Source organism: Mustelus asterias, chromosome 5, assembly GCF_964213995.1.
Source record: "Mustelus asterias chromosome 5, sMusAst1.hap1.1, whole genome shotgun sequence".
Taxonomy (NCBI): domain Eukaryota; kingdom Metazoa; phylum Chordata; class Chondrichthyes; order Carcharhiniformes; family Triakidae; genus Mustelus; species Mustelus asterias.
In genome coordinates this window covers 83,546,490-83,668,385 of record NC_135805.1, presented here as the reverse complement: position 1 = coordinate 83,668,385, position 121,896 = coordinate 83,546,490, and the positions used below count along the sequence as shown (strand labels likewise).

The window sequence follows — 121,896 nt, the reverse complement described above, 5'->3', positions numbered from 1 at the left end:
GCTCAGCTGTCACGTCCTTTTTGGGAACAGCACTGATAGAAACCCATTTTATATATGTCTCATTACAATAGTAGAAAATGATTCTCGAAGGACTAAGAAAAATACAGTTAAAACTTTGATTTGAAGTAAGTTAACTGTAAAACCTCACCTTTATAATCACAAAATTAACAGTGTGCATCTTACATCTGGCAATGAATGAGCATGTCAACATGCCACCAGTTACTAAGATAAAAATTTGTCCAGCTGTTGACAGTTGCATGGGAAAATAGGTATTAACGTCAACGATTGATTTGTATTTTTCAGCTGATAGACCACCAGCTCCTGTCAATGTCACTGTCAGTCACCTGAAGGCCAACTCTGCCACTGTATCCTGGGATGTTCCTGAAGGAGATGTTATCATCGGTTATGCCATTTCACAACTGGTAATGCCTCACAATCTCATTTCACTTCTTGGCTGCTGTTTACACAATCTCAGCAGATTCCATTACCTGCAGCTTGATGCGGTTTTGCTCAGCAAGTGCCAGTTTTCATTGCTATCAATGTCAGAGAGCTGAATTCACTCCTGCAACTTAACAATCACAAATGTTACGTTCCGGAAGTTGTGGGTGGTTATCAAATTGTAGGGTCGTTGCTGCTGAATAGCTGAAGATTTGGATTTGTTGTATATGAGGGAATTCCATTTTTCATATCAAAACAATTTATTATGCCTTTCAACTAAAATAGCCCTTATTTTGGACCACCTTTGCTGAGACAAATCGTTTTCTTATATAAGAGAACACTGATGCTCCAATTCTGTTGAACTTAATTGGATATGATCTAAATTCCCATTGGATTCTTCCAACTGCCTACAATAGCATCAATGGGAAATCAGCAGAATCCTGGGAGATGTGGGGTAAACAGCTACGAATGGCTATTTCCCGAGGGGGTTCCTCCAAACTTCCATCTGAGAAGCACCACAGAAACTAATGTACTCCCAACTGTGAGAGGTCTCTACATTTCCCTGGGCACTTGCTAAGCACAGCATCAGCCTTTTGCACACTTGTACTTTGGGATCTTTTCAACATTTTTCTCCACAAAGGAAAGGATTCAAAAAACAATGTTGTTTTAAAGCACTTAGAATTCATGCAAGTTTTTTTTTAAGCAGAGGGTTATGAGGCTATAGCATATCACTGTGTTAATGAATTAGCTTTAATGTTCTTCCCTTACAGTTTGTACAATGCTTTGTACAGGTACAATGATTAGCTTTTCATGGTAACCTATGAATAATTGGCACCCATTGTAATGAGGGTGGGGTGGCGCAGGAGATGGGCCTTCCATCTCCAGCTGTGCCCAACAAGGGATGAAACTCAAAGACAGGTGCACAGAGTCTTCCTGAAGCATGAAGGCAGCCAGGTTTATTGAAGAGAAAGCTGTGAGAACTTCTACTGAAGGGGATCATTTGACTGGAGAATAGGTAGAAGCCAGCTTTTCTGATAACCATTGGCAAATGTGAGTAAGAAAGATGATCCATTAATACAGAATAAAATGGCATGGCCTTCATTTTATATGAGAATAAATTGTTTATTGCTGAAAAAAGAGACATACTGTCAAAGCTTTTCTTCTAGAACTCATCAAGACAGATGCAAGAATGCCAAATTTCAAAAAGAACAGCAATTTATGCAGCATGAGAAAAGGGGCACTGGTTAGCAAGTTGGCTCTGATTAGTCAAGATGTCATGATGTGGAGATGCCGGCGTTGGACTGGGGTAAACACAGTAAGAAGTTTAACAACACCAGGTTAAAGTCCAACAGGTTTATTTGGTAGCAAAAGCCACACAAGCTTTCGGAGCTCTAAGCCCCTTCTTCAGGTGAGTGGGAATTCTGTTCACAAACAGAGCTTATAAAGACACAGACTCAATTTACATGAATAATGGTTGGAATGCGAATACTTACAACGAATCAAGTCTTTAAGAAACAAAACAATGTGAGTGGAAAGAGCATCAAGACAGGCTAAAAAGATGTGTATTGTCTCCAGACAAGACAGCCAGTGAAACTCTGCAGGTCCACGCAACTGTGGGAGTTACAAATAGTGTGACATGAACCCAATATCCCGGTTGAGGCCGTCCTCGTGTGTGCGGAACTTGGCTATCAGTTTCTGCTCAGCGACTCTGCGCTGTCGTGTGTCGCGAAGGCCGCCTTGGAGAACGCTTACCCGAATATCAGAGGCCGAATGCCCGTGACCGCTGAAGTGCTCCCCAACAGGAAGAGAACAGTCTTGCCTGGTGATTGTCGAGCGGTGTTCATTCATCCGTTGTCGCAGCGTCTGCATAGTTTCCCCAATGTACCATGCCTCGGGACATCCTTTCTTGCAGCGTATCAGGTAGACAACGTTGGCCGAATTGCAAGAGTATGTACCGTGTACCTGGTGGATGGTGTTCTCACGTGAGATGATGGCATCTGTGTCGATGATCCGGCACGTCTTGCAGAGGTTGCTGTGGCAGGGTTGTGTGGTGTCATGGTCACTGTTCTCCTGAAGGCTGGGTAGTTTGCTGCGGACAATGGTCTGTTTGAGGTTGTGCGGTTGTTTGAAGGCAAGAAGTGGGGGTGTGGGGATGGCCTTGGCGAGATGTTCGTCTTCATCAATGACATGTTGAAGGCTCCGGAGGAGATGCCGTAGCTTCTCCGCTCCGGGGAAGTACTGGACGACGAAGGGTACTCTGTCCACTGTGTCCCGTGTTTGTCTTCTGAGGAGGTCGGTGCGGTTTGCCAAGCCATCCCCTACAGACAAGCCCTCCGTATACACAGGATCTGCTCGGATGAGGAGGATCGCAACAGACACCTCCAGACGCTGAAAGATGCCCTCATAAGAACAGGATATGGCGCTAGACTCATTGATCAACAGTTCCAACGCGCCACAGCGAAAAACCGCACCGACCTCCTCAGAAGACAAACACGGGACACAGCGGACAGAGTACCCTTCGTTGTCCAGTACTTCCCCGGAGCGGAGAAGCTACGGCATCTCCTCCGGAGCCTTCAACATGTCATTGATGAAAACGAACATCTCGCCAAGGCCATCCCCACACCCCCACTTCTTGCCTTCAAACAACCGCACAACCTCAAACAGACCATTGTCCGCAGCAAACTACCCAGCCTTCAGGAGAACAGTGACCATGACACCACACAACCCTGCCACAGCAACCTCTGCAAGACGTGCCGGATCATCGACACAGATGCCATCATCTCACGTGAGAACACCATCCACCAGGTACACGGTACATACTGTTGCAACTCGGCCAACGTTGTCTACCTGATACGCTGCAAGAAAGGATGTCCCGAGGCATGGTACATTGGGGAAACCATGCAGACGCTGCGACAATGGATGAATGAACACCGCTCGACAATCACCAGGCAAGACTGTTCTCTTCCTGTTGGGGAGCACTTCAGCGGTCACGGGCATTCGGCCTCTGATATTCGGGTAAGCGTTCTCCAAGGCGGCCTTCACGACACACGACAGCGCAGAGTCGCTGAGCAGAAACTGATAGCCAAGTTCCGCACACACGAGGACGGCCTCAACCGGGATATTGGGTTCATGTCACACTATTTGTAACTCCCACAGTTGCATGGACCTGCAGAGTTTCACTGGCTGTCTTGTCTGGAGACAATACACATCTTTTTAGCCTGTCTTGATGCTCTCTCCACTCACATTGTTTTGTTTCTTAAAGACTTGATTCGTTGTAAGTATTCGCATTCCAACCATTATTCATGTAAATTGAGTCTGTGTCTTTATAAGCTCTGTTTGTGAACAGAATTCCCACTCACCTGAAGAAGGGGCTTAGAGCTCCGAAAGCTTGTGTGGCTTTTGCTACCAAATAAACCTGTTGGACTTTTAACCTGGTGTTCTTAAACTTCTTACTGTCAAGATGTTGCCATGACAAAGGCACCGTTGATCTATTCTTCCCAATGCTTTTGTTTATTCAATAAAGCTGCAATGTTTGGACATTCCTTTTGCTTGTAGAGGACTGTTCCCTGCACGAGTACATGTATATCTAGCAAGTGTAAATGAGTCACATTGCAGGCCTAGCAATCTTAAATTGGTTGTTAGTGCAATCCTGGAGTGTGCCAGGAATTATTCAGCAAGTGGTGCCCAATTGCAGAATCACATCTAATGTTAGACATTGGTCTGTAACTTCTGAGCTGCAAGCCCATATATATATCTGGGGGTGTACACCAAAGGTGCGCTGGTGCCACTCACACCAGCTCCTCCTGCTACCCTGCTCCCCACACCCCCCCAACTCCACCCTCCCCCCCCCTCGTTTTGCTCCCCTCACTTCCCTCCACACCTTCCCTGCTACTTACACCAGCATCTCCGCTACCCCGATCCCCGCAGTTCCCCTGCACCACTCACCAGCATCTCTCACAGCAGCAACTCCCCCTGTAAAAATAGTCCCAACAAACTAAGTGCAATTGGGAAAGGATGACAAATTCCAAATCAGGCAAGGAAGGAAGCCAGGGTGAGGCTCACGGTTTCTGGGACAGGGTCTCTTGTTTTTCTTGGCTCACTGAAAACATTATGGCCTCAAATGGACCTGGATCCTTAGCATGACTAGCAAAGATATATCATATAATGATAACCGCACAAAATATTAAGGTGACTGCAATTTAAATTCGATCCCATGCCTCCCTGGAGTGGATGGCCTTCCTATGTATGAGGTCAGATTTGTAACGGTGGTAGGAGGTGTGAATGGTCATAAAAGCAGCACAAACCTCTGTCCCCATAGGGGTTTGAAATTGTTTTCTCAATATCTCTCTATTATCTGACCTCCAGCGAGTAACACTCTACCACACTGCAGCTGATAGCAGCTGGAGTCAGCATCACAGCATAGTATCTTGGTGCTCCAGTGTACTATCACAGCTTGCCACCAACTCTGATTGCAAATTTAACTTCCTGCTACGGCAGGTTTCTAATGAATGCCATGTCTCAGTAGTCATGGTAAATCCTTTCTATTTTGTTTTATTTATACAGATATACATCTATTTATCTTCAAGATAGTGTTATTATTTTAGTATGGATTGTTTAGTATTTCTGACCTTGTGCTTATTCAAAGTCTGGGTACAGATCGCTTCAATAATAGGGGGAGAATTTTATCTGGAAATGGTATTGATATGGCCTGATTTTCTTTTTGTTTTGATAAGATCACCCAGCCTCTGTCCGATGCATCTTTTTCCACTTTGCAACCCATAAATAACTCTGATCGCTGCTGGTATAAGTGCATTGCCTTAATGGGGAGGAAAGGAGGGAGGAAAGGCAGGATAATTTAGCTCTGTGAGAAATGTGTAAAACTGAATTGATCACCAGCAATTTATTATTCAACGTTGTCTCATTTTTAAATGACTGGTGTTTTTGTTATTATCTGCCAACCTTGTGTATTCTCACAATCTAGGGGCCTTTGGATTATTTTATCCATTTACATCTCTTTTACACTCGCATGGTAACCCAGAATCATCATCTTTCCCTGGCTGTTGATGAGAAATTTAAACAGTTTTTTAAAAAATTCCTACGACCTCAGCCAGAAAGTAGACGCAGCAAAGATGATGGCTAATCTCAGCTGGCAGTAACTCCGACAGAGCACTAACTAGAAAATTGCCCCTACATTCTTAATCAGCATCATTAGTAATTCTGCATCAGTCACACAATCCACACAAACAAAGACAATCCGTCCACTGTCACCCCGCCTCCAGAAGGTAGTTTCACATCTGTCAGAAACAATGCCTCTGCATAACATGAGAAACGGATGAAATGATTACAGGCATTTACAGAATATCATTACTGAACGCCAAACAATAGGTTTCTAAAAAATATCAGTGTTAACAGCACAGCAACAGCCCATCCAGCCCACGGGAGCCTCCTCCCACTCTTCTTCATCTAAATCTATTAACATTACCTTCTGTTCTTTACTTCATGTATTTAACTATCTTTCCTCTAAGTACATCTATGCTAATTTCATCAACTATTCTTTGTGGTAGCAAGTTCCAGAAGCTCATTAGCATTTTAGTTCTATTTCCTGACTGACCACTCACCAGATTGACTGCTGGGTACTGCCAGGAGGGAGAGGGTGCAACAGGAGGCCGCAGTGGAGGGCTTTTGGAGAAGAGTCTCAGGAACTGAGAGTTGGGAAGCTGGATGATCAGGGTAGTAGGAGGGAGCGAGGTCTGTGGTAGCGGGCATCAGCTTCCTCGTGAGATCCGGAGAAGCACTTCTGTTCTTCCTGGCCCACTAGGATTATTGGGCCTGGTATTTATCTTATGGTGGTGGCAGCTTACTCCTCCCATTCACCCTGGGAAACCTGCACAACAGCAGTGAATTTTAAGTTCGGCTCCCAATTGCATGGTGGGAGTCTGATTGAAAAACATGGTTACCATTATATATGTTGGGGCATTGCCCCTTTAAGGAAGTGGGTCATGTGATCTCAGGTTAGGGCAAACTATTGGGATCCGCCCAGAGTTGGCAGTCTACGCTTGGAGTGTGGGGCAAATAGACCTGGTAAAGAGCTGTGTTGCCTGACATCTGATTGTGGAGTAGTTATTGAGCTGAAGCCTCAGTACAATAGGATTTAATAGTTATCACTGCTCCATGGTGGAGCGCTAAGAAGCCATAATGTCTAACTTCATCAGAAGGCGATGAGCAGTGTACTGAGAATACATCCCTCTGAGTTGAGTCTTTAGCCCCTGTCCAACCTTCTGTGATGATAGGTACCAGCAACTTCCCCACAACTAATTTTGATTGGTGTGTCCTGGGCCTACAAATTTGGGTGTGTAGCATCTCTTTTGTAGATGTTAAATGACTTCCTAAATGTCCATGCAGGATGTGGGGATCGTATTGTGAAGCAGAGGAGAGTGGTGCTGCATGTTGGTAAATATCGGCATGTATGTTCTTACCTGAAATGGGTGTTCCCTTGTTTGCAAATAATGTGCCTGTTGTCTGTTTGTCCTGAGGCCACAGGTGCCAGGAAAGCCAGGCCACTACCAAACAATGTACATTTCTAAAATGTACTGGTCTGAATGTGGAGCCAGGCAGCAGAAATGTTCTTCGTAATTTCAATTTTTCAGAACATGGAACACCACCATGCCAGCTACCAATTACCTGCAATCACTTCATTCCAACCCACACTGCTACCTGACATGTACCCTCACATCCTCACATGCCTGAGTGCTGCCAATAACATTGCAGCATCTGATCTTCAGACAGGTTGTAGCGGGCAAGCTGCCTCAGACTCTCAACAGCTCCTACGCTTTGTGTAAATGAGGCCTGAGTGTCTCCCAAATATTCCCGCGTCTCGAGCCTTGTCATTCAGGCACAGGGATTTTACCCTGCACCCCTCTCATGCACTGGAAAATGGGCTGAGGGACCTTGCTTTCTTCCTCCCTCCCCTCTTAAATAATGGAGCTTGCATTCAACTGAAAATTAGGTCGATTTTAAATCCATAACTAAACTAAACTCTCATACTTGGGACTTGATCTGAGATTCTAGATTTCAAAGCAACCCTTAAAATAAAACTATTTTCCTTGTCGACTCACTTGATGAAGGAGCAGTGCTCCGAAAGCTCGTGATTCCAAATAAACCTGTTGGACTTTAACCTGGAGTTGTGAGACTTCTTACCTTGTGGAAAAGTAAATGTTAAAAAACAATATTTAGCAAATCGTACTGTGGGACTGCAATAGTTTTAGTTCCAGTAGATTATATACTGATGAGATGACAGCACAAGTTATCTATGAGGTATGGACTGAACTTTAATCAATATCACTTATTTATCATCAGTTAATGTTTCAATGTACTGTTTGATACAGAGGAAAGATGGTCAGATGCAAAGGTCGATCCGTGAAGTGAATACGACAAATCGAGCATGTGTGCTGTGGGATTTGGAGGAAGACACGGAATATGTGATTCAAGTTCAATCCATTGGCCTGCATGGGGAAAGTCGGGCAAGCAAGCGAGTCCAATTCAGAACCCTAAAGGAAACAGACTGGGTGCCTTCAAATAGCTCGAACAAAGGTGAGGTCCATTAACTGATTATTTACTCTGGCTTTGTGCTATGTATTGTGATGGGTCTCGACCGTGATATTAGTTTTGCGTAAGAGACCATCCTCACAGTGCGGTTTCAAAGATTTATGATCATTCGGTTCTTATTCATTCTATCATTACAAATACCTACACACGGAGTTTTGTGGAGATCAGCCAGGATATCTGTTAGTAAAAGGCTTTGGAATGGTTTTCTAGCATGGTTCTTCAAGCCAAGGATTACTTATATCGTTCATCAAGGGTTATATCATTCAATTGGTTCAGCGTTTGCTGATTTGTTCTAAGAAGGCAGTTAAAGATTTTGTTACCATTGTTCTCAATTGGCTAGCTTGAGTTGGCAGAAAGTTATTTTGCAGATTTATGTGAAAACAGCCCGATTTACTTTGCTCGGTTGCAGGATATGTGCAGACACCCAGTGTTGTTCCTAGTTGCCCTTTGATCCAGATGTTGCCATCACACTCAAATACATGAATGATTCAAAAAATCATTTTGGAAAATCATGGTGAAAAATAACCATTCGTTTGTTCAATACACATGAAACATTCGCTTTAATCAAAGTGCAACTTGGGACTGAAGTATCAGTGTTAGAATATAGTTGTGGTTTAATGTGTAGTCGAGGCAAGAGCTGCACACTTGAATCTTCATAATATATAGTTAACGACAGGCCCTTGGGTACAATACTGTACATGTCAAAAATCCCGGGTTTGAATTACAAGGCTGCAGCTGTCAACCTGCTCTGTCATCCTCTGTTATAATCTCAGTTACAGAGCCTTTTGCCTGGGAGATTTAATGTGGTGCTTTGGCTGATTTAATAAAATGCACCAGATTCAATTTCTCCCAATTACTCTGAATACCACCAAATATAACTGAGTTTATCTTTTAAAAATCAAATGGTTTTCTGAAATGATTAGCATGATCCTGGAAATGCCATTGATTCTTTGAGTCTATGTCTTAAGAAAGTGGGCAGGGTTTTGCAGTGCTTATTTTCAAATAGACATTTATTATATGTACTAATGAAATACATTCTCCCTGACTCAGTTAAGAAATATCCATATCTGAGTTTGCTACTTGGTGTAGTTTTTGTACGAATTTACCCAGAATGGCAGCGATGCCTTGGAATGACTTAGCTGACTTGTTGGATTATATTGGTCATCTGCACCACCTTCAGGATGGGATGGAATTGAGACCTGCAACTGGCACGTAGGCTGGCGATTTTAATGTCCACTTTACCTCCAAAACCCTCATTCCGTTTTGAAACTCTAAGAGGGCAGGTTGGCAAACTTTGACCTTCAGTATTTCAGTCCCACCCCTTCTTCAGGCAGAGTGCTCATCTAGTTTTTCCGCTGTGGCAAGGTCTTTCATTATCACAAGATGCTGAATGTTGCAGTAATGAAACTCAATCTAACTGTGACCGGAGCAAGGGCATTCATAAATTCCAGAGAAGCTACAGGGACTAATGAAAAATATCACTGCTCTGTGCATAGCAGTTTCATTTGGATTTAGTGTCCAATTGGGTTCACAGCATCGATCATTGAGTAAAGAAAATCTTTCAGAAAATGCCATTTTTTTAAAAAGTGTGAACAAATAACAATAGAAATTTTCCACAGGGAAGAGCCATTGAACTCAATGGCCTGTATTTCTGAACAAACACAACAGAAAATCTTGGGCTTGATCCTTATCTGTGCTTTGTTACTTTGATGTGGAGAAGCCAGCGTTGGACTGGGGTAAACACAGTAAGAAGTTTAACAACACCAGGTTAAAGTCCAACAGGTTTATTTGGTAGCAAAAGCCACAAGCTTTCGCAGCCTTAAGCTCCTTCTTCAGGTGAGTGGGAATTCTGTTCACAAACAGGGCATATAAAGACACAAACTCAATTTACAGAATAATGGTTGGAATGCGAATACTTACAGCTAATCAAGTCTTAAAGGTACAAACAATGTGAGTGGAGAGAGCATTAAGACAGGTTAAAGAGATGTGTATTGTCTCCAGACAGGACAGCCAGTGAGATTCTGCAAGTCCAGGCAAGCTGTGGGGGTTACAGATAGTGTGACATGAACCCAATATCCCGGTTGAGGCCGTCCTCATGTGTGTGGAACTTGGCTATCAGTTTCTGCTCAGTGACTCTGCGCCATTGTGTGTCGTGAAGGCCGCCTTGGAGAACGCTTACCCGAATATCAGAGGCCGAATTCCCGTGACTGCTGAAGAGCTCCCCAACAGGAAGAGAACAGTCTTGCCTGATGATTGTCGAGCGGTGTTCATTCATCCGTTGTCGCAGCGTCTGCATGGTTTCCCAAATGTACTATGCCTCAGGACATCCTTTCCTGCAGCGTATCAGGTAGACAACGTTGGCCGAGTTGCAACAGTATGTACCGTGTACCTGGTGGATGGTGTTCTCACGTGAGATGATGGCATCTGTGTCGATGATCCGGCACGTCTTGCAGAGGTTGCTGTGGCATGGTTGTGTGGTGTCGTGGTCACTGTTCTCCTGAAGGCTGGGTAGTTTTGATGCGCGACAATCAAGCACGAGGTACAAGGCTTCAGTGATTGAAGGCTTTTATTGACAAACAATGGAACTATCTAAACACGAGTACACCATTCCAGACTGGAGGGGTCCCGCCTGAGCAGAGGGTCTTATACCTCTCCCAGGAGGCGGGGCCCGACCGGGATGTGCCATAACAGCATCCACCACAGGTATATTAATCCCACAGTGTAAACACCCTAGCCCAACAACAACATTATAACAACCCCACAGTGTCAACACCCTAACCCAACAGCAACATTGGAATAATCCCACAGTGGTAACCAACGATGGTTCACCACATTCACCCCTCCTTTGAAAACAAAGGCTGGCGGGGTGCGAAAACAGATTACATATATACAAAAAAAAATCTACAAGTCCAGATGGTCTGGAGGACCGCACCGTCGCTGTGATCTCCTCAACACCGGTTGTGACACCGGAGCAGGTGCTTGCGGTGGCGTTCTCTCCAAAACAGCATCCGGCTGTCCCCTCGAGGACTCACGGGCCGGTTGACCCTGGTGAAGCGGTGGTGCAGGGGATCCCGGTACCTTCTGTGGTGGCGCCGATCTCCGAGTCTCAGGCAAGCTGTACATGGGAGTATAACTGTTATGCACTGGTCCCGGTGCTGACCGCGCCACGTCCGGGGAAGAAATAAGTGATAGGGGATTCGTGACAGGGGGTATGGGAGCGACAGGAGTTGCTACGTCCCCTGCGGGCGCCAGGTCTCGAATCGAGACTGTGTCCTCTCGCCCGTCAGGATATGCCACATAGGCATACTGAGGGTTGGCGTGGAGGAGTTGGACCGGTTCGACCAAGGGGTCGGACTTGCGGGCCCTTACATGTCGCCGCAGAAGAACGGGTCCTGGGTACGTCAACCAGGCTGGTAAAGATTGTGCTCGGTCAGGTCGGTAAAAGTGCGGTTTGCATTCCGCGCAAATCCGACAGCTTCTCGTTACTGACCTGACATCCTCCACCGAGTAGGGCAGGTTGCGGGCTTTTATGAAGTGGTAGAGCCGAGTGACCCCAGGATGGCACAGGTCATTATGGAGGGCGTTCAAGCGGTCCTCCTGCATGGTAGCGCATGTTCCGCGCGAGAGGGCATCCGAGGGCTCATTGAGTTTCCCTGGACGATACATAATATCGTAATTATAGGTGGAGAGCTCAATTCTCCACCGCAAGATCTTGTCATTCTTGATCTTGCCCCTCTGCGTATTACTGAACATAAACGCCACGGATCGCTGATCCGTGATCAGGGTGAACCGCTTCCCCGCCAGGTAATGGCGCCAGTGTCTGATGGCCTCCACAATAGCCTGGACCTCCTTCTCCACCGCTGAATGCCGAATTTCAGGACCTTGAAGGGTGCGGGAAAAAAACGCGATGGGCCTGCCTGCCTGGTTTAGTGTGGCGGCCAGGGCGAAATCCGATGCATCACTTTCCACCTGAAAAGGGATGGATTCATCCACCGCGTGCATCGTGGCTTTCGCAATGTCGCTTTTCAAAGCCTTGAAGGCCAATTGGGCCTCCGGCGTGAGTGGGAAAGCCGTGGACTTGATGAGCGGACGGGCTTTGTCCGCGTAGTTGGGGACCCACTGCGCATAATAAGAGAAGAAGCCGAGGCATCTCCTCAGTGCTTTTGCGCTAGCGGGCAAGGGAAGTTCAGTAAGGGGGCGCATACGGTCTGGATCAGGGCCGATGACCCCGTTTTCCACCACGTATCCCAGGATAGCTAACCTGCGCGTACGGAATACACACTTCTCCCTGTTATAGGTCAGATTCAGGCGAGACGCAGTGCGCAAAATGTTCTGGAGGTTTGTGTCATGGTCCTGCTGGTCATGGCCGCAGATGGTGACATTATCCAGGTACGGGAAGGTAGCCCGCAACCCGTTCTGGTCCACCATTCAGTCCATAGCACGCTGGAAGACCGAGACCCCATTGGTGACACCAAATGGAACCCTAAGAAACTGATACAGACGACCATCCGCCTCAAAAGCCGTGTATTGTCGGTCCTCTGGGCGGATGGGGAGTTGGTGGTAGGCGGACTTAAGGTCTATGGTGGAGAACACCCGGTACTGCGCAATCTGATTGACCATATCAGATATGCACGGGAGAGGATACGCATCCAGCTGCGTATAACGATTAATGGTCTGACTGTAGTCGATGACCATCCGGGGTTTGTTCCCGCTTTTAACCACCACGACCTGTGCTCTCCACGGACTAGCGCTGGGCTGTATGATCCCTTCTTTGAGGAGCCGCTGAACCTCAGATCTGATGAAGATCCGGTCTTCAGCGCTGTAACGCCTACTTTTAGTAGCGATGGGCTTGCAGCCTGGTACCAGATTCTTAAATAAAGAGGGTGTGGTGATCTTTAGTGTGGAAAGATTGCATGCGGGGCGCTTTGGACGATTTGGAGGCTGCGGCTGATTCCCTACTGCCAGCGAAGGGAGTGGCCCACCGTACTGTAGGATCATACTCTTCATGTGGACCATAAAGTTTAGTCCGAGGAGAATTGGCGTGCAAAGATGCGGCAACACAAGGAGCCTGTATCGCTCGTAAATTGTGCCCTGCACCTCCAGAGTTACCACACAACGTCCTTGGATCGGTACAGACCGGGACCGTGATGCCATAGAAATTGTCTGTTTGGCAGGTAGAACCCGGAGTCCACACCTCTTTGCAGTGTCAGGGTGAATAAAACTCTCGGTGCTCCCACTGTCAAACAGACAATACACAGTACGACCATTTACCTTGATGTTCATCATTGAACAGTCAAGCCTGTGATGCTTTGCCTGGTCCAGGGTGATCGCGCCACCGTTGGCCCTTGGACGTCACTGCAGGCAGCCGAGGTTGATGCTGAGGACCCCTGCTGGTCGCTCCTGGTCGTCGTCGACCAAGATGGCCGCCCCCATGAATCGCACGTGGGTGAGGGCGCCAAGCGTAGCGACTCCTGGTGGTCATCCTCCTCCTCCGCCAGCCACAATGGCGTTGTCCTGGGTTCGCACGTGGTCGGACCTCGTGGGTACTGCGACGCCGATGGAGATTGTCTCCGTTCTGGAGGGTCACAGGCTGCACTGCCGTTCTTGGGCTTCGATCTGCAGACTTTCGCGTAGTGCCCCTTTTTACCGCACTGACTGCAGATCACCGTTTTAGCTGGACACTGTTGCCGTGGATGCTTGGCTCCTCCGCAAAAATAGCACCGCGGGCCGCCTGGGGCTGCCGCCGTCGTCGGGTCGATATGGGAGCGCGAGCCCGTGGGGCGAGGAGGGATTTGTGCCTGCTCCTGCCACGTTGTCTCCACGTGGTCTTCTGGATACAGAGCCAAGCTTTTCGACGCCGCCTCCAGCATCTCAGCCATCTCCATCGCTTGTGTCAGGTTGAGATTCCCTTTCTCCAACAGCTTGAGCCAGATGTACGAAGACCCTACCCCTGCCACAAACGCATCTCGGGCGAGGTCGTACATGTACTGCTCAGCCGACACAGCTTTGCAGTCGCAGCCCCTGGCAAGCTGCAAGAGCTCATTGGCGTAGTCCTCCATGGTTTCGCCCGACTGCCGACGTCGTGTAGCGAGGAGGTAACGAGCGTGGATCTCGTTGGGTGGTCTCGTGTATCGCTTTTTCAAGAGCTCGATGGCCCTCGGGTAAGTGGTGGCCGCACGAATCGCGAGGTAGACCGTGTCGCTTACCCTCGCATGGAGGACCTGGAGTCTGTCGTTGTCCGTAGTAACTGCTGCAGAGGCTGCCAGGTAGTCCTCGAAACACTTCAGCCAGTGGTCGAAGGTGTTAGAGGCGCCGACCGCACGTGGGTCCAGCGTCAGACGCTCTGGTTTCAGCATTTGCTCCATACTCTCTTTACTGTCGAGAGTTTCGTGTTTGTCAATAAAATTGATGCGCGACAATCAAGCACGAGGTACAAGGCTTCAGCGATTGAAGGCTTTTATTGACAAACAATGGAACTATCTAAACACGAGTACACCATTCCAGACTGGAGGGGTCCCGCCTGAGCAGAGGGTCTTATACCTCTCCCAGGAGGCGGGGCCCGACCGGGATGTGCCATAACAGCATCCACCACAGGTATATTAATCCCACAGTGTAAACACCCTAGCCCAACAACAACATTATAACAACCCCACAGTGTCAACACCCTAACCCAACAGCAACATTGGAATAACCCCACAGTGGTAACCAACGATGGTTCACCACAAGTTTGCTGCAGACAATGGTCTGTTTGAGGTTGTGCAGTTGTTTGAAGGCAAGAAGTGGGGGTGTGGGGATGGCCTTGGCGAGATGTTCATCTTCACCAATGACATGTTGAAGGCTCCGGAGGAGATGCCGTAGCTTCTCCGCTCCGGGGAAGTACTGGACAACGAAGGGTACTCTGTCCACCGTGTGCCATGTTTGTCTTCTGAGGAGGTCAGTGCGGTTTTTCGCTGTGACACGTCGGAACTGTCGATCGATGAATCGAGCGCCATATCCTGTTCTTATGAGGGCATCTTTCAGCGTCTGGAGGTGTCTGTTGCGATCCTGTCTGGAGACAATACATATCTCTTTAACCTGTCTTAATGCTGTCTCCACTCACATTGTTTGTGCCTTTAAGACTTGATCAGCTGTAAGGATTCGCATTCCAACCATTATTCTGTAAATTGAGTTTGTGTCTTTATATGCCCTGTTTGTGAACAGAATTCCCACTCACCTGAAGAAGGAGCTTAAGGCTGCGAAAGCTTGTGGCTTTTGCTACCAAATAAACCTGTTGGACGTTAACCTGGTGTTGTTAAACTTCTTACTTTGTTACCTTAACAAGGCTGAGACAGCAGCATGGTTAAATAAGCCAGCCTGAACAACCCCAGACTAGTCAGGGGAAAATTCAGGTGAGGTCTCTCTGATCATGTGCTCTGCACAAAAGTGAGTGCTGAGTTAGAGGAGGTTTGACTTTGATATCTCTGCAGCTGAACAGCTTGTCAACCCTCACTGTTTTACTTCGCCCGTGATAATTGCCCATTTTGTTCAGAAGCCATGAACCCACATTCCCACAAAAATGAGGACCTTCGTGGAGGAGGGAAATTGAATATATGGTAATAGAGGCGAATGAAATGACTTTCATGTATGATCAATCAGTCACTTGCCTGGATGGGTGCAGCTCCATCAACACTCAAGAAGCTTGACAACATCCAGGACAAAGCAGCCCACTTAACTGGCAGCCGATTCATCACCTCCAACATCCACTCTCTTCACCACTGATGCACGGTGGCAGCAATGCATATCATCTACAAGATGCACAGTAGCAACTCACCAAGGCTCCTTAGACAGCACCTTCGAAACCCACAACCTGTACTACCAAAAGGACAAGGGCAGCAGATACATGGGAATGTCACCAACTGTAAGTTCCCCTCCAAGCCCCACATCACCCTGACTAAGAAATACAGTGCTGTTCCTTCACTGTGACTGGAATCCCATTCCTATACCAGACACTGCAGCAGTCAAAGAAGACAGCTCACCACCATCTCCTCGAGGGCAATTAGGAATAGGCACTAAATGCTAGCCTAGCCAGTGATGTCAACATCCCGTGAATTAATTTTTTAAAAACATGACTTCTGTCCCTTCTGGATCATTACTTCTGATGTGCATGGCCCTAATTCTTACTTACAGACCGTCCCTTGGCAATGTCCTCTGAAAGGGCAGCATTAATTTTCATGTCTTACCTGATGTAGCTGAGGACACTCTGCTCTACCTCACCGCACTCTTGACTTATTCACTGTTGCTATGTTATCAGACGGCTACCCAACATACAGCATTGGATAGGCAGAAATTCCCTCCAGTTAAATATTGGGAAGACCAAAGTCATTTTTGGTCTCCATTCCAAATTCCGTTCCCTCGTTACTGACTCCATCCATCTCCCAGGTAACCTTTAAGACAAAACCAATCTGCTCCCATTATTCAAAAAATAAGGCAGAGATAAAACAGGGAACTATAGGCCAGTGAGCCTACCTTTGGTACTAGGGAAATTGCTGGAGTCTATCATCAAGGATTTCATAACTCGGCATTTGGAAGGCAGCGGTATAATCAGACAAAGTCAGGATGGATTTACAAAAGGGAAATCATGCTTGATGAATGTATTGGAATTTTTTGAGGATGTAACTAGTAGAGTTGACCGAGGAGAACCAGTAGATGTGGTTTATTTAGACTTTCAGAAGGCTTTCGACAAGGTCTCACATAACAGACTACCATGTAAAGTTAAAGCTCATGAGCTTGCAGGTAATGTCTTGAGATGGATAGAAAGCTGGTTAGCAGATAGGAAGCAAAGAGTTGGCACAAATGGATTTTTTTCTGATTGGCAGTCAGTAACTAGTGGGGTTTCACAGGGATCTGTGCTAGGACCCCAACTGTTCACATTATATATTAATCATTTGGAAGAGGGAACTGAATGTATTATTTCCACATTTTCAGATGATACAAAGTTAGGTGGGAGGGTGAACTGTGAGGAGGATGCAGAGATGCTTCAGCGTGATTTGGATAGGCTCAGTGTGTGGGCATGTGCAAAGCAGATGCAGTATAATGTGGATAAATGTGAGGTTATCCACTTAGGTAGCATTAATAGAAAAATTATTACTTGAATGGGTGTAAATTGAGAGAGATGGATTCTCAACAAGACCTTGGAGTCCTTGTGCATCAACTGCTGAAAGTAAGCGCACAGGTAAAGCAGGCAGTAAAGAAGGCAAACAGTATGTTGGCCTTGATAGCGAGAGGATTTGAGTAAAGGATGTTTTGCTCCAAATGTATAGGGCATTGTTGAGGCAATGCCTGGAGTATTGTGTACAGTTTTGGTGTCCTTGTCACCAAAGGGGATTCCTCTAATTCTGTGCAATGTTCAGATGAAAACAAGATGACAAAGGATCCAAGGCTGCTCCAGAGGCAGAGTAGCTGCACCCAACGTTGTCCATGCAAGTCACATTCATAAGTAGGGGCACATCTGCCATGGCATGTGAGAGAAGAGTTGCCAATACAAGCTTCTTTTCACTATGGTTGGTTTCCCAGACGTAGTAATCTCCTTGAATCTTATTTCAACCCAAGTTTCACCACGGGAACAATTCTGCCAAGTTCACCACAGGCCTCTGAACATTTGAGCATCAACAATCCAGTTACAGATCACAAATGTATTATACAGGTCACTACTTGCTCACCAGGACACTGTAGTCTAATTACCTTTCCCATAGATAATTAGGCAGCACAAAGAGGATGCTACATTATTTGCAGTTTGCAAGATTCTCCCAAGTCCATCCGTCCCCCATCCCCTCCTCTCTGCTCTCTCTGCTGTTTTGTATTTCGTGCCCGGGCGCGCTGCTTTGGATTTTTTTCGAACTGCACATGCGCAGTTCACAACTCAGATCGGTCTGCCAGCGCTAAGCACCGCCGACAGCGTGCATCGGGCCGGAGCCGGCAAAACGCGTATGGGCACGCTGCAAAGAGGATTCCGGGCTCGGATCTGTATTACTCCCGGATCCCGCCCTTAGGCTCTGATTGGTAAAATCGGGCCCATTGGCCATGCTAAATTCTCCTTCAGTACCCGAACAGGCACCAGAGTGTGGCGACTAGGGGATTTCACAGTAGCTTCATTGCAGTGTTAATGTAAGCCTACTTGTGACACTAATAAATAAACTTTAAAACATTAAATTTCCTGACCCCTTTGCAAAGAACCTATAATGGTGAATAGTTAACTCCCATTCAAACCAAGCTTGTAGTTAGGTTTCTCTATCCAGTTGCCTTTTTGATTTTTGCTGCATTTTTCTTATTATGTGTAATCTATGGTTGATTGATACATGGGTTGAATGTAGGTTGGTTTTCGAGTTTAAAGCAAATGGATCAATCTTATTTGTCAAGCCAGTTACTGTTATTTGCAAAACAAACCATGACTAAGGAATTCATCTACAATTATTTATTTTCCAGTTGTTGAAAAAGACATTTTCTTTCCCCTATAACCTTATTCTGACAAATTGAATGGTTCTTTAGATACAAATTCAACAGTTCTGGTATCCAGATGATGTGTTCACAAACAATGAATAACAATTAGGCTCTCTGAAATAACTTTCACCTTTATCTGAAGAACAATTGATGAACAGCAACGGAAATGTTTAGTAACTAGCTCTGGGAAGTATTTTATGATGCTATCTGCCTCGGAAGCTGCAGCAGGGACTGATAATTAAACCTCATTTGATGCTACAGTGAATTGTTGTGACAGAGAATGGAATATTTTTATCAGTTCAATAATCTGCTCAATCGTATTAGGTTGATTTTGCAAAATGTTAAAAAGGCCATTGAGTAAAATGTACAAACATGTTCTAAATTAATATATGTTGTACCAATGATATAACTAAAAGATGCAAGAACACTAGAAGCTGGCTTATCACAACGCTACGAAATGCCAAGAAATGCATAATTGGAAATCCAGTTTGCCTCTCACTTCTGATTTTATTTGATCATTGGGAAACATATTGAAGGCTCTAACCATTTTCTGTATAACCGGTCAAACAGGCATGGAGCTTCACATGAGGAGCCCAGCCCAATTGTAGTTCTTGGCTGATGTGAGATGAATGTGGAGGTCCTTGGATCTCCATGTACAGAAGTAATTGAGTCACCATTTTAAAGTCATACATTCTTATCTTGATTGGGGAGCGGTGGGCAGGTGGGGGGTGGTGGGAGATCATAGTTGGTTGTTGGTTTCTGGCAGAGAAGAGGGAAGGTGTAGTGGGAAGGAAGGGGAATAAGTCTGATAGTTACAACAGGAAAAATATGTATAGAGGACTTCTCTGTGACAGTCCATCTTCAATAATCAGAATATGAAAACATCAATTTGGTGGGAATGTGAGTGATGAGGAGGATGTTAAGAGGCTTCAAGTTGAGTGAGTGGGCAAATACATGACGGATGCAGTTTGATAAGGATAAATGTGGAGTTATCCATGTTGGACGGAGAAACAGAAAGGCAGAATATTATTGAAATGATTTGATTTATTATTGTCACATGTACTGGTATACAGTGAAAAGTATTGTTTCCTGTGTGCTATACAGATAAAGCATACTGTACATAAAGAAGGAAAGGAGAAAGTGCAGAATGTAGTGTTACAGTCATAGCTAGGGTGTAGAGAAAAGTCAACTTGATATGAGGTAGATCCATTCAAAGGTTTGATGGCAGCAGGGAAAGAAGCTGTTCTTGAGTCGATTAGTACGTGATCTCAGACTTTTGTATCTTTTTCCCATCGGAAAAAGGTGGAAGAGAATATGTCCATAGTGTGTGGGGTCCTTGATTATACTGGATGCTTTTCCGAGGATTCTCTCTTTCCTGTACTCCGTCTCATCATTATTTGAGATCTGACCCATTACGAAATAAATGATAGATTGGGAAATGTTGGCATAGAAACACCTGGGTGTTGTAGCACACTAGTCACTGAAACCAACATGCAGGTACAGCAAGCCATTAGGATGGCAAAAATGGTATGTTGACCTTCATTGCAAGAGGATTGAGTACAGGAGCAAGGATTTCCTACCGCAGCTGTACAGGGCATTGGAGAGACCACAGCCGAAGTATTCTGTGTTTTGGTCTCCTTATTTAAGAAAGGATAAACTTGCCATAGAGGGAGTGCAGTGAAGGTGCACCTACTGATTTTTATAAATCTTCTATAATGAGCCAGATTTTGACTACTGAGGCAGGAAATTTTCCGATTTTGCCTAACCAGCCTCTATTTAAAAAGTATCCTGAATCATATGATTTTCACTCTGGACAATGGGTGCAGGATGGAGTCTGAGCTGCCAGCCCTGGCAGCAGAGCATACGCAGCCACAGAGCGGGTAAGTGCTGAGGCAGGTTGATTTAGAAGGCACAGCACAGTTCTCTGGGATTTCATCCTTGTTATTTCAGAAGCTGTTAGGCTCTCAAAGTTTCACCCTTCACAGTCACCCACACTCCCACTCATCCCCCCCATGACTACTTGATGTCAACACAATGCAAACTCATGACACCCACCCACCACGCCTCATACTCCCCAAGCAACTTAATGCCAACTCATACCCCATCCAACCCATCCCAGATAGTTATATTCCTTGTCCCCTGATACTCACCATGCCACCTCTGTCCTGCTCACCCAGTATCCACCAGGGGCAGACCCCAGGAGCCATGGTGGGATGAAAAAAACTTTCTAACAATCTAATACACCTCTTACTCCTACACACTTGGCAATGAAAAAGCTCCCATTCATGGAGAAATATTTAATGGAGGTGATGGGGTTCTTGGCTGCCAACTGAAGAGCTGTTTTGAGCCCTGCATCACCTCTATGTGCCATTCAAGCATTTATCAAGATTGTGGCAGGCCTGCTCTGGGATCAAGGACCCTGGGAGCACAAGTCCCATCTACCTAGAGTGACTGGTCAGTCAGAGGTTGCAGCTTTGTTGAATGATAGCACCACCACTGAAGACCAGAATCATTGCTGGACCCCAAGCCACAGAGGAGTGATGGCAAGAGGGATTTGTGGGGGTGGGGCTCATGAAGAATTGCAGGGAGGCGTGATGCATGGATATGTTCTTTCTGTTTACAAAGGACAAGGTCCTGTATGTGAATATATTTAGCTTCTAGCACATGAAAGCCATACTTAACCTGTCTGATAATCGTAAACTGGTTGTTTGTGGGATATTTAGTAAAATCAGGATTGTTTAGCAATTATTGTCTAACCATGGAATCAAATCTAATATTGAGTTTAGTGGACTGGTTGAGTATGGTTAGTCCTTTGCCTTTTGCAAACAACTGAAGGGATGTGCTGTTTGATCCAGTCTTTGGGATGTATGCCTTACTTACCTGGCATCACACCATCACCGAGATTCAAATACCTGAACTTTCCTAGTAAGTGCAAGATGAAAAGCTTCAACAGCACGTATTTTTTCAGGAATAAACTTCTGTTTGGATCAAACATCAATGATAGCTAAACCTTTTAAAGCTCTTCAAACTGTCAAACAAATTATGGATCCGGAATCCCCTACTGAGAAAAATGTAGATTTTAAAATTCAGCCAAGCATTAATCATGACACAATAATATTGAGGAGATGTAAACAAAGACTTCTAGTACGACTGTATGACCAGATGTTGACAGGAATTCTCCAATTATCATACGCCCTACAACCACTGACAGCGAGAACAGAGAATTTGGCACTCAGCCAAATCTCCATGCACTGCAGCAGGACTGGAGAATCCCAGCCACGGGCAAGGTTGGAGAATTCCAGCTGTTATTTTTTTTCTAATCTTCAGCAGATGGCCTGTCAGTCAAAGCAGTCCAGCTGACAGTGTTTTTTTTCTAAATTAAACTCTCACTGCAGCCTATTTTTTTATAATGAGTGGGGATTTAAAAAATTTAGACCATGACTGGTATACGTTCAATTCAAGAATGTTTTCATCTCCTTCCATCAAGTTGTGACTTCCACACTGTGGATTAAGACCCTTGCAACTGCCAAAAAGTTCAAATGGCCCTGTCGAGTTCAGATTTCCCCTCGTGTGATTCACATTCCCCCACCGGCAAAAATTGGTCAGGCCCACCATTTTTAAAGTATTTGCGATTCCTCAAAAACTAGAGCAATAATAATAAGACTCTCCCTGTCTGCACTTTACCCGCATCTCTAATTCAAACAGTTGAGCTACAACTGAGGCCACTGCGCAGGACAGATGCTGATGATTGTGTATGGAACAGGGCATGGAGCTGAGTGACCAATAGGGTTATGTGCATAGCTCTCAGTGCAAGGTGGCGGGATGTGGAGTGAGGGCTGGTAGATATTGTCTAGCTGATTACAATGGGATAAGCTGAGGAAGATAGAGCCTTGTTTCAGACCTCAAATGTGAAGTACTAAAAATTAGATTAAATTAAACTTTTATTTTACCTTTATCTCTCAATTTGATTCTGGCAAAAAAAGTTAATTTAAATTCTAAACACAAAGTTTGAAAACCTGCATGCAGAGTGAAAGACTTCATGAAATGAAAATCAAAAGAATTTGATTGGAGTGTTGGAAATAAACCTCGAATTGAAACCAAAACTTATTTGGAAAAAATGATGCCTCTGGTCGTGCCTTATAAATTTGGTGGAGTTTTTTGAGGAAGTGACAAAAATGGTTGACGAAGGAAGGGCCGTGGATGTCGTCTATATGGATTTCAGTAAGGCATTTGACAAAGTCCCTCATGGCAGATTGGTTAAGAAGGTTAAGGCTCATGGGATACAAGGAGAGGTGGCTAGATGGGTAGAAAACTGGCTTGGCCACAGGAGACAGAGGGTAGCAGTTGAAGGGTCTTTTTCCGGCTGGAGGTCTGTGACCAGTAGTGTTCCGCAGGGCTCTGTGCTGGGACCTCTGCTATTTGTGATATATATAAATGATTTGGAAGAAGTTGTAACTGGTGTTATCAGCAAGTTTGCGGATGACACAAAGATGGCTGGACTTGCGGATAGCGATGAACATTGTCGGACAATACAGCAGGATATAGATAGGCTGGAAAATTGGGCGGAGAAATGGCAGATGGAATTTAATCCAGATAAATGCGAAGTGATGCATTTTGGAAGAACTAATGTAGGGGGGAGTTATACAATAAATGGCAGAGCCATCAAGAGTATAGAAACACAGAGGGACCTAGGTGTGCAAGTCCACAAATCCTTGAAGGTGGCAGCACAGGTGGAGAAGGTGGTGAAGAAGGCATATGGTATGCTTGCCTTTATAGGACGGGGTATAGAGTATAAAAGCTGGAGTCTGATGTTGCAGCTGTATAGAATGCTGGTTAGGCCACATTTGGAGTACTGCGTCCAGTTCTGGTCGCCGCACTACCAGAAGGACGTGGAGGCTTTAGAGAGAGTGCAGAGAAGGTTTACCAGGATGTTGCCTGGTATGGAGGGTCTTAGCTATGAGGAGAGATTGGGTAAACTGGGCTTGTTCTCCCTGGAAAGACGGAGAATGAGGGGAGACCTAATAGAGGTGTACAAAATTATGAAGGGTATAGATAGGGTGAACAATGGGAAGCTTTTTCCCAGGTCGGAGGTGACGATCACGAGGGGTCACGGGCTCAAGGTGAGAGGGGCGAGGTATAACTCAGATATCCAAGGGACATTTTTTACACAGAGAGTGGTGGGGGCCTGGAATGTGCTGCCAAGTAGAGTGGTGGAGGCAGGCACGCTGAAATCGTTTAAGACTTACCTGGATAGTCACATGAGCAGTCTGGAAATGGAGGGATACAAACGAATGGTCTAGTTGGACCAATGAGCGGCACAGGCTTGGAGGGCCGAAGGGCCTGTTTCCTGTGCTGTACTGTTCTTTGTTCTTTGGAAGATATGGGACAGAGTTTTAAGATGCTCCACAGAGCCTGCCCTTAACCCAAATGCATGTAAAATTGCGCAAGATGACCTATTGCATGTATCCCGACATCGCGCACACGTGCAACATTGAGGTCAGCGGAGCACTTGGGAGTCTGAGTCATGTCCACTGACAATTAAAGGGCCAATTAAGGCCATTAAAAAGCCTATTGACCAAAATTTGACAGGAGATTTTGCCCTCATCGCACTGGCAAAAAGGGCAGGAGGGCATTACGTTATTATCAGTTTATCTTCCAAGGTAGGATAGAATGCATCCAGAGCACAAGCACAGTTAGTTTATTTGTGATTTTACTGCTGTCATATTTCTGAGTTTTGGCAGATTTCCTTTTGATTGCATTAGCTTTGTAATCTGGTTCACCTCCAAAGTTCTAACAAAATTGATTAGTCACAAACTGTGGAGAACATTAATGTTTACAAAAAGATATAGGCCTTGAAAATCCATGGCCATTTGGCATGCTGCCATCGTAACTATAAGCTGGTTGAGGGGGAGGTGTTGAGCTGAGAGTAGAAGCTATCTGAACATCACACTCCCCATGATGCAGGCCTTCATTAAGACCCAGCATACAGATACAGCAGATTTGTCATTGGCTGTGTCTCAGTTCTGACCCAGCAGTGGATGTAAAATGTGACCAGATCTCTGCATCACTAAAAACATTTATTTAAAAGAGATTCCCCAACAAATGGGAGAAACCATGCTTTGTTTGCAGCCCTTCCCTCACCCCTTCCCTCATTTCGACCCCATAATAGCTACTCGCCCTATCTGCGCAACCACAACCAGCCAGTCCAGAGTTGCTGCAATAGTAGGTCGACTAGATGCACCCTTGGTGGCATTGATGTCTATCACATTGGAGCATTCACTCTTTTGGAGTTCAGTCAGTTATGGGTTCAAGTCCCATTTTAGAGAGTTGAGCACTTGCGTTTACAGTCCCAGTGTAATCCTGCAAGAGTGCTGCACTGTCTGTGGTGCCAGTGTTCAGGTGAGATGTTAACCTGAGACTATGTCTATCCTCTCAGGTGGATGTAAAATATCTGATATTGCTGTCTATGGAGCTTGCTGTGCACTAAGTGGCTGACCAGCACATTTTCCACTTTATAGCAGTGACCACACTTCAAAAAGTGATGCGACACTCTGGGATATCCAGAAGTGATTAAAGCTGCTGGAGAAATGCTTCTTTGTTATTTTCTTTTTCTTCACTAATGTAAATAGATGAAGGGAACCCACTGCGCAACTCTTCTTTCCATCTCCACGCCCCCCCCCCCCCCCCCCCCCCCCCCAACCACCCCGCGATACCACACAACCCTGCCACAGCAATCTCTGCAAGACGTGCTGGATCATCGACACGGATGCCATCATCTCACGCGAGATCACCATCTACCAGGTACACGGTACATATTCTTGCAACTCAGCCAACGTTGTCTACCTGTTACGCTGCAGGAAAGGATGTCCCGAGGCATGGTACATTGGGGATACCATGCAGACGCTACGACAATGGATGAATGAACACCGCTCGACAATCACCCGGCAACACTGTTCTCTTCCTGTTGGGGAGCACTTCAGCGGTCACGGGCCTCTGATCTCCGGGTAAGCGTTCTCCAAGGCGGCCTTCATGGCACACGACAGCGCAGAGTCGCTGAGCAGGGACTGATAGCCAGGTTCCGCACACATGAGGACAGCCTCAACCGGGATATTGGGTTCATGTCACACTATCTGTAACCCCCACAACCTGCCTCGATGTGCAAAATCTCACTTGCTGTCCTGTCTGGAGACAATATACATCTCTTTAACCTGTGCTTAATGCTCCCTCCCACTCACATTGTCTGTACCTTTAAGACTCGATTAGCTGTAAAAACTCACATTCCAATCATTATTCATGTAAATTGAGTTTGTGTCTTTGTGCTCTGTTTGTGATCAGAACTCCCACCCACCTGATGAAGGGACAGCCTGTTCTGAAAGCTCGTGGCTTTTGCTACCAAATAAACCTGTTGAACTTTAACCTGGTGTTGTTAGACTTCTTACGAGCGAACGCACCCAGCACCCATGAAATTCAGTCTATTTTTCTAAAGGCAATGTGAAGATATTCACAACGTGGGTATAAAGCCACCAAGTTGTCAGTTTGTGTAATTGCGGCATGCAAGTTTAAATCGATAAAACCTCAATGCAAATGTGTACACAAGAAATTATCTAGTAAAACACTCAGGGCAATTTTGACTTTAGATAAAAATGGCAACATCATGTCAGGCAGTTTATACCTCTCTACTCATTTTCTAATACATTATCACTACTGAAGTCAAAAATCCCGCCCAGTGAGTGATCACAGCCTCATAAACCAGCATCTTGATCCCAAGAGTTAGCTTGATGTAAAGTAAAGTAACTCTAACACGACTTTAATAATAGCTGCCAAGCATGTACACAAGGAACAATGTCCAAATGACATCACTCAGAGAGATGGGTGAGGAGAACCCAAGAGAGGAACAGTGGCTTTGTCCTGAATTTCTGTCATCTAGTATATAGTTAGTTATGTAAATAAAGTACTTTTAAGGAAAGATCTTTGCCTCCAGAGTTAGACATCCATTGTTTCCAAGACAACCCAACATTAACAGAATTCCGTGCATGTTTCACTAAAAGCTGTAGCTGCTTTCCCTATGCGTGTGTTTTTTCAAATGTATTTGGTTACAGGATGTGGGTGTCGCTAGTTAGGCAGCATTTATCCCAAATTGCAGTTGGAAGGGGGGAGGTGGTGATGGACTGCTTTCTTGAACCACTGTAGTCCATGTGATATATGTACACCCAAAGTGCTGTTAGGAAGAGAATTCCAAGATTTTGACCAGTCAACAATAAGAAATGGCAATATTGTTCCAAGTCAGGATGGTGTGTGGCATGTTTCCATACATCAGATGCCCTCGTCCTTCGAGGTGGTACAGGTCGCCGGTTTGGAAGGTGCTGGCGAAAACACCTTAGTGACTGCAGTACATCTTGTAGATGGTACATCTTGCTGCCACTGTGCATTGTTGGTGAAAGGAGTGAATGCTGAAGGTAGTAGATGGGGCACCAATCAAATGGACTGCTTTATCCTGGATGGTCTCCAGCTTCTTGAGTGTTGTTAGAGCTGCACTCATCCAGGCAAGTGAAGAGTATTCCATCAAACTCCTGACTTGTGCCATGTAGATGGGAGACAGGTTTTGGGGAGTCAGAAGGTGACATTCTCACCACAGAATTCCCAGCCTCTGACCCACTCTTGTAACCATAGTATTTATAGGCTGGTTAGATTCAGGCTCTGGTCAGTGCTAACTCTCAGGATTCAGCGATGGTAAGGATGTTGATTGTCAAGGGGAGATGGTTAGATTGGATTTGGCTATCGCCTGGCACTCTTTTGAACTAAGGCTACAATGAGATCAGGAGCTGAATAACCCTGGTGCAACTCAAACTGAGTGTCAGTGAGCAGGTTATTGCTGATTAAGTGCCGCTTCATAGCACATGGGGTGAATCGAATTGGCTGAAGGCATCTGATGCTGGGGACCTCCAGAGGAGACCGAGATAGGTTGTCTACTCGGTACTTCTGTATGGATGGTTGCAAATGCTTCAGCCTCGTCTTTTACGTTGATGTGCTGGGCTTCCTCATCACGGGAGGGTGAACTGTGACGAGGATGCAGAGATCCTTCAGCATGGTCTCGATAGGTTGGATGAGTGGGCAAATCAATGGTAGATGTAATATAATTTGGATAAATGTGAGTTTATTCACTTTGGAAGCAAAAACAAGAAGGCAGATTACTACCTGAATGGCTGTAAATTGGGAGAGGGGAGTGTGCAGCGGGACCTGGGTGTCCTTGTGCACTGGCCACTGAAGGTAAGCATGCAGGTGCAGCAGGTAGTAAAGAAGGCAAATGGTATGTTGGCCTTCATTGCGAGAGGTTTCAAGTACATGGTTATGAGGAGAGATTGGGGAAACTGGGGTTGTTCTCCTTGGAAAGACGGAGGATGAGGGGAGACTTAATAGAGGTGTATAAAATTATGAAAGGCATAGATAGGGTGAACGGTGGGAAGCTTTTCCCCGGGTCAGTGGTGACGTTCACGAGGGGTCATAGGTTCAAGGTGAAGGGGGGGAGGTTTAACACAGATATCAGAAGGACATATTTCACACAGAGGGTTGTGGGGGCCTGGAATGTGTTGCCGGGCAAGGTGGTGGAGGCGGACACACTGGGAACGTTTAAGACTTATCTAGACAGCTATATGAACGGAGTGGGAATGGAGGGATACAAAAGAGTGGTCTAGTTTGGACCAGGGAGCGCCGCGGGCTAATTGTTCCTTGTTTCTCGTTTCAAGGCTTCATTCTATGATCATCTTGCTGGTGCCAGTACAGAGCGAGACTGCGGATAGTTGGGAACCTGTCTCGGGGGCAGGGAATTCATATGGTGTTCGTGGAAGTGGAAATGACTAGGGTTGGGAAGCATTTTCCGATCAGGGCCATTGTGATCTCCTGGACTCGTTTCGATCGCCTCAGGGGGTCGGAGAGGAATTTCCCAGATTTTTTTTCCCCATATTGGCCCTGGGGTTTTTCACTCTGGGTTTTCGCCTCTCCCTGGAGATCACATGGTCTGGAATGGGGGGGTGGGGGTGAGTTAATAGGTTGTAATGAACAAAGCATTGTAGCTGTGAGGGACAGCTCGGTGGATAGGATATTGGTATGTAGATAGGCTGGAAAATTGGGCGGGGATCCTGGATTCAGGATTCAATCCTGGACCGGGGAGCGGCGCGGGCTTGGAGGGCCGAAGGGCCTGTTCCTGTGCTGTATTGTTCTTTGTTCTTTGTTGTTGTTCTTTGTACAGGAGCAGGGATGTGTTGTTGCAATTATACAGGGCCTTGTTGAGGCCACACCTAGTATATTGCATATAGTTTTGGTCTCCTTTTCCGAGGAAGGATGTTCTTGCTTTCGAGGGAGTGCAGCGAAGGTTTACCAGGCTGATTCCGGGAATGGCGGGACTGATATATGAGGAGAGAAGAAGAATGAGGGGGGATCTCATAGAGACTTATAAAATTCTAACAGAACTGGACAGGGTAGTTGCAGGGAGGATATTCCCAGTGGTGGGGGGAGTCCAGAATCAGGGGTCACAGTCTGAGAATTCAGGGCAGACCATTTAGGACGGAGGTGAGGAGACATTTCTCCACTCAAAGAGTGGTGAGCCTGTGAAATGCATTACCACAGGAAGTAGTTGATGCCAAAACATTGAATATATTCAAGAGGCGGCTAGATATAGCACTTGGGGCGAATGGGATCAAAGGTTATGGGGAGAAGGCAGAATTAGGCCATTGAGTTGGATGATCAGCCATGATCATAATGAATGGCGGAGTAGGCTCGAAGGACCAGATTACCATCTCCTGCTCCTATCTTCTATGTTTCGATGGCAAAATGTATGGAGCCTCCTTATCCTCCACACCCAGTTAGTTGTTTAATTACTCACCACCACTCACGACAAGATTGGGCAGGACTGCAGAACTTGAATCTGATCCATTGGTTGTGAGATCTCTTAGCTCTGTCTATCATTTGCTGCTGCTCTTTGACATGCAAGTAATCTAGTGTTGTGCTGCTTCTGGCGTGCCCTCCTGCACTCTTCATTAACCAGGGTATCAAGTTTTTCATCAAGGGACAGATTGTCTGTCAACCCCGAAGGTAACATAATTTGCTAACTGCTTCCAACACAGTATTATTTAGTGTAATCTGTGGTGGAGATGTGACACTCTATCCAACAACCACAACTTTCTTGTCACTTATAGTCAGGGAGAACAAGTTACAGGCGGGGGTGTGGTGAACCATCGTTGGTTCCCACTGTGGGATTGTTCTAATGTTGTTGTTGGGTTGTTCTAATGTTGTTGTTGGGCTAGGGTGGGATTGATACACCTGTGGTTGTAACTGGTGTGGCACATCCCAGTCGGGCTCCGCCTCCTGGGAGAGGTATAAGACCCCCTGCTCGGGCGGGACCTCTTCAGTCTGGGATAGTGTATTAAAGTTCTGATAGTTCCATTAGTTAATAAAAGCCTTCTTTTACCGAAGCTTTGTGCCTCGTGTCCAATTGATACGCATCAATTTTATTAACTAACATTAAACTCTCGACGGAAGAAAAAAAAGAAAGGAGAGTATGGAGCAAATCATAAAGCCAGAACGTCTGACGCTAGATCCACGTGCGGTGGGCGCTTCTAACACCTTCGACCACTGGCTGAAGTGTTTTGAAGATTACCTAGCAGCCTCCGCAGCGGTCACCACAGATGATGACAGACTCCGGGTCCTCCATGCGAGGGTAAGCGACACAGTCTACCTCGCGATCCGTGCGGCCACCACTTACCCGAGGGCCCTCGAGCTTTTAAAAAAGCGCTATACGAAACCTCCTAACGAGATCCACGCTCGTTACCTCCTCGCTACACGACGTCGGCAGTCGGGCGAAACCATGGAGGACTACGCCAATGAGCTCTTGCAGCTAGCCAGAGGCTGTGACTGCAAAGCTGTGTCGGCTGAGCAGTACATGTACGACCTCGCCCGAGATGCGTTTGTGGCCGGGGTCGGGTCTTCATACATCCATCTCAAGCTGCTAGAAAAGGGAAATCTCAACCTGACCCAAGCTATGGAATTAGCTGAAATGCTTGAGGCGGCTTCGAAGAGCTTGGTCCTGTATCCGGAGGACCACGTGGAGACAACGTGGCAGGAGCAGTCGCAAATCCCTCCTCGCCCCACGGGCTTGAAGTACAGTGTTATGGCGTGCTCCCATGTGGACCAGACGACGGCTGCAGCCCCATGCGGCCCGCGGTGCTACTTCTGCGGAGGAGCCAAACATCCACGACAAAAGTGTCCTGCTAAAGCGGTAGTCTGTACCTCATGCGGTAAAAAGGGGCATTATGCGAAGGTGTGCAGATCGAAGCCCAAGAACGGCAGTGCGGCCTGTGACCCTTCAGAACGGGGATCATTACCATCGTCGTCGAAGTACTCACGGGGTTCGTCCACGTGCGAGTCCAGGACGACGCCATTGCGGTCGACGGAGTCGGAGGAGGATGACCACCAGGAGTCGCTACGTTTGGCGCCCTCACCCATGTGCGATTCATGGGGGCGGCCATTTTGGTCGACGATGACCATGAGCGACCAGCAGGGGTCCTCAGCATCGACCTCAGCTACCTGCAGTGACGTTCACGGACCAACGGTGGCGTCGATCACCCTGGACCAGGCTAAGCATCACAGGCTTGATTGTTCAATGATGGATATACAGGTAAATGGTCGTGCAATTTATTGTCTGTTTGCCAGCGGGAGCACTGAGAGCTTTATTCACCCTGACACTGTGAAGAGGTGTGGACTCCAGATTCAACCTGCCAAACAGACAATCTCTATGGCATCAAGGTCCCGGTCTGTCGCTGTGCTAGGACGTTGTGTGGTAACTTTGAAAGTGCAAGGCACAATTTACGAGCGATTCAGGCTCCTTGTGTTGCCGCATCTTTGCGCACCAATTCTCCTCGGTCTAAACTTTATGGTCCACATGAAGAGTGTGATCCTACAGTACGGTGGGCCACTCCCTTCGCTGACAGTGGTGGAACAGCTGCAGTCTCCAAATTGTACTTTCTGAACATAATAGATGAGTACTCCCGGTTCCCGTTTGTTGTCCCCTGCGCGGACACGTCGGCTGCCACGGTGATCAAGGCATTCCGTGATCTTTTTACCCTGTTCGGGTACCCCAGCTATATCCATAGCGACAGGGGCTCGTCGTTCATGAGTAATGACTTGAGGCAATTCCTGCTCTCATACGGGATTGCCTCTAGTAGGACCACGAGTTACAACCCATGGGGTAATGGACAGGTGGAACGAGAGAATGCTACAGTCTGGAAGGCTGTCCTATTGGCGCTGAAGTCCAAAGGCCTTCCAGTCTCCCGTTGGCAGGAGGTCCTCCCTGATGCGCTTCACTCCATTCGCTCCCTCCTGTGTACGGCAACCAATGCTACTCCCCACGAGAGGATGTTCTCATTCCCTCAGAAGTCGTCCTCGGGGATATCTTTACCAGCCTGGTTGACGTACCCAGGACCCGTCCTCCTGCGGCGACATATAAGGGCCCTCAAGTCCGACCCCTTGGTCGAACAGGTCCACCTCCTCCACGCCAACCCTCAGTATGCCTATGTGGCATATCCTGACGGGCGAGAGGACACAGTCTCGATCTGAGACCTGGCGCCCGCAGGGGACGTAGCAACTCCTGTCGCTCCCATACCCCCAGTGACGAATCCCTTATCCCTTATTTCTCCCCCGGACGTGGCGCGGACAGCATCGGGACCAATGCTTAACAGTTTTACTCCAATGCACAGCTTGCCTGAGTCCCGAAGATCGTCGCCATCGCAGAATGTATCAGGATCCCCTGCACTACCGCTTCATCAGGGTCAACCAGCCTGTGAGTCCGTGGGAGAACAGCTGGACGCTGTTTTGGGGAGAACGCCACCGCAAGCACCTGCTCCGGTGTCACCGCCGGTATTGAGGAGGTCACAACGACGGTGCGGTCCTCCAGACCGTCTGAACTTATAATCTGTTGACATTTTAGTCTGTTTTCGTACCCCGCCGGCCTTTGTTCTCAAAGGAGGGGTGAATGTGGTGAACCATCGTTGGTTCCCACTGTGGGATTGTTCTAATGTTGTTGTTGGGTTGTTCTAATGTTGTTGTTGGGCTAGGGTGGGATTGATACACCTGTGGTTGTAACTGTTGTGGCACATCCCAGTCGGGCTCCGCCTCCTGGGAGAGGTATAAGACCCCCTGCTCGGGCGGGACCTCTTCAGTCTGGGATAGTGTGTTAAAGTTCTGATAGTTCCATTGTTAGTTAATAAAAGCCTTCTTTTACCGAAGCTTTGTGCCTCGTGTCCAATTGATGCGCATCAGGGGGAGAGACAATCCATGAGTTTTTGAAACTCGTGCTGTGTGAATAACTGGCGTGGCGTCATCAGCAAAGAGAGGCTCTCTGATCAAGATGTGCTGTATTTTGTCTTTTTCAATGTGGATCAATTCTACAGCTTGCTGTCTGATCTAGTATGCAAGTAAATATCTTCTATATCTGCAGGGTAGGGAAATTTAGGAGCATGGAGAAGATAATACCAAAAAAAGTGGGGACTAGGCCACAGCCTTGTCGCACTGAGAGTGGTGTCGTCAAACTACAGTGCAGTGCGTTTTGTTATGCAAGGAGTGGATGAGACTGAGGGAGTTTTTTTGGATAGCCAGTTTTCTCCAACTTCTTGTAGATATATCCCAGTCTGCATTTGACACTTTCCCACAGCTTCCTGTCACGGTTGAATTAGAGAAATAACATGCATCACTTGAACTTGAAAAGGCCAGTGATTGCTTTGCAAGCGGAAAGGCACCCAGCAAGGATGGAATTCCAGCCAAACTGATTCATAACGGAAAGTCCCATCTATTGCCAGACCTTCATGACTTTCTCCTTCTCTGTTAGAAGGAAAGATGCACTCCACAGGACATGCAGGTCGCAAAAATCCTCACATTATACAAAAGCAAAGGCCAAGGAGTCTTTGCAACAACAAGAGGGGCATCTTATATATTAGTGTCACTGGAAATACCATTGCTAGGGTTTTGTTTAAAGGATTCCATCTACTTGCAGACCGAGTATATACAGAAGCACGCTACAGTTTCTGTGCTGGCCCATTGACAATGGACATGATTTTCTCCATACACCAGCTACAAGAGGAGTATGAAATAGGATATGGGTCTTTAACTTGCTTTTGTAAGTCTCACTAATACTGTCAACAGGACAACTTACAAGATTTTAGAGAAAACCAGCTGTTCACTAAAGCTCCTCCATCTCATCCATTCCAGTTATGATAACCTGCACTGTTGTTCAGTTTGCAATTACAAAAACATCAGTGTGATCCTGAGACCAAAAGTGCAATTTAAGAAAATTATTGGTAGGTGAAAAGTTGAAATCGGGACCATCCATTCTCCCACCCTTACACTGCCATTTTCCTACAGGGAAACTGTCTGAAGTTGTATTCCCTCCTCTTCACCCTCAGACTGGAAATGTGGACTGTTATGAGCCAAAAGTTGTTGATCCAAGCGAGACCCCTCGATTTGTCAGTGTCGGGCTGGGAAACCCCTCAATTGTAACAAACCCGGCGAGCATGGATGAACTGGCTCTGTCTTTATTCAATCCCCTGTGCCAGAAGCAACAAAATTTAATCTAACAAGGTTCCCTTTTCTGCAGATAACTTTTCTGGACCCAATAGTTATGTTTGAAAAAAGCATTAAAGATAGAATGAGTTTATTAATTAGGTAAGGAGAAAAAAATGGAAAAATGCGTACATATACATTCATACAGATTGGAAGTGAGAAACCAATAGTAAATATAATAAAAAGCTAAACGGAACAACCCTTAACTTTCCAGGAGTAGGTGATGAAGCCTTTACAATTTGATTCCAGTAGAGTTGACTTTGGTCAACAGATAGTCAGGGTCGAGGTTCCAGTAGAGTTGGTTTCTGCAGGTGGATAGTTGATTCTTCGATTCCACTGTTCTGTGGTTTGGTAGAGAAATTCCCAATTTTTTCCAGCTGTGATCCTTTTGCTGCTTGGGACTGACTTCTAAAGTAAAAAAAAAGTTAAAGTTTATTTATTAGTCACAAGTAAGGCTTACATTAACACTGCAATGAAGTTATGAAATTCCCCTAGTTGCCACACTCTGGTGCCTGTTCAGATCAATGCGCTTAACCAGCAGGTCTTTCAGACTGTGGGAGGAAACCGGAGCACCTGGAGGAAATCCACGCAGACACGAGGAGAATGTGCAGATTCCACACAGACAGTGACCCAAGCCGGGAATCGAACCCAGGTCCCTGGTGCTGTGAGGCAGCAATGCTAACCAGTGTGCTACCGTGCCACCCCATTCTATAATCAAAGAGAGAGAGATCTGAGATATATCTGAAAAAAAATGGCTATATTTGGAGGGACACTGCTTCTGTTACTGTATTATAATGTAGAAAATCTACTAGATGTTTACCCTCACTCTTGGGTGGCTCTTTCAGATAGTGTTTAACCCCTTCTTTGTATATTCTAAGTGAAAACCAACTTCCACTAGTCCATCTAGGCCTTACACACAGGATCGTTTGAGATAAGATGGCCACTGTGATTCTTTATCTTTGCCAGAGCTGGTAATCAAGTACAGGATCTCTTGAAATGGGATGGCCATTATGTCCCTTTATCTTTACTGGAGATGGTGATCAGTCTCTGGATGCTTTCAGAAGTACTTAGTCTAGAAACACGGAGGGGGTTCCTTTGTCTCTTAGGGAATCATCCTGCAGCCTTTCTTGTCAGTGGCTGACTCTACATTATGTGGAGATGCCGGCGTTGGACTGGGGTAAACACAGTAAGAAGTCTCACAACACCAGGTTAAAGTCCAACAGGTTTATTTGGTAGCACAAGCCACTAGCTTTCGGAGCGCTGCTCCTTCATCAGGTGACCTGGTGTTGTGAGACTTCTTACTGACTGTACATTGTCAGCCATCTTTGGGGTTTGGGTCCATTTAAATAAAACATAAACTCGGGTCTTTTTAAAGTCCAATGTTTGCATGCGCAATTCCATGGTTTTTTTTCTCCATCATCATGGCAACTGTTTGGAATTTGACGTAAAGTCTGCTGTATTTGTTGTTATGGGGCACAGGTTAGGCCTTTTGAAGTCCAGTGAAAAAAATCCAATAAGCTGTTTCTTCCTTCAGTTATATAGAAATAAATGTCAACACCTAGGAAAGGAAGAGGGAAGCAAGCAAGACTTGCATCAGGACAAAGTCGATTTTCTTAGCGTGGTTATTATACATCCCTGTCCTTTCTGAATGTCATTTGATAATGTCTTCTGCCCATCATATTATTTCTCGGAAGCAGCAAATGTCCCGATGGTTAACTTACAGCTCAGTGATGAGTGCGAGTAACAGATGATACATCTAGCGACCAGTAGGCCAGTCTGTTCCATGAAGAGAGATTGGCAATTAACCCTAGGATTGAAAGAGCACATTCTGAGCAAGCCTGATAACAGATGTTGGCAATGGGTTTTACAGCTGTGTTTCATGCTTTCATAAATTATTTCATTTTCATTCCTCACTTTACATAGAAGGCCATCTGATCAATGATTTTGACAAATGGGGCATGCCATTTCAATGATTTTACTTTATATTGGAACATGTAGTTACAATTGTTTTAGTGGTTTTGTTCCAGGACTATGTATCCTGGGTATAGATATGGATCACAATGCTATTTTGTTCCTTAGAAGGCATAAGAAATGTTGTGTCACATTCACCACCTGATACCAAAGGATCACGGATATGAGTAATAAACTTAAGATGTAATTTTCAGCTACATATTTCTTTTTACCATTTTCAACAGGGTATACGATAGCAGGGTGATCTTTTCACTTGTGTAGTAATCCAAAGCAGCTAGGGGAATTTGAATTCAATGAGTTAAATAGAATAAAAATATGGAATAAAAAGCTAGTCTCAGTAACTGTGACAATTAAAATCACATCTGATTGACTAATGCCCTTTAGGGCAAGAAATCTGCTGCCCTTATCAAGTCTGCCTTATAGATGACACTTGACACACAGTAATGCTCTTCACTGGCTTCTGAAACTGCCCAGTAAGCCAATCAGTTTTTAGGCATGGCTAATAAAATGCTGACCCTGCCGATGATGTGCACACACCTTGTGAATGAGTTAAAAAAATTGCAGGGTTCTTTCCTGGGGCGATATCCTGTCAAGGGAATATTTTTTTTTTAAATTAAGCTGATATCGGTCCTCCTTGTTCTTTTCTGGTGAGTTGTTTAAAAGCTGCATTCCCTGACAGTCTAGGTTGGGGGAGTGGAGAAGTGTTGAGATGAATTCAAGGTCGATCTTACTGGCATTAGTGATAACAGTGCAAAAAACTGGAATAAGTGAAAAAATGTAGGTAGGTTCATCGATAAAGACTTGGCATTTCCAGCACTGAAGAATATTTATTAATTTATTCAATGTTTGATCGTAGTAATTTCAAAAATCTATTTTCTTTTTCATATTTTCATTATATGTGAGCATTAAATAATGTTTGCTGTGGCATTACATGTTGCCCAACAAAACTATCCATCCACATTGGGGACCACAACTGATGCCTACTGCTCGGAGACCAATTTTCTGTGGCCCTATTATGTCCCTCATTGGGCATCTCCAGCCTGTGCTGCACGAGACGTTTGGAACAATCCGATTTTTAGGCCTTTGAGCGAGAACAAAAAGCAAGCTCTGCTAAGGTGGTGTCCATGACTAAATAACTGAAAGATAGGGAGCGGTTGAATTTCAGTGATCTACCATATATTTTCATGAAAGAGCCACAGAAACCTTGAAAAAGCAGTGTTAAGAGTGTACATTTTGTATTTCCATTGTCTCTGCAAAATGGAACATTGCACAGGCAGGAGGACCTCTGTGGAAATTCAGCCCAAAACTGTCCACATGGGCAATGTTAGAAAGGCCCTTTGAAATGTATTCCTGTCGGCATGTCTAGATATGACTAGAAAATTAGGATGCAAAATCCCCCAAAATTTACCTTGTATCTATCCTCTAAATACATGGCTCAAGGTGTTTTATTATACTCACTGATATTTACCCCGTTTACTTGACCTGTTTTTTGGTACTGTGATTTCTTCTTGTAACGGATTTCTCCAGTTGCTACTCTGCATAATTCATTTGCTCTACAGAGCCAGCTGAGGAGTGTCAGGGATGTTAGGGATCATGACAAAGTATCTGTGTTTCTGACATAAATATGCATATATAACAGATAAATCACAGCTTCTGAACTCAAATTGGATAGTGATCGTAAAAGTCTGGAGAGTAGCATAAATAAATCTGAATTGAATAACAAAGTAACTTCATGCAATAAAAAGCCAGTAATATGTACCCATTTTAACTGAGAGGTCACTGGTCCTGAAAGATGAGATACTGACATTCTATTAGAATGCAGTTGAGGCGACTAGCATAGATGCATTTAAGGAAAGCTAAGTATACACATGAGTGACAGTGGTATAAACGGTTGTGCTTGATTGGATTCAATAAAGAGGGGTAAGTGGAGGCTCATTTGGACCATAAACACCAGAATAGACCTGTTGGGGTGAATGGCTTGTTCAGTGTTATAAATACTACATAATTCAATACAAAAAATATGTATTGGATGGAGCTTTTGTTCTAGTTTGGTATATATTAATTCACTGAATCTTAGAATGAAACAGTATAGGTTGGCTCCTGTGGTTACCCGCTTAACAAGAGTGCAGACTGTGAGGCAGAGTTAAATTGAACCACGAACAATGAGGTATATTGCTTCCACAGTATTGTGGTTTTGCATTTACATTTCACCAACTTTTTCATCATTTATTTTCAAATAAATAAAAACTTACACATTCCTGCTCTCAAATCAAGCAATTTTCTGTTTTAAAAAAACCTTCAGTGATGGATGATGTATTAACTGGGGGTATTCTTGATGGCACAGGGCTAGAGGGCTTTAGATAGACTGCTTGGCTATGTCTTCTCGAATAGTAATGCAATGATTTATAAGGAGGAATATATAAATACACAAAAAACACGATTTATCTGATCATGATTATTATCGTCACAATATACACTCACATTCTGGATAATAATGCAGCAGGCTTTCTGCTATTTGCTTAATCTGGAAATAGTGGGTGGAATGTTCATCTTCAATGTGGACACAATGAGGTCTGTATGTGTGTGGCTAATTTAATTTCAGTAATTATGCATCATGGGGTTATGTTAATTTGCCATTCAGTGGCAGTGGGTGTCAGCTTTTTGGATCTAGCAAGGCACTAGTCAACAACGAGAATACAAATATGCACTATTGATGTTATTTACACAAATTTTGACATATGGTTAGCCCTTTAAATAGGCTGCATAGGTCATAGAATCACTACAATACAGAATAAGGCCATTCGACCCATCGAGTCTGTACCGACCACAATCCCACCCAGGCCCTATTCCCGTAACCCCACACATGTACCCTGCTAATCTCCCTGACACCTGAGTCAACTTAGCATGGCCAATCTATCTAACCAGCACATCTTTGGACTGAGGTCCAGAGGAATACATCCACAGTGACTGTTCACCTCCCTTTGTGGTTTTTTTGTGTAATGGGACTCCATATGCATTACACTTTGCTGGATTAGATTTTTGCTTTCATTAAAATGAGTCAGATGCAGAGTCAGGATGTAGGTAAGGGGTGGTGTGGGAAGTCGTTGTGATTGGGATGGGAGGAGAGGTCCTGAGAAGTAAGGGAGATGTGGTACAGGGGCACTGGGGGAGGGGAGGGGGCAGAATTTCTGGTTCCAATCTGGAAAGGGGACCAGTGATGGTTCATGGGGCTCTCCTGTTTGAAGCCCAAGCAGGCTGCCCTGACCTGCTGGCCTCAAAATTGAGGCTGAGTAGGAAGCAGCCCTTAAGTGGCCATTAATTAATCAATACCAAATAAAGGCTACAATTCTAAATAGGCTGCAAGAGCAGCAGAACCTGGGTGTATATATGCTTACATCATTGAAGATAAGGCAGGTTGATAGAGTAGGTTAATAAAGTCTACAGAATCCTAGGTTTTATTCAATGGGAGCGTAGAGTACAAGAGCAAGAATGTTATGTTAGACACGTACAAAACACTGGGTTGCCAACAACTTGAGTATTGTGTCCAGTTCTGGGCACCACACTTTAGGAAAGGTGTGAATGCATTAGAGAGAATGCAGAAAATATGCACAAGAATGGTTCCACTGATGGGAAACTTCAGTTATGGAGATAGATTGGAGAAGTTGGGACTGTTTTCCTTGGAGAAGAGAAAGTTGAGAGAGAGATTTGATCGAGGTATTCAAAATCATGAAGTGTCTTATCAGAGCTGATAGCTGATTGGTGGAAAGATTGAGAACCAGAAGACACCGATTTAAGGTGATTGGCAAAAGAAGCAATGGTGAAATGAAGAAAATCTTTTTCACGCAGCGAGTGTTTTGGAATGGGATTGCACTGCCTAAGAGTGTGTTGGAGGCAAGTTTAATCGAGGCATTCAAAAGAAAATTCAATTATAATCTGAAAAATTAGAATGTGCAGGGCTATGGGGAGAATGCAGGGGATTGGCACTAGGCAAATTGCTCCATCAGAGAGCCAATGCAGACACAGTGTTGAAGGGCCTTTTTCTAGGCTGTAACCATTCTGAGATTCTGGCATTCCCTGGTTACTCTGTGGCCCACTTGTGCACTTTAGGAGGAAAATGCATCTTGCCTGATTGTGTATTCTCTCTTCCGACTATCCCACTGGGGCTGAAGGAGCAAGAAGTCTAACGTAGGAAATTCCCGCCTTTAGACTTAACCCCATATTTGGACCAGGAATTGGCTTTATTCTGTAAGAAGACCATTGAAAATATCCACAAAGTCAGTGGTATAGCAAGGGTCCACCTGAATGGCCAAGCAGATTCAACCCTTTGTCCATTTGCCTCTCTGCAGAAGCTAATGGGTGAGATGTGTGTTTTAAATTAAGTGAATGACGAGAGAATGTGTTTCTAGTGGAATTGGTTGCATGAAGAATATTGGCCAGGATACTCGCTACTCTTCTCTAAATAGTTCTGTGAGATCTTTTTCTTCCACCTAAACTTGGTTTGGTATCTCTCATGAAAGACAAAAATCTTTAACAATATATCCCCTCCTCAGTAGTGCATGGTTATGTCAGTCCAGACAACAAATGGCTATAAAATGCTCCCACCCTGCGATGATCCTGTAGCGATAAGTCATCTGGTGCTCCTTGCTTGATGGAAATGTGCTAGAGAGAATCAATTCAGCAATGTCGTAAATCAACAGTGACCGAAATTGCTGTCTAATGAGGCCTATCAGCAATCTGCAATCCCAGCACTATGTTACCACTGGAATTCAATAGCTAGCCATCTTATTCCTGGGTCAGGATCCAGAGTGACAAGAAAAGGAACGTATAAAGCAAATACCACCACAAAGGAAACACTGGCATGAAATACACACGGACAAGAATATTGAACACTTGCAGAATGAACTTTGGCTCTTTGCCGAGTATGATATAATTTTTTATATGATAAAGATAATAAGGGAAAGCTAAGTTCTACTTCCCACAAATTTTTCAGAATCATCTTGCGTGTACCAAAACACGCTCTTTAGGTGGTCACTTGTCCTGGTACTCAGATTAGTGATTGGTTCATGTCACGTTAATTAACTTAAAAATCTCCCATCAAATTTTTAAAAAATGAAATATGTCTCAGTCCAGGGCAGTGAGCTAACATACTCATGGTTAACAGGCCAAATGGTTCCTTAAATCTTTTTGTAATTGAGGCCAATGATTAATGCAAAAAAAAAGGCATGTTTACGTTGGACTACAGGATTTGTTTGAAAGCAATTTTAAGCTACTGAGGGACCTCGGTCATTCTGCCATAATTCTGGAAGTTTCCTGTTTGCCTTGTGAAACTCAATCCATTCGTCTCGAGGCAAATGACAATGAGAGGGCAAAGTCCCAAATGAGGATTCTCTATGTGGACAGTTCCCACTTACTTGGTTCGTTTGTGACATCATATTCTTGGAAGTTGCAATAATAAGTATGCTGTGGCATTCTATAGCTTCTAGAAAGTTAAACTTAGGCTTCACTGTTAAAGTCTAGGCCAGTAAACGTAGCCTGGATTACTGCAGAAAGGGACAGTTGTTCATTTTCTTGGAATTGGTCCTCTTGCACAGCTGCAGCGGCCTGGGAGGGATATGGCTGGTTTCGGGGGAAGGATATGGCTGGTGTCGGGGGAAGGATATGGCTGGTGTCGGGGGAAGGATGTGGCTGGTGTCGGGGGAGGGATATGGCTGGTGTCGGGGGAAGGATATGGCTGGTGTCGGGGGAAGGATGTGGCTGGTGTCGGGGGAAGGATATGGCTGGTGTCGGGGGAAGGATGTGGCTGGTGTCGGGGGAAGGATATGGCTGGTGTCGGGGGAGGGATATGGCTGGTGTCGGGGGAAGGATATGGCTGATGTCGGGGGAGGGATATGGCTGGTGTCGGGGGAGGGATATGGCTGATGTCGGGGAAAGGATATGGCTGGTGTCGGGGGAGGGAGCTGACCTGGTCAAGTGAAGGTAGCCAGAATTTTCCAGCTGCCAAAATGCCACCTGTGCCTGCCTCTTTGATGCTACTGAGGTGCCCTCCTACCAACCTGGCAAACTCAATCAGGCTTTGATTCCTGCATAATCACCAGAGATTTTCACCCTTACCCTGTTAATACATCCACCTTGTGCAGTACTCCAGATCCAATTTTCTCAGGATGGATTGCTACACACGGTAACAGCAACACCATAAATGTATTTATGACGATTTCCTGTTTTGGTAGAACTGTTGTGAACACATTAAAAATGAATTCACTGAATTCTGTGAAATTTCAGAACTGGACAATATATTAATGTTAGGGAACATTTTGCAATAAATCAAATGGTGCAATGTTAATTGTTGAGCAGCCTGCCTTCATCCTCTTACAGTAGTACATGTGCTATCCATTTGATCCTCTGCAGCCTCGTCGGGGTCCAACTTTCCTCTTTTTGGTTTTCCCTCATTCTCAGTAAGAAGTCTAACAACACCAGTTGAAGTCCAACAGGTTTATTTGGTAGCAAAAGCCACCCCAATGCCAGCATCTCCACATCATGATTTCCCTCATTCTGCCATTATTCGACCTCTTCATCCACCTCTTTGCCCTCCGTCTGCCATCATAAGTCCTTGCCCTTCCTCCACATCCACTCTTTGCACAACTCTCCTTCCACATTGCTCCTCTAGGGTTTGCCCTTGCCCTACCTTGCACAGCCCACTTTCCACATTGTCCTTCTGGTCTTCACTTGTCTTGTCCCTCTCGTCTTCATCATGTCACCCAGGCGCACCTCCACCGGCATCACCTCGCATTCCAGCGCCGGATGAACTTCGAATTGTTGTTGCAGTGGCTTGGCTGCATGGGTGCTGGAGAACAGTGCTGTCCAGATAGACAGTGTGTGGCACCAGGAGGAAGGAGAATCTTGTATTCCCCAACCCAGGAGGATCCATGGGTCCAGAAGCACGGTGCTGTTCATGAAGACCAGATCAGAGTAGGAACTTGTCTACCCCGGTAGAGTGGTGCATGGTGTATCGGGGCAGCACAGCACTACGGCAGGTAGCCTTTGTTGCACTCACCTGGAAGTCTTTGCTGATGAGAATCACTTTGGGCATGCCACTCTTTATCAATCTGGTTTTACGCCAATGTAAATTCCCACTGGCATGATGCAGGATAGGAAAGCCTGATGGGATGCCAGCAGGTAGGTGTTTTAATGAGCATTCATGAGATGCAAATGGCATTCACACCACCAGACAGCAGAAAGACTGACCCACCACCAACCTGCCAGTGGAAGAATTGCAACATAATATTACACTGGTGGGTTTTAGACTTTTTAACTCCCACCAGGTTCTCCACACCTGTCTGCCACCAAACCCATCGCAGCTTGTTGGGCAAATTCTGCCTGTTAGCTACATTCAGAGATTAAGTACATTCATAAGTACATATCATAGATTGAATTCAGATGACAGGAGACGCATGGATAGAGTCTCAGTGACATGTGGCAGGTTGAGCCACCATTTATATCTGTTTTTAGTTTTTACTGGCAATTTTAATTAAACAGTTATGACAACATTATCAGCTGGATACAGCTTTTACTTATAACAAAGTTGTCAGTTACAGTGCCACGGGCTGTGTCTCTGATAAGACACTGAATTTTGATCCTAATTTGCTCATGTTACTCCATGTGATGTGTCATTAGATTTTCATGATCCCATGCACTCATTATTAGAATAAAATTATGTGGATAGAATAATAACTGTGATCTGCTGAGTTCTGCTTCCCAGGTTTGTCCAATTTTGACAGTCATCGGCCATATGCAGTCACGGGCACCTAAATTGATCCCTATATTTAAAAAATGTTGCCTTGCTGATGATGATGCTTTTTGGTTGTGAATATCCAGTGTTTATGCTGTGTACATTCATAGTGTTAATCTGAATTATCAACTGCACTGTTTGATTTGCACAAGAGTTTGATGAACTACAGTGAGTGGGCAATATATGAAAAGAAATGTAATCAATAAATTTTCGTAACAAAAGGTGTAAACAGTGGCTGGATAACATCTACTTCACCTCTTCTAATCCATACATTATTTGCAATATTAACAGACTACTGTGAATCTAATGGGAGACGTATAACCTTCTATTCAGCTTCAAGTTACTGTGATGAAATGAAACACTCGACATAGCAGCAGCTTCCGCTCAGGCATCCAATGTGAAGTGAATGCACTAATGTGACAACAGTTCCTGGTCTACATACTCACTCCATAGAATGTGATTTCTTGGCTTCTTGAGACCAACTGGGAATGTTTTGGCTAATTTTCTCATGAGGTATACAAGGAAAAACATACATAAAACCATAATCATAGAAATCCTACAGTACAGAAAGAGGCCCTTCGGCCCATCGAGTCTGCACCGACCCCAATCCCACCCAGGCCCTACCCCCATATCCCTACATATTTACCCACTAATCCCTCTAACCTACACATCTCAAGACACTAAGGGCAATTTTAGCATAGCCAATCAATTTAACCCGTACATCCTTGGACTGTGGGAGGAAACCGGAGCACCCGGAGGAAACCCACGCAGACACGAGGAGAATGTGCAAACTCCACACAGACAGTGACCCAAGCCGGGAATCGAACCCAGGTCCCTGGCGCTGTGAAGCAGCAGTGCTAACCACGCCACATCTTCATTAGATGTGCTGAAACTTGGATAACATCATGGAATTTAAACCAGATATAATAGCCCTAATTCCTGTTGATTTTCCAGCACACTTTTGCTTCCACCTGCCCAAATAGAGTCACCCACAGCAGAAAGGCATGACCACTTGGTGGGGGAAAGCCACTCCCAGGCCAGCAGTTTCCTCATCCCCAGCCTGGCTGCTGAAACAGCCAGACACTGGGTGAAAGGTTTCCAGGCTGTAGAGAGGCTCAACCGGGGCCCAACCAAGGGTCTTGGAATGGAAGTAAGGAAGAGGGTCATGAGGGCAACACAGAACACATTTTGTGCAGGGGCCCCATCCCACAGAACACATTTTGTATGGGGCCCCATTCCACAGAATACATTTTGCCGCCTCCCTGGATGTCTGAGTGAGGAGAAGTAACTCTATTAATGTAGCTATCTGACAGGCTATTGAAAAGCTGGGGATGTGCCCTGTGAGTAGAAAATCCAGCAAGATGAATAATCAGCAGGCTGATCTTTGCACTTGCAGTGGAATCTAAGGCCTGTGGATTTTTGCATCCTCTGAAAAATAATTTCATTCTGTAATTAAAGTCAGCAAATAGAGTTGAGGTGACAAATTTTCTTTTCTTGCAGAAAAAAATTCTAATTGGACGCTCAGTGGAATTAAATTCAAACAGCATACCTTAACCTGCATGACCGAACTGCCCAGGAGTAATGGAGATGAATGTTAGATAAGTTGCATTTATCATATTCAAATGGAACAGACACTATAGGCTTCATGATAATCCTGATGCCAGTCAAGAATGGGGTGAGTTACAATCAGAGCAACAAGTCACTCACCTTGTTCGTGCCACACATGCACTTCATATCAACTCAACAGTTGAATTTTGCACATGGTGGGTCACCCATAATCACTAAAGGTAAGGGCCTTGTTAACTACAGGACCCCAACACAATTCAGGCTAGCGATGTCAGGCAACCACTACCCAGAAAGGGGCTGCTAAAATGTTTAATATTGTATTATTTCTGGGAGAGCTAGGAGAATATGAAGAGCTCCCCTGCGACCCATAAGGAAAACTTGGATCTCCCCTGCACCAGGCAACCCTTTGCCCCAATCGCATTCACTATTGCAATTAGTATCCTCAAGAGGACTTACCTGCCATTATTTTACTAGTAAGTTCCAGACCATTATGTCTCATTTCTGCACTTTGTGACATTATAACCACAATGGATCAATAATCCTTGATATCATAGAAATCATAGAATCCCTATAGTGCAGAAGGAGGCCATTCGGCTCATTGAGTCTACACCGACCACAAACCCACCCAGGCCCTACCCCATCACCCCACATATTTACCCCCGCTAATCCCTCTAACCTATGCATCCCGGGACACTAGGGTCAATTTAGCTTGGCCAATCAACCTGAACTGCACATCTTTGGACTGTGGGAGGAAACTGGAGCACCCAGAGGAAACCCATGCAAACATGCGCTGCCAAGTAGGGTGGTGGAGGCAGGCACGCTGACATCGTTTAAGACTTACCTGGATAGTCACATGAGCAGCCTGGGAATGGAGGGATACAAACGATTGGTCTAGTTGGACCAAGGAGCGGCACAGGCTTGGAGGGCCGAAGGGCCTGTTTCCTGTGCTGTACTGTTCTTTGTTCTTTGTTCTAACACTGGGAGAATGTGCAAACTCCACACAGACAGTGACCCAAGCCGGGAATCGAACCTGGGTCCCTGGAGCTGTGAGGCAGCAGTGCTAACTGCTGTACCACCATGCCACCCATATATATGAGATAACCTTTCATATTTTGGTTAAGCAGTGTTGACAACAGACAGCCTTATGTGACTGTCAAATTGCAATGTGTCAGAATTTCGAAACAGAGCATGTTTCCACTATTTATATTTGGTATAAGTGTTGAAAATTTAAGAGGTTACACAATAGTACTCATTAAGTTCTAACATTGGACAGGAACTTTAACAGGTGCCAGTGGTGAACTGTGATTCGAGTTAGTTTTTCACCCACTGCAGCAGTTTGAAGACATGATGATTTTAAGCACTGAGCCTCATTAACATGTTGCTAATCTACCTCCCATCCAGAAGGGATGGGAAACAGGAGCTGCTACTGGGCTCTGGGAAAAACAGGATGTGCCTTGGCCACGCACTGGCACTTGGGTGAATGTGGGATTCTGAGGGTGTTGCAGCAGGAAGCTGAGGGGCAGTGTGGAGGAATCCAGGGCAGCACCAGCCCAGACCTTCCTTGTGAGATCTGGTAGAGCACTCCTGTTTCTCCTGACCTCTCAGAGCAATGTGACAAATATCTCTGGAGGCTTTGTTCAGCTTCCCAATCACCCTCACGTTTATTTTCACTGTCAGGAACATTGCAGCTGCTTTCCTGCTCAATTCAAGGTTAAGATTGCTGCCGATGACATTGTTAGACGCCGATTTTCATACTTTAATTAGGGCCTGGGCAGGTGACTGAACCACTTATCCTAATGCCTCTGGTCAAATCAGAAAATGCAGGATCTGGCAGCTCCTCAGTTGTTGTTACTCAGGGCATCTTAGCTGCCCTTCTGACGGGGGGGGGGGGGGGGGGGGGTAGGGGGGGTAGGGTTAAATTCGTCCCACTCATATGGCTACAACCTTGGACGAGCATTTCCCTGCCCACAGAGGTAAATCTTTACATTTTATTCAATGACGTTTTTATAGATTGTCTAATAAAGATTGCCAGTTTTCCTATTTTGTCGTAAATGCTAGTTAGATTTGTGGTGGGCACACGTGCCACTGCAAATTTCACTGACCCGACTGAAACTCATTTCACAAGGGATGCTTACAATTGGCAGAGAAAGGGATTTCCATCTTAGATGGATTGGCCATGTTAAATTGCCCCTTAGTGTCAGGGGGACTAGCTAGGGTAAATGCATGGGGTTATGGGGATGGGGCCTGGGTGGGATTGTGGTCAGTGCAGACTCAATGGGCCAAATGGCCCCCTCCATTGCTGTAGGATTCTATGATTCTATGACTCATCTCCTCAGTTTGGACTGATTTGAACCCAGTTACAAGGAATGTACTAGCTGAGTGAAGCTTCAGCTATTAGGATACATTGTTCATAACATGAGAAATAGAAATGGTCATTGGAATGTACAATTTTGTTTATTTTCTGTTTTCTTGGTTTACTACGTACCCACAAAGAAAAAAGTACTTTTGAATTGCTTGCTACATCCTGAAGAAGTCCTAAATGCTTCGCAAAGAATGAATTCATTTGAAGTGGAGTTGGAGGCTGTTAGTCAGAATGAAAACTGGAAATGCTCAGCAGGCCTGGCAGCATCTATGGAGAGAGACTCAGAGTTAATGTTTTAAGGTCTGTGAGCTTTCGTTGACCTGAAATGTTGGCCTGCATTTTCATCCTCCAACTATTGAGCAGACTATCAGACCTCTGAAGAAAAATGTTTATTACCTGGACCTGCCATATAGGCCCCACCATTACCCTCCTGCAAGGGTCTTGGCCATTATGATGGTCTACTGCATTGTCCATAATATAGCCCTCCAGCGAGTTGTTAAACTCACGGACTACAAAGCCCTAGAAGAAGACTACACATCAGAGAGTTTACACCCCTCCTGATTCCCACTGACTTCAATTTTATTCGAGCTGCTTGATACCATGTTCAGTTAAATGCTACCTTGATGTCAAAGGCAGTTACTCTAATTTCATCTCTGGAGTTCAGCTCATTTGCTCATGTTTAGACCAAGGCTATAATCAGGTCTTGAGCCTGTTTCTGGTGGAACATAAAGTGAGCAGTTATGGGACCTGAATTTTCGCATGGATTTTGAACCTTATCTCCACTAAAGGGTACCTGATCTCTCTCAAAGGTGTGCCGGAACCATATCCAAAGCAATACCTTATCTCTCCAAAAGGGTACCCTGGCTATTCAAGCAAATTCACAAAGTTCAGTCACGCTCCTACCCAGGTCTAATCTGCACATTTCAGGTTTCAGACACCTACCACAATAAAATCACACTTGAGTGTAGGCAGCAACTGATGTGAATGAGCAGATGCCTCCAGGAACTAGCAATGGGCAATTTAGAAGATGTCCCCATTGCTCCTACAGCAAAACTGGCAGAGGCCAGGGGCAGGACTTCCCGATTTGAGCCTTTGCCATGGAGAGCATCTGTGAGAAAATTCAAGCCCACGTTTTGTTGATTGTTTTTATTGAATGCACTGGGTGATGCTTTTTATTTCCTGGGCAAAAGAATAAAGCTTTTAGACAGTCAAAAGAGCACCACTGGTGTTCGTGATAATTGCAGACAAAAGTGTAATGTGTTGGAATGACTTTTCTCTGGCTGGTGTTTTAATGAGAGTATTAACCTATTTATTTTAAACAGCTTAGCTCCTCTGTTAAAACAGAAATGTCATTCGCTGCATTAAGCATCTGTCCACAATTATCACCAACAGTAATTCCAGCCTCATGCATTACAAAATGTTTGACATGGACAACAAATTAATCAGCATCTAAATGAGGAAGGGTCAGTTACAATTTGATGTTTGACCTTCCAGAGATCAAGTCGGTTGCTCTGTTGCAGTAATATTAAGCAACCCTAGGATGGGATTTTCCAGCCCTTCCATTATAAGTTCCCACACGGCAGACGCGCGAGTCAATCAAAAGTCCACACACATCAGCGGAACTGGAAGACCCCGCCAGTAGGTGGGAAAATTCCAGCCCAACTAGTCTTTACTGGAGATATTTTAAAATATTCTTTATAGTCATTCACATAATTCCACACCTGCCATTAGGCTGATGTGAGGTCAGAGATGGGGACCGGTGCAATTATGAGTTAATTTTGTTTAGTGTATGTAGAATACAGTACAGTTTACAATGATTGTATGTGTGTGTGGTAAAGATTTCAGTTCCCTGATATTTAGGGGGAGTTTTGTATCATTAGCACACTTCAGACGTCACACGCTGGCTACATGGCTCATTCCAAAGTGTCAAACTTTGGGAACAATGAGAAGTGATTAAAGAAAGAGAACAAATGATAATCTTTGACCTGGAAGAAATTCTAATTGCCCTGTAAATTGTTTAAGCTGTTTAACATGAGCAACATTTACCTAGTTAGTCACCCCTCTTTATCTGGGCAACCTCCTCCAGCCCTGCACTCCTCCAATTTTAATTGCTCCACCATCGATAGCCCTGCCTTCAGCTGCCTGGGTGTTGGAAGTTCCTCCCTAACCCAACTACCTCTCAACCACTCTGCCCTCCATAAAACCTATCTTTTTGGTCAAGTTGTTCATCACCTACTTTCTCTTTCTGTGAGTCAGTTTTTTGGTAACACTCCTGTGAAGCACCTTCTGTTGTTTTACAATGTTGAAGGTGCATTAATATATACAAGTTGCTTGTGTTTTGCCTGTTTAGAACTCTGGTTTTAAAGGGAGAAGCCAAATTGGCAGCTAAATCACAGTGATGCTTAGATCCAGACTACCCCTGAGCAAGGCCTTGGAAAATCTCCAAGTGGACATCATTCATGCTATATAAGTGACTGGTGAATTCCCCATGCCCTTGATCTGTGCTTTTTGCAACCTTTGTAAGCAATCCAGACAAACTATTAAAGGAGGGTTTCTACATTTACCAGCAGCTTAACATGTTAACAGTGTACATAAAATATTCAAAGGGTCAGTGAAAGGCTCGGCAGCTAGGCATGTCATTGGCAATGAAGAATAATATGAACAAATACAAAGTAATAATCAGTTAGAAATGAATATCATTATCTTTAAGTACAAGTGAATTCTCATACCTTGAAGAAATAGAGCAAGAGACGGATGACAATTAAATGAGAATTTTCTTCTGGTATTTTGTCTTGCCAGAGAAATGATAAGATTATTTGACCATAACAATGCTTCATATCTGCTGCCACTAAATTTTATTTTTAATTAAACTATGACAGACAAAAATGTGAAACTAGGTGTTGAGTACTACAGGAGTGTCACTAGTATGCAGCAGTGGAGCTTTCCAAGAATGCTTATTCTTTAACTCCCTAGTGAATTGAAAATACCTTTCAATAAATCAAATTCCTGACACACAATATAGTTCAAAGGTGATGATTGTGACTCTGCTTCAATTACTGGGACCAAAGTTTGAGTATTACATACCTTGGTGGTGGACATGACCTCATTCAAGTAGACAGTATAGAATGACTTTCTCTATTGGCATTGGACAATTGGCAAACCTGGTGACAAAATTGGACAACACGTCTACCTGCTGCATTTTAACAGTTCAGCTTCTCTTGCTCCATCACTACCAAGACTGCCTCAGGTTGCTATTTCATCACTTGCAAAATGACAGCAGGGAGCTAGGTTCAGCTATCAGAGATTGCTCAGTTGATTGCTCGTCACTTAGGCTGGCCTCTTCATTCCCTTCTTCCTCTGAGTTAACCATCTTTGTTACTTCCTTCACCAATCCCTGAACCCTGCACTGAAGAACATTTAAAACATTGAGTCAACAGTCATATGTATAACATCTTGACAGAGCAAAATTAGAAGGGAAGGGGCAGGATGGTGGAGGTGGAGATTTTAACTGGGAGCTATTTTTGGACTTGTTGTGATTAAGGAAGCAACTCCTGCTTGAGTCTGTGAGCTTTGAAAAAGCAAGGGCTTTATTTACATGAATAAGCTGGAAGAAACACAGCATGGTTCTCCCAGGGTGTTTCCCCAATACACAGGCTGCGTAATATATTTATAACTTTTAGCTATCACATTTCACTATACTGCCTAGTACAACCTCCAGTTACATTTATTCAGACTGCAGATGTTCTCGGTTATCTCACTGGAAGGCTGTGAATGTTCCAGATTAAACACTTCCCAGTCTGTGCTCTTATCACCCCAGCATTTGTTTACCCATCCTGTAATGGTCATTAAGTTTTATGACTTGTGATTGCTCGCTGGGTTCCTGCAATACTGGCTACATACCTGTCATGCCTACCGTGTTGGCTATATTTCCTTCATGCAGAGAAAGAGCTCTCATAACTACCTTTTCCCAATCTAAGGCCATTAATACAAGTCTTACTTTCAATCTGAATGCAAAATAATTTCAGTTACCCCATTTCTAACGACTGTAGGGTGGAATGAGCACCAAAACTAGCCTTGCCCATGCCATCAATTGCATCCCAGTAATTAGCTTTTTAACTCAAGTAAGTGTAGGAAAGATAGTTGCCACATGCCAGCAGGTGAAGAACTACCCATCAGCAGTCAACCCATGGACAGCATTAGTAGGGTCTCACAAGTTGGAATGTGGGTTAGAGGAAGATCAGGCAAAGAAGGTTTGGATATGGGAGATGGACTTTGCTAAAATTTCTGAGTCCAAATAACACCCTTGGAGCACAGTTTGCATGTGTTAGTGAGGATCCTGTTTGAGTCAGGTGAATGGTTTGGCTATCTGGGAAGAGAGGTGGCAGCAGACAGAAATGGGGCAGGAAAGGCACAGTAAGTTTTCAGAGGTAATTTTAATTGTGCAGCCACATTTTTGTTTGTTCCCTGAAGTAGTCTTATTTATTTGAAATATTTCACAGTTGTTGGCTCCGTACAGTTGTGCCGCTGATTAGTGAATCCATTCCTAGTGCCATTGAGTAGTCAAACACAGGCAGGTTCATTGCATGACAGTTGCAGAGAATGACTTACTGCTTGGCTGAAACATCAGAAAGGTCCTGATTGCCAGTGAGACATTCTCACTATGGAGGAAGTTGGATTGACCTCCTTTCCAGGCAAACTCCAAAGAGCAGAAAAATGCAGAAGGCAGAGACTTCCTGAGATCAGTGCATGGCTTCCAGATCCTAAATTGGAGAATAGCTTGAGGAAAGGATGCTAATGTCATTTTTTTTAAAAAACCGTTAAGCACATTGGTACTTGATTTGTCTTAAAACAAATATTATTTTTAGCGTCAGGCTTCATTTGACTAGACACAGTGAGCTGCAGGCATTAAATGTGATTCTTGATGCAGCTCACTGGCTGCCGCCTGAGAACTCCTGCCGGACTTCGATGTCAAGTGAGTTCACAAGAAGACACAGTGCGGGGGTGAAGATGATGTGTTCTAACCTACACCAGCAGCAGCTTGCAGTATTTCTGTGAGGATGGGAACCAACATCCCCGCTCCCCCCCGCCACCCCACTCCCTGCCGCCGTCCTTCCCTTATTGTGTTAAATGGCACAAGTGCATTGGTTCTAAATTAGCATAAAAGTAAATATTTATTGGGAAAACAAAAAATAAAATTGATTTGGTGCTGGAGAGTGTGGTTCCTAAACTGCAACCACATGGGCTTTCAGACTATATTTCGATGGACGCTTTAGAATAGAAGGTGGATATAATGGAAGTGGAAGGGATCTTTTGTAGCTATGAGCGTGTTGTAAAATTGTTCCTTGATATAAACTTGGCAATATAGTAGCAATATTTTTGTGTAACAATCAATGATGCTTTAACCATGGGAAATATACTTTTAATTTCTCCACTGATATCTGCTGTGATATTGCAGAGTATTATTGGATGTAAAGGAAGAACATCAAGAAGGCATCGCTGAGCTACTGTTAACACTCTTGGTAGCGGCCAACAGAAAACAACAATGACTGGGTTTGAAAGTTGCTCACTCATCCATGATGTTGTTTGCAGGGTGTGAATAGGAAATCATGCATTTTATAGGTGTCAGGTGGAGTAGTGAGTTAACAAACTGGCCCTTCATCTCCAAAACCTAAGTTTTAATTTGGGCCCAGAATGGCCTAGTGAAAGATTTTTTTGTTGTTCTATGTGGATAATCGTGACCTATTTCTCAGTATACAAAGGGCCACTGAAAAAAAAGGTTCAAATTCAGAGTGAGAGTCTGAGTTAGCATAACGTGTTGTTCTAAGATTATAGTTAAAAGGGGACCTACACACTCCTGACTGACACTCTGTATTTGATAGTGGCTGTTCCCTGACCCAGGATTGTTTGATGTTGACACTAGGTTCCCAAAATCACACGCAGTCCCAGCACTTAAGATATACTTTAATAAAAACAACTAAATAGATAGCTTAGTACAACATCTAAATGATACCAATATAAATATTTTTCTGCTTTTGTAAAGCGTTTGACAAAGTCCCTCATGGTAGGCTAGTGAAAAAGGTTGGATCCAATGGGATAAAGGGGGAGGTGGCTAGATGGGTGGAGAACTGGCTTGGTCACAGAAGACAGAGGGTGGTAGTGGAAGGGTCTTTTTCCGGCTGGAGGCCTGTGACTAGTGGTGTACCGCAGGGCTCTGTATTGGGACCTCTGCTGTTTGTGATTTATATAAATGATCTGGAAGAAGGAGTAACTGGGGTGATCAGTAAGTTTGCGGACGACACAAAACTGGCAGGACTTGCAGATAGTGAGGAACATTGTCAGAGGCTACAGAAGGATATAGATAGGCTGGAAATTTGGGCAAGGAAATGGCAGATGGAGTTCAATCCTGATAAATGCGAAGTGATGCATTTTGGTGGGAATAATGTAAGGAGGAGCTACACGATAAATGGAAGAACCATAAAGGGTGTAGAGACGCAGAGGGACCTGGGTGTGCAAGTCCACAGATCTTTGAAGGTGACGTCACAGGTGGAGAAGGTGGTGAAGAAGGCATATGGCATGCTTGCCTTTATAGGACGGGGCATAGAGTATAAAAGTTGGGGTCTGATGTTGCAGATGTATAGAACGTTGGTTCGGCCGCATTTGGAGTACTGCGTCCAGTTCTGGTCGCCACACTACCAGAAGGACGTGGAGGCTTTGGAGAGAGTACAGAGGAGGTTTACCAGGATGTTGCCTGGTATGGAGTGGCTTGGTTATGAGGAGAGATTGGGGAAACTGGGGTTGTTCTCCTTGGAAAGACGGAGGATGAGGGGAGACTTAATAGAGGTGTATAAAATTATGAAAGGCATAGATAGGGTGAACGGTGGGAAGCTTTTCCCCGGGTCGGTGGTGACGTTCACGAGGGGTCATAGGTTCAAGGTGAAGGGGGGGAGGTTTAACACAGATATCAGAAGGACATATTTCACACAGAGGGTCGTGGGGGCCTGGAATGTGTTGCCGGGCAAGGTGGTGGAGGCGGACACACTGGGAACGTTTAAGACTTATCTAGACAGCTATATGAACGGAGTGGGAATGGAGGGATACAAAAGAGTGGTCTAGTCTGGACCAGGGAGCGGCGCGGGCTAATTGTTCCTTGTTTCTCGTGGAAGTGGAAATGACTAGGGTTGGGAAGCATTTTCCGATCAGGGCCATTGTGATCTCCTGGACTCGTTTCGATCGCCTCAGGGGGTCGGAGAGGAATTTCCCAGATTTCTTTTTCCCCATATTGGCCCTGGGGTTTTTCACTCTGGGTTTTCGCCTCTCCCTGGAGATCACATGGTCTGGAATGGGGGGGTGGGGGTGAGTTAATAGGTTGTAATGAACAAAGCATCGTAGCTGTGGGGGACAGCTCGGTGGATAGGATATTGGTATGTAGATAGGCTGGAAAATTGGGCGGGGATCCTGGATTCAGGATTCAATCCTGGACCGGGGAGCGGCGCGGGCTTGGAGGGCCGAAGGGCCTGTTCCTGTGCTGTATTGTTCTTTGTTCTTTGTTCTTTGTTTGTAAAGTGATTCTTTGCTGTTCTAGGTAAGTCTGCTGCATTCCTAAAAATACAGTAAAATCTGCTCATATGTAAGCTTTAGAATAAAATATACAATCGTTAGCTGCCAATGGCTTTCATACTGCAAAAACATGGTCATTAATGAGGAGATTGTCTGGATCTGTAGATGAAATAGGTCACATCTGAAGGCTTGATACCTTGGGCTGAATCATTTCCATTAGTATGTAACACTAGATTTGAAATGGCTGAGTAACCCATTTCTGTCAAAAAGTCTACATTATGAATTCCACAGCCACCAACATGCTTGTCTGTTGATAGCTGCAAAGGAATATTTTTATTGAATTATGCATACTATATGTCTCAGTTCTAGAACTGAAAAGGAGTTTATTTATCCAATGTGTTGTTCAATAACACTGGCTTCAATCACAACCCTAGCCCCAGTCTTTGTCAGATGTACCACAGGAAGGAAAATCTTTCCCTCCTGCACTTAGACAATTTGCTTTTACAAACGGCCACCAGCAACACCAGGAAAGCAATGGGCATGCCTCCCTCACCATCCCACCCAATTTTTTGTCTTGCCCCACCTCCCAAGTGAAGACCATAAGACCATAAGACATAGGAGCGGAAGGAAGGCCATTCGGCCCATCGAGTCCACTCCACCATTCAATCATGGTTGATTTCAACTCCATTTACCCGCTCTCTCCCCATAGCCCTTAATTCCTCGAGAAATCAAGAATTTATCAATTTCTGTCTTGAAGACGCTCAACGTCTCGGCCTCCACAGCCCTCTGTGGCAATGAATTCCACAGACCTACCACTCTCTGGCTGAAGAAATTTCTCCTCATCTCTGTTCTAAAGTGACTCCCTTTTATTCTAAGGCTGTGCCCCCGCGTCCTAGTCTCCCCTGCTAATGGAAACAACTTCCCTACGTCCATCCTATCTAAGCCGTTCATTATCTTGTAAGTTTCTATTAGATCTCCCCTCAACCTCCTAAACTCCAATGAATATAATCCCACGATCCTCAGACGTTCATCGTATGTGAGGCCTACCATTCCTGGGATCATCCATGTGAATCTCCGCTGGACCCGCTCCAGTGCCAGTATGTCCTTCCTGAGGTGTGGGGCCCAAAATTGCTCACAGTACTCCAAATGGGGCCTAACCAGTGCTTTATAAAGCCTCAGAAGTACATCCCTGCTTTTGTATTCCAAGCCCGTAAGGTCCCGTAAAATCCCAGTCTATTAATTGGAGTGAACTTCCACTGTAACGCTGAAAGTCCTCACTGTAAAAACTTGCAACGGGTAACATTTTGTTGACTGAGATATAACTGGGTTTTTAATGGTAGTAATTTTATAAATACTGCTAACCATTACTGGCCTCTGACTGTATGATGTGTGACTTGGAGAGATAATTGAAGGTAGCGGTTTTTCCATGCGTCTGCTGCCTTTGTCCTTCGAGATGGCAGAGGTCGGGGTCTGGAAGATGTTGTCAAAGAACCTTTGACAAGTTGCTACTGTTCATCTTGGTGATGGTGCACTCTGCCACCAGCTGTGGGGGGAGTGAAGGTTTGGGGTCATGGGTGGATTGCCAATTAAGTGGGCTACTATATCCTAGATGGAGTTGAGTGTCTTGAGTATTGTTGGAGCTGCACTCATCCAGGCAAGCGGAGAGTATTGCAATGCACTCCTGACTTGTGCCCGGCTTTGGAGAGTCAGGCGATGAGTTACTTGCTATAGAATTCCCAGCCCCGAGCTCCTCTTGTAGCTATATGTGTGGCTGGTCTGGTGAGATTTCTGGTCAATGGTAACGGGAGATTTGAGAACGTTAATGCCATTGAATATAAAAGGGAAGTGGTTAGGCTTTTTCTTGTGAGGTAATCATTGCCTGTCATTTGTGTGGCACAAAGGATACTTGTTGCTTATTAGCCCAAATCTAAATGTTGTCCAGACCTAAGTTTTGAATGGAACTGTACGTTGTGTGATCATCAGCAAACATCTCCACTTCCAACCTTATCGTGGAGGAAAGGTCATTATTGAAGCAACTGAAAATGGCTTAGGACACTGACCTGAGGAATCCTTGTACCAATGTCCTAATGCTAACCTGGGTGGCCTCCAACAATGAGCTTTCTTTCTGTTAGGCATACTTCCAGTTAGTGTGGCATTCTCCCCACCCCCAAATTCCCATTTACATTTTTGGTAAATGCCTTTGCTTGTGCTTTTCCTTCTGCTTTAGTTGTGTCAGCATCAAAACTAATATCCATATTCCGCCAACATTTATAAGGATAATGCTGGCTAAATCAGACATGTGGCAGCCATTCCCCCTCACCACCTGAGTACTAGGGAGAAAGAGGTGCTTGATAACAATGTGAATGACTCCTTCCATCACTTCGCTGATGCTTGAGATTACTAATTGGCTGGATTGGATTTTTCCTGCTTTTTGTGGACAGGACATACCTGAATAATTTTCCACATTGTCGGGTAGATGACAGTGTTGTAGCTGTAATGGAGCTGCTTGGCTGGGGGCATGGCCTGTTCTGGAACACAAGTCTTCAGTTCTATTGCCAGGATATTGTCAGGTCACTTAGCATTTGCATTATCTCGGGTCTTGAGCCATTTTTGATACCATGTGGAGTGAATCGAATTGGCTGAAGACTGGCATCTGCAATGCTGGGGAGCTCAGGAGGAGGCCGAGATGGATCATCCAGTCAGCACTTTTGACTGAAGGTGGCTGCTAATGGTTTGTCCTTGTATTGAATCAGTTTGGCTAAAGGTGTGGCTAGTTCTGGAGCATAATCCTTTAGAACTACAACTGGGATGTTAGCAGAGCTCATATTCTTAGCTATGCTCAGTGTAGGAGGCTGAGATGGATCATCAACTGGCATTTCTGGACGATAGTTGCAAAGCTATTGTACGGCATGGTAGTACAGTGGGTAGCACTGCTGCCTCTCAGCTCCAGGGACCCTTGAACTTCTGGAATGCTCTCCTACATTTGATGGTAATGCTATTATTCCAAATAAGAACATGAGTATTTATCTGCAATTGCACCAGTAACAGGTCCAAAATATAGGGCGGAATTTTATGAGAAAAATTCTAAATGTTCAGCTAGCGTGAAAAGGGGAGAGTTGAAGATCTGTTTTTTGGGTGTGTTTTTGCGCCCAATCCCGTGCACATAGTGCATGAAAAAATGGGCTAGACTGTTTCTAACTACTACAGGCAGTGGGCGGGGCTTGATTCACCAGCCAGCAGCAGAGGGAGTTATTGTGCGTGTCTGCACATGCGCAATTCCAACACCAGAGGCCTGACAGAGAGAGAGAGAGAGCTGTCAGGCCTCTGCTGTTGCAGCCAGCCTGAGCAAACCTCCCCCCCACCCCCACCACCACCCCCACATCGCGGGGGCCCATGGCTGATCGCGAACCCCACACCACCCGAAAATGTAGTCCCATCCGACCAGACTGATCGTGCCCTCTCCTCCCTCCCTCCCCCCCCCCCCCCCCCCACCATCGATCAATCACCTGCAGAGCAGCAGCGGGAACCCCCACCCTCCCCCATACCGAAGGCAACTGCAGCGTGTACAGCGGCGCCCCGCCCCCACATATCCCCCCCACAGACAGAGGCAATGGTCTAGTGGTATTATCATTAGACTATTAATCCTGAAACTCAGCTAATGCTCTGGGGGCCTGGGTTCAAATCCCACCACGGCAGATGGTGGAATTTGAATTCAATGAAAAGAAATCTGGAATTAAGAATCTACTGGTGAAACCATGAAACCATTGTCGATTGTTGGAAAAACCCATCTGGTTCACTCATGTCCTTTAGGCAAAGAAATCTACCGTCCTTACCTGGTCTGGCCTACTTGTGACTCTAGAGCCACAGCAATGTGGTTGACTCTCAACTGCCCTCTGAAATGGCCTAGCGAGCCACTCAGTTCAAGGGCAACTAGGGATGGGCAATAAATGCTGGCCAGCCAGTGACACCCATGTCCCACAAATAAATAAAAAAAAGACCCTGGGTGGGCAGTGCTAAAGTGCGTGGTGGGCACTTTGAAGGTGCCAGGCTGGCAGTGCCCAAGGGGCACCTTCCCAGAGGGACTCAATGGTCTCCAACAAACACATTGGGTAAAGCACAAATATATTTGAAATGGTCCACTTTTTCAGGTTAATAGAAAACACAATCATGATTTTCCTGTAGAGATGGACTGGGAGGCAGGAGGGCTGGTAAAATAACATCAGAAGAGAAGCCTGATGTCTTCCCAGAGGCCACCAGAGGTTTGGGCCTTGAAGCGTACCTGGCAGCAACCACCACTCCTGATGGCGCTGCTGGCAATGGAGCACTGCTTGCCTCTGACTGGCAGCACTCGGGTGAGTTTTGTACCCCACTGGGGGCTTGATGTGTGGAAGGCCTGATGTTGGCCAGTTCATGTCAAGTCTCTTCCACAGAGTGATGCAAGGCTCCCATCGATTGGGGAACCAGGCGGAGGAACCCTGTCATTGGCACAAAATCCCAGCCTATATGTGATACCAAGTTTAAAATGCTTTGTTGGAAAATGCAACGAGTGTGGTAGATAATAACAAGGCTGGCTTTATGAAGCAGAGTTTCTGTGGTGTACAACATCACACGGACTATAAATGTTAAAATCCCACTTATAATTAATGAGACAAAAAGAAACAATCTTTTCTGAAATGGCTATTGTAGAAGGAACTATTAACTACTCAATTCTGTCTGTATTAGATAAGTTTTTATTTGATGGAGACTCTGAATTATAGGCTGCTTGATTTGCAGAACATTATCCTGTGAGTCCGTAAGCAGCGAATTGGTAGAAGAGTTAAGTGGAAGGTTTTTCCTTGATGTAGTTCATAGTCATAAATACAAATAGTATTTTCCTTCATAATTCATTGTGCTATTGTTGACAAGAGTGTGTAGAATGTTAATGTAAGCTTCTGTATTATTTAATCCAGTGGCAGCTATGGAGAAAGCATATGAGCGTCAAGGGCAAAATCACATGTCTACAAAGTCAGAGCAGCACAAACTTCAACACTGCTTCTCCTCTGCTTAACAAAATTGATTTTCCTCCTTGTGAACCTCTTTGCCAAACAGTTGAATTGAACCCACCCCCAAGTATATTGCCATTTAATTAAGATGTCAGAAACAATAACACATTTATCCTCGCAGTAACTGGACTTGTGTAAAATTCAAACAAAATGTTCACATAATGCTACTTTCTAGGAGGCTGCAATTGTTGGAGTCTCAAGAGTAAAAAAAAATAAAGTGACAAGAAAGAGTTCAAATTGATCCTTTTCCGAAATCATTTCTGAATATGCGCCTAATAAAAAAGGATTCTTTGATATTTTGGCTCCGATAATTATGGGGAACCGGCCCCGGCACTGAAAGGAGATGTAAGCTCTGGACTAAAATCAGGAAGCCTGAGGGAAGGTTTGAGATCAGGCTGGCTAATGAGGTCATCATCATTAGCATTAAGGCATTGAGTACAAGAGTTGGGAAATAATGTTGCAGATATATAAAACCTCGGTTAGGCTGCTTGTGGAGTATTGCGTGCAGTTCTGGTCACTGCATTATCAGAAGGACGTGGAAGCTTTGGAGAGAGTGCAAAGAAGGTTCACCAGGATGTTGCCTGGTCTCGAGGGTGTTAGCTATGAGGAAAGGTTAAAAAAACTAGGATTGTTTTCACTGGAAAGATGGAGACTGAGGGGAGACCTGATAGAGGTCTACAAAATTATGAGAGGCATAGACAGGGTGGATAAATAGTCAGAGGCTTTTTCCTAGGGTGGAAGTGTCAATTATAGTGGGGCACAGGTTCAAAGTGAGAGGGAGAAAGTTTAAGGGAGATGTGTGGGGGAGGTTTTTCATGCAGAGAGTGGTGGGTGCCTGGAACACGCTGCCAGAGGAGGCGATGGAAGCAGGCGCATAAGCAACATTTAAGAGGTATCTGGATGGGTACATGAATAGGGAGAAAATAGAGGTATACGGACCAAGTAAGGGCAAAAGGTTTTTAGTTTAGTTAGGGCATCATGATAAGCACAGGCTTGGAGGGCTGAAGGGTGTGTTCCTGTGCTGTACTTTTAGTTTGCTCTTTGAGAGGCTAGAGATAGGGAAGGTTGATCAGAAGCTGCAGATCAGTAGAGCTGGGGAGTATTTCAGTTCCTCCTGGCTTGCAATGAGTGCAAACTGCCACACAGCTTGAGGTCAGCATCCACTGCCTCTGATCAGCTTTTGGCTTTCCCTCACTGACTGTTAAATCTATGCTACAGTGCTGATGATGTCCGCAGATTGTGAGTTTGGTATGTTAATTAGGTCCTTACCTGCCTATTCTGGGAGTTTCATCCATGGCCTGGTTCAGTCTTTTGACTAAGGTCATGCGTCAGATCAAGCCCAAGATCTGGTGCAATGCCTTTTCTTGTCAACTTGGATCTTGTCTCTTTTGTGGGGACCATCAATTTGAATTTGAATTGGTTTTTGGAGCAGGCAAGGAGATGGATTATGAATTTGCCCGGTCCGCTCTGTGCATTGGCTTTGTAACTTTAAAAAAGGAATAAAATTTCAAAGGATCGGTGTGCATGAACCTGACATTTAAACTCCTTGCCCCCAGCCAAGTCTCTCCCAGCTGTCCGGGTTTTAAAATAGCTGCCTCCTGGTCAGAATCGGGTTTTGATAATTACACATTGCTATAGATTGTCCTATTAATGTTGTGCTTGTAATTGAACTAATATTTGACAATCTAGTCTTCATAGAATCCTACAGTGCGGAAGGAGGCCATTCGGCCCATCGAGTCTGCACCGACTGCAATCCCACCCAGGCCCTATCCCCATAACTCCATGCATTTACCCGAGCTGGTCCCCCTGACAAAAGGAAGCAATTTAGCATGGCCAATTCACCTAACCCTGCTGGAACAAATACTGAACTATGAAAACTTGCAACTTCCTTATTGTACCCGAATGAAATCTCTTTCCCAGCAATTGCCAGCAGCAAGTTCATGAGATAACTACCTACCTGTGAAAAGCTTTCTCCTTGTTCTGATGTCTAAAATCCTGCCAAGGTGGGGGTTGGGGCAGGGAGTTGCAGTTTGGCAATCCTAGAGAGATTTATGTCTATCACTGCATTGGGGAAAAAAAGTGTGAAAGCAGAAATTCAATTTCCTGCAGCCTCTTCGCTGCTACAGTTGTAGGTCAAAGCAAATAAGTTGTTGAGCTGAATTTTCCACCAGGTCAATGTTGAGGATTTACAGTTGATGACAAATCTGTCCTTCACTACTGAGTGCTGGCCAGAAAAGAGATTTATTTTTATTTTTTTCTTGCCAGTGTTCAATACCAATTGTTCCCCATTCCCTTCCATCTCTCCTGAGTTAATTGACTCCTTCCCTGCGGGGCGATTGATGCATCAATCTCCACCACCTGCAGTACATTGTTCAAGTTGCCATTACAAAGTCTGAACAATGAGGGTGAGCAGGATATTCACATTCAGAGGGCATCAGAACCAGATCCAATCTTGAGCTGACCCAATGGTCACGCACACACGTCTAGTGGGTCCACTGGAAACCACTCAGGAATAAAAACCCCATCTAATCCAAAAAGAGTGAGGTCAGTTGCTACATGCTCACTACTACTATATCTGAAATCAGTTACTTGGTACCAACCAGATAGCAAATCTTTGACCCTTCTGATCCATATGACTCATGCAACAAGATCTGGACAATATCCAGGCTTGGGCTGACAAGTGGCAAGTAACATTCACGCCACACAAATGCCAAGCAATGACCATCACCAATACGAGACAATCTAACCACCGCCCCTTGACATTCAATGGTGTAACCGTCACTGAATCCCACACTGTCAACATCCTTGGGGTTACCATTGACCAGAAACTCCACTGGACTCGCCACATAAACACTGGGTGGGATTTTATGGCCTCGTTCGTCTTGAAACTGTAAAATCCCGCCCAAGGTCAATGGGCCTTTCCATGGTGCGCCTCTCGCCCGCTCTGATTCCTATGACAGGCGGGACATTAAAATTCCAGCCAGTGGCTACAAGAGCAGGTCAGAGGCTAGGAATACTGCTGCAACTAACTCACCTGATTCCCCAAAGCCTATCCATCATCTACAAGGCACAAGTCAGGAGTATGATGGAAAACTCCCCACTTTCCTGTTCCATTCCCTCCACCATTGATGCTCAGTAGCAGCAGTGTGTACTATCTACAAGATACACTGCAGTAATTCACCAAAGATCCTTAGGCAGCACTTTCCAAACCCATGACCACTTCCATCTACAACGACAAGAGCAGCAGATACATGGGAACACCACCAAGTTCCTCTCCAAGCGACCCACCGTCCTGACTTGGAAAGATGTCACCATTCCTTTGCAATCGTTGAGTCAAAATCCTGGAATTCCCTCACTAACAGCACTGAAGATCTACCTACACCACATGGACTGCGGTGTTTCAGAAGGTAGTTCACCACCACCTTTTCAAGGGCGAATAGGGATAGGTAATAAATGCTGGCCAGCCAGGGATGCCAATGTCCCATGATTGAATAAAAAAGCTACCTAAAATCATTGAAGAAACAGAAATGTTTGTTATATGACCATTCCCTATCATGTTCTAAATGCCATATCAACAGCCATCCAGAGCTCAGGCATATCGAGACCCAACCTGGCACTGTGTATAAAGAGAGACAGATGGATATTTAAAAATATCTCAGCAACTTGTTGTTGAGGACAACTTTCCTTTAAGTAGATAAATTAGCTTTTTAAAGTTAACTTGTTCAGTTGTTGCTCTATCAACGCACAACCGAGAACGCACTCGTCTGATGTAATTTTGACACAAGAGCAGCCCAAGCCTCAGGAAAACCTGTAAGCATTGTTTATAACATCTTCCAAGGTTGCTGCTATTCTGTTTCCACTGGCATTCTGGTGGACCAGTGAACAACTTGAATATAATATCAGAATTTTACTGATAACTGCACAAGAAATTTACTCCAAACACAATGAGAACCAATTGCGGTTAGGGTGAAAGGGCAGGAGAATCTCTGGAAATTCATCCCCATTGATTATTGAAGTAACATGAAGGGGGAATTGCCATGGAGGTTCTCCCGCTCATTCGGAGTTGGGCTTTTTTTTGTTGCAGTAATTGCCAATACAAATTCTGGCAGCATATTCCAAACTGTTGTGATAATTTAGCATATCTTCAAAGGAATTAATGGTTAGATATGCTGACCTGTAACTTCAGAGCAGTTGTATCTCAGGCTCTTGTGTTATGGCAGGTGTAAATTGCTGGGCTGACCGATTTCCAAAGGGAAACTTGCTCAAGCTATCGCTACTGTTTGCAATTTATATTTTTATTACAAAAAGATATGCGTGCTGCCAACGCTTGTAGAGTTGGATCGTGTTGGGTAGTTTGCTTGATTTGAGCAAGGCATTTGTCTGTCAGATTCATTGGCTGAAGTTTTCCGGCCATTTCCTGGTGGCAGAGGGTGCGAACAATAGGAAAACAGTGGCAAGACTGAAAAACTCCATCACCAGCCAATGGCAGGCCACCTTTGCCACCACAAAACATGCTGCGTGGGGCGCAAAACATTCCGCCCAATGTCTCAGCTGGGCTGATGACTGCTGCATCATGTCTCGCTGCTGCTTCATGTTGAATCTGGAAGATTTGACATTCTGTTGTAGCATCCTCAATTTTCTTCATGGGAGCGCTACTCCTGTAAGCATGTCTGTGATGTACATCTGTTTTCCTTGCTTTGATGTCAAATCTATATTTTAAAAGTTTCATTTAATATGGGTATGGTGGTTATGCCAGCGTTTATTGTCCATTCCTCGTTGCCATTCAGAAGGTGGTGGTGAGCTGCCTTCTTGAATTGCTGCAGTCCAGGTGGTGTAGGTACACACAGAGTGCTGTTAGGGAAGGAATTCGGGGGGCAATGAAGGAACAATGATATATTTCCAAGTCAGGATAGTGAATGACTTTGAGGGGAACCTCCAGATAGTGGTGTTCCCAGGTACATGCTGCTCTTGTGCTTCTAGATGGTAGTGGTCATGGGTTTGGAAGGTGCTGCCGAAGGAATCTTGGTGAGTTCCTGCAGTGCATCCTGTAGATGGTACGTGCACTGCCACTGTTTGTCAGTGTTGGAGGGAGTGAATGTTTGTGGAAGGGTGCCAATCAAGTGGGCTGATTTGTTGGATGGTACAAGCTTCTTGAGTGTTGTTGGAGCTGCGTGCATCCAGACAAGTGGAGTATATTCCATTACACTCCTGATTTATGCTTTGTAGATGGTGCATAGGCTTTGGGGAGTCTAGAGGTGAGTTACTCACCGTAGGATTCCTAGCCTTTGCCCTGCTCTAATAGCCACAGTATTTATAGGACTAGTCCAGTTCAGTTACTGCTCAATGGTAATACCCAGAATGTTAATATTGGGCATTCAGCGATGGTAGTGCCATTGAATGTCAAGGGTCAATGGCTAGATTCTCTCTTGTTGGAGATCCAGTTGATATCTTTGTAAATAAAGTAACATTCTTTGCAGACACTTTGGAACAGGTAATAGCAGTTTGAGAATGATCCTCGAAGTGGCTTGTGGTCGGACTCCACTGTTATTTTGTCTCTCCCATGCAGATACTGATGAAAATTTGCTCAAAAACAATAGCCAGACACACACACTCAAACTGTGTGTCACGTTGTTCTGTTTACAATAATGCCCTGGATGCAAATATGACCAGTTGTCCTTGTTGCATTAGGATTGCTGCCAGGCCTATCTCACTGACGTCACACTGCAAGGTGACTTCTTCATTGGCATCATAGCACTTCTGCAATGGCATTGTTATCACGAGATGCTTGACTTTAACGAACACTGTTTCTTGTTCCATTCCCCAATTCCACAGCATATCCTCGGTAGTGAGTTTGCGAAATGATTCACACTCGAATGACAAATTTTGCAATTTGAATAGCTCATGAATCCAACAAATAGCTGCACTGCTTTCACATCTGTTGGTCGCTGCATCACTACTGCAGCTCTCACCTTGTCAGGATCTGGACAATACTTTTTGCTTCAAAGCATGACCAATGTACTTGACTGGAGGCATCTTCAGTTGCAACTTTTTCTTGTTCACCTTCACATTCATCTGGCGAGTTTCTCCAGCAGTCCATCCTGATCATAGTCAGCTGTGTCTTCTTCCATTGTGTCTCCATGTCCATAGACTAGTGGATCATCCACTATGGCTTCAACTCCAGGTAGGTCACTGACTATCTCATGCTGTCTGCATTGATACTCTCCTGGAGCCATGGAAATGTCAAATGACACGAGCAACCATCTGTATCTCCTGAACAGAATCCAGAATGTAGTTTCAAAGCTGCTGTTTTCATCCAACTTTACTTGCCAATTACCATCTGTTAGTGGGGTTCAGAAAACCCTGGGATTTTATAAACTAATAAGATTACTAAACAGGGGAAATTAACTTAGAATAGGGAACCATAATGTGCCTTATGCTTATTTTAAACAAATGTACTACTTGCATAGACTCTTTCAAAACTACTGCTATCTAAACATTTACTTTAGATTTAAACAAGTATTATTGAATGTATTGTAAACCTTGGGCAAAATGCAAACTGCCCTGTGGCATAATGGGAAAAGTAAACCAGACAGGCCACATTCTTTGGAAACAATAAGCCACAGAATACAGTTATGTTATCAGAAAAGTCATAGAGAGTTCAAATTCTTAGGTGGAGGACAGAGCAGCAGCACTGAGTATAAATCTAACTTCCGGGAAAAAACCCTGAATTGGCTGGTAGAAAATCTGTACTAAATTTGAAAAAGATAACTGGAAAACTAGAAGGTAGGATGCAATTGGCCAAGGTAAATAATGTGTACTGATGTGATTGGAGTATCCAGTTAGAATGGCAAGAGAGGCGAGAGAAACAAATTCTCGAAAATGTATAACCGTTTTGCCATTCCATTGTAAACTTCAGAAAGGAGTTGGTGTGTCCGGCTGCCTTTCTCCCAGCACGGGTTGGTCAATAAAAATGTCTTTAACCAGCCTACTGTCTTTCACAACTCTGTGTTTAGTTGGGTTCGGCGCAATACTTAGCACTTGAGAGAAAACCCCTGCTTCACCATTCTTCTCATCTGGGGGAGTGAATATCTTTGCCTTGGCAAGTTGTGGCAAAATTCCTTCAATGGTTGGCAAGGGGTAATGCGATCTCGTCAACGCTTTATTTAGATTGTTTGGATCTAAGCATATGTTCAGCTTTCCAGGTTATTTCACTGCTATTATGCTGCTAATCCAGTCTGGAGGAGTTGTCACTTTTTTGATTACTCCCCTCTTTTCCAGTTCTTCTGTCTTGTCTTTTAGGCTTTACTTGAGAGCAACTGGAACCCTTCTTTAAATTGGTCTTAGACCCTCATCTGCTTCTAGATAATATTCTCCTGTTAGACGTCCCAACCCTGTAAACACTTCCTTGTACTCCTCTAGGATCTTTACACCCATCATTGGTTTAGTGTGTTATAACAAGTAAATCTCTGTTGGCATGTATAGGGTTACCAGTCCAAGCTTCATATTTGCTTCAGCTGAAATGAGTGGCCATTATATCCCATCAATGATCTGGAACTCTAGATCTTCCTTCTTGCCATTGCACTGGACTCACAGACTAATTTGTCCTCTCAATATGAGTATCGTGCCATCATATAACTTCAATCTTACTTTCAAACACTTCATTTTTGGATGATGAGCTACTTTGCACAGGCCTGTGAATGTGTTTATGCTGCAACACCCATCTCTGTTTATCTGACACCTCTTGTTCACTTGATACCTTCGTTCTACAGTCACAAAGGTAATAGTCATAAAACATTTGTCACCTTTGGACGATGGAACCAACAACCACTTGTGTGCAAAATGATTCTGCTTCTTGCAGTTCAAACACAATTTTCCCCATGCTGGGTAATCCTTCTTTTCCTTAATATAATATTGTCTATAGTATTCACATCCTGCCTTTTGTCTGCAACTGCTCTGCTCTTATGGTGTGGACTATTGGGCGGCACGGTGTCACAGTGGTTAGCACTGCTGCCTCACAGCGGCAGGGACCTGGGTTCAATTACCAGCTTGGGTCACTGTCTATGTGGAGTCTTCACTTTCTCCCCGTGTCTGCGTGGGTTTCTTCTGGGTGCTCTGGTTTCCTCCCACAGTCCGAAAAACATGCTGGTTAAGTGCATTGGTCATGCTAAACTCTTCCTCAGCATACCTGAACAAGCGCCAGAGTGTGGTGACTAGGGGATTTTCACAGTAACATTGCAGTGTTAATGTAAGCCTGCTTGTGACTAATAAATATACTTTATCTCTCAGCACAATGTATCTCCTCTGCTCTACCATGCGAGTGCTCTCACGGATTTTTGGGCTGCCTGCACCTACCATGCTTGCATTTCTATACACATCCATCACTTTCTTGAGCATCAGTTTCTCGTCTTTAAATAGACAGCTCTCGCTGAGGGGTCTCGGCTACTCAAGACTGATCTATGTTAATCAATCATCTTTTAACTGTCCAAATTTGCATGGTCCTGCAAGCAGCATTACTTGTGTTCAATGTTTTCCTTTTTCACCTTGAGCTCTAGTGTTGCATACATAGCATTCATCTGTAATGTTCACTTGAAGTTGAAATTGTTCGTTCAACGTTTTCAAAATATATGCCACCTGTGTTCTTTGTTCTTCAGTTAAATTTAGAGTTGTATACACTGTGTAGTAACCCTTCCCGAGAATTATAAGATGTGTAGCTACTCTTCTTGGTTTTAGCTTGTTAATTAGCTTTGTTTTGATTAGCTAATCAACTTGTTAATTTGTTAACTTGTTATTCAGCTGAGTTTTGCCATTGCAAGTGAAGTAACTGGCCATTCTGCCACTTATTGCCTTTCATCTCAACAGGAGCTGGGAGGGGAAATATGCAGCAGCCATATTTAACTTTGATTTAATTGCTTTTTCCTGGGGGATTTTCATAGTAACTTCATTGCAGTGTTAATGCAAGTCTAGTTGTGACATTAACAAATAAACTTTAAACTTTAGTCCTTTGTTTTCAACAATTTCCAGCAGATTTGAACACTTCTGTGTTCTCAGTGTTTTCTTTGCAGCATTTGCAGGATTTTAAATCTCTGTTTTAGTTTCAGTTGCTGACGCCATATTTTGTGTTTAAGGACGGCTGTGTTTCCTCATAGTCAGCCTTTACTGAACCAGTCTCAAGATGGCAGCCTCCAGAGAGACTGGCTCTTGGCATCATCACATGGCAAAGGCAATCCAGGTATGCCAAGTACAACTGATTGCATTTCAAACCAAACATTGACCACCCCCTACTGACTACCCCTGCACTAACTACAACCCCATTGAACAACTCTCTCTGACCACATCCCCCCACTAACCACCACTTGATCCTCCCAGTGACCCCACCCCACCAAGGGCGGCACGGTGGCACAGTGGTTTGCACTGCTGTCTCACAGCGCCAGGGACCCGTGTTCGATTCCCAGCTTGGGGCACTGTCTGTGTAGTTTGCACATTCTCCCCGTGTCTGTGTGTGTTTCCTCCGGGTGCTCCAGTTTCCTCCCACAGCCCAAAGATGTGTGTGTTAGGTGGATTGGCCATGCTAAATTGCCCCTTAGTGTCAGGGGGACTAGGGCCTGGGTGGGATTGTAGTTGGTGCAGACTTGATGGGCTGAATGGCCTTCTTCTGCACTGCAGGATTCTATGATTCTAACTACCCACACCAGTTAGCCCCATAAAAAAGGGGCATGTCTCCATAAAAAAGGGGCATGTCTTCCTTACCTCCAAGGCAGCTGCCCTTAACAGGACTTCAGGGACACAACCTAATTTTATTCCTAAGGAAGCCGGTGTATTCAATCTAAAAGCCTAAGAAATAAATGTATTGAATTTACGCAGAAAAAAAATATGATATCGGTCTAGTATATCTAGAGTTGAAATTTGATTTCACTATGTACTTTTGTGAATTGGGGAAAGCTGGCATCTGTTTTCATCCTGTCTTGTTCTCTGACCTAGATCCAAACTCATGCACTACTTCTCATTATATTTAGTTCAAGGTCACATGACTGTAAGTGAAGTTGTTATGACAACACAAATTGTTCCTGTGTGATATTGAAGCTTGTAAACCTAAAGTAAATGCAAATGCCTTGCACTTTTATATGAATGCACTAAAACCAGCTCAGTATGAACCATTTGTTTCTTTGGAACAGCTCCCAGGGATTAGAAACAAGGCTGTTATTTACAATATAGTGATAGAAAGTTAATAGTAATTAAATACGGATTGCCTGAACGAATCTACAAAGATAACAGGCTATATCTTTGGTGGATTGGTAATCAGAGTTAGATTGCCAAACCGCCCTTATGGCAGAATTCTGTCATGCCCCCACTGATGGATTCAATGCTGGTGATGAAGAATTTGGCCAGGAGGCCCAAACATCGGTCAATATGGGATCAGCAACAAAGGGAAGAGTAAGGAAGATGTTCTGCTTGGAGTATATCAGGAACCAGGAACTAAATTGAAGAACTGTATCTCTGGGATTATAATCTCTATCTTCTTACCTAAACCACATATGAATTGGTGTGAGGATAAACAGTTTTTGGAGGTGAATAAGTGGCTAAGGAGTGATAGTAACTCCATTTCATGGGACACAGGCACCATTGCTAGGACAGGAAGGAATAGGGTGGTCACAAGTGGGAGAGAGCGCTCAGGTGAAAAAAACTGGTATAAACATTAGTCCCAAAACAAACAAGAGGGAAAACGCCATAATAAATGTCAAAAATAGTGCTTTAGCACTCCAGGTCAAAGGAAATCTAGCAAATGCAGAAGGGTTTAGTGGCTCACTAAGAAATGAGTGAATAAATCATCTGAGCAGAAGCACAGGTTAGGATGTGCGGACCAAATATGTATCTTTTAAGCATGTAGTATAAGGAATTAATTGATTGAATTGCAAACGCATATTCAACTTAGAACATAGAACATAGAACATTACAGCGCAGAACAGGCCCTTCGGCCCACGATGTTGCACCGACCAGTTAAAAAAAAAACTGTGACCCTCCAACCTAAACCAATTTCTTTTCGTCCATGAACCTATCTACGGATCTCTTAAACGCCCCCAAACTAGGCGCATTTACAACTGATGCTGGCAGGGCATTCCAATCCCTCACCACCCTCTGGGTAAAGAACCTACCCCTGACATCGGTTCTATAACTACCCCCCCTCAATTTAAAGCCATGCCCCCTCGTGCTGGATTTCTCCATCAGAGGAAAAAGGCTATCACTATCCACCCTATCTAAACCTCTAATCATCTTATATGTTTCAATAAGATCCCCTCTTAGCCGCCGCCTTTCCAGCGAAAACAATCCCAAATCCCTCAGCCTCTCCTCATAGGATCTCCCCTCCATACCAGGCAACATCCTGGTAAACCTCCTCTGCACCCTCTCCAAAGCCTCCACATCCTTCCTGTAATGTGGGGACCAGAACTGCACACAGTACTCCAAGTGCGGCCGCACCAGAGTTGTGTACAGTTGCAACATAACGCTACGACTCCTAAATTCAATCCCCCTACCAATAAACGCCAAGACACCATATGCCTTCTTAACAACCTTATCTACTTGATTCCCAACTTTCAGGGATCTATGCACACATACACCTAGATCCCTCTGCTCCTCCACACTATTCAAAGTCCTCCCGTTAGCCCTATACTCAACACATCTGTTATTCCTACCAAAGTGAATTACCTCACACTTCTCCGCATTAAACTCCATCCGCCACCTCTCGGCCCAACTTTGCAACCTGTCTAAGTCTTCCTGCAAACTACGACACCCTTCCTCACTGTCTACCACTCCACCAACTTTGGTGTCATCAGCAAATTTGCTAATCCACCCAACTATACCCTCATCCAGATCATTAATAAATATTACAAACAGCAGTGGCCCCAAAACAGATCCCTGAGGTACACCACTTGTAACCGCACTCCATGATGAATATTTACTATCAACCACCACCCTCTGTTTCCTATCCGCTAGCCAATTCCTGATCCAATTTCCTAGATCACCCCCAATCCCATACATCTGCATTTTCTGCAGAAGCCTACCATGGTGAACCTTATCAAACGCCTTACTAAAATCCATATATACCACGTCCACTGCCTTGCCCCCATCCACCTCCTTGGTCACTTTCTCAAAAAACTCAATAAGGTTAGTAAGGCACGACCTACCTGCCACAAAACCATGCTGATTATCACCTATCAATTCATTACTCTCCAAATAACTATAAATCCTATCCCTTATAATTTTTTCCAACATCTTGCCGACAACAGAAGTGAGACTCACCGGTCTATAATTCCCGGGGAAGTCTCTGTTCCCCTTCTTAAACAATGGGACAACATTCGCTAACCTCCAATCTTCTGGTACTATACCAGAGGCCAACGACGACCTGAAGATCAGAGCCAGAGGCTCTGCAATCACTTCTCTTGCCTCCCAGAGAATCCTTGGATAAATCCCATCCGGACCAGGGGATTTATCTATTTTCAGACCCTCCAGAATATCCTGCACATCCTCCTTATCAACTGTAATACTGTCTATTCTACTCCCCTGCAACCCAGTGTCCTCCTCAGCTATATTCATGTCCCCTTGCGTGAACACCGAAGAGAAATATTGGTTCAATGCTTCACCAATCTCCTCCGGTTCCACACATAACTTCCCTCTGCCATCTATAACTGGCCCTAAACTTGCCCTAACCAACCTTCTGTTCTTGACATACCTATAGAACGCCTTAGGATTCTCTTTAACCCTATCCGCCAAAGTCTTCTCATGTCCCCTTTTAGCCCTTCTAAGCTCGCTCTTCAACTCCCTCTTAGCCAATCTAAAGCTTTCTAGTGCACTACCCGAGTGCTCACGTCTCATCCGAACATAAGCCTCCTTTTTCTTTTTAACCAACAAAGAAACTTTTTTGGTACACCACGGTTCCCTAGCCCTACCAATTCCTCCTTGCCTGACAGGGACATACCTATCACAGACTCGCAGTAGCTGCTCCTTGAAAAAACTCCACATGTCGGACGTTCCCAGTCCCTGTAATCTCCTAGTCCAACCTATGTTTCCTAATTCTCTCCTAATAGCCTCATAATTACCCTTCCCCCAGCTAAAACCACTGGCCCGAGGTTCATGCCTATCCCTTTCCATCACTAAGGTGAACGTAACCGAATTGTGGTCACTATCACCAAAATGCACACCAACTTCCAAGTCTAGCACCTGGTCTGGCTCATTTCCCAGCACCAGATCCAATATAGCCTCACCTCTAGTTGGCCTGTCTACATACTGAGTCAAAAAACCTTCCTGCACGCTTTGAACAAAAACTGACCCCTCTAACGAGCTAGAGCTATAACAATTCCAGTCAATATTAGTCAAGTTAAAATCCCCCATAACAATTGCCCTATTACTTTCACTCCTAAGCAGGATTGACTCCGCAATCCTTTCCTCAACCTCTCTAGAACTTTTAGGAGGTCTATAAAAGACTCCCAACAGGGTGACCTCTCCTCTCCTATTTCTAATCTCCGCCCATACTACCTCAACAGATAAGTCCTCATCAAACCTCCTCTCTGACACTGTGATACAATCTCTGACCAATAATGCTACCCCTCCCCCTCTTCTACCTCCTTCCCTACTTCGACTAAAACATTTGAACCCCGGGACCTGCAGCATCCATTCCTGCCCCTGCTCTATCCATGTCTCTGAAATAGCCACAACATCGAAGTCCCAGGTACTGATCCACGCTGCAAGTTCACCCACTTTATTGCGAATACTCCTGGCATTGAAGTATACACATTTCAAACCCTGCTCCACCCCACCTCTGCAATGCCGTGCATTGCAGTCCCCATCCATGCATCCCTCACTTTCAGCCCCACTACTCAGGATCCCTCCCCCCCCCCGAATCAGTTTAAACCTCCCTGCATGGCCTTAGCAAATTTACCCCCCAGGATATTGGTCCCCTTCTGATTAAGGTGTAGACCATCCTTCTCATAGAGGTCACACCTTCCCCAGTACGAGCCCCAATTGCTTAAGTACCTGAACCCCTCCCTCCTGCACCATCCCCTCAGCCATGAATTCAAACCTTCCCTCTCCCTATTCCTCTCTAAACTATCCCGTGGTACAGGCAAGAGTCCAGAGATAACCACTCTGTCAGTCTTGGCCTTTAGTTTCCACCCCAACTCCATAAATCCCTGCCTAATATCCCCTTTCCCTATCCTCCCTATGTCGTGTGTCCCCACATGTACAATAACTTGTGGTTTATCTCCCTCCCCCCTAAGAGTCCTGAATACCCTGTCAGACACATCCCGGACCCCAGCCCCTGGTAGGCAACACACCAACCCTGAGTCCCTACCTTTAGTTCCGACCCTCCTATCTGTCCCCTTAATTGTGGAGTCCCCAATCACCAGGCCCAGTCTTTTACAGCCCCTAACCACCTGAGCTTTCTCACTCGGCTCACCCCCAGAGATCTGCTCTCTATGCTCAGTTGATTCCTCCTCAACTGTAGCCTCCAGCACCGAAAACCTATTATGGAGGGGAACCGCCCCAGGGGATTGTCTTCCCGATTGCTTCTTACCCCTCCTCCTGGCATTGACCCAAGCCTCATTTCTAGGAGTTACTATTTCTCTATAACTCCTATCAACTTCCACCTCCGCCTCCCGAATTATGCGGAGTTCCACTAACTCCCCCTCCAGCTCCTTTACACGCTCCTCCAGAAGCTGCAATCTAATGCACTTCTTACAACTAAAATCTCCTGAAACACTACTGGATTTCCTCACCACATACATCCCACAGGAGATGCAGCATACTGCCTGAACTGCCATCCCTGAAGCCATTACCAGCAAGAATAAAAGAAAACAAAAAACTTCCCCACACTTATAATTAGGTTAGAGGAGGATGGAAGGGTGGGATCCTCTACCAGTGTAGAGGATCGGGTATCTCCTCTGCACCAATTTATAGGGCTAGGGGCCCGAGAGAAAAAAAAACTACAGCTACCGGCAGGCTTCGCGATGCGGCCTTCCGGTTTCCGTTAATTACAAAAAACCTCCCGAAAATTAGACAAAAAAACCCCAGAATTTACTCACAGTCCGCGCTCTCTCTCTCGCCGCTCACAGTCTCCACCCCGCAGGTCCGCTCCCAGAGGAACACTGAGGCCGATACCCCGAGGCGAGTACTTATAAGGTAAGTGAGAGAGAAAAAAAAAAACTACAGCTACCGGCAGGCTTCGCGATGCGGCCTTCCGGTTTCCGTTAATTACAAAAAACCTCCCGAAAATTAGACAAAAAAAAAACCCAGAATTTACTCACAGTCCGCGCTCTCTCTCTCACCGCTCACAGTCTCCACCCCGCAGGTCCGCTCCCAGAGGAACTTGGAGGATATGAAATGACGGCTATTACTGAGATATGGCTGCAAGCCAATCAGGGGTGGGAGCTAAATATACCAGTTCTAAATTCAACAGAAAAGATAGGAAAAATGGTAAAGGGGATTAAGAATGAAATCATAGAAACCCTACAGTGCAGGAAGAGGCCATTTGGCCCATTGAGTCTGCACCGACCACAATCCCACCCAGGCCCTACCCCCATATCCCTACATATTTTACCCGCTAATCTACACATCTCAGGACACTAAGGGGCAATTTTAGCATGGCCAATCAACCTAACCCACACATCTTTGGACTGTGGGAGGAAACCGGAGCAAACCCATGCAGACACGAGGAGAATGTGCAAACTCCACACAGACAGTGATCCAAGCCGGGAATCGAACCCAGGTCCCTGGAGCTGTGAAGCAGCAGTGCTAACCACTGTGCTACCGTGCCGCCCTTCACTTCAATGGTAAGATGATAAAACAAGAGGTAAGCAGGCAGTGGAATCTTTAGGGAAAGAATTAAAAAGTAGAAAATAATTTAAGATTGTAGTGGTAGTTATGCATAGGCAGGCCCAGTAGCAGTTTTGAAATGGTAGATTGTATAAATGCACAGACTAAAATGGCACATAATAAAGGCAAAGTGGCTTTAATGGGGTCTTTTAACTTCCATATAGATTTTGATGAGTAGACTAATGCAAATCAGAAAGGTCGTGAAATCTTAAGTGATTCCAGGATAGCTTCAGGCAGCAATATGTACTAGAACCAACAAGGGGACATGCCATTTTAAATTTAGTAATGAGTCAAAGTTACTTAGCTGTCTAATGACATACAAATATTTATTGAATAACAATCATAACATGATAATTCAAAGGGAGAAATTCAAAAGAGCTACTAAGATACTAAAACTGGGTAAGCTGATTTCAGCGCAATGAAACAAAGACTTTCCACAGTTAAGTGGGCAAATCTATTAAAGGGTTAAATGACAGAAGATCGGAGGAAGGTGCTCAAAAATGAAGGCAATAGAGAATCTATTTATACTCCAAAGAGGCAAGAATGTAACATTCTAAAATAGACAGATATGGACAGTCAGAGATAAAGGAGCACAATCACAGTACAGAACTGACATGATGGCCCAAATAGCCTCCTTCTGTACCGTAACCATTAATTCTATGAACATAAACCAAAAGGAAAAAAAACCTCACATAAATGTGCAGATAAAACACAAATCCTGGTGAATGGAAAAGGTACAAAGAACAGAAAGGGCATAAAACAGATAGCAGGAGCTACAAATGGAAGTATGAAAGGAAAGTTGCAAGGGATATCAAAATCAACACAAACTTTTTTACCATTAAATTAGGAAAAAGGTGCTCAGAGCAATGTCGGGGCCACTTGAAAAACTGATCATGGTGATATTGTAGTGATATTAGAGTGTAATAGTGGCACAGTGATTAGCACTGCTGCCTCACAGCGCCAGGGACTTGGATTCGATTCCTGGCTTGGGTCACTGTTTGTGTGGAGTTTGCACATTCTTCCCGTGTCTGCGTGGGTTTCCTCGGGTGCTCCGGTTTCCTCCCACAGTCCAAAGATGTGTGGGTTAGGTTGATTGGCCATGGTAAATTGACCCTAGTGTCAGGGGGATTAGCAGGGTAAATATGTGACGTTATGGGAATAGGGCCTGGGTGGGATTGTTCTCGGTGCAGACTCGATGGGCCAAATAGCCTCCTTCTGCACTGTAGGAATTCTATGATTGTCAATGAAAGTAAACCAATGGAGGAATGTGCTGAATAAATGGTAAGCATTTACTTTGGAGGAGAGATCAGCATGCCGGACATCTCAAACAAGCTATTATTGAATCAGGGGTAAAATTAATACAAGTAAAATAACGTAATGGAAAGAAATAATGGTGTTAAGGAGTAACAGATTCCAGGGCAAGATGGCTTCCAACCCAGCATTTTGAAGGAAATAGATAGGAACGTCACAGATGCTCTAACTTTAATCTTCCAAAGTTCACTCAATTCAGAAACTGTTCCTTTTAGATTGGAAGGTCATGCATGTCACACTGCTGTCTAAGAAAGATGACAGAAGGAAACCAAGAAATTATAGACTATTTGGCCCAACATCTGTGGCCCGAGTCTATAATTAGAGATGGGGTGATTGAACACTTAGAAAATTTTCAAGCTGATCAGACAGAGCCATATTTATAAAGGTCATGCATGATGAATCCGATTGAATACTTTGAGGAAGCGACTAAAGAGAACATAAGGCCAGAGGAAATAGGAGCAGGAGTAGAACCTGCTTCCCTTGGCCTGCTCTGCAATTCAGTACGATCAGTGCTGATCTGCTGCCCCAACTCCACATTTCTGCCTGCTTCTCATTTCCCTTGATTCCCCGAGAGACCAAAAATCAAACTCTCTTTAGCCTTAAATATACCCAACAGTGGAGCATCCACGATAATTGGGGTAGAGATTCTCAAAGATTCACAAACTTATGAGCAAAGAAATTTCTCGTTATCTGACCTAAGTGATTGACCCACCATCCTGAGACTGTCCCCGTGTTCTAGATTCTTCCAACAGGGGAAACAACCTCTCTGTTTTTACACTGTCAGGCCCCCAAAAAATCTTGTATGTTTCAATTGAGATCACCTCTCATTCTTCTGCACTCCCAATTTACTCAGCTCTTTAGTTTTTAGGACAACCCTGTCATTGAAAAAGCCAACCTTGGCTAGTGCTTCCTCCATTACATATATAATATTCCAATATACAAATATAATCTACTAATACAAGTATATAATTCTCTAAAAGTGTGGGGTTACAGGGATAGGGTGGGGGAGAGGGCCTGGGTGAAATACTCTGTCAGAGAGTTGGTACCTACTCAATGGGCTGAATGGCCTCCTCCTGCACTGTAGGGATTCTATGATTTAAATATGGAGACCAAAACCAGGCATAGTACTCTAGGTGTGGTTGTAACAAAACCTTGTACAATGTCGCAATTCTCGTACCATAATCTCATTGAAATAAAGCTGGGAGGGCTAATGATCCAACACAGGGTGTGATTGCAATTTGTGAGGAGAACACAACTTGTCCCTTTGCAGCCACTTTAAGTGAATGGGCAACAAAATAGCAGATGGTGTATCAGGCCATTTTCTTCCAAAGTGCTTCCTGTACCTGCATGCTAATTTTCTGTGTTGTTATGATCCCTGCAAAGACCAAAAGCTTTTAAAAAGAGATATGAGTTTCTTAGTGACCAACAGAAAGATGTCACAATTTAAGACTTTTACTGTAACATAGAAACTAAAATCAACGTTACTTAGCCAACTAATGCAACAAGCTAAAGAAAAGCTACTTCCCTATTAACTCACTAACATAACCTAAATATGTTATGACATTATGCTACACTCCCAGGAGATATGTAGCCTTGAACACCTACATTCCTCCCAGTTTTTCAGCAGACTCCCTGCCATGTGAAAGTAAGTCTTCCACTGTCCCTTTGAAAGTCATTTCACTCAGCCTTCTGAGTATCCCTGAACAAACTATTAGCAGTAAGGCACCCTCCAATGACCCATTAGAATCGTAGAATCTTAGAATCCCTACAGTGCAGATGAGGCCTTTTGGCCCATCGAATATGCACCGACCCTCTGACCCTGTATCCTGCCCAGTCCCTCTCCCCTGCCCTATCCCTGTAACCCCACACATTTATCATGGCTAATCCATCCATCCAACACATCTTTAGACTTGGTTCTTAAATCTCCACAAGGCCAGTCTCTTCAAACAGAGAATCAGTATTTCCCAGCATCTTGCTTCACGACTGACACAAAATGTTTTTGTTCTGCTGGAACAAAACAGCAGAAGCTGTTTCCATGTACCTCTCTGGGATTCTGAGCTTGAGTGTCACTGTTTCCAGAAAACTAGCTACCCCTCTTGTGTTAGCTTGTGAAAATCAGCACCTGATTTTCTTTTGGTGTCAGTTTGAAAAAAACATGGACCTTTATCTGGGCAGAGTTAGTATGATCACATCATCCCTCTACTCAGGTCATTTTATTACACCTTAAATTAGGAAACACTTTAAACCATAACTTGCCTTGTTAAGCTTTACATTCTTAATGGTGTTTTTTTAGTAATGCACACATGAACAATTACAATTAAAAGTTTCATGCCTTTTAAAAGATATTTTGCTTTTCTATTCTTGGTATTAAACCTCACCACCACATTATGCATCATCTGGTACTTCTGTTGCCCATTCACTTAATGTATCTCTTTGCTGCCACTTTGTATCCTCCTCACAGCTCATACTCCCACTTAGCTTCATATTATTACCAAATCTGGACGCATTACTCTCGATCTCTTTGTTATCATTATTGTAGACTGTAAATAGCTGAGGTCTCAGCACAAATCCTTGTAGCACCTCGCTAGTTACAGCCTGCCAACTTCAAAATACCCTATATAACCTTATTGTTTATTTCCTAACCAGTAACCAATACTCTGTCCAGGCTCCCAACTCCAAGAGCTTTTATCTTGTGTATTAACTTTATCAACTGCCTTTTGAAAATCCTAATAAATTATGTCTACAGTCTCCCCTTTAAAACTCTAATAAGTTTACCAAACACAATTTCCCTTTTGTAAAACCACTTTAACTTTGTCTGATCAAACTATGATTTTCTAACTGCATTGTAGAAACTTCCTTAATCCCAACAATGGATATCAGGCTAACTGACCAGTGGTCCATTGCTCTTTCTCTCCCTCTCTGGAATAGCAGTATTACATTTGCTAACTTTCAATCCATTGGGATTCAAAATCTATGGGAATTTGGAAAATCATAACCAGTGTGTCCATTATATACTGTAGCTACCTCTTTTGGAACCTTAGTATGCAGACCGTCAAGATTTGTCACCTTTTGGTATTTTAAGTTTCCCAATATTGATATTAATTTCCTCAGTTTTTTCCTAGTCCTTTCATACCTCTTTCTGGTGTGCAACTTGCATCTTCTGCTGTGAAGACAGACATAAAATATTTGTTAAACACTTCTGCCATTTCCTTCCCTATATTAATTTCTCCTATTTCTAGCTCTTAAGGGTGATTGATTTAAATTGCTTTCTTTTATGCAACTTGTAACAACTCTTGCAATCAATTTGTATATTCCTGGCTAGTTTACGCTCAATTTATTTTTCACTTTTTATCAACTTTTTGGTTGCCCTTTGCTGGTTTCTACCAGCTGCCCAATCATCATCAGGTTTATTACTATTCTTTGCAACATTATAGCTTCTTCTGTTAATCTAATACTGTCCTTAACTTCCCTAGAAAGCACTGGTAGACATTTCTCACCAAGTCTTTTTTTGTTGAACATTTGAATATTTGCTTAAATGGTTCCCTCTGTTTATTTACCAGCATTCGCCAGCTCTCCCCTTATACTTGTATAATTCATTTATTTAAAATTAAGAGTCTTGTTTAGGCTGGAATATGCTGCTTTATATGGAATTGTTTCGTATTATGATCACTATTTCCAAATAGTTCTTTTGCTAAGACATTGCTAATTAAAGCTGCCTCTGCATAACAGTAGATCCAAAATAGCTTTATCCGTAGTTGCTTCCGCAATGTATTGTCCCAGAGAAATGTCATGAATGCATTCTACCAGCTCATCTTCTAGACTACCTTTCCTAATTTGATTTATCCAGATTATATTAAAGCCTTACGTGATTATCTGTGTTACAAACTCCAATTATTTCTTGCTTAGTGCCCTGTCGGTTCTATAATGTACTCCCACCAGCTTTTTCTGACTCTTATTATTGCTCATCTTCACCCATTTGTGGTGGGATGTTAATTTGGCTCATTACAGAGCGATTTCACACCAATTATCCGAGTCCACCAGAATTTAATTGTGGTTCAGGGATTAAACATGGCTCCCCCATGCCTCTTGATAGCACTGTATATTGCTTTCTATAGCACTTGGGGTGAATGGGATCAAAGATTATGGGGAGAAAGCAGGATTAGGCTATTGAGTTGGATGATCAGCCATGATCGTAATAAATGGCGGAGCAGGCTCGAAGGGCCAAATGGCCTCCTCCCGCTCCTATCTTCTATGTTTCTATGAAAGCTGACTGAAAATTTAAGAGTGGGCACTTTTTTAAAGGAGACGGGTCTGCCAGATTGGAGAGTTTTCCGACTCGACCTTCCCACCTCCTCCAGGAATACTGAACCCGGAGTGTCAATGTTTAGAAGGGAGGACCTGTTATTACTGTAGCCCATGATGCAGGATAGCTGACTTTTCAAAGGGTGTGGAATGAGAGAGTACATGTATTTACTTTTGGCCATTGATAGCTGATGCTATACAGTATTAAGCTGTAGATGTGTCAACTGATTTCTAGAGGATTTGGAATGCGCCTCACTGCTCTGAGTCATTATGAAATAAAATACTGTTCTTGTTATTGAATCTCTTGACAACTGATTGTAAAATAAGCGGCAATTTTCAGGTTATGTGTATGCTGAGTTGGGTCAAGCCTCTTTTTAATATTCATTGTGAGCAGCCAATGTTTTATGCTTCCAGTAGCTAGCTCACCCACAGAGGGGCTGGAAGGGTTTATTGCTGGCTGTTGCTTTTGAAAGATAGGCAGCAAATCTTAAAAGAGAAGTGTATTTTTTGTATGCAGAGCTTTGCAGATAGTTTTTCAAACAGGAGAGAAGATGACTTCAGCTAGAGCCCCAAGTGTACTTACTTGATGAGCAGCAGAAAGACAGTCCATTTCCCCAGTATAGGGCACCAGTGCCCTAGCAGATGCTGCAGCAGCAATGCAGAAACATTGGCAGCTAATGATGATGCAAATGAGCAGTGTTGGAAAAAACTGTGATCTTAACAGAGCCGCTACTCCCCTTCACCGATGAAGAAGTCCATATTGGATACATTGTTAGCAGATGGAGGGCATAAAGCATGGCAGGGCTGGAAATTATGTTCAGCACTTCCCCTCTGTCTGTCCTTATATTAAACTCTCTCCACCTTGCACTCTGCATGACAATGCTAGTACTGCCTCTCATCTGTCACTTTCCACTTCTCACTAACTCTTATTCCTCTATCAGAAATTTCAGACCAAACTGCACTGAAGTTAAGGAATAGAACATTTCAAAGTTCACCTTTGCTTGGTCTGATTTTCACAAATACCAGCTCAGAAATGTGCATCCTTTGTACTGTAGACAGTGGGTTAGAGGGGTCAACACAGTGAATCACTCAACACAAGTCGGAGAAAATGCATGTGGAAAGGACAACGTTGTTTCAAAGGGCACAGATAAACAACAGACGAGGGTCTAGTCTGTAAATGAAGACTTAAAGTCATACATCAGCAACGACTTGATGCACTGAACAGTCCACACAGTGTGGAGTTGCACCTCATATACAGTCATCATACATGGCTTTGAATCATTGTAGTCAACTATGAACCACTCAAGCTGTGGGTTCTGTCAGCTTGCTAAGCATGAAGGAAGGCATTGATAAGGACTTATGAACTCTCATATCATGTCTGGAATTCTCCGGCCATTCACCCCCTTCTGCTGCTACCAGTGAGAACAGAGAATTTGGAGCCCTGCCAAATCTTTGTTCACTGCAGCGGGACCGGAGACTACCAGCGACGGTCAAGGTCGGAGAATCCGGCCCCCACATTTCTACTCTGCTCTCGAGCAGAGCAATGGGGGTGTAGCAGCCGGTGCCACGCAAAGATGCATTGTCACTTATGACTTCATAGTCTTGCCCACTCACTTAACCTGTTTCTTTCCAACTTCCTGCTGCTTTGTACACTAATTAGTCTTCTACTAACTTGGATCTACAATTCTCTACTCCTTCATGCAAGTTATCAGTAACTATAGTAAAAAGTTCAGGCCCAGAACCGATCTTGTCACATCCTGCAACATACTCTTTATCCCCACCTGCTGTTCCCTACCTCTCACTCAATTTCTAATCCAGATCAAAATGATACTTCCAATTCCAAGTATTGCCTGCAGCATTACTATAATATTCCTGTTTGTCAACTTGGTTTGTCAATGTTTATGTATAGAGGGCAAAGCTTCACTGGACAAAATTGCTTGGGAAAGAGTTTTAGAAGCAGGAGAAGTTATGTAGGATGCTTCACTACCCTCATTCCATTATGTGCCTTTTAAAAGTCCAACAGGGTGTTACGGTGCAGATATTTAAGTTCTCATATCCCTACCCAAGCAAGATTTAGATATATCTGAGGTGTTGTTCGTGTCAGGGTTTTGTGAAGGTCTGACAGCTTGACTGTATTTTGTGACCTACATGTATTTATGGATTGCTTTTATGTTCAATATACATTTGCACCTTATTAGCTACCTATTTTTTTTAAGGATCTCACATTCAGATTTTCAGGTCTGTTAACCCCCAGGCAATGCATTAATGCAAGTTTGTGACTGTTTCAAGTCTTATTCAATGCAACCTTAGCCACACACTAGTGAGCACGGGCAAAGAGAAGGGCCTTAAAATCACTTTCCTGTGGCTGTTCCCTGAGTCACCAGAACAGCAGTTTCCTCCACAGCACAGCTCTCATAAGAAATAGTGGTTGGGCCAAATCTGTGCTGCTTCATTTCACAATATTACACCTTGGTATTCCAATACATAATACTAGCCTGCCACCAACATTTCTCACATGCTGCATAATGACAGTGCCAAGACAGTTTACACATTGACTTCACAGACAACGTAAAGAATGACACAATTCAGTAGCAATATAAATATTGACAATACAAGCACAGACTCAAAGCAGCGCCATGCTAGAAAAGCCTTGAATTGATTACAGACTATTTCCAGATTTGACGGCTGCAGTGAATAATTTTCCAAGAAGCCTGTAACACAGTACAGACGGCAGTTCACATTTTCTTCTTATGTCTGCACTCCATGTCACTGCTAAATTGCCTTGAAATGTGATGAGCAAAGGCCTGATAGCTTGGACCATGCACTTTTCAATAATGTCACTAAGTACTGTCGCAAGTTCCATATGTGACAGGAAAATAAATTATAGTAAGTGTACGTGAGAGAGGGAGATTGTGCGCGCGAGAGGGAAAGGTTGGCCAGGATTCTCCCAAAAGAATTCTAAGTGCCGAATTCGCGTAAAATGGGAGTAACTCCCACTGGTTTTTTTTTTAGTGGGATTTTCAAAATGAATCTCCCACACTCTGTGCATCACAGAATGCCTCAGGGAGATTCATGCTGAAAATCGAGGAATGGGGCCTATTCCCACTGGAGAGGCAGGCAGCAGAGCACTGAGCGGGCCATTGCGCATGCGCCAACCTGTCAGAGTAGAGATCAGCGCATGCGCAGAAACCCCGCACTGCCAGTCTCCCGATAGCTGGCCAGCCTGACAGTAACCCCACATTGCTGGCTTACTGACCACCCCCCGCCCCTCCCGGCAGTCCTGACTCCCCAAAGCCCCAATCTCCCCCTTCCCTTCCTCGGCCTGCAATCCTTGTGCAGAGTGGAAGTGGGACCCCCCACCAACTCCCACTAATCTCTGCCCCCAATAGGCCCAGCCCCCACCCACCGGTCATTGGGCAGTGCCAGGTGCCCTTGGGCATTGCCACTTTGCCCATTAGGCGGGGCCAGGCAGGGACTGCCAGGCTGTTAATGCTCAGGGGGCACCTCCCCTGACCCCCAACCTCCTGGGGGGAGCCTCCATGGCCTCCCTTCACTCCAGCGGGTTCAAGCCACCTGTTCACTGTCAATGAAGAGCTGTTGTAAACCTCGCTGGAGGGGGAAGAGGCTGGCAGGCCCGGAGACTTCAGTCCTGGGCCGCAAATGGGATTCAAATACTGATTAAAATATAGAGATTAGCTCCGTGCCGGAAATTGGCAGAGAGCAGATGACACCAGAAATCCTGGCCCTGGAGATGCACAGAGGCTGAGAGGCCCAACAGGGAGCCCACCAGAGCAGCGCAGTGGGCTGAGAGAATCGCCCCCATTGTGTGTGAGAGGGTAAGATTGTGTGTGTGTGAGAGAGAGAGAGAGAGGGTTTGTGTGTGTGGGTGTGGTGCAGTTTGTTTTCTCTATGAAAGTGTAATGTTTTCATGTACATTGCTGGCATCAGCCTTGGCTCAGTTTATGGCACTCATCCCTCTGAGTCAGAAGGTTGGGTGTTCAATTTCTAATCGAAGACTTATCAGAATAATTTAGACTGACACCCCAATGCAATACTGACAGTTCTATCTTGTAGATAAGATATTTAAGCCAAGGCCATTTGTCTCTCAGGTAGGTGTAAAAAATTCCATAGCTGAGATATTCCACTCCCGTTGTATTTAGGCGGATTTGGTGACATGAGCAGAAAGTCTCGCGAGAGGCCTAACTTTGGTTTTAAATCAGTGAAAAGTCTTACCGCGATAGTCCCTGCCCTCCCAGCAGTGAGATAACAGGAATCCCCACGTTCAACGTAGGTAACACTATTATAAGAAATCTGAACCTCATTATCTGGCCTCTGCACCCGATCATTCCCTTTCCCCATTAGCGAATCCATTCACGCCGGCGTAAAGGCAAACTGGCATGAATTACACCTGGTCTCCCATCGCGTACACCTGGTGAGCAGACTTCCCAGAGGAGCTCAAGTGAGTGCACCACTCAGAGGGGAGTGGGTCAAGCCTGGGCAGTTCCTGATACTGACCCCAACAGTGCTGGGGTCAGTGCCAGAGCGCAGTGCTGGGGGAGCTGCGTGTGAGGGAGGGGGGTGCATTTAAACTTTTGTGCTACAGGGCAGCCTTTAAAAATGGAACCTCACCAGCGTGATTTTGTGGGATCCACCGCTTAAAGTTTTTTGCACCATGTTCCTGACAACATTGTGGAGAAAGCTAACATTCTTATTTGTGAATAAAAGATCAAATTCCACTCCATGGCACTATTTTAACGAGAACAGGAGAGTCATCCCTGGTGTCCTGTCCAATATTTATCCTTTAATCAATATCTCTGTAAACAAAAACAGGTTATATTGCTGTAAGTGGGAACTTGCTATGAGCAAATTGACAACCTACTTTCTTATACCACAAAAGTGAAGTTATCTTGTTGTCGGTGAAACACTTCGAGGTGTTATGTGATCACAAAAATCACAATATAAATGCAAATCTTTCTTTCAGTGCTTTATGTTCAGTCCAAACCCCATTTTAAAACTTCTTAAATTGCATTACACTCAATGGTTTGATATGTTGTGGCTTTAATTATATTGTGGGCTCAGATACTATAATCAAGCATGCATTTTTCAATCGAATGCTGTGCAAAATTTGTATTGATCTGCTTTTCTCAAAGTTTGCCTCATAAAGAAAGCACGATTTGTTATATTGGAAGAAGTCATCAAAATAACCTTCCTACAACGTCTGCAGCCCTATTAAGCTCAGGGTCAGCTCATTTATTTTTTTTTACACCATTCTGATAGCACAGTTCACCTCTCGAAAAATTGTCAATCTTACATAGAAATTTGGAACGATTAATCAAAGTCAGGGACCACTGAGCCTAATTTTATACCGTCGTTAATATATCAGTGGAGAAGAAAATGGAACTGCGTATTCCTGGGGAATGAAATTGAAGGCACTAATTTGTCATGACTGAATGTCAGGAAATAGATCTCCTCAATTCTTCACCAGAAACAGCCTACGTCCGCAGAATTAGGACTTTCTATGTTGATATGGTTAATTAGAAATGTCTGCTGGTGCTAAGTGTTATTCCATGTTTAAAAATCGACCAGCTAAATGTTTTCACAACAGATATTGGGGTAGCACAAAATCAGCTCAACTGCAGAACATTAGAATCATAGAATCCCTACTGTACAGAAGGAGGCCATTCGGCCCACCAACCACAATCCCACCCAGGCCCTATCCCCATAACCCCATGTATTTACCCAGGCTAATCCCCTGACACTAAGGGGCAATTTAGGATGGCCAGTTCACCTAACCCGCACATCTTTGGAGTGTGGGAGGAAACCGGAGCACCCGGAGGAAACCCACGCAGACACAGGGAAAACGTGCAAACGCCACACAGACAGTCACCCAAGCCGGGAATCAAACCCGGATCCTTGGCGCTGTGAGGCAGCAGTGCTAACCACTGTGCCACTGTGTCGCCCATTCTCTGGTTGTTTAAAGTTTATTTTTTGTTAGACACTGTATGAAAAATGTAACTTCCTGAGGAATCCAGCTGCTGACACCAGCATTATCTGATTTACAAAGTTCAGTAAATTTCAGGGTCAATTCTCAGTCCGTGTCAAGCGAGCTGACTCCAGCCAGTGTAGCCACATGAATGCTACAATTGCATCAATGCCCCTTGATTGGGAAAGGGAAACTCTGGTATCATTTCAGCTCCTGATTAATATCAAGGACAATTCTGCTAGCAAGGGGTTTTTGTTGATATTAAATAAAGGCTGGGTTTATGATAGTTCTCGGTGGTCAGATGCAATAATAACTCTGGGGTTACGAATAAAAATTGTCCATTAGAACTGAAAGGTTGTGTCCGGATCCACACTCCATATGAAACATGAATGTAGGAGGAGGATTAGGCCATTTAGCCCCCCAAACCTGTTCTGCAATTAATTAAGTCATGGTTGATCTGCAGCATAAATTCGCCATTGTCCATATCCCTTTTAGTTATCCAGCTCAGTTTTAATTAACAGTCAATCAAGCGTCAGGTGCCATTTGTGGAAAAGAGGTTCAAATTCCTACCATCCTTTGCAAGAATAAATATTTCCCATTGATTCTGGAACTGTGCACTCACCTGAATCTGGAACTGTACACACATGAATCTTTAGGTATACACTAACATGAATCTGGAACTGTACATTCATATGAATATAGAACTGTACAATTACATGAATCTGAAACTGTATGCTTACATGAATCTGGAACCGTATATCCATTTGATTTTGGAACTGTACATTCATGAGTCTGGAACTGCACCACACTCACATGAATCCGGAACTGTACACACACATGAATCTTGTGTGCACATTCGGACTACTTTGTAGATAATTGTTCTGTGTTGACTTCAAAATTCATTTTGAAGTCACTAAGAACAAAGAAAATTACAGCACAGGAACAGGCCCTTCGGCCCTCCAAGCCTGTACTGACCATGCTGTTGAATTGAACTAAAACCCCAAAGAACAAAGAAAATTATAGCACAGGAACAGTTCAAGCAGTAAATTTATCCATCAATTACTTGGCCATGTAGACAAAGATTTCAAGTTTGATTAGCTGATCTCAGCGATCTGGTGGCCTTGCTGGCTATAAATCCTGTCAATGTTCCTGGGTTAGGGAATGGAAAATCAGCGAGAGTCCAACTTTCAATCACGATCCAACAACCTCAAGTAGATGTAGGTTGAGGGCAGTGTTATAGGTAAAGCTGGTCTGTTCCCATGTCAAATAATATACTGACACTCACTGTCTAGGATTACATGTGAATACCCATTTCTTCAATGTATGGTACTGTGGCCAAGACGTCTGGAAAATTGCCCCAGCATAGGAGAAAAATGCCCCAAAAAACGTAAGAGCTCTAGAATGACTTTCTCCCCATTTCCATGCATGGATTCATCACCAAAACTACCAAGTGAAAGCTTATTACCACTAATTAATAGCATATTAATTAGCCTGAAATTAAATTCTTGTTCCTATGTCTCTGTAGTAATAGCAACAATTTAACAACATAAAACCCTTAGCTAAGATCCAGAAGGTTTAACTTTCTAGAGCAGGAAGTTGTTAATAATTTGAGTATGAATTAATTTGGTATAAAAGGAAGCCAGCCCATTGAGAAGCTGATATGCTAAAGAATAAGATCCTGTCAATCCATTATTTCTGGAGACAAATGGAGACTTAGAGAATTCAACAGAGAAAAAATGCAAATAAAGATGCTATTAAATGAAAAGCACTATATTTGGACTGTATAAGATTTTGGTATTTTCACATTTGTGAAGTTTTGATTCCCCCCCCACATGATGAAACAGAGGAGGTGGGGGGACACAATGCTATCTATTCTAAGAACTCTTAGTTATAAGAATAGCTACACAAATTAAGGACTGTATATGAGCATGGTTTATAAATGGTGAAGAGGTTGAACCTAATCTAGTTAAATATGTTTTTTATGATAAATAGGGTTGGTAACACTAGAGTACATGCATTGCATACTGAGTGGGTTTCCAGACTTCTGCCATAGTTATAGGGGAAATGTGGGAGAAGATCAATGGAAATTTAGCCCCATGAAAAGTAGAGTTATTAATAAAAAGAGTCAACCTGGACAGGGCACTTTTGAGTGAATCTCATTTGCAGCTGAATAATAATAATGGATTTGTGAGTAAGCAATAATCTAACATGGTTTGTGTCCTGTTGTGTTTTAGATTTCCTTCTGAATAGTGTTTATACTAACAGCTTAGCAGCAACAGCAGAATTACTGTATGGCTTGGCTTAAGTATAACTAGAAAAGATTGATGTGAAGTTAACATCAACGTTGCCTCTGTAAGACAATTCCAACTATGAATATAAAAGAAGGCCTAAACCAAAGGGGCACATTATGAATAAGTACATATTGATAATGAAAGTAACAATTAGCACCTTCCACCTTTAATGAGTCCACTGTTAGTCATGCATTTATCAGCAGAGCCCTGTAGAAATGTAATAAGAGTAAAATACCGCGGATGCTGGAATCTAAAACAAAAACAGAAAATGTAGAAATTAAATTTCTACATAGTAAATGCTGGAAAATCTCAGTAGGTCTGAGTGACAAAGGGTCATCCAGACTCAAAATGTTGGTTCTATTCTCTCTCCACAGATGCTGTCAGACCTGCTGAGATTTTCCAGCATTTACTATGTAGAAATGTAATAATGCTCTTTTAATATAAAAATATAATACCCAGATATCCTAAGACAAAAACAGATATGGTGGAATATTGTTTTAATAAAGTAAAGATTTCATAATGAAGCCATGTTGGATATAATTCCTTTGGATAAGTTATTCAATATAAACAGGATTTACAGTGAATCATTGTCATTATGGGAGAAACTGAAAATTTTATTGATAAGGTATAAGTGAGTGAACAAGATTCTCAGCCACAAGGTTTATAGAATAAAAGGTATGTTTATAAACAAAAGCAGAAAATATTGGAAAATCTCAGCAGGTCTGACAGCATCTATGGAGAGAGAACAGAGCTAACATTTTGGGTCTGGATGACTCTTCATCAGAGCTGAAAACAATAGAGTATAGGATTAGATGTGGGCAAAATATCTGAGGTATAAACCTGCAAGTGCGCCACTAATGGAGCATCTCAATAGTTCATTCTGTAGCATAGATATCATCATATAAAAGTAGGATCATTTCCAACCATCTTTGGCTTCATAAGCTAGTTTCCTAAAGGGACATAATTGTAAACAGAAGCTTTCCAGATGAAGTCATGGAGTTCAGAGGGAAGACCTCATCTAGTGCTATCAACTGCAAGTTATTCTTTCTGTTCTAAGTTACAGTTGCAATTTTAGAAATGTTTACCTGGCCATAAAATACAGGGATATATTATTTTCAGGTCAAAGTATCAAATCTAATGATGACTTTTACATTTGGATTACCTGTGTATTGATGGATCTGAATGAAAAACTCCAGGTAATGCCTATCATTGCCCAGTGGATTTAATCGTGCCTTTTGGGGCCCCATGTATTCTGGGAGCGGTGTTGATTTTTCCAAGAATGTTAATATTTGATAATGTGTGCACTGTGCTGAAATCCATTAGACATTCTCCTTCAGGTACCCCAAGACAACATTGTCATGGACTTACGCATGATATTTGGCAAAGAATAGCAGTGGTTTACTAATGTCTTCTACAATATGGGGGAACCAGGAAATTCTCCTGTTCTTTACTGCCTACCACATTAGAAGGATTAGAAGGATACTCAACCTGCTTGACCATATTTGGTTTCTGATTTGATTTGATTTATTATTGTCACATGTATTAGTATACAGTGAAAAGTATTGTTTCTTGCGCGTTGTACAGACAAAGCATACCATACGTAGAGAAGGAAAGAAGAGAGTGCAGAATGTTACAGTCATAGCTAGAGTGTAGAGGAAAATCAACTTAATACGAGATACCTCCATTCTAAAGTCTGATGGCAGCAGGGAAGAAGCTGCTTTTGAGTCAGTTGGTGAGTGACCTCAGATTTTTGTGTCTTTTTCTCGACGGATGTTCACCGTACTTGGGATCCTTGATTTTGCCAGCTGTTTTGCCAAGGCAGCGGGAAGTGTATACAGAGTCAATGGCTGGGAGGTTGGTTTGTGTGAATGGCCTGGGCTTCGTTCACGACCCTTTGTAGTTCTTTGCGGTCTTGGTCAGAGCAGGAGCCATACCAAGCTGTGATACATCCAGAAAGGATGCTTTCTATGGTAGATTTGTAAAAGTTGGTGAGAGATAATATGAATATAGCTTCATTGGTCATTAAGTCCTGAAGTTGGACTTCATAGAAATAGAACCCAGAGCTTCCGGTCCAGTGGTAGGAACACTACCATTGTGCCACAGGACCTCTCATTAATGATCAGCCTTGATTATTGGAATCATCACTGCATTTTGTGACCTAAGCACTTTGCTTTTCTTTGTTTGCAGATGATCCGACAGTGCAGGAAATGAACAGAAACTTGCCATTGCAGACAGGAGAGATGATCATTATTGTGACAGTTCTGATTATGTGGGCAGGTAAGTAGCTTCCATGTCTCAGTTACACTTCTGCTAACTAAGTTATTTATTCATATTCAGTATGTATTTGTTGGAATTATTTAAACCAAAATTGACGACTTCTGACTATAGTTGGCAAATAGCCTTTGGGTCTGAGTGATCCTGTTTCTGCTTCTCTCTCTGCCTGTGGGGAAACTCTATAAATTTTAAAAGCATCTCCCAGCAATACCGAAGATCGGGTATTCACCAGGTAGTTCCTAATTCCACATCCATTGGCTCTTTGATGAAATGATCTGTTCTTTTACAGTTGCGAACATGAGTAAAACTCATCAGTACAATTCAAACTGGGAAAATACTTAAATACTGTGGAAATATACTTAACAACTGGAGGAATATACACCCAATAATGTATTAAATCAATACTGTACTATCTCACTATATCATCTGGTGTGCACAGACTGTACATAGTATTTCAGTGGTGAACCCAATAACATTATTTTTCACAAAATAAGTTATTTTCACAATGCTCTACAGTGGCCAAACCATGAAACTATTTTGTAATTCTGTTTGAATATATGATAACTACTTGTTGTCAATGATGAGGTTATATAATGAGGTTATATAATGGTCACAATCACAGGTGAACATAGGGACCAGTTACTGTTACTGACCACAATGATAAATAAGAAAAAATGTTAACTGATGCTTTTCAGCCCCTTGAGAGAAGGGGCGGATTTTGATAGAGGTGATGGATGTCTTCCTCATTGGTTGAAAACCAATGTGTGATGACATTGTGCCTTTTAGAAATGAATTTGGGCCATGTTTCTTGTGCAGGATCTGTTTTAGCAGTTTGTTTTATTATCGGTGCCGTTTTGTCTGCATCCGGCAGCCCTGTTGTTACTGCAGCAACATAATTGCTAGAATGTTTGTTTTTATCTGGGCTAATGCTGTTCTGTCATTTTAATGCTTTTCCCCCTGGGGTTTTGCAGAGCAGGGTGTCAGATAATCCCAGATGACATGTGAAAATCTCAGAAGTGTCCTCACTGCATCTCGCCATCATCTTCCTAGAATCCTATGGCTATGAAGGCCTCACAACGCATGCCTGCATTGTCTGGCCATTGCATGGGCTGATCATCTGCACAATCAACTTCTAGGACCTCATCACTCTCATCCCCTTTGTCTCTTCCTCATCCGAGGGGACATGCTGCTCTTCCATCTCCTCATTCAGCTTCTACCCCCCCCCCCCCTTTGCATTGCCAGGTCCTGTAACATGCAGCAAATGATGATGATGCAAGCTGCCCTCTGGAAAATGCACCGCGTGCTCCACCAGATCTGTCCAGGCAGTGGAATCTCATTTTCAGAATGTCAGTGGTATGCTCAACCAAACCTCAGCTTGTAGCATGAGCCTCGTTGTAACTTCTCTCACCAGGAGTCTGAGGCCACCAGACGTGTGTTTTCTGCCACTTCCTCTGTGGGTAGCCCTTGTCACTGAGGAGCCAACCCTGCATCCTATGTGGTTCCCAGAAGATAGTCAGAAAGATCCAATCGTAAAGCGGTAATGGCTAAGGAGCAGAATGCTTCAAAGATTCCTACACATTGCAGCTGAGATGTTTAAGCTTTACACACCTCTGACAGAGGCACATGAGGCAGTTTGTTATATCCGGTCATTATTCACATTGCTCTAGTTAGCCACTGGCATGGCCATTAGATTTGGAGTGGGGGTGCAATTCTGGCTTGATGGGTTTTTAAAGAGCACTCATGAAGTGCAAAGAAATGCAAATATAGTTCTCTACATGGCCTGGTGGGCAATACACCCTGCCAGAAAAGTCGGGGGTGGAAAATTTCAATCCATTTCTTCCACCAGTGGGAAGCTGATGTTTGGCCGCACTCTGAATTTTCCCACATCGCCCACCATGTTGTCCACCGTTGGTGAAAATCTCTTCCTGAAGTCTGAATCACATGATACATTGCATCATTTCCCCTCTGGTGATGTATACAGGAAACATAACCATATCCACTTTCAGGTGTAGCACAGGTTTACTCCTATCGCTTCCACATATACACAAGGACAAAAGCTTAGAATTCAGAAAAAATGAAATGATCACGTCAAGCAGTTATTCCTGAGATGTTGTCAAAAATTAGCAGCCACTCAAAGGAATAATTTATTTTTTTCAATTATATTGCCTTTACGTAGAAAGAGCAGAATGACTGGGAAATAAAACAATAATAAAAGGAGATGGCTTGATTTGAGATGAGCTGTCATATCAGAGGAAAGCACCAGAAGACGCACCGCACATCAATAATAAATAAACCCTTGAGTGGATAAAGAGGAATATGGCAGTCAGGTCGAAAGCCAACTACTGAACAAACCAAGACTTGTTTAACACATTAGAGAATGGTGCAAAATTACACTGTGCATTATATCTCCATGTGCAATTCCTCTATTTGTTAGTCTCATAGAATTGGGAGTCTAGTGCAAATAAAAGCTTCACTGTTTCTTTTAGAATAGTAGGTAAAGGAATTTTATTCACTGTTATCACACAATGTTATCTCCAACCCTTAGTTTAAAAAACATGAAACTATAAAAATCCCCATCTAATGGTGGCGAGGATTGTGCACTGGACCCTATAAGCAACACTTCATTTCACTGAACAATTCTTCATTATTTTATAATGCAGCACACTATTTCCTCAGTTTCATAACAACTGTGGATATAATTGTACATACACAAATTTCAATTTTCATGCCAGTAATGACTTTATGTTAATGCTATTATAAATCAGTGAAGAAAGAATGATGGAGTTGTTTCTTTTGAGGGGTATGATTTGCTTCTGGCTGCGCTAATTTGAATGGAAGCCGGGGGAGTGAACATGTTCAGGTTATTCTATTCATATTTAATAATATGATGCTGTGCAGTGCAATAAAGGGAAATGTGGGTATGTTTAGCTAATGACTTTGGGGGTCATTACTGCAAATTTGCACTAAAAGATATGAAGAGCTTCCCTGCGTCTTCTCAGAGGACCACGTTATAAAATTGTGGCTCACCAATGTAAAGAACTGAATTTAAATATGTTCCAATAAGAATGTGTTTAAACTGCATGATATAAAAGAATTTCAAAGCAGGGGTCAATGGCATACAAGGATGGGGATGCTCAAAAGGGGATGGTGCTGTAAGTACCTTGTTCCTCAAGAGTCAGACTTCATTATTTATGAGGAAGTTATGGCTTTACTCATAAAGAATTCTCTTTATAAAATATATCAGAAGCACATTTTATTGGTCAAATTTTAGCGGCATGATTTTTAGGAAAAACAGTTTAATATTCTTTATGTTACATCATGCCTATATTTCTGTAGTTGAATGATCATGGTTGCAAAAATACTCTAGCAAAGGATTAATTTTAAATTAGGGCTGTCACTTCTTGTTGGTCAATGCATCATGAATCAGAATGATTTAACTTGCTCAATATAAATGTATCCAAATGTAAATATCATTCATAAATTCCCGTACGATCTGCTGATATCTGGATAAACAAAGTTGCTTTTACAGCTTTGATCTGTATAGCTCAGCCATAGTTTAACTGAAGTACAGAATAGGCTTGAGGGGATGAATGGCCTTCACCCATTCTTAAGTTCCTAACAGCTTTTTTCGCATTGTGTCTCACCTCCCATGTTTTCTATTTTAGGTCTCCTGAAAGACTTCTGAACTTAATTCTCAAATTAGTCTCTGTTCTATTCATATTCTTCATAGATACCCAAGAAAAAAGATTGCATGTGGGAATCGAGCAAGGGTGGGATGATATGAAAAATTGCATACAAGATAAGTGGACTCAGCACAGATAACTGGAAGTGGTCTAAGGCAAATTCCGAGAGGCAGCAATTATCAATCAGTTAGGTTTGGTTCTCCCCTATATACACAGGCGCAAGAACTATGAATGAGAGTTTACTTGCATTTTTGTCCCAAGTAGTCATTACCATCATGCTAACCTTTCAAATGTTCTTTAGTCTCATCGGTTTTACTGTAATCCATTTCCTTTCAAAGTGTGATATTCGAATTTCTGGATGACAGCACACTTTGTTCCAGGTGACAAACTGCAGGCCTCCAATGGCAGAGCACAATTGAACATAACTTGTTCCAGCTTGTCTTTGAATCATCTCTCATAGTTATCTCTTATAAATTTTCATTCTTAGCACTCACCGCAGAAGATCTTATTTCAGAGACAGCTTTTATCTGTTCTCACTATATGGCTGATCCAGCACATCTGGGACAGCAACCTGAACTTCAAATAGTGGGGCGAAATGTTCACCACTGGAGCCGAGACAGAATCTGAAAGCCCCAAAATTGAAATGATGCCAATGTGGGGATGTAAAGGCACCACGCGTGTAACCTGCCAACTTCCTACATAATATTTTCTGGAGCAAGTCCAACACTCACTGCTCCACAATTTATTGATAGTGTAGCTATCAAGCTTGGTCTGCATCTTTAGACAATGCTGATCAAACAATTGCTTCTGGCACTATTAGCCAGGGTACTGTCCCAGTAGCTAAACTGCTTACCCACATTCAATTGTGTTTTGTTAATGCTGGATATACAACTTGGACATGATTGATTGATTGCACAAACTTGATTTTCTTGAAACTGGTTGTTTCAAGTGGCTATGGCATCATAAAAGTGATAAGTTGCTGCTCTTTTGTTCTGTGTACAGTGAGAATGCAGTTGTTGACAAATAGCAGGTCATGCATTTGTGCCTCTTTCTCTTTCACACGCACACAAAGTAGGGGATAGAAGTCAACACCTCCAATTTTTGGCAATATTGCTAATGGCCAATCAACAGTTAATGCAAAAAACAATTTTAGTAAATAATTTGTCCTACATTAAAAGAACAATCCATACACACCATTATTGAGCAGATTATTATGCATACTTGAAAGTGAATTGTCTACTAAGGCAGCAATAATTCAGATTTCTAAAAGTATGGAGAGGGATTTTTTTTAATGGTAGGAATGAAAGAGTGATCAACTGTTTCAGGAGCACGATCTGTCATCTGTACTGACTTCACTGCATTTCATCCATTACTGCATTTCAGAGGGAGCGCATTGATCAGGTTTTCTGTTGCGGGTTGTTATATTTGTCTCCTTTGCTGAGAGTTTCTATACATATTTGTTTAAAACTCGGAGCCACAAATGTGGAATGTACAGGCTGCAATCAGAGAGGCTTTGTGGCTGAGCTCAGCACAAGCCTTTTAAAACAAGCTGTCAGGTTGATAAAACATGACTCCCCCTCTGCTTCAAGTGTATTTTGGATTTTTGTTTTGCTTTCTACCCGGCATGTAGATGTTGTTACTCAGAATGAGGATCACGCAATGTAATTAGAACATAGTCAACTCGTCCAAGATACTACAAATTGGTAAACATGTCTATTTAGTGCATTTAATAGGATTGTCTGGACACAATTTGCCAGAAGGTTCTCTTGGCTTCATTAGAGGCTGTCCCTGCACACTGTGGTAAAGAACAAAGAGCTTCTTCCTTTTTCTTGTCAAATAGGTGACATAGCTGTTGCTCTGGAAATGCATAATTTATTCTGTCAATGTCTATAAGATGAAGCATTGTTGAGGACCAGCTGTCTGACAGGTCACGTGCTAGTACATAAATACCCAACTGCTATTACTAACTGTCACCAAGTCTCATGCCTTTTCTAAATTATTTTCACTGTGAATCATCAACTGCAAGCTGTGATTTTCATTTTTTTATTAATCGTCCTCAATTAAGTGCAAGAGACACTTCTTTTCCCCATGGTGCAGCCTCACTCATTACCACTTATTGCACAAAGATTCGCTGTGCTTTGAAGCAACCATTCTGCAATTTTAAAATCAAATGTGGAATATTACCATGAATGGAAATTTCCACAAATTTGTAATGGAAATCTGGGCCAGATCTTTGCAGAGTCAGGCCAACTTTTAAAAACTGCAGGTGGGACCCCCAATGCAGAAGTTTCGCCCCTTTTTTCTGACAGGGGAATATGGGTTGGATGTGATTCAGACAGGTGGGAAGCGCAAACTCTACCGGTCATTTGAAGTTAGTGCTGAATTCCAATAGATTCCAGTGTGGTAGCACGAAGTGCCTTAACCCACAGTGTGAGAGTTGCAGATTTATGGAGTAGACATAAATACTCTTGAAGGGTAGATAAGATCTGTTTAAGTTCCATGATCTGAAGTTATTTAAATCACCGTACTCTTTAAATATGAAACCTGAAACCAAAAACAAGTTGACACTATCAGTTAGAGTTTTAAAAATATTGTCTGCTAGATTGCTTTGTTTGACATGTAAAATAGAAAAAACATTATCAGCTGCTCCTGCTGTTTCAATAGAGTTCTTTGTTGATGTTTTTCAGGGGCTGTTACTATATGTCATTATGAATGTTTGTCTGAGTTTCAAAAGCTCAAAAGGCACTTATTTCAGCAGGAAGTGGGCTAAGGTCACACTTTGATTGACAGTTTAAATTGGCTATTAAAGGATTGGCTTGCTTTGCTATGAAGTTACAGAAGTTTGTATTTGTAACAGATTGTACACATGAGCAGATTTAAAATCTTTGAATGGGTTTCACGAATGGAAGTTTTTTTTTCTGTATCAAGTATGTGTAAGTGAAAGCTCTATCAGGCCAATGTTTAAAAAGTGAGAGGTGGGACCCCAATGCAGAGGTCCCACCCCTTTTTCTGACAGATCACATTTTTACTGGCAGCGGAGCGTGGCTAGAATGTGATTCAGAGAGGTGGGAAACCCAAACTCAGCAGGGTCATTTGTTTTTTTCAGCTGCACGTGGCTCCCGAGATATGCCCATATTGGACGAGTGGCTATGGAGGTGGCATGAGGGGTATGAGTTGGCATGGGATGGGTGGTAGGCATGAGTTAGCATGGAAAGAACAGGGAGAGCATAGAGTGGTACTATGGGTATGAGTTAATGGCATGGACGGAGTGGGTGGAGGTGTGAAGGGTGAGTTGCAGAGAGCCTAATAGCTTCTAAAACAACTGAGACAAAGTCCCAGAGAACCAAGGCTCCCTGGTCACCTATGTTATCAAAGAATCCTACAGTGCAGAAGGAGGCCATTCAGCCCATCGAGTCTGCACCGACCACAGTCTCACTCCGGCCCTATCCCCGTAATTCTATGCATTTACCCTAGCTAGTTCCCCTGATATTAAGGGTCAATTGATCTTGGCCAATCCAGCTAACGCACACATGTTTGGACTGTGGGAGGAAACCAGAGCACCCGGAGGAAACCCCCACGCAGACATAGAGAGAATGTGGGAACTATGAGCTCCAAACCCCCATCTCCAAACCCTGATTCTTCTGAGCTCCTTGGGCTAAATCCAAGGCGGCTAAATTTGTTCTCTCTCACTGCCCATAACTCTCTAGCATTATCCTAATGAGGAGGATAATCAATTGGCCATGGTTTTGCTAATAGTCTTATTAGGTGCATACACTGCACTGGAATCACTTTGGATTTAGGTGCAATCCAGTTTGTAGAGCTTTTTAATAAAAATGAGCCCATCGACACAAAACCCACAGGTTCTGTCACACAGCATTAATGTAAAAACTTACCATTCTTCACCCAAAAGAGTCCAGATAAAAATCCTGCCAATCTTCCTGCAAAATATAAATTCTTTCTGGCATTCCCAGGGAGATTTTACTATTTCCCACTTAAGGTTGCTGCTTTCCTTTTAGGCTCAAATTATTTGTGATCTTTCTATTCTCACTGGGCATGTGCCTCCCAATGTGTCCAGTGTCCAGCCTATTTGTTTATTCCAGTGAGTAGATGGTCTGCTTTCCCTGGACACCTGATTACATTCACTTCTGGTGAACTCTGCTGTCCAACTTTTCCCAGTAAGAAATCTCACAACACCAGTTAAAGTCCAACAGGTTTATGTGGCAGCACAAGCTTTCGGAGTGTCACTCCTTCTCCAGGTGAGTCACCTGAAGAAGGAGCGACACTCCGAAAGCTTGTGCTGCCAAATAAACCTGTTGGACTTTAACCTGGTGTTGTGAGACTTCTTACTGTGCTTACCCCAGTCTAACGCCGGCATCTCCCAACTTTTCCCAGTCAGCATCCCACCCAAGAAATTCAATTCAGTGCAAACTAATCTGCAGATAATGTCACTGAGGGATTCATGTCAATGGAATTCGGGTAGAATAGGTGGGTCAAAGATAGATCCCTTGGAGACTCTGAAGGTGCAGGATGGGGATAGAAATGCTCTGGCTATCTTTTGATAAATAAGCGTGGATCAAACGTGACATGCTGGAAAATGAAGGGCAGGCTATAGAGAAGGTTGTGGTCGAGCAGCTGGAGACTGGTTACAGTGAGGGGTCGGTGCTAGGTTTAATACAGCTACAGAACAGTGCAAATTAAAATTTCAAAAATGCCTAAGATCATACATTGTGATTTAGCTCAGTGTAAGATGCTGATAGCTATATAACTTTGCTCAATCAGTAGCGAATGATATACAACATATGCCCGTTTGGGACTGGCAGCTGCAAGATAAGTGCACCCTTGGATAATAGCAGCCAGAGGCATGCAAACAAAACAGAAAAGAAAACAAATATATTAGAGGGAAAACTGCCATCTCATCAACAGTCATAATGTGAAGCTATCTAGTCCTTTGGGAAGTAAACCAGCCATACTAGGAGCAATTTTGTGACTTTGCATTTCCAGCTGGGATCCTCATTAGCACATATCAGAAATTCAGGCACACTTTGAGTTAATAGTCAGAATATTGTATGCAGTGCAGACCAGGAGCCAGCTTTCAAATGATTAAGCCTGCAGCTCAAGCTTTATAATACAAGTATATGAACTGACACCATGAGTGTCATATGGATTTATTGTCTCCATAGCAACAAGTCATTTTTAAGTTCTTAATTCTGATTCAATTGTGAAAGGTAGTAGAAGTAATAGAATGCACCTAATAAACCCAGAAATTCCTCAATCCCTCCGACCTCACAAGTCTAACTATATATTTACCATAGATTTTTGAAAAGCATTGCTGGGCACTTATCTCTGTATCGAAAGCTTCCACTCTGCTTTTCCGTCGATGCTGCATGCTACAGAGCTAATGTCAAAAATGTACCCTTTAAATGTTGCCGCACGCACCAGCCACAGTGCGTTAAAATCAACAACATATGCACTTGTCTAGCACCTTTAATAATGTAATAAAATATCCCAAGCTGCTTCACATAGAAAAATAAGCAAATAAAACAAGTAATTTAGGAAAATTGACCAAGTACACTAACAGGAATATAGCCTTTGAGGAGACTTTTTAGACAAGGGGAGGAAGTAATCAGGTAAAAAGCTTTTAAAGGGCCAATCCAGAAGTTGGGGCAAAGACGTTGAAAGCTTTGGCACTAGCTGGTGACTGTTGTTTTGTGGGTAATTGCCACAGCCATTTTACACATGGCAAGATATCACAATCAGCATTAAAATGGTTGATGGTATGGCCATCATAACATTGGGCACAGTTGATGGGTGAACTGGTCTTTACTTTCCGTCAATCTCCTATATTCATATTTCAAATTCCTCTTTTTTTTGCTTTTAAGAGAACCTTTTGCTCTTCTTCAGAAGGTATCATGGGTATCTTAGCATGTACCTAAACCACCTAACAGGCACACATGACCTCAGTATTCCCTCAATATTGCACTGGATTGCCAACCCAAATTAATTGGTGGGTTTGATGAACCAGCACTCACAGCTCTGAGCATAGGGCTGAAGCAGCACATGTCCAGAACACAGGAAAGGAGGTTGGTATGCATTGCATCAGTGGATGGAACATGCCAGAGCGCACACCAATCTCTGCACTTAGCCTCCTGACACACACTCCTGAAGTGGCAGGATTGCTAATTCACTAAATCTTGTCTTGTCTACTCAAGTAGCCAATGAACATTTTTAAAATTTGTTTACTGAATGTGGACATCGCTGGTTGGGCCAACATTTATTGCCCATCCCTAATTATCCTTCTACTGAGTGGCTTGCTAGACCATTAACAAGGGCATTTATGAGTCATCCACATTGCTGTGGATCTGGCGTCACAAGTAGGCCAGACCAGGTAAGGACGGCAGAGTTCCTTCCCTAAAGGATAAAAGTGAACCTTTGGTTTTTTATGACAATCGACAATGCTTTCATGGTCATCATATGATCTTATTCAGAGGCACGGGCACTAGCAACTTAGTCAAGCTGAAAGTTTGAACATAAATTATGATATTTTACAATAAATTAAACCCAGGATTCCCCACCTTTGCTCCACTGATGTTTTGGTGGAACTGGGGTAGACCAGGTTAGAAATCTGATCCAGACACACTCCACCATTTACCCAGCTAGATTTATTCCTCCTGTAAAGAGGGACCAACACCCATCTCTAAAGTGTGTAGTCAAACTCCACTCCCACTCCAGGAAGATACCCTGGTAGAGCCTGGAGGGTCGGTGAGCATTAAGTTCATGGGACTTGGGCAAGGAGATGGGTCAGAGACAGAGGTGCATTTTTATGGTGGTGGAAGTCCGACCATGTGGAGATGAATCTCGGGTCCACAATGATGGGAAATGTAAGCGGACTACACAGTCAAGACTGTTCACTGATGGATGTAACGGGTTTAATGCCCAAGATTCTAATGTGACAGGCTGTTAGCCAATTCCCTCTGTCTGAACTATGGCCTGGTTAATTAGTCTTTATAGCCAGCTCCATAAGAATTGTCATTGATTGGGTCTGATTTGATTCCACTTAGAGGAAGCCTCATATTACTGCTAGTGACAGAAACCTCTATGATTTATTGGAGAGCACAGTGGTTAGCACTGCTGCTTCACAGCTCCAGGGTCCCGGGTTCGATTCCCAGCTCGGGTCACTGTCTGTGTGGAGTTTGCACATTCTCCCCGTGTCTGCGTGGGTTTCCTCCGGGTGCTCCGGTTTCCTCCCACAGTCCAAAGATGTGCGGGTTAGGTTGATTGGCCAGGTTAGAAATTGCCCCTTAGAGTCCTGAGATGCGTAGGTTAGTGGGATTTAGCAGGTAAATATGTGAGGGTAGGGCCTGGGTGGGATTGTGGTCGGTGCAGACTTGATGGGCCGAATGGCCTCCTTCTGCACTGTAGGGTTTCTATGATTTCTATGAGGCACAAAGACACAAACTCAAACTCAATTTACAGGTACTGTGCCTGAAGTACTGTTAAAATGTGACAGAGGATGCTTTCCTCCTTAAAGTCCTCTTCTAGACAGTTAAGTATTTTATTTTAAGATGAAGAGTGAAACAAGTTGAATTCACCAAGGCTGGATTTGTCTAGTGGTGATGTGGAGATGCCGGCGTTGGACTGGGTGAACACAGTAAGAGTTTTAACAACACCAGGTTAAAGTCCAACAGGTTTATTTGGTAGCAAAAGCCACTAGCTTTCGGAGCGCTGCTCCTTCGTCAGATGGAGTGGAAATATGCTCTCAAACAGGGCACAGAGACACAAAATCAAGTTACAGAATACTGATTAGAATGCAAATCTCTACAGCCAACCAGATCTTAAAGATACAGACAATGTGAGTGGAGGGAGCATTAAGCACAGGTTAAAGAGATGTGTATTGTCTCCAGACAGGACAACCTGCAAGTCCAGGAGGCAAGCTGTGGGGGTTACTGATAATGTGACATAAATCCAACATCCCGGTTTAGGCCGTCCTCATGTGTGCCTCAAACAGACCATTGTCCGCAGCAAACTACCTAGCCTTCAGGAGAACAGTGACCACAACACCACACAACCCTGCCACAGCAACCTCTGCAAGACGTGCCGGATCATCGACACGGATGCCATCATCTCACGTGAGAACACCATCTACCAGGTACACGGTACCTACTCTTGCAACTCGGCCAACGTTGTCTCTCTGATACGCTGCAGGAAAGGATGTCCCGAGGCATGGTACATTGGGGAAACCATGCAGACGCTACAACAACGGATGAATGAACACCGCTCGACAATCACCAGGCAAGACTGTTCTCTTCCTGTCGGGGAGCACTTCAGCAGTCACGGGCATTCAGCCTCTGATCTTCAGGTAAGCATTCTCCAAGGCGGCCTTCACTGAGCAGAAACTGATAGCCAAGTTCCGCACACATGAGGACGCAACCGGGATGTTGGATTTATGTCACATTATCAGTAACCCCCACAGCTTGCCTCCTGGACTTGCTGGCTGTCCTGTCTGGAGACAATACACATCTTTTTAACCTGTGCTTAATGCTCCCTCCGCCCACATTGTCTGTATCTTTAAGATCTGGTTGGTTGTAGGGATTCGCATTCTAATCAGTATTCTGTAACTTGATTTTGTGTCTCTGTGCCCTGTTTGAGAGCACATTTCCACTCCATCTGACGAAGGAGCAGCGTTCCGAAAGCTAATGGTATTTGCTACCAAATAAACCTGTTGGACTTTAACCTGGTGTTGTTAAAACTCTTACTTTGTCTAGTGGATCCAAGATGAGGAAGATCATGATCGAACTAATCAGCAAAATTACAAGAGAGCCTGTATGGTGAAATGAAGAAGTGCTGTTGCTACTTGTACAAAGATAACCAGAAAGTAAATATTACTCAGCAAGTTCAGTGGGAGAAAGCGCAATTAAACTATGGAGCAGAATATTTGTTTATATGAGAATTTGGTAGTTCCAGAAAAAAATTGTGCTCCACACCTCTAAGTCCCATTCTGTTATGTTCACAGCTGGCTTTGGTGTCATCAGGTTTATGGAATGGGGAGAATGTTCCTGGCTTACTGTTCACCTCACCCTGATGGAAGCTGACACAAGTCATCGGCCCAAGGCCAACAGAATAGAAAATAGAAGGGGGAGTAGGCCATTCAGCCCTTCAAGCAAAAGAGAGAAGGGTCTTGATCCCAAAGCCCTGTGATTTTATGAAGTGTTGCCAAACATTGGAACCCCAACCCAGTTTTGTCCGAACTCAGGAACCTCTCTCAGTGCTACCAAGATGCATTGGTTGTAAACTTCACTTCCCAGAGTGAACAATTGAACGGATACTTTTAAACATAAAGAAAAGCCCCTCTGGCAGCAGTGTATGGAGCACGAAGGGTAACGTGAGTAACAGCAGAGCAAGGGAGGGGATGAATGGGTAATTGAAAGGAGAAGAGGTAGAGGTACAAATGGAGCTGAAATGATGGTAGGAAGAGGAGGGCTTAATGGGAAGATGATGAGAGACGCCAAGCAAAAGAAGCGAGAGGCAGCAGAATGCAGATGTAATGGGAAACAGTCATCAAGGGCCACATTCTTTTCCTATAGCATGTATTTGAAAAGGCAGCCTGTAGCTGTTGGTGGCTCTTCTCACCAGCACTCCGCTCTACTCATGTTGTCCACCATCTCATACCAAAAAGGGAAGAGAAAATGAGTGAGAAGTGGAAGATAGACAGAGAAGAGAGAAGGAAATATACAAGGCCAGATTTTCCAAGCTGTCCCATGGCTGGGATTCTCCAGTCCTGCTGCTGAGCGGCAAATTCTCCATTCTCACTGGCAGTGGTAGTGGGGCGTGTGCGACTGGATAATTCTGGCCACAGAGAGAAGCGAATGATAAAATGAGAGACACAAAATAGCTGACTAGCTATTTAACACATTTTTGTTTTTGCTACTGTCTGCTTTCTGCACCTTCAGCCATACCCTACAATTTTATCTTTAACTGTTACCATGAATAGAGGAACTAAAGTGAGTTACTAAACATCGTCAATGTTAAATGCCATTTTTAAAAATTGGTGTGGGAGCCAAGATATGAGGTTGCGAAGCATTGGTTACATTCCTACAGAATGCACATGTATTTGCTGGACACAAGTCTACAGGCACAAGGCAGAAAGCTGTTAATTCCACCCAGGAGGGCAATTTCCAAAATGGACACAGCTGGTGATTGTTGGCAGAGTTTGTGCAATTTGTCCACTCTTGTATGGTGTATTTTTTGCCAGAGCCAAAGAGCAGAATCTTCCAGTCCTGCCGGCAGCAGGCAGCTTGGTGGGCGAGGGACTTAATTCAATGTGAGGACAAAATTCAGCATCAACTTTAGCAAATATGTTCTAGGATTTTAGAGGAGGATTAAAAGTGGATCAAGCTTCCTGACGAACAATGTTGGGAAGCCCTTTTGCACTATTAATGAGTCACGTATGCTCATTAAAAGGCCACGTCACCAAAATTAGAACATTCACTATAGCGATTGCACAAAAATGCATCTAGTGAAGCAGACTTCTTCCATGATTAACAGTGAGTCGCTGCTGCATTGTCCTCTGCAGAGATCGTCCGTAAATGTCAGCCTAAGCATGACACCGGGTGGTGGCAGTGCCAGTTATGTGGAAGATGACCAGGGAAGGGAGGAAAGATTAGTGGGGAAGTGTGGAGCAAGGGCCAGGCAAAGGTGGAAGAGATAATGCAGGTTGTCCGGATGCCCTTTAAGTATTTCCCCCTCCCCCAGACCATCAACCTCAGAGTGTGTTGGATGCTGGGACATTGAGTAAATTTAAGGAGGAGGTAGACAGATTTTTAATTAGTAATGGGTTGAAGGGTTATGGAGAATGGGCAGGAAAGTGGAGTTGAGGCCATGATAAGATCAGCCATGATCATATTGAATGGTGGGGCAGGCTTGAGGGGCTGAATTGCCTACTACTGCTCCTGGTTCTTCTGAGCTAATGGCAGGGATGGTGACTTGCTGCATGCCTCTACCCTGAAAATTGGCAAGCTTCTCACGGGTGCATAGATAATGAGCAAAGTAGTGCAAGACCGTGTAGGGCCAGCTGTACCACCCCACAGCAGAAATCACTCCCACTTCTGCACACACCACTGAACTTTGACCCGAGTGGAAGATGCTGGACAACCTTTGGGCTCTGGCCATGCACATTTCGAAATGTGTTTTTAGCATATCACTGAAATATTTTCTTTTGGTGTATTTCAGCTGTTATAGCTCTCTTCTGCAGACAGTACGACATCATTAAAGACAACGACTCTAATAATAACAAGGAAAAAGCCAAGCCTTCGTCGGAGCACAGCACACCAGAGCATCCGACTGGTGGATTATTGCGTAGTAAGGTGAGTAGTACTACAGGTTCCATGAGATACCATACATTTTCACTGATGTATTTGATTCTTTCTTAAATAGCAAAATTTGGAGTCATTAGTAATTAGCTTTAATATTTTCATTTTGCTTTGCTGGATTTTTAAATTTGAAGTATTAATTATATCACCAAAGGAGCTGCACACAACAATACCAGGAAGACATCTCCTGATTGAATCATAGATCATAGAATTCTGACAGTGCAGAAAGAGGCCTTCAGCCCATCGAGTCTGCACTGACCACAATCCTATCCACACCCTATTCCTGTAACCCCACATATTTACCCTGCTAATCCCCCAGACACTAAGGTCAATTTAGCATGGCCAATCAACCTAACCCGCACATCTTTGGACTGTGGGAGGAAACTGGAGCATCCGGATGAAACCCACACAGACACAGGGAGAACGTGCAAATTTCACACCGACAGTTACCCGAGCCCGGAATTGAACCTGGGTCCCTGGCGCTGTGAGGCAACAGTGCTAACCATGATGCCACCGTGCCGCCCCAAGATTCCAGACAACATTGAAACCTGGTGTTAAACAGATTGGAAAGCAGTATAAGAATGGGTCAAGTTTTCAACTTATTTTCCAGATGTAAAAACAGCCTTGTGGATCAGTGCCTCTGAAAAAAAGTGTCTGGTTTTCATTTCCATGGACCTGGAGATTGAAAAGATTCTATAATGGGAATGAAAATAATCAAATAAAAGGCATCAACACATTTATTGCATTATTGTCCAGAGAATTAACACTGAAACAGGCCACCAAACTTGTCATGGAAGATGGCACAGGATTCCACTCAAGCTTTATTCCATTCTATTTAAGTCATTGAACCTTATCTTCTATTCCTTTCTTCCTCTTGCACTTATTTAGTTTCCTCTTAAATACATCTAGCTATAATGCAACTGTTCCATTTGGTAACTAGTTCCCCATTCTCACCACTCTCTGAATAAAGGCATTTCTCCTGAATTCCTGATTGGATTTATTAGTGACTATCTTGTTGCTAAGGCCTCATCTGCAAGTAGAAACATCGACCGGAAAATTGGATGTGGCCCGGAAACAGGCGCGGGGATCAGATGCATGATTAACCCACGCTTGTTGTTTCTGGTGCAGTCAACAAACAAGTTTCAGGCTGCTGTGAAGCCAGTATTCAGCACACAGTTGAGTGGCTGTATACCTGAGCATAGGTGTAAAATCAAGAGAGGCTGGCACAAGCTCAAACACTGCATAAACCACCCGGCACCTTTTAAATGGGAGGTATATTGTGATTGGAGCAGATGTTGGAAGTCATGCTAACTGTGCGTATGACCTGGGAAAGAAACAAGAATGCACAAAATAGGAGTGGGTTCTAAGGAGACCTCACTACAGGAAGGTGAAGAGGAGGTGAACATCCTCTATCTACAGGTGACTAGGAGACCCTCCAGACAGACATTGCAATGGTAATGGGAGACGATAGCTGCCACATTCAATGCCAGAACCATACCTTCAAGGACCTGGATACAGTGCTGCAAGATGTTCAGTTGCCTTACACATGCTCAAGGTCAGTGAATGCATGTTCAAATGCAATATCAAATGCATGCTCACATGAGGGCTCCTCATTCCTTTAAGACAGAGATCAAGAGACATTTTTTCTTTGTGTGTCATAAATCTTGGAACTCTTCCGCAAAAGGCAGTGGAAGCTGAGTTTTTGAATGTTTTTAAGGCAGAGCTAGATAGATTCTTGATTAACAAGGGGTGAAAGGTTATCAGGGGTAGGCAGGAATGTGGGGTTGAGGTTACAATTAGATCAGCCATGATCTTATTGAATGGTGGAGCAGGCTCAAAGGGCCCAGTGGCTTACTCCTGCTCTGAGATTGTATGTTCGTATCCTTACAATTGAACAAGTAACCCCGTATACTGCTCAATTTACCACCTCCTTCACTCATCTACCAACAGTCTCTGTAAAGAGTATACAGTCCCAAACACCATCACCAGCCTCAGACTCTACATTCATAGCATCATTCCCCCCCCCCCCCCCACCCCCCTTACATACTTCACTATGTTGTAAGCCTCACATTTACATCTCCCAGCTTACATATATAGCCAATTATTCAACCATGGCAGGCACTTCACTGAAACAGATTGTACAACAATCACTGATGCACTTCTTGCAGGACAAGGTGGCATTCATCCATGTTAGCAGCACATAACAGGCGGGAACAGGCATGGCTGCATGTTCTCACCCCCATGGAAGTGGTGTTTGCCATCTTTCCACTGGACAAGACTAAGCCTGTAGCCAGCTGATGAGTTGAAAACATCAAAGATGATGGTATGTTCCTACCTGACTTTCCTTCCCATATCCCACTATAGTTTCATCCCACAACCTCAACTAATGTTCAAGCTGTAGATAGTCTAAGCATGCACCCCTTTCCTCACTACAACCCTAATCTTGTGCCATAATCTTTCAGATACCCAAAAGCTGCAACTTGGCCAGGCGGTGGTACAGGAGAAAAGTGAGGAAGAAGCAACAGATAATGAAGAATCACCATCACTCGCTCTCATACTCTCACTACCAGCTCACATATTGTCCCAGAACACTTACTAGCGGGTAACTCGAGGCAGTATCTGTATGTGCTGAGGCACTACTCACAAGTGGGTTGCAGCTAGGGCAGGGGGAATCGATAGAACAGGTAACAGCTTGCAGAGGACAAGGTTACACAGGAGTTCTGCTGCAGAGGATTAGACAAGAACCTCAATGGGGAAATGTACAGAAAAAGGCTGATGTATGCACACACAAATATTTTCTGTATTGACAGATACAGCCCGGAGCTAGGAGCCCATCATTTGCAGTGTGAAAGTGGTGGCCAACTCTGTTATCACATTTGTGGATTCAACCACGATGTAGCATCTGGTGTCTGATAACTCTGCTTCCATTGTAGCATATACAGAATCCAAGCAGCATCTGGGTGCTGCAGTGGAAGCTCAGGGTGTAGATTGCTGATACAAATCGTCAGACTGTTGCCATTATGCCAACAGATACCACTGTTGAAAGAGGCTTTGCAGACTGCAGCAGGCCAGCAATCTGTCCTTTAACAGGTTCCGAGGACTGTTGAACTGTTGAGATGCTTCCCTTAGGGAGTGGCTGTGGTTCTGTGGAGCAAATATTTGCTGTCAGCCAGCCAGCCCAGATACCTTTGCCAGTCCTTGCCTAAAGATAAGCCTTCTGGGGATCATCCTTAAAAGTTATCCACAGTCTCCCCACAGCAGCCTTCCTCCAACCATGCTGCAGCTCCTGGGCGAGCATTATGTAGGAGCACTCAGACCAGCAAAGGAACACAGACAAAACATACTACAGAAATGTATAAGGCTGATTAGTTGACTTTTGTATAGAATATGGTTGGCAGGTTTGATTGAGAAGCAGGCTTGCAATGGATGTTTTGCAGTGACATTTATTTTTACTGTGGTAAAGCAGAGGCAACGATAGAGAGTAACACGGGGAAGTTAAGTTGTGGAACTGTTGGTGAATGAGGATTTGGGGTTCCATTCATTGGTGCTGATAGCCTGATGAGCCAGACATGGACAGCCACGCCAGAAAGGGGTTGTGTTGGCTGCTTCCTAGCTTCTTCATCTTTCTCCTCCCACTTTCTGGTGTCATGTGCAGGATGCAGCAGAGCATGATGGATCATGGCACATGCTTTGAAAAGTATGGCAGGCATCCTCCAGAGTGTCCCAGGCAGTGGGAGCACTGCTGAAGAACTCCAGTGGTCTGCTGGATGACATTCCATGTGGCAACATGGCTCCTGTTATATGAAAGCTGCCCATGTATGTGTGGTTTCAATACTGGAGCAGATAGCAAATAGCCCTTGCTGCCCAGTAGTCAACCTTTGGGTTCATGTAAAGGTTATAATGGTGCTAGCACAGTGAGAATATGGGCATCATGACAGCTGCCAGGACATCAGGCATTGACAAGCATGATGTGCTGTGCGTGCTCACACACCAGTTGGACATTGCGGGAGTTTCTGGATGGGGTACATTTCTGAATTGATATGCAGTGCCACAAAGTGGCATGTGTGCAGTCAATGACCCATGGGGAAGCCTGCTAACCTGCCAAAGCTGTGAGCTTGCTCCATCTGCTTCTCTTTGGAAAGAGAAAATGCAATGTATACTCGTCACATACAGAGCATCACCTCCCTCATACAACAGTCATCAACAAGCTATTGCCTGCTCTAATCTGGAAGAAGCCACACGCATAATGTCCATGGTCACTTTTACAGCCATTGGCAATGTTATCCTCAATCTCCACTAAGACTGCAAAAGGCGGCAAAATTTACTGAGCACATCACAAGTGAAATGGAGGACGAGTACACATTATTCTTTGCCGAGGTTGAGATAGGAGGAATGCTCCCTGAAGATCCTGGCTGGATCAAGTCTCCTGCCAAGAGCCCTAGTAATACTGCAGGCCAAGGGGGATAATGTACCTTGATTTCCAAAGGTCTTCAATAAAGCACTATGAGAGACACCTTATAAAATAACAACATGGGTATCAAGGAATATCTAAGGGAAGAAAGCATAGGGTATTTTTAAGAACAATTGAATTATGAAGGGTGGAGGTAGAAAGAGGATTGCTCTGGGGCAATGCTGGAATCTTTTCCATTGCTGGTTTGCCAAAGTAAAATGGGGTTGAAGTCTTTAATTCTAAACTTGCAAATGAAACCATATCACTGATTGTGTTTCTTTCTAATGAGTTTTATTCCAACATTTTCTTCTCTAAATGTCTAAAAATGGTATAGAAGACCTAAAAACTTATATGAATTGTATGAAACATTTCAATCAAAGGGGATAATGTGCTGGCTATAAGAACTGTAAACATCCTATTATGTTTTAATTTTATTTTTTTCTTGTTTCTAGTTCCAAAATAACACACCAGCAATTAACATCATTGAAGTTTGACTGCTGCAGTGCAGCACTGCAGATGGAGCAAGAATTCAGCAGACTGAAGGAATGTTGTCTAAATCTGAAGAATCCATATTTTGCATTACTAACGCCAGTTCTTTATGCCTGAAAGCATGTCATAGCCGAGGCTTTCTTCCCTCAGAGACACCTGCATGGAGACTGAAGCCATGCATGCAGGATTCCTCCTTCAGCACAAAGGGCCACCAAAGGTGTCCAGTGTGGATGTTGTCCAGGATCCAGGGACATGCAGCAATAGCTAAGATCTACATGTAGCTCTGCAAACTTCAGAGCACCCTACTCCATAAAAATCCAGTTCTCGTTTGCTGGTCTACCAATACTCAGATTCTTTGCAGTAGACCAACTTAGGGACTCAACGCCCAGGAAGAGGTCAGTTGTGAAATAGTACGGTTCCAGATTCGCGGCCAGGGAATTTCTCTGCGGCCAATGAATTGAACAGGTGAGGAAACACCTGGTTGCTGACCAAGAGGGTATTTTGTAAATGTGTCAGTGATATCCTAATGAATGTGCTGCATCTGTTCAATCTGAAACAAACTCTTTAGCTGAGATTCTAAAAGTCAAACCACAAAGAAGATGCCATTTTTGCTGACATGGCATAACATGGCTAATTTATTTTTCCATTGCTTAGGAATCAAAACAAGCACACACACATGCACACTAAGGAGTTTCAGTTTTACTATGATTAATTCCATTGAAGTAAAATAACATTTTTAATTACATTAATGTTCAAACCATTATATTGATTCATAATATTCCTGACAGGGAGATTACTTCTAATAGAGAAAGAGACCTCTCTTCGTTAATAGAGTTAGTGCTCCCATTTATAGCTAGCAATTGAGGTTAAAGTATCCACTATAAAATAACACCGTGTGTAATAATGCAACTGTAATTAGAAATAGCAGAGTTGAATGAGAAAAACATCACTACCCTCTGAATTTTTGGGGAGCTTGATGCTTTGCAATTAAAGAAGGAAGCCATTGAACTGTTTAACTGTTGCTCTGCAGAAACAGAAATATTTTCATTTTAAAGGCAGAATCAAAAACAGCAACATCCTCTGCAAAAGATGAAATGCCTGAAATTGAGTGTCATGGCATTGCTTGTGGCAATTCAACGTGGTGTGACAGGAATAGCATTTCAAACTGGCACTACATTTTGAAATAGTAACTATTATAATAAGTTAATACTATAAATTTAATTAGACAACTTTGTCTTTTTTTCCATTTTCTCTATAAATGTGCTATTCTATGACAAAGAGGGATCTCAGGACTCTGTTGCATGTTGTTTTGTAACAATGAGGTGAGTTGTTCCCTGAGGAACTTGTTCTCTGCTGGTTCTTTCCCCTTACCCACTGATGTGAAAGTGACTACATGCAGGTTGCATTTATACCTGACAGTATCGTTTAAATCAGAATGACATGTACATACCAAGTTCCTATGACACCACAGTGCCATGCATTGAGTCATCTGTGAAATGTGCCGACACTGTCATCACTAATTGCAGAAGTAGAAAATAGCATCATGTTGCCAGTCTGCCCCATGGGAAATTTAGTAACCCCTGGCTGTGCCAGAAGATGTTCCACAAATACAATCTTTGGGGTTTTTTTATCTTCAGCACTCCCCACAGTAAATCATTGGTGGGGTTAATTACTTAAATGCAGGAGATGTGCTCTTGGCATGTGAAGGTCTCAGCTGAGTGCACTGCATACACACAATTAGTTTTTCAAATGTACTTTTATGAAGGTAATGTTTTCATTCTTTATTAATTAATTGAGGCATGGCCTTTGAAGTAATACTATGAGGATAATAATGTCTAAAGATATTTTTACATCAATTCTTTTTGTGCTGTTTTCAACTGAGGTGTTAAGCCATTTAAGATGGATGGTTTAACACAGAGAAAGGAATTTAGTACGCTAATAGTTTGTCCAGCATAAGTTCAGACTACTGGTTCTCACTGAAAGCAGCACTACACTGATGCAACTACATAAGAACCATAGCTGGACCAATTTCTCAGCAGAAATTGCTCTCTGTGGCAATTCTTCATTTTAAATTTGAAAACTTCTCCAAAGGTGGCATTTAAGGCAAAAGATTCCAAACCCTACACCACTGGTGATCAAGATATTGCCAGTGCGCTGTCACCCATTAAATGAATGGACAGCAAAATTGAATGCCATTCCTTTAAAATGCCATATTATTAAGTGGGGTGTAGAAAATATTTCTTCAGGTATGGCATGGATTCACTCCAAACTTTATTGTTGCACACCTCAAAATATTATTTCAAATCTAACTCTTAAACATGTACCGTAACACTAAAAATTGCAGAGCTCTGCACTGAACCTTGGGAACACCAAAATCAGGTGGACTGATTTCTCTCTACCTAATTCTCCAGTGTGCATTCCCATTGAGCAAGATTATAACTCAGAGCAAGTAGAGCCTCACATTTTCCGATAGTAACTTCAGTCCTATTCGTTAGCCACCTCACTTCTATGTGATCACAACAAGCATGATTTCTAAATGTTTGCTTTAATTGATGGTTGTTAATGTTGAATGCTATTATTGAAGAATCTGGGTAGTGCCTATCCAAGATTTCCAGTCTTCCATACTTTAAAAGATAAGGGCCCTGAACTTCCAGAGAGATTTGTTTTCAGCCATTTATGGCACTTCGAGAGGGAGTTCTACCAGAAATATGATGAGCAACCAATGGGTAGCCACTTGGAATATCCAGACTAGGTTATTTAGAAATCAGAATGGTAAATGTATTGTGCCTTTTGAAATGTATCAAGGTCTCGCAAAAAGAATTAGACAGTACTGTGCTCAGAAATGGGAGGTCCTCAAAGGGCTAAATAGACATCTTGATACACACATTATCCACAAAGCTGGATTAAAATATAGTTTATTTCTTGTGCCTGTTAGATATCACATGTATTGAAAATGTCGTCAATTTGAATTTCCTTTTGTTTGTAGCCACAGATTAAAATCTACATTTCTTTCTGGATTTGAAAGTTAGAGTACATCTCACGTAATAGTTACAAGTGCATTACTTCAAGGGTTGTATATAGACATATCAGGTGGAGCTGCTTGTCTGTGGAGTTTGCATTAATGATTTGGATCAAACTCTGACCAGGTCAAAGAGGTTTACCCTTATTTCAGCCTCAAGAAGGATTTCCAGCAATCAGCCTCCATATATGGGGAAAGAGAAGTTCCCAATATACTTGTTCTTAGTATACCTGAATGTGATCAAAGTAATGGTATTTAAGGCATTATAGAAGCCTTTGTAAATTCAGAGTCAAACCACAAAGAGAACCGTCATCCACATTTTCTAAACTTGGATTGTTAGTGCTCACTTCAGCTTATCTATCCTCACTGCGATTTTCCCAGCCATGCGAGTAGCATAGTGGATTGGAAAATATCAGTGGGTGGCCAATAATGGGAATTGCGATCAGCGCCAGGCTGGTTATGATTTTATGGGTAGTTTTTTTTCCATGTAATCAGCCTCGCATTGGGGAACATCGTGTGACTGCTATTTAGTGAGCCCCGGACGCAATCGTCTGGGAGCTCACTAATGTTTCTGACCCTGCCAGTGGAGGTCCACACGTAGGTGCCCCAGCAATGGGGACCAGGCGTGATGGTCACCCTGGTGGGACCAGAGGCCATTGAGGCCCTCCGGGAAGTCAGGGGCGGGGGAGTATCCCTTGGGCAGTGCCAGCCTGGCACCTTGGCACTGCCCATTGGGCAATTAGGTTTTTTTTACGAAAATCGTGCCCTGTATTTTTAGAATGAAAACCAGGGCCCAACCAATGAAGATGGCAGGACCATGCATATCTTGGCAGACTGAGGTTGGGAGGTGGTTTTGTCTTTGGCACTGTGACGCCAGGTGCTTGTGTCACGAGTGGAGCATCTGATTGTCCATCTGTCCCTGTTGTAGTGATTGGAATGATATTAAATCCTCTCCTCAGCCAAGTAACAATATAGTGCACACCGGTTGCTCTTTTTCTAAAAGGGCTCTATGGAAACAACAAAAAACCCACACTTAATTTCTATTCTTCTCGGGTTGCGGCTGTGATTCTGACTTGGAGTTCTCGTCTTTTTGTTGGTGCTTCTTCCCAGTCAGCTCACCAGCTGTTGGTCACGAGGGAGCAGGAAGAAGTGAACTCTTATTGTTAGTTAGAATAGAATAGAATCCCTACAGTGCAGAAGGAGGCCACTCGGTCCATCGAGCCTGCACCGACAACAATCCTTTCCCAGGCCCTATCCCCATAATCCCATGTATTTACCCTGCTAATCCCCCTGACACCAAAGGGCAATTTAGCATGGCCAATCCACTGCACATCTTTGGAGTGTGGGAGGAAACTGGAGCACCCAGAGGAAACCTGCACAGACCCAGGGAGAACATGCAAACTCCACATAGGCAGTCACCCAAGGCCAGAATTGAACCCAGGTTCCTGGCGCTGTGAGGCAGCAGTGCTAACCACGGTGGTCCAACACAATCTCCAAAATGCAAAGAGGATATAGGGTGGTCCAACCTATTTTACATCTTTTCTGTCACACAGCTGCTAAAATTATGATGGATGTGTAAACTGAAAGGACTGAGGATATTTAGCTCTCATAGTGGTTGTCTCTACTTTTAATACTCCTTCAAACTCCTGTAAAACTCAAAATGCTGATAATCTCATTGGCGCTGTTTGGATCCTGTCAATCTGAGGAGCATTTTGGAAGTGTGGAGTCAATGGAAATAAAAATCTGAAGAGATGAGAAATTCTATCTCGCTGTCACCCATTTTAGCCAATCATACAAAGTCATGGTCTACCCCCGTCAGTGCATAAAATACAAGTTACTTCTTCAGTTACTGCTAAAACTCTTTAGAATTTGAACCCCTTTCAGAATTCTTAAACTAAGTCCTTTGATAATAGGTGCATAATGCCGAGCTCACAGAACTCTGATCCAGTATAGCGATGGAGAAGTACAACAGAACTAACTACGGTTTTTTTAAAAAATCCTTACTGCCTAGCATGCTTTTAGATTGATAAGAAGCAGAGGCCAGGGCTAGACATCCCAGCAACAGTACTGTGTTGCCAAAAGTGCAGCATAGAGCTTCAACGGGGTTTGACCTCACTGTGACCCCTATCCCAACTCCCAGCAACAGGGTCACATAATGCACACCAATATTCACTTGTCCATGGTGACTAAGTTTTCTCTTCGGTGTTCACGCAAGGGGACATGAATATAGCTGAGGAGGACACTGGGTTGCAAGGGAGTAGAATAGACAGTATTACAGTTGATAAGGAGGATGTGCAGGATATTCTGGAGGGTCTGAAAATAGATAAATCCCCTGGTCCGGATGGGATTTATCCAAGGATTCTCTGGGAGGCAAGAGAAGTGATTGCAGAGCCTCTGGCTCTGATCTTCAGGTCGTCGTTGGCCTCTGGTATAGTACCAGAAGATTGGAGGTTAGCGAATGTTGTCCCATTGTTTAAGAAGGGGAACAGAGACTTCCCCGGGAATTATAGACCGGTGAGTCTCACTTCTGTTGTCGGCAAGATGTTGGAAAAAATTATAAGGGATAGGATTTATAGTTATTTGGAGAGTAATGAATTGATAGGTGATAGTCAGCATGGTTTTGTGGCAGGTAGGTCGTGCCTTACTAACCTTATTGAGTTTTTTGAGAAAGTGACCAAGGAGGTGGATGGGGGCAAGGCAGTGGACGTGGTATATATGGATTTTAGTAAGGCGTTTGATAAGGTTCACCATGGTAGGCTTCTGCAGAAAATGCAGATGTATGGGATTGGGGGTGATCTAGGAAATTGGATCAGGAATTGGCTAGCGGATAGGAAACAGAGGGTGGTGGTTGATAGTAAATATTCATCATGGAGTGCGGTTACAAGTGGTGTACCTCAGGGATCTGTTTTGGGGCCACTGCTGTTTGTAATATTTATTAATGATCTGGATGAGGGTATAGTTGGGTGGATTAGCAAATTTGCTGATGACACCAAAGTCGGTGGTGTGGTAGACAGTGAGGAAGGGTGTCGTAGTTTGCAGGAAGACTTAGACAGGTTGCAAAGTTGGGCCGAGAGGTGGCGGATGGAGTTTAATGCGGAGAAGTGTGAGGTAATTCACTTTGGTAGGAATAACAGATGTGTTGAGTATAGGGCTAACGGGAGGACTTTGAATAGTGTGGAGGAGCAGAGGGATCTAGGTGTATGTGTGCATAGATCCCTGAAAGTTGGGAATCAAGTAGATAAGGTTGTTAAGAAGGCATATGGTGTCTTGGCGTTTATTGGTAGGGGGATTGAATTTAGGAGTCGTAGCGTTATGTTGCAACTGTACACAACTCTGGTGCGGCCGCACTTGGAGTACTGTGTGCAGTTCTGGTCCCCACATTACAGGAAGGATGTGGAGGCTTTGGAGAGGGTGCAGAGGAGGTTTACCAGGATGTTGCCTGGTATGGAGGGGAGATCCTATGAGGAGAGGCTGAGGGATTTGGGATTGTTTTCGCTGGAAAGGCGGCGGCTAAGAGGGGATCTTATTGAAACATATAAGATGATTAGAGGTTTAGATAGGGTGGATAGTGATAGCCTTTTTCCTCTGATGGAGAAATCCAGCACGAGGGGGCATGGCTTTAAATTGAGGGGGGGTAGTTATAGAACCGATGTCAGGGGTAGGTTCTTTACCCAGAGGGTGGTGAGGGATTGGAATGCCCTGCCAGAATCAGTAGTAAATGCGCCTAGTTTGGGGGCGTTTAAGAGATCCGTAGATAGGTTCATGGACGAAAAGAAATTGGTTTAGGTTGGAGGGTCACAGTTTTTTTTTTTAACTGGTCGGTGCAACATCGTGGGCCGAAGGGCCTGTTCTGCGCTGTAATGTTCTATGTTCTATGTTCTATGTTCTAAGTTACTGCAGAATGGCAACCTGAGGAATTATATCCCAACATGAGTTACTGTTTTCAGGAGAGAGGAGATGAAGAGACGAATAGAAAAAAAGGGATAAATAATACCACAATTAACAATGTTCAGGAACTTAAAGAAACTTGTTGACTTTGAGAATGATTAAAATGAAAGAACATTCTAAACCTATGTGCGAACTTGCATTTATTTGATGGATGTTACATCCTTCGGCTATCCTAACATGATTTATATCTAACTATTTTTGAAGTGTAGTTTGTATCTTTTTTTAGAATCATCAAAGCAAGACAAGTAACCAGTTAATCAATTTTTGGGAGTAAAGGATAAATGTTGACCACAACACTAAGGGAACCTTTTCTACTTCAAGTAGGACCAAGCGATCATTTATGTTCTCTCAGCTTGCCTAAAAGACATGATAATATGGTATTCCCTTAGCATTGGACTGATGTCAGTCCCTATTGCATGCTTTAATCTTGAAATTGATCTTGAAACCCCAACTATCTATTGCTGAATCAAGAGTGTTACTTATGACTGAGCCAAGACTAACAGTTAAAGGCATAGATGGCCTTGGATAACCTGACAACTGCAGCAAGGTGAGGGGATCCTCGGAGAGCACTCCTTGCGGGCCAGGAGAAGTAAGACTTCTTCCTCTAGTTCCCCTCCCACCTACTTCTGAAGTCGCGTGGGATTAGACCCCTCTGGCGCCAGGGATAGGACTGGCTCTGTGTTAGGATTATATTCAATAGAATTTCAAAGAATGAGAGGGGTGGGATCTCATTAAAGCTTAAAATTCTAACAGGACTAGACAGGGTAGATACAGGAAAGATGTCTCTGATGGCGGGCAAGGCCAGAACCAGGGGTCACAGGACTGAGATGAAGAGAAATTAGCACTGCTACCTCTCAGTGTCAGGGACCCAGGTTCAACTCCAGCCTTGGTGACTGTCTGTGTGGAGTTTACACATTCGCCCCATGTCTGCGTGGTTTCCTCCAGATGCTCCGGTTTCCTCCCACACTCCAAAGATGTGCAAGTTAGGTTGATTGGCCATGCTAAATTGCATATTAGTATCAGGGGGACTAGCAGGGTAAATAGGTGGGGTTATGTGGATAGAGCCTGGGTGGGATTGTTGTTGGTGCAGACTCAATGGGCTGAACGGCCGCCTCCTGCACTGTAGGGATTCTATGGAATTTCTTCACCCAGAGAGTGGTGAGCCTGTGGAATTCTCTACCACGGAAAGCAGTTGAGGCCAACATGGTGGGTCGGATTCTCTGGCCTCCCAGCTGCGTGTTTCCCAGCGCACCTTTCACTGGTGGTGGGATTCTCTGGTCCCGCTGCTGTCAATAGGATTTCCTATTGAAGCCACCCCATGCCACCGGGAAAACCGCAGATGGGGCTGTGCTGCTGGCAGGACCAAAGAATCCTACAGGTGTGAGCAGCCGAAGAATTAATGAAGAAGTTATGTTTCCAGGAAGGAGCTAGATACAGCTCTTGGGGCTAAAGAGATCAAAGGATATGGTGGGAAAGCGGGAACAGGTCATGGAGTTGCATCATCATTAGCCATGATCATAATAAATAGCAGAGCAGGCTCAAAGGGCCGAATGGCCTATTCCTGTTCCTAGTTTCTATGCTACTATGATCGGATGCGCCCCCAGCATTGGGGCTCAGATCTTGACTGAAATGCCAGTCAAGCAGGTTGCCTTCCAGATGGGGAACCTGTCAACGTTGTAAGAAACATTGAGAGGAGGTAAAACCTCACAGTATATAGAAAACCCAGACCTATGAACTTCCCTTGACTACTGGCCCACTATCCAACCCCTACTGCTTCTAACACATCAAAATCCCCTCCATTGTATTTTAAAGTCTTGGTCAAAAACAATATATGAAAAAGAACCCATTTATTGATTTTATAGAGATCTATGTGACCTTTCTGCATTTCCATTTTATTTTGGCTGGAAACTATTTTGATGTATTTAAATTTGTGATTGCTAGTGATTCCTTTTGGATATCTCCTTTATCTTAGATATACGGAAAGCATGATTCCTATGAAAATATAGGATATCATCACATGCCTGCATTAAATGTATCAAGTATTAAGTGTGTTTCGACAGTTTTATGAGTTTTCAATTCATATAATTGGATTTCAACACAAAACTAACCGCTTGCAACATCTGACTGCCACTTCAATCAGACAGATAATAGATTTTTCGGGAATGTTTGTTTTTCCTGTTGTGTTGGAATAGGTAAAGTAATAGGCTCATTAAAACAAAGCATTTTAAGATTCACATGCGCCAATGCATCCTACATTATCTGCCCCTCATTACTATGCACTGTGGTGCTCTATTATGCCATTAAACAACTTTTACTGTCCCACAGAAGTGAGATTTTCCAACAGGTAGAATTATAAATGAGGTTTCTTCAATTGCTCTCAGTCTGGAGCTCAAAACTCAACTCATCAGTACCTGTAATAGTAAAGAACAAATTATTTGTGTTCGTTTTGAACCAAGTGTTCAAGGAGAGCTGAGGAAAAACCATCAAGAGCAATGGACCACACACATAAC

General features: G+C 43.8%; 1 protein-coding gene across 1 annotated transcript; it reads left to right on the top strand.

The window, feature by feature from the left end:
• Nucleotides 1-257: 257 nt before the first annotated feature.
• LOC144493651 (fibronectin type III domain-containing protein 4-like) lies at nucleotides 258-112,424 on the top strand. The gene is given in 5 exon segments (XM_078212933.1): nucleotides 258-422; nucleotides 7,824-8,028; nucleotides 92,345-92,434; nucleotides 107,341-107,474; nucleotides 112,383-112,424. Coding segments are annotated over 5 exon segments (636 nt in total).
• Nucleotides 112,425-121,896: the final 9,472 nt, after the last annotated feature.